The sequence below is a fragment of the Artibeus jamaicensis genome, unplaced genomic scaffold (assembly GCF_021234435.1).
Source record: "Artibeus jamaicensis isolate MK-2021 breed Jamaican fruit bat unplaced genomic scaffold, CSHL_Jam_final contig_475, whole genome shotgun sequence".
Taxonomy (NCBI): domain Eukaryota; kingdom Metazoa; phylum Chordata; class Mammalia; order Chiroptera; family Phyllostomidae; genus Artibeus; species Artibeus jamaicensis.
In genome coordinates, this window is record NW_026521852.1 from 5,467,742 (window position 1) to 5,601,680 (window position 133,939).

The 133,939-nt window shown below is 39.6% G+C and overlaps 2 protein-coding genes, 1 long non-coding RNA gene and 2 pseudogenes across 15 annotated transcripts; 3 read left to right on the forward strand and 2 right to left on the reverse strand.

The window, feature by feature from the left end:
- The first annotated feature begins 18,294 nt into the window (after positions 1-18,294).
- CD84 (CD84 molecule) lies at positions 18,295-60,698 on the forward strand. 13 transcript variants are annotated; one of them, XM_053668000.1, is made up of 9 exons: positions 18,295-18,416; positions 34,005-34,355; positions 46,572-46,823; positions 47,160-47,279; positions 47,905-47,937; positions 49,262-49,359; positions 50,292-50,354; positions 51,250-51,337; positions 52,213-54,802. In XM_053668000.1, exons 1-8 carry the CDS (start codon positions 18,356-18,358, stop codon positions 51,301-51,303), a joined length of 1,032 nt encoding a protein of 343 aa, XP_053523975.1. In that variant the 5' UTR covers positions 18,295-18,355; the 3' UTR covers positions 51,304-51,337; positions 52,213-54,802. The 13 variants fall into 13 exon arrangements, 11 of the variants coding, with proteins under 11 accessions (XP_053523975.1, XP_036990058.2, XP_036990067.2 ...); XR_008392150.1 differs by lacking the exons at positions 51,250-51,337; positions 52,213-54,802 and adding exons at positions 55,444-55,627; positions 60,008-60,071 and having other exon boundaries at positions 18,296-18,416; XR_008392151.1 differs by lacking the exon at positions 51,250-51,337 and adding an exon at positions 51,942-52,065 and having other exon boundaries at positions 18,298-18,416.
- Positions 27,816-70,096, reverse strand: LOC119041102 (uncharacterized). The gene is made up of 3 exons (XR_005080974.2): positions 69,975-70,096; positions 48,239-48,380; positions 27,816-28,013 (listed from the first exon to the last, which is right to left on the reverse strand). It is a non-coding gene; the product is annotated as an uncharacterized LOC119041102 (long non-coding RNA).
- LOC119041092 (selenide, water dikinase 1-like) lies at positions 60,768-62,585 on the reverse strand (annotated as a pseudogene).
- A 1,160-nt stretch (positions 70,097-71,256) lies between the features above and the next one.
- Positions 71,257-72,103, forward strand: LOC119041080 (TIP41-like protein; annotated as a pseudogene).
- Positions 72,104-80,648: 8,545 nt separating this feature from the next.
- SLAMF6 (SLAM family member 6) lies at positions 80,649-108,945 on the forward strand. Its single transcript, XM_053668004.1, is given in 9 exon segments — positions 80,649-80,727; positions 83,208-83,218; positions 91,024-91,034; positions 100,874-101,196; positions 105,431-105,694; positions 106,307-106,441; positions 106,783-106,821; positions 107,855-107,934; positions 108,466-108,945. Coding segments are annotated over 9 exon segments (1,050 nt in total). The 3' UTR covers positions 108,574-108,945.
- Positions 108,946-133,939: the final 24,994 nt, after the last annotated feature.

Genomic DNA, 133,939 nt, shown 5'->3' on the forward strand with positions numbered 1-133,939 from the left:
AAAAAAAAGAAAAAGAGTGAGAGAGGGAGAGAGGGAGAGAGGAACACAGGTATGAAGAAAGTAAAATGGCAATGACTACAAACCTATCAATAATTATCTTAAACATGGCTGGATCAAATGCTCCAATCAAAAGACATAGAATAGATTAATGTATAAGAAGCCATAACCCACACATATGCTGACCACAAGAGACCCACCTCAGAACAAAAGACCTACGCAGACTGAAAGTGAAGGGCTGGAAACAAATATTCCAAGCAAATGGACAGAAAAAAAAAAGTCAGGGTAGCAAGTCATATCAGACAAAATAAACTTCAAACAAGGGTCATTAAAAGACACCCAGAAGGTCACTTCATAATACTCAAGGGAAGAATCCATTAAGAAGACATAAACATAAATATATATATACACCCATTATGGGAGCACCCAAAATATAAGGAAAATCTTGGAGAACTTCAAGAAAGATATTGACAGCAACACAATTATAGTAGGAGATGTTAACACCCCAATATCAAAAATGGGATATTAAGATCTTCCAAAATAAAGTATCTACAAATCTTCCAAATAAAATATCAACAAAGATACTGCTGCACTGAACAATGTCCTAGACATATGAACTTCACTGATATATACAGAACATTTCATCCCAAAGAAGCAAAATACACATTCTTTTCAAATGCACATGGAACATTTTAAAAAATAGACCACATGACAGGACACAAAACAAGCCTCAACAAATCCAAGAAAATTGAAATCACATCAAGCATTTTCTCTAACCAAAAGGGACTCAAATTCATGGAAATTGAATAGCATGCTATTAAACAATGAATGGGTTAAAAATGAGATCAAGGAAAAATCAAAAGATTCCTGGAAACAAATGAAAATAAACTCACAACAGTCCAAAACTTATGGGACACAGAAAAAGCAGTCCTGAAAGGGAAGTCTATAGCAATAAAAAGCCTACCTAAAAAAATAGAAATATTTCAAATAAACAACCTAAACCTACACTTATAAGAACAGCAACACAGTCCAGAGCAAGTAGAAGGAGAGAAATAACCAAGTTCAGAGCAGAATTAAATGAAATACAGACTAAAGGACAATTCTAAAGATTAATAAATCCAGGAGCTGGTTCTTTAAAAACTTAAACAAAATTGACAAGCTTTTAAGCAGACTCATCAGGAAAAAGGAAGAGGACCAAAACAAACACAATCAGAAATGAAAGAGGAGAGATTACAATTGATACCACAGAAATACAAAGGATTATAAGAAATGACTACAAAGCTCTAGATGACAAGAAATTTGAAAATCTAAGTGAAATACACAAATTTTTAGAAAAATGTAACCTTCCAAAACCAAATGAAGAAGAAGCAGAAAGTCTGAACAGACCAATAACAGCTGACAAAATTGAAGCAGTAATCAAAAAACTGCTGGCACACAAAAGCCTTGGACTGGACATTTTCACAGGGGAATTTTACAAAGTGCTTAAGGAAGTGTTAACTCCTATCCTTCACAGACTATTCCAAAAAATCCAAGAAGGGAGAAGACTCCCAAACTCTTTTTATGAAGCAAGCATCATCCTAATCCCCAAACCAGATAAAGACAAAACAAAGAAAGAAAACTAGAGGCCAATATCACTGATGAACATAGATGCTTAAATCCGCAACAGAATATTGGCAAATCACATTCAGCAATTCATTAAAAAGATCATGCACCATGATCAAGTGGGATTCATGCCAGTCATGCAAGGGTGATACAATATTCACAAATCAATAAAGGTAATACATCACATAAACAAAAGGAAAGATAAAAATCACACGATCATATCAATAGATGTGGAAAAAGCATTTGATTAAGGTATAGCACCCCCTTATGGTAAAAACACTCAGCAAAGTGAGAATAGAGGGAGCACTTCTCAATGTAATATAGGCCATATATGAGAGACCTACAGCCAACATCATAATTAATGAGTATAAATTAAATCTTTCCCACTAAGATCAGGAACAAGACAGGATGTCTGTTTTCACCACTCTCATTCAACATAGTATTGCAAGTCCTAGCCACAGTAGTCAGACAACAAAAAGAACAAAAAGGCATCCAAATTGGAAAGGAGGAAATGAAACTGTCATTGTTTGCAGATGACATGGTAGTGTACATAGAAAATCCTATAGACTCCACCAAAAAACTGCTTGACCTAATAAGTAAATTTGGCAAAACAGTGGAATACAAAGTCAGTATTCAGAAATCAAAGGCATCTTTGTACACCAACAATGAAATATCAGAAACAGAAATTAGGAAAAAAATCCCATTTGCTATAGCAATAAGAAAAATAAAGTATCTAGAATAAACCTAATCAAGGAGGTAAAAGATCTGTACTCAGAAGATTATACATGGAAGAAAGTAATTAAGGAATACACACACAAATGAAAGCATGTACCATGTTTATGGATTGGAAGAATTAATATCAAAATGTCCATACTACTCAAAGCAATTTATAGATTCAACATGTCCCTATTATGGTACCAATGACATATTTCAGAGGTATAGAACAAACATCTCAAATATTTATATGGAACCATAAATGACCCCACATACCTCAGCAATTTTGAGAAAGAAGTATAAAGTACAAGGGATCATAATAACTGATATCAAACTATAATACAAGTCCACTGCAATGAAAATAGCCTGCTACTGGCATACGAAGAGACACAGACCAATGGAACAGAAAAGGGAGCCCAGAAATAAACCCAAGTCTCTATGGTCAATTAATATTTGACAAAGGAGACAGAAGCATAAAAATGGAGTAAAAATAGCCTCTTCAACAAATGGTATTGGGAGATCTGGATGGCTACAGGCAAAGAAAAAAAATGAAACTCACTTCCGCCAAGATGGAGGCATAGGTGGAAACACTCTGCCTTCTCTCACAACCAAGTTTAAAAACAACAAAGTTTTAGCAACAAAAACACAGCCAAATGACAGAAAATTGAACTATACAGAAGTCTGACAACAACCAACCCTTCAGCCAAACTGCTAAGAGGGGCAGAGCCAGCATCAGAGCGGGGTCGAGCAGGAAAGATCCACCAGACGAACCGGGAGCAAGGCCCAGGCACGCAGGCAGTGGGCTGATCCCAGGTGTGGAGTAGCAGTGGACAGACCCACTGAGGGCGCAAGGCAGCAGGCTGATTTCAGTCACACATTTGCGTGCAGATAAACCAGCGAAGCAGCGACGGTGAGATGGACAGAGCAGGCCCCAGTGGCGCAAAGAAGCAGAGGGGACCGCTATTGCCCCTCTCTGACCCCGCCCCCACATACAGCATCACAAACCAGCCACCTGGGTGGCCCTGACCTGGTGAACATCTAAGGCTCCACTCCTCATAGCTAACAGGTCCGAACAGAACAAAACATTATGGCTCAAGAAGAACAGCTCAAAGCCCCAAAGCCAATAACTCTAAGCGACCAAGGAATAGCCAACCTATCAGATGCACAGTTCAAAACACTGGTGATCAGGATGCTCACAGAACTGGTTGATTTTAGTCACAAATTAGAGGAACATATGAAGGCTAAATTAATTGAAATGAAGAGAAACGCACAGGAAACCAATAGTAATGGAAAAGAAACTGGGACTCAAATCAAGGGAGTGGACCAGAAGGGAAAAAAAATGACCAAACAGAAAAATATGAAGAAACAAGAATTCAGAAAAATGAGGAGAGGCTTAGGAACCTCCAGGACATCTTTAAACATTCCAACATTCAAATTATAGGGGTACCAGAAGGGGAAGAGGAATAGCCACGAGTGGAAAACTTATTTGAACAAATAATAAAGGAGAAATTCCCCAATCTGGCAAAGGAAATAGACTTCCAGGAAATCCAGGAAGCTCAGAGAGTCCCAAAGAAGTTGGACCCAAGAAGGAACACACCAAGGCACATAATCATTACATTAGCCAAGATTAAAATGAAGGACAGAATCCTAGAAGCAGCAAGAGCTAAGGGGACAGTCACCTACAAAGGAGTTCCCATCAGACTTTCAGCAGATTTCTCAAAAGAGACCTTACGGGCAAGAAGGGGCTGGAAAGAAGTATTCCAAGTCATGAAATCCGAAGACCTACATCCAAGATTACTCTATCCAGCAAAGTTTTCATTCAGAATGGAAGGACAGATAAAGTGCTTCTCAGATAAGATCAAATTCCAGGAGTTCACCATCACCCACACCTTATTATATGAAATGTTAAAGGGACTTATCTAAGAAAAGAAGATAAAAAAGATGAACAGTGAAAGGACAGCAAACTCACAGTTATTAAGAACCACACCTAAAACAAAAGCAAACAACTAGAACAGGAACAGAAGCACAGAAATGGAGATCACAAGGAGGGTTATCAACAGGGGAATGGGAGGGGGAGAGATGGGGAAAGGTACAGAAAATAAGTAGCATAGATGTTAGGTAGAAAATAGACAGGCAGAGGGTAAGAATAGTATTGAAAATGTAGAAGCTAAGGAACTTATGAGTATGACACATGGACATGAACTAAAGGTGGGGAATGTGGGAGGGAGGGGGTGCGCAGGGTGAAGGAGAGTGAAGGGGTGAAAATGGGACAACTGTAATAGTATAATCAACAAAACAAAATTTAAGAAGGAACATAGTAGAAGGAATCAAAAGCAGGCTTGATGAATCAGAAGATCAAATCGGTGAGCTAGAGGACAAAAGTAGAAAAACCTTCCAAAAAGAACAAGACATAGGGTAACTGAAGAAATAAGAAAACATGACCCATACATATGCTGCCTACAAGAGACCAACCTTAGAACAAAAGACCTACACAGACTGAAAGTGAAGGGCTGGAAACAAATATTTTGTACAAATGCACAGGAAAAAAAAAGCTAGGGTAGCAATACTTATATCTGACAGAATAGACTTCAAAAGAGAGCCCATAAAAAGAGACCCAGAAGGTCACTTCACAATACTCAAGGGAACAATTCATTGCCAAAACAAAAACATTATAAACATATATGCACTGAACATAGGAGCACTCAAATACATAAAGAAAATCATGGAGGACTTCATGAAAGCCATAGATAGCAATATAAGTAATTTTAACACACCACTGTCAAAAATGGATAGATCTTCCAAACAAAATATCAACAAGGATATTGTGACATTCAACAATGCCCTAGATCAAATCAACTTAACTGATATATATATATATATATATATATATATATATATATATATATGGCCTTTGATCCCAAAGAAGCATAATAAACATTCTTTCCAAATACACATGTAACATTTTCAAAGGTGGGCCATATGATTGGACACAAAACAAGCCTCAACAAATTCAGAAAAATCGAAATCATATCAAGCATTTTCTCTGACCACAAGGGACTGAAACCAACCTCAAAGAAAAAGCTCAAAAACACTCAAACTCATGGAGATTGAATAGCATGCTATTAAACAATAAATGGGTCAAGAAGGTAATCAAGGAGGAAATCAAATAGCCCCTGGAAACAAATGAAAATGAACTCACAACAACCCAAAACTTATGGGACACAGCAAAGGCAGTACTGAGAGGGAAGTTCATAGCTATACAAACCTATCAAAAAATGTTTTAATAAACAACCTAACCCTACACCTACAAGAACTCAAAGACCAACAACAAAGACAGCCCAGAGGTAGTAGAAGGAGAGAAATAACTGAGATCAGAGCAGAATTAAATAACATAGAGACTAAAAGCACAATCCTAAGGATTAATGAATCTAGGAGCTGGTTCTTTGAAAAGACAAATAAAACGAACAAGTTTTTAAGCAGGCTCATCAAGAAAAAAAGAGAGAGGACCCAAATAAACACAATTGGAAATGAAAGAGGAGAGATTACAACTGATACACAGAAATACAAAGGATTTTAATTACTATGAAGAACTATATGTAAAGAAATTCGAAAATGTAGGTGAAATGGACAAACTTCTAGAAAAATATAATCTTCCAAAACAGAATGAAGAAGAAGCAGAAAGTCTGAACAGACCAATAACAGCTGATGAAATTAAAGCAGTAATAAAAAGTCACCTAGCACACAAAAACCCTGAACCAGATGGTTTCACAGGAGAATTCTACAAATCATTTAAAGAACAGCTAACCCCTATTCTTCACAGACTCTTCCAAGAAATCCAAGAAGAGAAAAGACTCACAATTTTTTTTATGAAGCCAACATCATCCTAATCTCAAAACCAGATAGAGACAAACAAAAAAGAAAATTTCAAGCCAATATTATTGGTAAATATAGACATTAAAATTCTCAACAAAATATTGGCAAATGACATCCAACAATACATTAAAAAGATCATACACTATAACCAGGTAGGATTCATCCCAGGAATGCAAGGATGGTACAATATTTGCAAATCAGTAAATGTAACACATCACATAAACAGAAGCAAAGACAAAAATCACATGATCATAACAATGGATGCATAAAAAGCATTTGATAAGGCACACCACCCATTTATGATGGACTTAGCAAAGTAGGAATAGAGGAAGTATTCTTTAACATAATAAAGGCCATGTATGAGTTACCTACAGCTAACATCATACTCAATGGACAAAAACTAAAAACTTCCCCACTAAGATCAGGAGCAAGACAAAGTTGTCCACTTTCACCCCTCCTATTCAAAATAGTATTGGAAGTCCTAGCCACAGCAATCAGACAAGAAGAAAAAATAAAAGACATACAAGTTGGAAAAGAGGAAACAAAACCGTCATTGTTTGCAGATGACATGATAGTGTACATAGAAAACCCTATAGAATCCACCAAAAAACTACTCAACCAAATAAATGCATTTGGCACAACAGCAGGATACAACAAAGTCAACATCTGGAAATCAAAGGCATTTTTGTACACCAACAATGAAATATCAGAAACAGAAATCAGGAAAAACTTTCCATTTGATATAGCAAAAAGAAAAATAAAATACCTAGGGATAAAACTAACAAAGGAGGTAAAAGACCTATACTCAGAAAACTGCACAACACTGAAGAAAGAAACTGGGAAAGACACAAACAAATGAAACATATATTGTGTTAATGGATTGGAAGAATTAACATCATCAAAATGTCTATACTACCCAAAGCAATTTATAGATTCAGTGCAATCCTTATTAAAGTACCAATGGCATACTTCACAGATATAGGGCAAACACTTCAAAAATTTATATGAAACCATAAAAAACCACAAATAGCTGCAGCAATCTTGAGGAAAAAAAGAGCAAAGTAGGAGGGATCACAGTACCTGATATCAAAATGTATTACAAGGCCACTATAATCAAAACATCCTGATACTGGCATAAGAACAGATACATGGACCAATGGAACAGAACTGAGAGCCCAGAAATAAACTCAAGTCTCTATGATCAATTAATATTTGACAAAGGGGGCAGCAGTATAACATGGAAAAAAGATAGCCTCTTCATAAATGGTATTGGAAGAGCTGGACAGCTACATGCAAAAAAAAGAAACTTGAGCACCAACTTATACCATAGACAAAAATAAATTCAAGGTGGATAAAAGATTTAAATATAAGTCATGATACCATTAAAATCCTAGAGAACATTGGCAAGAAAATCTCAGATATTTCATGCAGCGTTTTTACTGATATGTCCCCTAGAGCAAGGTACATAAATGAAAGAATAAAAAATGGGATCTTGTCAAAATTAAAAGCTTCTCCTGGCTGGCATAGCTCAGTGCATTGAGCGCAGGCCTGGGAACCAAGCAACCACGGTTTGATTTCCAGTCAGGGCACATGCCTGGGTTGCAAGATAGTTCCCACCAGGGGACACACGAGATGTTTCTCTCCCTCTCTCCTTCCCTTCCCCTCTACAGATAAATAAAATATTTTTAAAAAATTAAAAGCTTCTGCGTGGCTAAAGAAAACAGTATTAAAATAAAAAGAGAACCAAGTGTATGGGAAAACATATTTGCTAATGATACCTCAGACAGGGGTTTAATCTCCAACATATACAAAGAACTTACACAACTGAACTCTAAAAAGACAAGCAACCCAATTAAAAAATGGGCAAAGGAGTTGAACAGACACTTCTCCAAGGAGGACATACAGAGCATCCAGAGATACATGAAAAAACACTCAGTATCGCTAGCTATCAGAGAGATGCAAATTAAAATCACAATGAGATACCACTTTACACTGGTCAGAATGGCCATCATAAACAAAGCAACAAACAACAAGTGTTAGAGAGGTTGTGGAGAAAAGGGGACCCTAGTGGAGAAAAGGTGCCCGCACTGTTGGCGGAATTGTTGACTGGTACAACCACTAGGGAAAACAGTATGGAATTGTCTCAGAAAACTAAAAATGGAGCTGCCTTTTGATCCAGCAATTCCACTGCTAAAGTTATATCCTAAGAACCCTGAAACACCAATCCAAAAGAACCTATGTACTCCAATGTTCATAGCAGCACAATTTACAATAGCCAAGTGTTGGAAGCAACCTAGGTGCCCATCAGTAAATGAATGGATCCAAAAATTATGATACATTTACACAATGAAATTCTATGCAGCAGAAAGAAAGAAGGAGCTACTACCCTTTGCAATAGCATGGATGGATCTGGAAAGCATTATGCTGAGTGAAATAAGCCAGGTGATGAAAGACATACCATATGATCTCACCTTTAATAGGAAGCTAAACAACAAAACAAACAAGCAAGCAAAATATAACCAAAGACACTGAAATAGAGAACAGGCTGACAACAACCAGAGGGGAGAGAGACGGAATTTCGGGAAAAGGGGAAGGGTTTCCAAGAACAAGTATAAAGGACATATGGACAGAACTAGGAGGGGTGAAAACGGGAGGGAGGTGGGGAGGGCTGGGGGGTGGGCTGGAATGAGGGTAAAAGAAAACTGTACTTGAACAACAATTAAAATTAAAAATCAATCAATCAATCAATCAACAAGGATATTCTGGCACTGAATGACACTCTAGACCAAATGGACTTAATAAATATGGAGCATTTCACAACAAAGGAGCAAAATATACATTCTTTTCAAATTCTATGGATCATTTTCAAAGGTAAATGACATGGTAGGACACAAAGCAAGACACAACAAAGTTAAGAAAATTGGAATCATGTAAGGCATCTTCTCAGATCACATTAGTTTGAAGCTAGGAAAAAACTAAAAAAAATCAAAAACATGGAGACTTAAAAACATGTTATTAAATAATGAATGAGTTTAATGAGATCAAGAAAGAAATACAAGAGCATATGGAAACAAATGAAAATGAACACACAACAACCCCAACCTATAGGATACAGTGAAGGCCTTCCTGAGAGGGAAGTTCATAGCAATACATGCTTACCTAAAGAAGAAATTAAAATGTCAAATAAATGACCTAACCCTACAAGTAAAAGAACTAGAGGAATCAAAACAAACAAAGCTCAGAAGAAGTAGAAGGAAGTAATCAAGATCAGAGCAGAATTAAATGACACAGAGGCTAAAAAAGCAATTAAAAGGATCAATGAATCCAGGAGCTGGTTCTTTGAAAAGACAGAAAATTGACATACCTTTAACCAGACTCATCAAGAAAAAAAAAAATGACAGTACCCAAATAAATAAAATCAGAAATAAAAGAGGAGAAGTTAAAACCAATACCACAGAAATAAAAATATTTTTATTTCTTGTTTTTAAAATTTTTATTTCTTTATTCTTTTATTTATTTGTTTGTTTGTTCATAGTAAAAAGTTACTATGAACAACTATATGCCAAGGAAATGGACAACCTGGGTGAAATGGATAAATTTCTAGAAACATAAACTTCCAAAACTGAACAAAGAAGCAGAGAGTCTGAATAGACTGATAACAACTAGTGAAATTAAAGCAGTAATCAGAAAAACTCTCAGCACACAAATGCCCTGGACTGGGTAGCTTCACAGGTGGATTTTACCAAACATTCAAAGAAGAGCCAACTCCTATCATTCTCAAACTATTCCAAAAATTCAAGAAGGAAGACTCCCAAACTCTTTTTATTATCTTAATTATCCTTTTTATTTGGCCATTATTATCCTAATTCCAAAATCAGGTAAAGACACAACAAAGAAAAAAATTATACTTCAATATCTCTGAACACAGATGATAAAATCTTCAGCAAATTATTGGCAATATGGATCCAGCAATATATTTAAAAGATCGTATAACACGGTCAAGTGGAAAATACCCCAAGGATGCAAGGGCGGTACCAAATTCACGAATCAATAAACACAATACACCACATAAACAAAATGAAAGAAAAAAGTCACATGATCATATCAATAGATGCAGAGAAAGCATTCAATAAAATCAAGCACCCATTTATGATAAAAACACTCAGTAAGGTGGGAATACAGGAAGCATACCCTTACTTAATAAAGACCATATATGAGAAACCTACTGCCAACATCATTATCAGTGAGCAAAAACTAAAAGCTTTTCCCATAAGATTGGGAACAAAACAAGTGTCTTCTTTCATCACTCTTATTCAACATGCTATTGGAAGTTTCAGCAACAACAATCAGTCAGGAAAAAGAAATGAAAGGCATCCAAATTTTTAAAAAAGAAGTAAAACTATCATTATTTGCAGATGGCATGATAATGTACATAGAAAACCCTATAGTCTCCACCAAAAAACTATTTGACCTAATAAGTAAATTTGGCAAAATAGCATGATACAAAGTCAATATCCAGAAATCAGTGGCAAAAAGGGGACTAAATGGTAACAAAAAGAAAAACTATAAAGATTAAAAATTATGGCATTTTTGTACACCAACGAGTTGTCAAAAAGAGAAACTAAGAAAAAACTCCTGTTTATTATAGCAACAAAAATAAATAAATAAAGCATCCAGGGATAAATTTAACCAAGAAGATAAAAGACCTATACTCAGAAAACTATAGAACACAGTGGGGTGAGAAAGAGAGAGTGGAGTGAAAATGGAGACAACTGTACTTGAACAATATTTTTTTAAAAAGAAAGAAAACTATAGAATACTGAAGAAAGAAATTGAAGAAGATACAAATAAATGGAAGCATACACTGTGTTCATGGACTGGATGAATTAACATCATTAAAATGTTCATACTACCCAAAACAATCTATAGTCAATGCAATTCCTATTAAAATACCTATGGTGTATTTCACAGATCTAGAAAATATATTTCAAAAATTTATGTGGAATCAAAGAATGTGTGGGCAACTTTCCTTGCAAGTCCCCCCATGTGCCATGGATGAAAGTAAACAAGACAGAGACATGATGTGACCTGCTTGGGGAGGAGAGGTGGCCATTTTCCCAGAGGAAAAAGGCCTTGAGCAGTGGCCAGTTTCTCAGGGGAAAAAGGCGTTGAGCCTCTTCCTCCAAGGGCTTTAATTGGGTTGTAATACACAGGAATACAAGACAGCAAAGATCAAACAGTAGTTAACATTTCAAAGAAATCTGAGGGCTTAGTCTGAGTCAGAGTCTGTCAGGAAGAGAGTTTTTAGGGTTTCCTGCTTTAACCCTTAACATATGAATGAAAGCACTCTTAGTAGAGCAGATTTCACAGGTTTATCAGGAAGTCTTTGTGATGCCAGATTTTTCCCTGGGTCACACTAGTAAGGCAAGGAGCTGCACTCCTCCCCATTAGGTATTCAGGCTTAAGGAGATTAGAGCTAGGAAGCACATCTCCCAGAGGACATGGGGACTTGGGCTTTGTCAAAGCTGGGGGGTGTGGGGGCGAAAATCCACCACTTCCTCTTTATTACAGCCCCCCAAGTCTTTCCATGATAGCCTCACAAGTGATCATGTCTGGCCTAGGTTGCCCCTCTTATGAGGGGCAGGGAGTGCAGTCAAAAGTCAAAACTTTTGACAGTTTTGTGTCAAAAACTTCCGACCATGCCTTGAGGGCAGGGAGGAAACTGAGGCAGCATTTGCTACCAGAGATAAGCCTTGTCTCCTGCAGCTCACATTCCAGAGGTCACTCATCCTTAGCCACAGGGAGTAGAGTTACAATTCCAGATACCAGGCAGAGTGATCCACAACAAAAGAAGACCCTGAATAGCCTCAGCAATCTTGAGAAAAAAAGAGCAAAGTTGGAGGGATCACAATACCTGAACTCTATTACAAGGCCATTATAATCAAAAGAGTCTGGTACTGGCATAAGAAGAGAAATAGATCAATGGAATAGAATAAAGATCCCAGAAATAAACCCATGCCTCTACAGTCAATTAATGTTTGACAAAAGGTGCATGAGCATACCATGGAATAAAGATCGTCTCTTCAATAAATGGTATTGGGAGAACTGGACTAGTATATGTATAAAGAAAAATAAAACTAGATCACCAACATACACTATACATCAGAATAAACTCAAAGTGGATAAAAGAATTAAATAGAGTCATGATACCATAAGAGTCCTAGTAGAAAACATAGGGTATAAAATTTCAGATTTTTGCTGATAAATCTCCTATGGCAAGGAAAATAAAGGAAAAACATAAACAAATGGTACTTCCTCAAATTAAAAAGGTCCTGTACAGCTAAAGAAAACATCAGCAAAATGAAAAGGAAACCAGCCACATGGGAAAATATATTTGCCAATGATACCTCAGACAAGGGTTTGATCTCCAAAATACATAAAGAACTCACAAGACTCCACACAAGGAAGACAAACAATCCAATTATAAAACAGGCAAATGACCTGAATAGACACTTCTCTAAGGAAGACATACATATGGCCCATAGACATAAGAAAAAATGCCCAACATCACTAGCCATCAGAGAGATGTAAAGTAAAACCACAGTGAGATATCACCACACCTGTGAGAATGGCTATTATGAATAAATCAACTGACAACAAGTGATTACCATCACTTGTGGAGGTGGGGAAAAGGGATGTGGAGAAAAGGGAACTCTAGAGCAATGTTGGTGGGAATGCAAACTGGTGCAGCCACAGAATTTCCTCAAAAAATTAAAAATAGACCTGCCTTTTGACCCAGCAACTCCACTGCTGGTAGTATACCATAAGAATCCTGAAACACAAATTCAAATTCAAAAGAATTTATGCACCCCTATGTTCATAGCAGCTATATTTACAATAGCTCAGTGCTAAAAACAGCCTAAGTGCCCATCAGGAGATGAGTGGATTAAAAATCCATGGTACATTTACACAGTGGAATACTACTGAACAGAAATAGAGAAGGAATTCCTACCTTTTGCTACAGCATGCTTGCAACTAGAGACAAATACCATATGATCTCACCTATAAGAGGAATCTAATGAACAAAATAAACTAATGAGGAAAATAGAACCAGAGACATGGGAGCATGAAACAGACTGACAGCTACCAGAGCTAAGGGGGGAGAGGGGGAGTGGTGGAAAGAAGGGGGAAGGATTAGAGAAAGAGCATGCATGAATAGCCCATGGCATGAACAACAGTGCAGTGATCAACTGTGGAAGCAGGGGTTTGGGCTGGGCAGACAAGGGCAAAGGGGAGAACAATAAGGGACATCTTTAATTATGTCAACAATAGAAAATGTTGCTTGGCTTTTGGACTCAAATATTTATACTTATTACCACCTCTGACACTCTACATACATACAAAGCCTCTGTTATCTTCTATCAGGCAAGTAGAGGGCCTCTACTAAAGAACAGTCCTGTGTTTCACTGATCTCAATCATAATATAATTATATTAATTATATTATCTACATAATTTATATAACATAATTATGTATACATGATTTTATATAATTTACATATAATTTTATATAACATAAAAGGATATTATTATATAAAATAATTCTATGATATAATTTATTGATTTTATTTGATTTATTATATAACTATTGTTGAAGGGTGAGAAAGTGAAGAAGAGTGCATAATAAAAGCTTGCTTTAGACTTAGGCGGGAAACCCCACCCAGCTAGGCAGCAGAAGATTTGAAAATTTTACCCCAGGGCATGACTTGACCATGAGCCCCAGAACCAATCACCAACCAGAGCACGAGCTGATCACGAGCTCTGCGGGCCAATCCTTAGTAAGACCTCGGGCCCTGGTATAGCCCTGAGCCAATCGCTAACACCGCCACCTCTCGCTTCTGCAAAACTGCTTGCTTGCTCCGCTCCTATAAAAACCCTAGTCTGTAAGCTTTAGGCGAGACTCTCATCTGCAGCCATGTTGGCACCCGTGTTTCCGGAGACACGCGGAGAGTTCGCCCCTGCGCAGGTAAAACTTTGAAACTTTGGCCAATAAACCATCTTTGACTACCCGACAGTCTCCGACCCTTCTTGCTCGCAAGGACTGGATGTAACATTTTGGAGGCCCCAGCGAGATATCTTTGGGCCCAGCACTGGACGGGCTGCTGGAGGACACGTAAGTAAGGAGGATCCTCTTTTGGTTTTGTAAGTCTAGACTATTTGACTCTTAGGTGGTAGGTGAGACGTTGCCGGCAGTCCACCCAGGGGCTCCCAGAAGAGGGGACACCCTCGGGAGTTGTGACTAGGTCGCTTTGTGTTTAGTTTCGTTTCGCGCTGCGCCGCGCTGCGAGAAAGCGTATGCCTGAGAACCGCGGTTCGCCTGTGTGTGAGAGGAGAGTGTGTGATAGGAAATTGTGGTGTTTGGGTACGTGTTTTGTGTTAGCTCTGGTTATTTCTTTTCTTGTTTCTGAAATTCCTAAGGTTGTCCAGCACTTCAGGATGGGCCAGAACGGATCAGTGCCTAGATCGCCCCTCGATTGTCTATTGAACAACTTTTCTGATTTTCAGAAGCGGGCTAGTGGTACCCACAGTACCTGTGGGCCTCCGCCCAACCCGGAGTTCCTGTGGACCCTCAGCCAGATTGAGTGGCCGACCTTTGACGTGGGATGGCCCACCGAGGGGACTTTCGATCTTCCCCTCTTGTTCGCTGTCCGAGCCACGGTGTATCAGGTGCCTCATCCTGATCAGTTTGTCTATATTGACGTTTGGGTAGATATAGCTACTGAACGTCCCGGGTACATTCGGAAATGCATGCAAGCCAATAAGAGGGGGAAGAGGGCAATTTGTATAACTGCGGGGCAGAGAGAGTAAAGGGGCGAGAGAGAAATCTGATGGGGGAAGGTCACGTGCTGCTGCCCCCGCCAGACCCAGGTTATACCCCGTACTGCCCGGTCAGCCTGGGGATCCCTTGGACCCAGCCCTCACACCGCCCCCATATCCAACCCAGCCACTGCCAGACTCTTCCGAGGAGGGTAAAAGGATTCAGAGTCCGCCCCATACTCGAGGCGGCACTCAGTACAGTAGAGGGACGGGCCTTCCGGGCAGGGCGGATGCCGCGGCCGCCATTTTACCTCCTCAGACAGGCGCGGCCATCTTACCATGGCGACAGGCCCCCCCACCGCACCGGATGCGCCGCGGGCTTCCCCGCACTTGAGTTATGTACCCTTCTCCACTAGTGATTTATACAATTGGAAACACCAGAACCCCCCCTTCTCGGAAAAGCCTCAGGGGTTGATTTCCCTTTTGGAGACTATTTTTAGGACACACCAGCCCACTTGGGATGACTGCCAGCAAGTTCTGCAAACCCTATTTACCTCAGAGGAGAGAGAGGATCATGAGGGAAGCAGCAAAAGCTATCATGGGGGAAGAGGGGGTAACTACGGGAGGAAGAGGAGAGCTGGAGGATATCCTGCCCTCCCAACCCCCTAATTGGGACCCAAATTCGAGTGGGGGAAGGGAAGCGCTTCTCCAATATCGCCAGGCTCTGTTGTGGGGTCTCAAGGCAGCAGCTAGGAAGCCCACTAATTTTAGTAAGGTCAGCGAAGTTGTGCAAGTACGAGATGAGTCGCCCGGGGCTTTCTTAGAGCGCTTGATGGAGGCATATAGGGTGTATACCCCACTAGATCCAGAGGCACTAGAAAATAGGAGATTAGTCAATATAGCCTTTGTGACTCAGGCGGCTCAAGCACCGGAAGAGGGATCTCAAAGATGGCGAGTTCGACAACATCCAAAAGATCCCCTGAGACTATCCTTCTCTCGCTCCTAGGGATGTGTTTCGTCCTCTGGGTTAGGCTTGTAGATGGAAGCGCTCACCAACGGGTAATAGTGAGAGACTCAGATGGAGAGGTTTTTGCCCAAAAGAATGAAGGGAAAGACGGCCGTATAACATTGCAAGCTGATCTCTCACAATGGTTTGGACCCAGGCTGTGCGATGGGGTTGGTATGACTTCCAGCAACCCCGATAAGGCACAAACCTTAAAAGGGGAAAAGAATAAGACACCAAATTGTAATGACAATGAGAGGCCCCACCATCAGGTGACCGACGCTCTAAACTTGCTGGACAAAATCTTCCCTTTTTTCAATGATACCCAGCCGGGCCTCACTGAATCATGTTGGCTATGCTTGAGCCCCAGGCCTCCATTTTATATAGGGATTGGGGCTAACACCACTACAGGCAGCACAAATGCTCCCAAAGACCTAGCAAATCACTAAGAGATAGGAGACTGTCTGACCGACAGTGCCCTAACCTTTGCAGAGTTCCATGGGAACGGGACTTGTTACCTCCTCAGCAATTTTAATTTATCCTCTTCTGATTATAGTGATTATTGTCTAAATCAAGAGGAGATCCCTGGGAACACCTCCGCACTATGAGCAACCCGGGCTGCTGAGGGATTATGGTTTATTTGCACCCAAGGAGTATTTAAGTGTCTCGTACCCACTGGTCGCCCAGAGCTGTGTATAAGTGCATATATCATCCCTCAGGTCTACTTATATGGGGGCAGTTCCACCTCCCTCTTGCAGCCCCCAAAGTGGGTCCCGAGAGCTCCCTTATTGATTCCCATACCAGCAACAGTCGGAGTGCTCGGCTCCACCGCCATTGGGGCTGGGGCTATGATTCATGGAGAACAAAGCCTGAAACAACTATCTCTGTCCTTCTCCAAGGACGGAGCCCTGCTACAGGACCAGGTAATTTACCTTGAACGGCAGGTAGACTCCCTAGCTGAGGTAGCCCTCCAGAATAGAAGAGGACTAGATCTCCTCCTCCTGCAACAAGGTGGTCTGTGTGCTGCACTAGGGGAGGAGTGTTGCTTTTATGCCAATCACTCTGGAGTTATACGGGAGAATATTAAGATTCTCACTAAGAGATTAAAGGATAGGGAACAAGAAAAGGACCCTACCTGGTATGCATCCCTGTTCAAGGCTTCACCATGGCTAACCACATTAATATCTGCCATAGCGGGTCCTGCGTTAATTCTTGTATTAGCACTAACTATAGGACCTATAATACTGAACAAATTACTAGCCTTCATCAGAGAAAGAGTAGAAGTAGTAAATTAATGGTGCTCTCTCAGCCCTATACCATACTCCCGTCTGACGAAGGTGAGTCCAGGGTTTGACTCTCTGCCTAAGTGGATGGGGGAATGTTGAAGGGTGAGAAAGTGAAGAAGAGTGCATAATAAAAGCTTGCTTTAGACTCAGGTGGGAAACCCCACCCAGCTGGGCAGCAGAAGATTTGAAAATTTTACCCCAGGGCATGACTTGACCACGAGCCCCAGAACCAATCACCAACCAGAGCATGAGCTGATCACGAGCTCTGCGGGCCAATCCTTAGTAAGACCACGAGCAATTCTGGGCCCCAAACAAAGGGTTCTTGGGGTATATAGTCTACGGGTCTTCCTGTCTACGTGGCAAAGTGGGATACAGAGGCAGAATGCGGAAGTTAGTTCAGGCTACTGGGCTCCCTATGCCTACGTGGCAGAAGCAGAGCACAAAGGCCAAATGCGGAAGTTAGTTCTGATTGTGGGGGGGGCGTGGTTGCCAATCTTAGTCCTTGAGAGCATCCTGTTTGCTTTCCCAAATGGCCTTATCGCTCTTCCCAGGTTGCTTGGGGTTTGGGTGAACAAAAGGTTTCTCCCGCATCAGTGCTAACTTACTCTTCATATCTCTCTCAGCTTGGTTGTCAGTTCCTTCAGAAAGCCTTCCCCACACTCTCCTAGCCCGGTTTAGATACCCTCCCCATTCTCCGTATTTTCTCTATTGAAACATTTATCACACTATATTGGAATTGCCTGTTTAATTGTTGTTCTTTCCAAAAAGGGGAGAGATCATTTGTTTTGTTGCCCTTTATATTGCCAGTGACCAGAATAGTCCCTGGCAATATTGTATGACACATAGTAGGCATACAATAAATATTAATTAATTAACTAATTAATGGTAAGCATTTTACATTCCATAATAAGGAAAAACAGCATCATAATACCTAGACTACGTATACCATTGTTTTCTAAATCAGTTATCTCACACTTCCTTTTTTAAATGCAGCTATAAAAGGCAAGAATTTTCAAGTGCAACTGACTATCTGCTAGGAGAGTGCCATTCTTGGCACAGTCTTTTATGCCCTGGAAGAAGATGGCTCAGCACTACTTATGGATCTTTCTCCTTTGCCTGCAAACCTGTGAGTTTTGACCTTTGTTAATCCCATCCCAGTTTTCTATCAACTTTTTGAAGTTGCCCTTAAGGAAGACATTGAAATACCCTTTTGATCTCTTAACACAAACACCCTGGGCTCAAAAGGAATCCAATTGGTTGAGGAGAGACTTAAGATCCCAACCTAAATGTTTTTCAGCTTTAGAAATTGGATTTCTAACTTTTGTCTGTGTCCAGTCTCCAAAGAGCTGAGAAAAACCCTTCTGCTTAGGAGAGTCAGTAATTGGTAGAACTGCCCAGAAAAAGAATAAATAATCCAAAATTTTGAATAACTTTAAAGCAATTTTTTTGAAATTATAATGTGTTATATAGTTTTTGACCGAAATACGCCTTTTGCAATTTTATTTAATTATTCTATCAAATTTGGGTGGTGCATAATTATAATTATCATTATAAAAACTTTATCTCTAGGCACTACCTTTGTTTTCAAAGAACATTCAGAGCTATTATTCTGCTTCTATTTTCCAAAAACTCTCTAAATTAAATGGTAAGAGGTTATTTCTATTTTATAAATATGTTTAATTAAAAAATGAAGAACTTGAAGTAAAAACTCTGTTCTTACTTATGCTTAAAGTAAACTATAAAGCACAGATGAATATTGCTTTCGCACCCCAAATAAAACGATGTAACATTAACATAACTCTAGGTGGGTTTGGGTATTGCATATATTATTTAATTAAATCCAAACAATTGCCTTGTTTCTATCAAAACTGACTCTTTTTATCATTTTAAGTCTACTTATATTTCCTTTTAGCAGCTCTAAAACTGCACTATCAAATTCCTGACATGAGTTAGACTATAGAGAATTTAGTGGCCTAAGATTTCCTTAGAAAGGTAGAATAAATGCACTATGGTCTCTTTAGTGTCTTCGGCCACTTAAAATTGCGGCTTTTTCAATTTGAACTTCATAGAGATTGCAACCACTAGGCAAGTCAAGTATTTGGCTAGTCACCCTTGCATGGCAGGTGTAAAATGCAAGTAGATGCAGGAAAGAGTTGGAGAGAAACTAAGCAGAAATCTAGCTATGTCCCTAATATCATAGAGGAAGGTGGCATTTGGTATACCACCTAATTTGCAAAGCGTTCTACAATTCTCATGCAATTCTACTAAAGCCATTGAAATAAGATACTATTATGCAAAAAAGTATAAATTAAGATTCAGCTTAAACAATTCACCTGGAGTTTCACAACCTAGAACTGGTAGTGGTGAAAAAAACTTTGTTTCTGCTAATCCCAAGGCTATTTGAGAAAGAATGCTCCACATTTTTTCTGATCTCCTCACTCATTAAGTTTTTAAATCCTTGATACTCTTCAAAGAGTTAACACATGGTAAGATAAGAGGCAGTTGTATGGTACACTTGCCTCATTTCATGAACCTGAGATCAAATTGTCAAATCAGCTAGTAATTCATCCATTAGTTTTGTGACTTTGGGAAAGTTGTATAAGCTCAACCTCTTATTTTGACTTCAAAATAGTGAAATGTTTTTATTACAGCACTTGATACTTAGTTGAAGAGAATCTTTTTGAGAATCAAAATGGTAATTTGTGTATAACATTTGCCACAGGACCTGAATATAGTAAGAGCTTAATAAATATTAGCTAATGCTGTTTTTTTTTCACACTTGCTTTCACACAGTATTAGGAAGAGCCAGGGATTTATTGTACAGGGATCCTTGACAAAACTTCTCTGTTTGAGATGATCCAAGCATAAACAGAAGAAAAGGTGGTGGGAGTTGTGAGCTCAGGTGTAGTATTTGGGGTTCTGGAGTAAATAAGGGTGAGATATTTATTTTGTCAAGAACCCATGATATCAAGGGTTGGGGCTTGTTTTTGCAGAAGTAGAACCAGAATCACTTTCACATACCATTAACCTTTGCTAAATGGATCTTTTTGCTGTTTAAAAGTTACAAAATGATTATTGAATGATTGATTGAATTAGTAAAGAAGGACACATCCAAAAAAGTACTCTTGGTTACTTATAACAGGTAATATCTGACTATGTGCAAAGACTGTTATTAAGTAAATGCTATAGAAATAAATATTGGCTGGCTTAATTTGGCAAATAACTAGAACTCAGAGTCCACACAATGATTTGGTTTTTTTAATTTAATATAAAAATACATTAAAATAAAAAATAAAAATAAATTATTGTAAAAACTTTTTAAAAAGTTATTTCCCAAACATTTTCTGAGTACAAAATTATACCTGAATCCCTCCTGCTGCTGTTTCTGGCAAATGTTTAGCATTGGGCTATGAATCAACTGATTTCATGCACTTTCCTGGAACTCAGGGCAGTTGAAGCAGCTGAGAAGCAATGGAAAAGGAAGTTAAAAGTTTCCATTTTATCTCGAAATTACTGAAATAAGAGAAGTCTAAGTTTGTAAACTCATGACTCTTCCACATTGGAATTTTTTTCTCTAAGACCCAAGACTCACAGGCTTATGTTCTAATCTCAACTCACTAAACATGACTTGTGAACCCTGTGACTCTGACTGTCTCTTCCAGTATCCTACTAGCCACCCACCCTCTAAGGGAGAAGACAGGCAAGTCCACCACTTTTGCTCTATGTCCATTTTCTCTATGTGTTTTCTTTCATGAAATTTTAATTCTTCTTTTTCTCTATACCTCTTTTGTTTAAGTTTTTTAAACCCCTCCCTCATCAGCAATACTACATGTTTGGCATTACTCTAAGTAGTCTATATTTATTATTTTATTTAAATCTCACAATACCCTATTAGATGAGTACTTTTAATACCAAAGTTTATAGGTGAAAACTTTGAGACAGAGTTCTGGCAGTCATTAAGCCAAAAAGTGGAGGAAGTAGGATTTGACCTCCAATGTCTTCAGCCTTAACCACTGAGCAATACTGACTTCATCCATTTTGAGGCTGAAGTGGAATAAAATATCGTCCCTACTATTGATTGTTTTCATATTTTGGGATCTGTCAATAAAGAGTGGTGATTTATTCCCAGCAATACAGGATTATTCAATGAGACACTGAGCCTGTTTCTACACCAATCTATAGAGAGGATGGGGGTTATAAGACAGGCCTTCGCAAATAACAAAAGTTTAAGCAGGCCAACAAGGCAGAATATCCAAGGAAAAAACCATATCTAGATATGGTTCATGTACCATTCACATCAGTATGATTTGGGTTGGCTTGACTTTGCTTCTTAACAACAAACAAAGGGTCAATATCAACAAAGTCTTGATGTCCTGTTAAATGGAAAGCACAGTTATGGAACATTCCTGCAGAGGTGAGTGGGCCCATCTGGATAACTTGGCACCAATCATCATCCAAGGAGGTTAAAGATAGTTTTTTGTTATAGGCCATGACACTATTAAAGTTCTAGAGGGAAACATCAGCAAGAAAATCTCAGATATTTCACAGAGCAACATTTTTACTGATATGTCCCCTAGAGCAAGGAATATACAGGGAAGAATAAACAAATGGGATCTTATGAAAATAAAAAGCTTCTGCATGGCTAAGGAAAACAGTATTAAATTAGCAAGACAACCAACTGTATGGGAAAATATATTTGCCAATGACACCTCAGACAAAGGTTTAATCTCCAAAATACACAAAGAACTTACACGACTCCATTCTAGGAAGACATCTAACCCAATTAAAAAAATGGGAAAAGGACTTGAACAGACACTTCTCCAAGGAGGACATACAGAATGTTCAGAGACACATGAAGAAATCCTCAATATGGTTAGCTATCAGAGAGATGCAAATTAAAACCACAATGAGATACCACTTTACACCAGTCAGGATGGCTATCATAAATAAAGCAACAAACAACAAATGTTGGAGAGGGTGTGGAGAAAAGGGGTACTTAGTTCACTGTTGGTGGGATTGTAGACTGGTACAACCATTATGGAAAACAGTATGGAATTTTCTCAGAAAAATAAAAATCCACCTGCCTCTTGACCCAGCAATTCCACTGCTAGGATTATATCCCAAGAATCCTAAAACATCAATTTCAAAGAACCTATGCACCACAATGTTCATAGCAGCACAATTTACAATAGCCAAGAGTTGGAAACAACCTAGGTGCCCAACAGTAAATGAATGGATCAAAAGATTGTGGTACATATACACAATGAAATTCTATGCTTCAGAGAGGAAGAAGGAGCTACTACCCTTGGCAACAACATGGATGGAACTGGAAAGCATTATGCTGAGTGAAATAGGCCAGGTTTTGAAAGACAAATACCGTATGATCTCACCTTTAACAGGAAGCTAAACAACAAAATAAACAAGCAAGCAGAATAAAAATAAAGACACTGAAATAGAGAACAAGGGGACAGTGACCAGAGGGGAGAGGGAAGGAAATTTAAGGGGGAAGGGGGGAGGGATTTGGGGGAACAAATGTGAGGGACGCAGGGATGAGGGCTGGGGGGGAGGTGGGGAGCATGGTACGGGGTGGGGGCTCGGATGGGAGAAATACACAAAAAACTGTACTTAAAAAATAACTAAGAAAAAATTTCAATTAAAAAGTAGTCAGAGAAAAGTTGAAAAAAGTTAAGAGTAATAAAAGATCCTCAACCACACACACACAAAAAAAAGATAGTTTTTTGTCCCTGGTGAAGAGTCCTGGTAAGAGCCATTTGCCACTGGTCTGAAGTCCTTCAAGATGATAATAAAGACTCTGTTTTAGAAAGAAATTTGAGCAGACTGCTACATGAACATTCAAGAAAGGCTCAGAGGCAGGGCCCAGTTACAGAAATAGAAAAATATTCCGCATGGGGAAAACTAAATATCAGCTAAATATCAAAAATCCTGTTTCCAATTGGAGACTCGAAAGCTGCATCCTTGTGATAACATAGGACTCCAGTAGGAGTGGGTAGAGACCCACTGCATCAGCCTAATGGGCTGAAATAGCCCTGGAGATCAATATGGTAACCGACAAAGCAGGTGGAGTGAGTTCACAATAGAAGCACAAAAGTCATCCCTGGACACTTGAGCTACTCAAGTATTTCCTGGGTCAAACCTTTCTTGTCCTGAACCTCAGAGAAGTGTGAATCTGCAAGTTTGAGGGTAACTACATTCATCTATGTGGAATCTGGAAAAGAAAGAGGTATAAGCAATCAGTTGGGTGACTGATGTTGGTAGAGCTTATATCCATATTTTCTTTGCTATACTCAATTTTTTATTATACAGTAAGAGGGGAATGTATAAAACAGTGGTTGGCCAGGAACTTATCTTTGTTTTGAGAAGTTGTGTGTTTGTATGTTTGTTTTGAAGAAGTGGATTTAAGTCAACCTAAATCTCAACTGAAATGATATAAAATTTAAAATACAGAACACATTATTTTATGGGAGTGGCAGTTTAATTTTTTTAAAACCTCATAACCAAGGACTTTCCAGCCTCATGGAGAATGACACAAAACTAGCTGCTCAACCCTTTGCTTCCTCCTTCCTCTACTTCCTTTTACTCAGTATGGCCAGTTATAACCAACTCTCTTTTGAGTGCCACAGGGTACAACTATCTCTAAATTGCCCTTCCAGGCCTGCAATGTTTATGGTGGTTCCATCATCATTCATTAATCTAGGAGGTAGTAGATGAGAGAAGAGGAAGGGAAGGTTAGCTACTGCCAAAAAAAAGAAAGAGAGAAAACAAGAAATGCTTACTTGAAGGATCCTTTTTTAAAAAAGGAAGGGGAGTTAAGTAACTATTAAGCAACATTATGCTCTTCCTCATTTCTACTCTCATTAACAGCTACATGTTTACCTTCTCTAACATCTTCCCAACATAACTCTTCTTTGTACCTTAAGGGTTGTCTGGGAGTATTATTTTAATCTCTGTAACAATGTGCTTTTTATTTCCTATAACAAATATATAAAGTGCCTAGCATATGCCAGGCACTTTTCTAACAGGTTTACAAATATTAACTCATTTAACTTTCACAACATTTCTATGAGGTAAGTGCTTCTATTAGCTTCATATTAAAACTGATAAAACAGAGAAGTGGCTAACTTTCACAAGGTCTTATTGCTAGTACCTGACAGAACCAAGATTCTAGGCAGCCTGGCTCTTTCTTACTAAGTCATAGTGCTTCACATGGGAGTAGATGGAGGGTGCTTCTCATGGCAAGACCATTTTGGGCATCTCTACATTTTTCTACCTTGGTATACACATTTGAGAGCATGTTCATTTCATTTAATCCTAACTCTTCAATGTTAGAGCATATATTTTTATTTCATTTACCAACTAGAATTTTGAAACTTAGTATGTAAGTGACTTATTTGTGTCATTTAGCTAGTCAGCAACAGAGCCTTAACTAGAACATTATTTTGTTGCCTCATTCAGGACACTTTTATTAACCACTCTGTGAAGCCACATCCTGTGGATCTATGCAAAAAAATTTTTTTTGCAAATAGCATGACAGTGTTGTGGTGGAAAGAACTTACAGTTAACCAAATGCTCCTTCTTATTTATCAGTTTATACCTTAAACCTTTCACAGCAAAACACAGGGACCAGTCAAGAGTTGTCTTGCCCTCACTCCTTCTCTTGTTCTGAGTCTTTCTACCTTGCTTTTTTTTTTTTTTTTTTTTTTTTGCTGCAAAAGGGGGAATTGGATCAGTAGCTAAAAATTATTCATTCTCTTAACAAACATTTAATAATCACCCACTAAGTGCTAGGGAAATAATAGTGACCAAAACAGATAAAGACTCTGCATTCATGGTAATTACATTTTAGTGGAGGTGGGGCCTAGGGAAGACAATAGACATGCACATACAATACTTTTGTAATGATAACTGCTATGAAGAAAAATGAAGTAGTAGAGAGTGATTGGAGGGAATTTTTGCTTAAATACGGTGATTGGGAAAGCTCTCTCATGACATGACATTGGAGCAGTTTCACAGTAATGGAGTGCTACAAAGAGTGTTGTTGTACAAATGAGGTCAGTAAATACAAAATTTTTCAGGCAACAGCAAGTGTGCCTGGCCTTTTTGAAGAAAAAGGAAGCCAGCATGGTTGGAGTGAGGGTAGGAAAGAAAAGTAGGAGCTGAGGTGGAAGAAGGAGTGGTGAGAACAAATAGGACTTAGGAGATAATGGCAGAGTATGATGTACTGGGGAGTCCTCTATACCCACAAGTGTACATCATCTTTGTTTTTAATATAATCTAAGGTGAACTATGAAGTTTTAGGTTTAAATGCCCTCCTCATTGTCATAAATATTTTGTTTCAAAATCTCAGATTCCATCCCACACTTCTTTAGTAAGTTTCTCTTGATCAACTCTAAAGAATTTTCCTCTAGCCAGTTAAAGTCCCTTTACCCCATCAATATTTCTAACACAGAATAAGTTTCTGATTATTTTCAAATACTTTTTTTTCCCTCATAATCTCTGTGGTCTTCTGCCAGCCAGTGGTTTTTGACGGTTACTTTATCATGAGCTGGATATTTGTAAAATCTACTGAAACACATGGGTTCATCCAGGGAAACAGGACTTATCACTATAAACACAAAAGGGTTTATGGGGGTGGTAAAGGTACCCAGATTTCTTTCCATGAAAAAAAGACCACCTTTAATAAATAATTTGTTTATAGTGTTCTCTGTCCAAGCTGGTGTCATTCTCTCTTCCAGTTACCTCTCACAATAACTACCTAAGGGGCAAAATAAACATATTTTTCCATTTAAGCCCATGCTCCAGGGTTCCAGCCTTTTCTTGTCTTTGCTTCTCCTTCAGATGTACTGCTTACCTCCTACACTTCCCTTCTGTGGTCTGGCATATGATAGTCAGAAAGCCACACTCACTGGGAGATGTTATAAATGTGGGTGACCTCTTCACTGGATTCCCAAGGCTTCTCAGCAATCTTTTCATTCCCTTAATAAATTTTGGATAGACTCCCCAGGATATTCCTTATGGTAGCATTTTTAAAAAAATTTTACATCCATCAAAATAATAATAGCAACTAACATTTATATGTGACAAGTATCATGCTAAATGCCTTATCTTCATAATTACATTTGATAATTATCCAAATTTTAGAGGTAAGAAGCCTGAGGATCAGATAATTTCAATATTTTTCTCAGGATACACAGCTCAAATATACCAAGATTCAAAGTGTGTACCCCTAATATTTTAACTTCCTAGCTAGTCCTATCCTTTCCTCTTCACTCTTACCCAATAGTCTCACCTCCTACATTACTGAAGAGATGGTCATGAAACATGACTCTTCTATTTTACCCGCTCTACTCCAAAATGTTTGCTACATAATTAAGTGCCTTCTATATGCACTCACAGCAATCCATGCATGAGACAGGCATAATTACATCCTATCTTGTAGTAAAGTAAGATTCGAGACTCACTAAATGTCAGAGACTGAACCTGGCTCAAAATTGTGTTCCCTTCTAAGGGAACCCTACTAAGAGACAGTTTTTTCATCTCCACCCCCAATAACACCTCAAAATACCCCTATTCTTTCATTTTTCATTTCCACTTCAGGTGAAGGCATGACCATCCTTTGATTGAAAACCACATCCCTTCCATCTTTAGGTCCACAACAAGCATTAGTGGCCTTTGTATCATGCACTGTGCCATGACTAGGGATTTGAAGACAAAGTCTCTGCACTTGAGTCACTCTGTGAGTCACAGTGCCAATAAACAGACACATAGATTTATGACTACCACACAATTTGGCAAGTACTATGAGAGAGAAACATAGAGCTTTAGAAAGCCCATAAGTCAGAGCAACTTACCTAGAACAAGTCTCTCCTTCCAGGAAAATCTCCATCTGCTCTCCCTTCCTACCAACACTTACCCACCAATCTCTTCTATTTTAAAACAAAATCGCATTAAATTCATTTTACTTTACTTTCTCACTACTGTTCTATTTTATAACGTTTCTTCATTGTCAAGCTTCTTCACTACTTCACCACCTACCTATTGTTTCTTCATTCCTTTATATGCTGGCCTTCATTTGAATTGTTTTACTTACACTTTATCCTCAAAGCCCATCAATTATCTCCTAAGGAACAAATCTAGAGGCAATTTTTAGTCTTCATTTCAATTGCACACTCTGAATCTTTAGAAATCAGTAACAACCCCATTTTGAGACTCTTTCTGCTCTTGGATTCCATGCTACAGCTACTCTCTACTATTAGTGCCTCTCTTGCCACTTGGACTCTCTGTGTGTGTGTATGTGTGTGTGTATTATATAGTTTATTTTACGTGTGTGTGTATATATATATGTGTGTGTGTGTATATACACATACACACACTGTTCATGAGGCTTAGCCTAGAACTTTAGCCATACTCTTCCTAAATGACCCACCTCTCCTTCAATCACCTCCTCACTGTGGAAGATTCTTAAACCACTTGGATTTTAGTTTGATAGCAAGTGACAGAGACTCAAAAATAAGAATAGCACAATGATGAAAGAAGTTTACTTCATGTTTTTAAAAAATCCAGATTTGGCAGTTCCATTGGTAGAAGAATACACAAATTCATGAGGAATCCATACTTTTTTCATCTTCCTGCTCCACCATTCCCTGTACTTGCCTTCCTCTTCTTGATCCAAAATGTCTAAGAACCACTTGCCCTGGCATTCAGCCTGTAGGAAGCAATAGAGAGATAAAGAAAGCAAAGTTCTCTGTCTTCAGGACGTATAAGTCATGCACAACACCACCACTTTCATTGTATTGATCTGAACTTACTCATATGACCAAACATAGCTAGCAGAAAGCTGAGAAATACAGTCATTGAGTGACTCTATGTTCTGCTACAAATTAGGGATTCTGTTACTACAAAAGAAGTTCTGAGAGAAAAAATATTGGAAAACAACTAGGAGAGGCTACCACAGCCACCTCCCAAACAATACTTTAAGACAATTCTCTCTCCTCATTTTTCATTCTTCCAACTTCTTACTTAGATGGTCCACCTAAAATTCAATATTTCTTTTTTTCAATATATTTTATTAATCATGCCATTATAGTTGTTTTATTTCCCCCCTTCATTCCCCTCCACCCTGCATACCCTCTCCCCCACCATCCCCCCTTTAGTTTATGACCATGTGTCTCAAGTTCTTTAGATTCTCTATTTCCCATACTATTCTTGCCCTCCCCCCACCTATCTTCTACCTACCATCTATGCTACTTATTTTCTGTACCTTCTCCCCCCTTCTCCTCCTTCCACTCCCCTGTTCCTAACCCTCCATTTGATCTTCATTTCTATGGTTCTGCTCCTAATCTAGCTGTCCTCTTAATTTGCTTTTGTTTTAGGTGTGGTTGTTAATAACTGAGTTTGCTGTCCTTTCACTGTCCATCTTTTTTATCTTCTTTTTCTTAGATAAGTCCCTTTAACATTTCATATAATAAGGGCTTGGTGATGATGAACTCCTTGAATTTGACCTTATCTGAGAAGCACTTTATCTGTCCTTCCTTCTAAAGGAAAGTTTTGCTGGATAGAGCAATCTTGGTTGTAGGTCTTTGGATTTCATGACTTGGAATACCTCTTTCCAGCCCCTTCTTGCCTGTAGGGTCTCTTTTAAGAAATCAGCTGAAAGTCTGATGGAAACTCCTTTGTAGGTGACTATCCCCTTAGCTCTTGCTGCTTCTAGGATTCTCTCTTTCATTTTAATCTTGGCTAATGTAATGATGATGTGCCTTGGTGTGTTCCTTCTTGGGTCTAACTTCTTTGGGACTCTCTGAGCTTCCTGGATTTCCTGGAAGTCTATTTCCTTTGCCAGATTGGGGAAGTTCTCCTTTATTATTTGTTCAAATAAGGTTTCCACTCATGGCTGTTTCTATTCCCCTCCTGGTACCCCTATAATTCAGATGTTGGAGCATTTAAAGATGTCCTGGAGGTTCCTAAATCTCTTCTCATTTTTTTGAATTCTTGTTTCTTCATATTTCCCTGTTTGGCCATTATTTTCTTCCTTCTGGTTCACTCCTTTGTTTTGAGTCCCAGTTTCCTCTTCATCACTATTGGTTTCCTGTGCAATTCCCTTCATTTCAATTAGTTTATTCTTCATATGTTCCTCTAATTTGTGACTAAAATCAACCAGTTCTGTGAGTATCCTGATCACCAGTGTTTTGAACTGTGCATATGAAAGTTTTGCTATTTCTTCGTCACTTACATTTATGGGCTCTGGGGCTTTGAGATCTTCTTGAGCCATTTTTGGTCTGGCCATGCCCATTAATTATGAGGAGCAGAGCCCTAGGTATTCCCCAGGTCAGGGCAACTCAGTTGCTGGGTTGTGATGCTGTATGTGGGGGTGGGGTCAGAACGGGGAAATGGCGGCCCCCTCTGATGCCTCTCGCCACTGGGGCCTGCTCGATCCTGTCTCTCACTACCCACTCCCTCACTGGTCTATCTGCACATGAATGCGGGACCACAGTCAACCCGCCACCCTGCACCCTCGCTGGGTATGCCAGTCACTCACTGGGTCGCTCACTGAGTCCGCCCGTTACAACCCCACACCTGGGATCCACACACCTGAGTCCATCTGACCGAGTTTTTCTGTGCAACCCTGCTCTGCCAGCTGCTGGCTTTGCCCCTCTTACAGGTAAGGCCAAAGAATTGGTTGTTATCAGACATCCAAAAAGTTCAATTTTCTGTGTTCTGGCTGTGTTTTCTGTTGCTAATATTTTGTTGTCTCTCAACTTGGTTGTGGGAGAAAGCACGGTATCTCCACCTATGCCTCCATCTTGGTGGAAGTCCTCAATATTTCTAACAATAAACTTGTCTTCTACTTTTGACTTCCTTCCAAAATAAACTGAATTGGTTTTCTTCTGACATAAAGTAGCAAAGTTCAAAATATATTGTTGAACAATTAAATGCTATTAGATATCATTACTCCTTGCCTTTCTTTGTGTTATCTTACAAATGTAGCCCTTCCTTTCCATTTTAATTATCATCCCTTGGTTAATGCTCAAATGGTTACAATAGTCTCTGAAATGGTCACTCAAGCTCACTTGCTTTTTTCTATACAGCATTACTATATTACTATGATCCTAAAACATCATTTTTATCTTTATCCTCAAAAACTTTAATAACTGTCCTATGTTTGTGGTGTAGACATCAAACTCAAAGCTCTCCCAAATCTAAACCATATCTCTTTATATCTACAGTCTTATTTCTCTCTACTGTTATTCCAATCTATATTCATTCAAACTACATTACACATTCTCCTGCTTCTAAACTTTTATTCAGAACCCAGGGACATGAAACACCCAGTTTTCCCCCTTTCTATACAGTAAAATTATACTTGCTCTTCAAGGTCCTCCTCAAATTCTTATTGAAGAAAACTTCAATAAGTTTTCTCTAACTTCTATAGTTCAAAGTTATCTTTTCCTCCTTTGAGTTCCTACTGAAATTACCATCTCAAAAATAACTAACTTGTATCTTGCCTTGATGGTTAATGAAGCATTTCCACTCATATTATATGATTTGCTGACCACTAATTAGGCAGGGAAATTTTATAGCTACTATTTTCATTCTATAAATGAAATAATTGAGACTCAGAAAGGTTTTGTGATTTTATTAAGGTTGCCCAGCACATATGTAAAAGTACCAGCACCCACATTTTTAGCCTCCCTATCTTTCCACTACATGCTATATATAGTATTGCAGCTGCCTCTCTCACACCACAGGTGGAGTATCTGAAGGTGGCAAAATCTTTATCTTATGTCTGCACAAACCCTGTATCATTTCTCAGCCAGCCCAGAATTCCCAACAACACCAGAAGCACAAATAGCATCAGGCTTCCCCCAACTTCTTCTGCTTGCCACCTACTCTACCTCATTATTCTTTGACACCCAGCATCACTTCCTGAATGACTTGCTATGGAAGATAAAACATAATTTTAAAAACAACACCACATATCTTCAGCTATTTTGTGGCTGCACAACTGCACCAGTGGTAAGAAGGTTTCCATCTTAGCAAACTGCCTACACACTTCCTGGGGTTTGACGAGACAACCCACTAAAATTATGAGTATGGCACGCATTGCATCCATATTCTCACACCTGACATTAATACAAAGAGCAGTGTGGCAATCAGGTACTAGGGGACTGAATTTCAAAAAAGGCCTTAAACATACATGGAAGATCTGGAGTATCTGGCACCAGGACCAGCTGTATAATTTGCAGAACCCAGTACCACATGAAAATGTGGGACTTCTTATTCAAATATAATAAAAAATTTCAAGGTGGCACAGCATCATCAAGTTCAGGGTCTTCCAAAGCTCAAGGCTCTGTACAACTATACAAATCACATACCAATATCTGGGACATTCAGGGATTCAGGCTAGGACACTTCACATGCCCCTCAACCAGACCTCATCAGCCCAATGCAACAATGTACATGGAGAGAATTAATGTTCAAAAGAACAGATTTTGGTAAATTACGACTTCTGCCACTGAAGACAACCTTAGTTTCTCCTCTGTCCCCCAATGGTGGGTTCCATGTGCTCTTACCACATAGCACATTGCATTATTTTTCACTTTTGCACATGTCTGTCTCCCCCAGGACTGCAGTCATGTCCTATTCAACCTTGAATTCCTAATACAGCATCTGGCACATAGTTAGCACTTAATAAATGTTTGTAGATGAGGGTCCTTAGTCTCTTCCTCCCCCCAGGGCCTTGTTACACATCTGACCCCAACTAAGTCATCAGGCCTTACCTGGAATACTCCTCCTCAGGGAAAATCATGGTTAATTTGAAAAGAAAGAGGTTTATATTTACAGTTCCTGGGCTCATTCAAGAACTAATGGGCGGGAGACCAAAAGTAGCCTTAGTTAGCATCATCAGGTTGAAAATATCCCTTTGCTTTTCTGACACTTCAAATTGATGTGTATTTTCAATGACTGACTCTATACTTGTTCTCTTTATGCCAAGCCCTGGATAAATGTTAGGGTCAGCCTGAACCCTCTTACATGAAAAACTTATGTCCTGCTCTTTAGGGCTTACATGCAGCCAGTACTAATCAGAATAACCCTGTTATTGTTTATGTACAATACACTTACTGATGGGCCAGTACCTGTGTCTGTTGGTTATTAAATATTTTTAATATTGTCTGGTGGCCCAAAACACTATTTCTCACTAAATAGGGCTCAAGGAGAATAACAGTAATGAAAGAAGATTAGAAGATAACATCTTATATTGCCTTTCATTTTACAGATTTTGTATTATATTGATTTATCTTCATTAGATGATGAAAGGAAAGAAAATAAAACTTTAATTTCTTTTTTTCACTTTAGATTTTTAAATAAATTCTTCTTCCAGCTTTTAGTATAAAGTGTTCCTGTATTGCCAGAATACATCAAGTCCCCCTCACTATTCTCTCTCAATCATAATAATACTAACATTTTGTATCTAATCATTTGTGGTACCTGATCCACATTGGTCTCTTTCTTTAACTATTATGTTCTGTAGAGCAGAAACTATTTATTTACCATTGTATCCCCAATCTCTTCCATAATGCTTAAAAGATTACATTAGCTATATATTCTTCCATTAGCAGTGTGTTTCTTGGCCTTGTTTTTCCTTTCTAATGCTTAAAAGGATAGTCTGCTCAACAAACATTTGTATTATAGATTATGTTAATTAATACCTGTCATGATATCTGGAACAAATCTGACCTTGAATAAATATATGCCTTTATTCATAAATGTATGAATGAATAAAAGAACTTTACTTCAGAAATTGTTCCAAGAAATTCTAGGTAAAACATAAGTAAAATCTTATTAATTTACCCAAGAAATATTTACTAACCACCCATTATGTGTCAAGTACTCTTCCAGAGACTGAAGATATAATAGTGAATAAAAAAGTGTATGTGTGTGTGTGTGTGTGTGTGCGCGCGCACGCGTGCCCTGGCTGGTGTGGCTCAGTGGTTGAGTGCCAGACTGCAAATCAAAGGGTCACTGGTTTGATTCCAACTCAGAGCACATACCTAGGTTGTGGGCCAGGTAACCCCAGTAAGGGGCATGTAAGAGGCAACCACACATTAATATTGCTCTCCCTCTCTTTCTCCCTCCCTCCCCCTCTCTAAAAACTAAATAAATAAAATCTTTTAACAAAAAGAACCCCCAAAATCATCAACTCGGGAGTATTACTCCAGAGTTTCTAAAGCACTGTATCTTCCCAGAAATAGAAGTATAAATGTTACTTACTGTGTGCAAAGACCATAGTAGCCATCCCAGTCTCTTGCCCTAGCTGTTCCACCACTTGGCAATATGATTTTGGAAAAGAAAGACATTTAATATCTGAGAATTCGTGGAGCCTTATGGTCCTCATCTCTCAGATCCCTACTAGATCTCAGCGTTTGTAAGTCTAGATTAGACATGTTTTAAATGAAATGGGTCCAGGGAAATTCACTAGAAAATTGAGTTCTGAATGAGAATCCTTTAGAAAATTTAGCCATCATAACATATTAAATATATCTAGAGTAGAATGCCAAAAAAAAGACATCTTCAAGAAACTGAATGATCTGCATTCATGAGAGCTCCTAAAGGAGACTCAAGCTTAGGGAGACAAGGAACTCTAAAAGGTACAACAGCTAAATGGCTACATTTTTAAAAATTTTATTTATGTCCTCAGGTCTGGAAGCAGTTGAAAGCAACACAGACATCATCACAGTGAATGGGACTCTGGGGGAACCAGTTATTTTCCCTTTATGTATCCAAGAATTACAGCAAGTTACTAGCATTGCTTGGATGAACTCCAAAACTTCTGTTGCTCTGGTAGTAGTACCAGACTCAGGAGCAGCACCCCAAGTTACTGTGACCCATGAAAATTATTATGAACGAATAAATGTTTCACATACGAACTACAACCTGGAGATCAGCAATCTGAGGATGGAAGATGCAGGGATCTACAAGGCTGACATAAATGTAAAGACCTCTAAAATTAAGAGCACCATCACCAGGAGCTATAGCCTTCAAGTCTATCGTAAGTTGTGGGAAGATAGAGGGCTTGCTTTTTATTTTTACTTTGCAAACTTGCCATTAAAGAACAGCTGTATTTCTGACTATTAGGTTAACTAAATTACTTGTATTTATAGATACTTGTATTACTATATTTATATTTTCAGGAGGGTGTGGCTTTGCTTGCTTTTAGCTACATAATTTTCCATTAGCAGTTTGTCCCATGGCCTTATTTTTTTCTATAAAATGTCAATTATCATACCACTCACTTCCTGTAGTTATTGTAAGGATCAAATGAGATAGAATATGCAAGGTATTTTTTAAAAACTTTTTATTTTGAAATTATTACATGTGCATAAAAAGGTATAAAGACACATACATGGAGTTTCTATGCCCACTGCTCTCAGTCTCTCCCAACAATAACATCTTACACAACTATAGTACAATTTCAAAACCAGGGAATTGACATCAATAAAACAAGTAGAGCTTACTTATATTTCACCAGTTTTACAGGCACTCATTTATGTGTGAGCATATGTTTCTGTCACTCTGTGCAATTTATTCATATATATTGCTTCATTTAACTACTACCACAATCAAGATACTTAAGTGTACCATGTCTAGGAGTTCCTCATCCCTTTATAGTCCTCTATTACTGCCCCCTTTCCCTTCCTAAACTCCTTAATCCATTGTGCACATCTATAATTATGTTATTTTGCAAGTGTTTACATAAATGGAATCACACAGTTTGCATGCTTTTGACAATAGCTTTTCTCATTCAGTGAAATTTCTGTGAGGATCCTAATTATTTCAAGTATCAATAGTTTATATCTTTTTTTGCAGGATAGCATTTCATAGTATAGACATACTAGTTTCTTTAACCATTCACCTATTGAGAAATATTTCAATTGTTTCCGGTTTGGGGCTATTGCAAATAAGCTGCCCTAAATATTTGGGGGTTTTATTGTTGTTCAAGTACAATTGTCTCCATTTTCTCCCCAGCACTTCCTCCCTTCCCACCCTTCATCTTACCCCTACTTTGGCTTTGTCCTTGTGTTCTTTATACATGCACCTTGACAACACTTCCATTTTTCCCTCCCCTATTATTGTTTCCCTACCCCCCCTGGTTAATGTCAGTTTATTCTTTATTTAAATGTCTCTGGTTGTATTTTGCTCACTTGTTTCTTTTGTTGATTAGATTCCACCTATAGGTGAGATCGTATGGTATTTGTCTTTTACCACCTGGCTTATTTCACTTAGCATAATGCTCTCCAGATCCACCCATGCTGTTGGGAAGGGTAGAAGCTCCTTCTTTCTTTCTGCTGTGTAGTATTCCATTGTGTAAATGTAGCACAGTTTTTTGATCCACTCATTTGTTGATGGGCACTTAGGTTGCTGCCAGCACTTGGCTATTGTTAATTGTGCAGTTCTGAACATTAGGGTGCATAGGTTCTTTTAAATTGATGTTTCAGGATTCTTAGGGTATAATCCCAGCAGTGGAATAGCTGGGTCAAAAGCTGCCATGAATATTTTTATATACAAGTTTCTGCCTGAAATAAATTTTTGTTTCTCTAAGATAAATGTCCAAGAATAAAATCATATGGTAAAACCATTTTTCTTTTTTCTTTTAAACATTTATGATGATAAAATATACATGGTATAACATTTAATATTTTAACCATTTTGAAGTGTACAGTTTAATGGTATTAAGTACATTCACTTTGTTTCATAATGATCACTGCTATTCATCTTAGAACTTCCCCCTCCCCTTTTAAGTAGATTCTATCTTATAGAGAAGTTTAAGGTTCTTAGAAAAATTGAGAGTAGAAAATACAAGAAGTTCCCATATGTACTCTGTCTCCATTCACTCACAGCCTCCTTCACTGTCAACATCCCCACCAGAATCATACATATGTTACAATAGATAATGTATATTAATGCATCATTATCATCCAAAGTCCATAATTTACACTAGGACTCTTAATTTACATCACTCTTGATGTTGTATATTCTATCAATTTTGGCAAATACATAATGACATGTATTCAGCATTATAGTATCATACAGTAGAGTTTCACTCCCTTGAAAATCCTCTGTGCTCTGATTATGTATCCCTCCTGCCCCCTAGCCCCTGGCAACCACTGATCTTTCAATGTCTCCACTGCTTTTTTCTTTTCTAGAATGTCATATAGTTGGAATCATACAGAGTATAGCCCTTTCAACTTGGCTTCTTCCACTTAGTAATATGTATTTAAGTGACCTCCATGTCTTTTCATGGCTTTATAGTTCTCTCCAGATCTCAGAACTTACAAGAATCTTTTTGTTTTGTTTTTAAAGAAATGCCAAACTACTTTACATTCCCACCAGCAATATATGAGTAATCCAGTTTCTTCACATCCTCAGCATCATTCAATGTTATCACTATTTTTCATTTTGGTTACTCTGATGGGAGTATGACAATATCTCATATTGGTTTTAATTTGAATTTCACTAACGGCTATGACAAAGTGCTTTTAAAAGGTAAAATATTAAAGCCATCTTCCTCATTAAAATTTCTACACTTCCCTGGGAGATGTGCATGGTGTATTATGCAATGCTATTCAAAGTATGGTCTGTGCACTGGCGGCATCATCACCACCTGGGAGCTTGTTGGAAATGCAAATTCTTGAGCACCACCACTTACCTTTGATGGCGAAGCCAGAAATCTGTGTATTAACACTTTCTGAACTATTCCTATGTGTGCTAAAGTTTGAGAAGCAGTAATCTATAAGACTTCATAGTCTAATATGGTAGGCACTAGCCACATATGGGTCTTGAGTATTTGAAATGTGGTATGTTTAAATTGAGATGTACTTTAAGTGTAAAATACACACCAGATTTTAAAGCCTTAGCACCAAACAATTCCATAAAATACCTCATTAATAATTTTATATTGGCTACAGGTTAAAGTAATAACATTTTGGATACATTCAACTAAATAAAATATATTATTAAAATTAATATCACCTCTACCTTTCCTATTTTAATGTGGCTATAAGAAAAAATTTAAATGATAAAAAGAGAAAAAAATTTAAATTATATAAGTGACTCACATTTTATTTCTATTGGGCAGCACCGATTTTTAGTATAGAGATATATTTGAGCCATGTCTCAAGAATTTTACCATTCATCTGCCTCAGCAGGAGAACTTCAGAAAACTATATGGCAATAGATACAATTCAGGTACATAGTTAATCCATTAAAATTCAAGTTCCATAAAGGCAGGGCCCATTATATGAAGTTGATCACTTTATCCCCAACACAATCACTGTCAAGCTCATAGTAGGTATTCCAGGAGTATTTGTTGAATGAAAAAATGAATGAATCATAATAGTCCCAAGTCCTAAACAGTACCTGACAATTGTTTAAGTGCTTTATTAATATAGCAGGTTGTACCTGAATGAAAGGTCTATAGTAGAAAGAACATTAATGTTGAAATTAGACCTGTTGCCAGCTGTGTGACTTTGAGTAATTTGTTTACCCTCTGTTGGCCTAAATTTCTGCATCTATTTAATGTAGATTATAATAGGTAGGGTTAGTTAAGCTTCCAGTACAGTGCATGCTCTTAAAGTAGATGCTCAATAACTAGTAGTCACTATTAATTTTTTAATTCTTAGCTCCCTCTTAAATTGTATTTATAAAGAACTTCCTAGATGAAGAAGGCTCTGAACTGGGCATGAGTGACATACTCAAAGAACCATACCCAAATGTGTACACCTTAGAAAATAGACTCATTCAAGAACATTTGTGGAGAAAATAAAGAGGACATTCAGTTTTAAGATGTTTGTTTTCATAACTTTATACATTTAGTTTTACCCACTAAATCTTTAGGAGGTGTTGTAATGATCTGTAATTAGGGAAGACCACTATAAAGTTAGAGAAAGCTGTATTGCCCATACAACAAATGTGCACCTTGCGGATAGTTAGCTGACAAGATAAAGAGAAGAAAACTGATATTTATTGAACACTATGTGTCTGGCATTCTACCACCTAACTTTTTAAAATACATAAATATTATACATATTTAGGCAACATATGCACAAACAGAGCAAAAGATATTACAGTGAAATGCAACTCTCCCTTCTCAGAGGTAGTCACTTTTGCCAGTTGATTTTCTTCCATAGACAATATATGATAGATGATTAGATGATAGATAGATAGATAGATGATAAATAGATAGATATTAGAGTGGTTTTTATATATAATAGCTCATTTAATCTTCACAAGCCTAGCAGGAGAACTTTGTTATCCTCATGTTAAAATTGAGGAAACTAAGTTTCAGTGAAACTGCATACCTTCTCTGCCATTCTATAATTAGAGTGCAGTGGAGCCTGGATTCTGAATCAGGTCTCCATTGACTTTGATACTCTGGCTTCAGAGAATAAAGTCCTGCCTGCCACAAGTCTGATCTTTTCTGCCAAATACCTCTGTGCATGTAAGATCTCTATTGCTGCTAAGGAAAAAATGAGGTGGGATCCCATTCTTTACTTCTATTTCTCACTTCGACACCCACAAAAAAAGTCTTTGTAAAAATAACCAGAGACATTAAAATTAAGAACAAACTGACAATAACCAAATGGGAGGTGGGAGGAGATAATGGTGGGAAAAGGGGAAAGGATTTTCAGGAACATCTATAAGGGACACATGAACAAAACCAAGGTTGGTGGGTAGGATCAGGGGTGGGAGGTGGGGATGGCTAGGGTGGAGGGAAGTGGTGGGGAGAAAATAGAGACAACTGTACTTGAACAGCAATAAAAAATAAAAATAAAATACACAAGCAAATACCAAGCAGAGACTTAAACATTTTTGTAAATCAAGTTTCTAAAGAAACACATACACACACACACACACACACACACACACACACACAATTCGGTTTATTTTGAACTATACATATCTGTATCTATAGCTGTTATAGCTAATCAACATCTTTACTCTAAATTGATTAGAATTTTTTCTTGCCAAGTCACCACTAATTCTAATTTGGAATAGATACCTCTAAGAAACTCTTAGGACCAGAAATTTTGGTTTGGATGAAAAAAAAGATTTATGGACTCTTATTTCTCATGTTCTTCTTCTTCACAAGTACAGATAAATGGTTCTTACCCATATTTACCCTGTTCAAAGTATTGCTCTTATAAACTTCACGTTAATTAGAAAGTTACATGCTGGTTCCTTCTGACTTTTCTATTTCCTTTCTCAAACAGCTATAATGGAAGGAAAAAAAATCCCAACAAAGGAGCTTTGACAAGAATGAACTAAACTTATTAACTCTGAATGAGGTCATATTTTTAAAACTTATTTAATTGTTATTTGAGTACAGTTTTCTGTCTTTTACTCCCATCCCAGTCCACCCCCTCAGTGCTCCCCACCTCCCTCCCATTTCCACCCCCCTTAGTTGTTGTCCATGTGTCCTTTATACTAGTTCCTATAAATCCTTCCCCTTTTCCCCTGAAATTCCCTCCCCTCTCCCCTCTGGTCACTGTCAGCCTGTTCTCTATTTCAGTGTCTTTGGTTATATTTTGCTTGCTTGTTTGTTTTGTTGTTTAGCTTCCTCTTAAAGGTGAGATTGTATGGTATTTGTCTTTCACCACATGGCTTATTTCACTCAGCATAATGCTTTCCAGTTTCATCCATGCTGTTGCAAATGGTAGGAACTCCTTCTTTCTTTCTGCTGCATAGAATTCCATTGTGTAAATGTACCAGAGTTCTTTGATCCATTCATTTACTGATGGGCACCTAGGTTGCTTCCAGCACTTAGCTATTGTAAACTGTGCTGCTATGAACATTTGGGGTGCATAGGTTCTTTTGAATTGGTGTTTCAGGGTTATTAAGATATAATCCTGGCAGTGGAATTGCTGGGTCAAAAGGCAGATCCATTTTTAGTTTTCTGACAAAATTCCATACTGTTTTTTTATAGCAGTTGTACCAGATTTTTTAATCTCTTCCCTTTCTTCTGCCAGCTTCATATCTAGCTACTACCTCAATCTAAATATCATTGTTCTTTGGGAACCCTTTACTAGTTTACAACTTTTACAATTTACCTTTTGGTTACTTTAGTAAAAACATTCTTGTAAATAAACTTTTAAACAGGTTTTTACCTTTCACCCTAAGCACTTTAAAACACAGCAAAAGAACAAACTTAAAGAAAACACACTACACAAGAAAACAAAGCCAAAAACATTTTCAAGATTGTTTCACACAGTGATATACTGAAAATGTTCAACTGGTTCTCTTTTCTTAATGCATTTTATTGATTATGCTAACAGTTGTCCCAATTTTCCTCCTTTAGCCTCTCTTCCCTGCACACCCTCTCCAACCTTTCTTTGCTCCCCCTTACTTCATGTTCATGGATAATACATATAAGTTCTTTGGCTTCTACATTTCCTATAGTATTCTTAACCTACCCCTGTCTATGTTTTGGCTACCATTTATGCTATTTATTCCCTATACCCTTACCCCCAACCCCAACCATCACCCTCCATGTGATCTCCATTTCTGTGATTCTGTCCCTTTTCTACTTGTTTGCTTAGTTTGTTTTTGTTTTTAGATTCACTTGTTGATGGTTGTGAGTTTGTTGTCATTTTACTGTTCATATTATTGATATTCTTTTTCTTTATTTAAGAAAAAAGATCATGGGTTATCCATATAAATTCTTTAAGTCCTCTGTTTGCTATACCATTTTTTATCTCTCTGTGTCAATTTTATACTGCTAATTATGCTTCTTCTCTGTACCATTTCTCCCCTTTTCCTCCCTTTCCCCTCCCCACTGAACCCCCTCTGTCTGATGTCCATTTCTCTACTTCTGTTTCTGTTCTGCTTGTTCACTTAGTTTTTGTTTTTGTTGTTTTTCTTTTAGGTTCATTTGTTAATAGCTGTGAGTTTGTTTATTTATTTTTTTTTTGGAAAATTTTAAAAAATTTTTAAAAATTTTTTTTATTGATTATGCTGTTACAGTTGTTCTATTCCCCCCTTCATCTTCATTCCCCTCCACCCTACCCCCCCATCCCCACCATTACCCCCCTTTAGTTTATGACCATGTGTCTCAAGTCCTTTAGATTCTATATTTCCCATGCTATTCTTGCCCCCCCATCTATTTTCTATCTACTGTCTATGCTACTTATTTTCTGTACCTTCTCCCCCCCATCTCCTCCTCCCACTCCCCTGTTGCTAACCCTCCTTGAGATCTTCATTTCTATGTTTCCACTCCTGATCTAGCTGTCCTTTTAGTTTGCTTTCATTTTAGGTGTGGTTGTTAATAACTGTGAGTTTGTTGTCCTTTCACTGTTCGTGTTTCTTTAACTTCTTTTTCTTAGATAAGTCCCTTTAACATTTCATATAATAAGGGCTTGGTGATGATGAACTCCTTGAATTTGATCTTATCTGAGAAGCACCTTATCTGTCCTTCCATTCTAAATGAAAGTTTTGCTGGATAGAGCAATCTTGGTTGTAGGTCTTTGGATTTCATGATTTGGAATACCTCTTTCCAGCCCCTTCTTGCCTGTAAGGTCTCTTTTGAGAAATCCGCTGACAGTCTGATGGGGACTCCTTTGTAGGTGACTGTCCCCTTAGCTCTTGCTGCTTCTAGGATTCTCTCCTTCATTTTAATCTTGGCTAATGTAATGATGATGTGCCTTGGTGTGTTCCTTCTTGGGTCCAACTTCTTTGGGACTCTCTGAGCTTCCTGGATTTCCTGGAAGTCTATTTCCTTTGCCAGATTGGGGAAATTCTCCTTTATTATTTGTTCAAATAAGGTTTCCACTGGTGGCTGTGCCTTTCCCCCTTCTGGTACCCCTATAATTCGGATGTTGGAGCGTTTAAAGATGTCCTGGAGGTTCCAAGACTCTCCTCATTTCTTTGAATTCTTGCTTCTTGACTCTTTTCTGTTTGGCCATTATTTGCTTTCTTCTGGTCCACTCCATTGATTTGAGTCCCAGTTTCCTTTTCATTGCTATTGGTTTCCTGTGCAATTCCATTCATTTCAATTAGTTTTGCCTTCATATATTTGTCTAATTTGTCGGTATAATCAACCAGTTCTGTGAGGATCCCGATGACCAGTGTTTTAAACTGTGCGTCTGAGAGTTTTGCTATTTCTTCATCGCTTAGATCTATGGGCTCTGAGGCTTTGAGATATTCTTGCGACATTTTTGGTCTGTTCTGGCCCTTTAAGTGTGAGAAGCGGTGCCTTGGACTCCCAGGTCACTGGGTTGTGACACTGTATGTGGGGGCATGGTCAGAGCGGGGAAATGGCGGCGCCCTCTACTGCCGCTTGCCATGGGGACCACCGGGGCCCCAGTCCAACTGCCCACTCCCTCGCCTGTCTGCTCGCGCACAAATGGGCAACCACAGTCAACAGGAAGCACCGCTTCCCCGCTGTCTCTTACATGGTCGCTCGCCTGGTTGCTCGCTCGGTCGCTCACTAGATCCAACCCTGCGCCTGGATTCTGCGCATCTAGATTCCGCGCCTGAGTCCCTCTGACCAGTCCTCCTGTGCAACCCCTCACCAGCCACTGGTTTCGCCCTTACCGGTCAGGCTGAAGAATTTGTTGTTAACGGACTTCCGAAAAGTTCAATTTTTCGTGTTCTGGCTGTGTTTTCTATTGCTAATATTTAGTTGTCTCTGAACTTGGTTGTGTGAGACGGCACGGCACATCCACCTATGCCTCCATCTTGGCGGAAGTTTGTTTATATTTTTATCTTCTTTTTCTTACATAAGTCCCTTTAATGTTTTATATAATAAGGGCTTAGTGATGAACTCCTTTAATTTGATCTTATCTGGGGAGCACTTTATCTGCCCTTCCATTCTAAATGATAGCTTTGCTGGATAGACTAATCTTGGATGTAGGTCCTTGCCTTTCACGACTTGGGATACTTCTTTCCAGCCCCTTCTTTTCTGTAAGGTTTCTTTTGAGAAATCAGCTGATACCCTTATGGGAACTCCTTTGTAGGTATGTCTCCTTTTCTCTTGCTGATTTTAGGATTCTCTCTTTGTCTTCAATCTTGGGTAACTTAAAGATGATGTGCCTTGGTGTGTTCCTCTTTGGGTCCAACTTCTTTGGGACTCTCTGGGCTCCCTGGACTTATTGGAAGTCAATTTCCTTTGCCAGATTGGGGAAGTTTTTCTTCATTATTGTTCAAATAAGTTTTCAATTTCTTGCTATTGTTCTTCTACTTCTGGAACCTTTATAATTTGGATATTGGAATGTTTCATGTTGTCCCAGAGAACCCTCAGCCTCTGTTTATTTTTCTGGATTCTTGTTTCTTTGTTCTGATCCAGTTGGATGTTTATTTCTTCCTTTTGTTCCAAATCAATGCTTTGAATCATGGTTTCCTTCTTGTCACTGTTGGTTCCCTGAATATTTTGCTTTATTTCACTTTGGGTATCTTTCATTTGTTTTTTTCACTCTCAACCAAGCTCAATCAGATCTGTGAGCATTTTGATTACCAGGGCTTTAAATTCTCCATCACATAGGTTGGTGATCTCCTTCTCACTTAGTTCTCTTTCTGAGGTTTTGCTCTGTTCTTTTATTTGGGGCATATTTCTTTTTCTTGTCACACCTGATCTGAATACTTCTTTCCAGCACCTTCTTGCCTGCAAGGTTTCTTTTGAGAAATCAGCTGATAGTCTTGTGGAAACTCCTTTGTAGGTAATTGTTTCCTTTTCTCTTGCTGTTTTTAAGATTCTCTCCTTACCTTTAATCTTGGGTAATATAATTATGATGTGCCTTGGTGTGTGCATCCTTGGGTCCAATGTCTTTGGGACTCTCTGAGCTTTCTGGACTTCCTGGAAGTCTATTTCTTTTGCCAAATTGGGGAAATTCTCCATTATTTTTTTCAAATAAGTTTTCAATGTCTTGCTCTTCCTTTTCTCCTTCTGGCACCCTTATAATTCAGATGTTAGAATATTTAATGTTGTCCCATAGGTTCCTAGCCTCTCCTTGTTGTTTTTAAATTCTTGTGTCTTCATTCTGATTGACTATATATTTCTTCCTTCTGCTCCAAACCATTGATTTGAGTGCCAGTTTCCTTCTCATCACTGTTGGTTCCCTGTACATTTTTCTTTATTTCACTTTTCATAGCCTTCACTTTTTCCTCTGTTTTGCAACCATACTCAACCATTTCTATGAGTACCCTGACAACTAGTGCTTTGAACTGTACATCTGATAGGTTGGCTATCTCTTTGTCACTTTGTGGTATTTTTTCTGGTGCTTTGATCTGTTCTTTCACTTGGGTCATTTGGTCCATTTTTTTTTTTTTTTTTTGTCTCAGCACACCTGTTCCATAGTAAGGGGTGGAGCCTTAGGTATTTGCCAGGGCGAGACAATCCATGTTTCTGCCTCATGGCACCATATGTGGAGGAGGGGGTCTAGAAGAGAACAATGGTGCTTGCTTAGCTGTCTGCCAGCTTTCAGTCACCTCCTCCACTATCCATAAAATTGGGCCCCTCTAGTGTTGATTCCTCGGGTGTGCATTGTGTATGTTCTGTGACCCTGTGGATCTCTCCAACAAACTCCCCTGGGAGACTTGGAGTCTCTCCTGCCACTGCAACCCCACCATATTTTTCAATCAGAGGTTGAGGCTTTGTTTCCCCACACGGTCTGTCTCACCCCCAGTTGTTCCTCCCAGTTTATCCACACACAAATGTGGGACCACTTGCTCCACCAGCCACCCCCTCACTTGGTCTGTCAACTGCCACCTTGCCTGTCTCGGTCCTCCAGCTATTGCCTCTCTGTGAATTATCTCCGCCCCAGCTACCCGTCTGTGCCCCTCCTACTAGTTGCGACAATTTTTTTTTAAACACCTTAGTTGATAGATTTCCATACAGTTCAATTTTCTAGCAGTTCTGGTTGTTTTTTATTTTTAAATTTGTTGTTATTCTACTTTTGGTTGAGGAAGGAGGCACAGTGTATCTACCTACACCTCCATCTTGGCCAGAAGTCTCAACTAGTTCTCAGTGGTATGTGTATATTTGTATACATAATATATATAATAAATTTGATTCACATAAGGAATATGTGGCACACAATTTTATAAATGATAATAGAATATACAGTAGTCTTTATTGTAAATTCCATGTAGCCATTTGTTCTCACAGAATGCTTTCACTGATTTTTGCTAAACATTTATTTATATTCCTATTTAACCTATGGTTGCAGTCAATGAATGAGCCAATGTAAATATTGGTTGATATTTTTATTTAAGTTAACTAATAAAAAATAGTGGTTCAATAAAGACATATATATTGGAACTTTGCTTGTTTGTCAATGACATAGCAACTTCTTTGCTGAATTGAATAGTGGCTTTCAAATACTGAAAGATTATTTTTTAGTCTGTTTTTACTTATTTATTTTTGTTTTGTTTTATTGTCATTCACAGTGTGATGTCTACAGACAGTACACAATTTTAAGTTTAATCTGCTTTGATAACCTCTCTTCCATTGCTTTCTTAAATCTAGAGCAACAATCAGCAAGGCAGTATATCAAGCCCCAGCTTATAGCATTTACAAATTCCTACAGTATAAATACTCCTACCATTGCTGGTTTTTCAAATTAAATTTATTGAGGTGATATTGGTTAACATTATATAAATTCCAGATGTACATCTTTACAATACAACATCTGTATACAGTATTGTGTGCTCACAATATATCTATAATATATTTGACCCTTCTTTACTTTCCCATACTGCCCTTCCCCTTTGGTAACCTCCATTCAGATTCTTGTTTCTTGAATATATTTTTGTTTTGTTTTGATACCTTGTTTCTTACTTTTCATTTTGTATTCCACATATGAGTAAAGTCATATGGTTTTTGTCCTTTCCCATCTCACTTATTAGCATTGTACTTTTTATTTGACTTATTAGCATTATACCATCAAGATACATCCATAGATGATTTTAAGACATGCAGAGTTGGAAAGACTTTGTACATCATTACAAAAGACACATACATTGATATAAATAACTTCTAGAGTGTAGATAATGGTAAATTGTCAAAAAATAGAAAACGATGGGTTCTGAGTATTTATTAGGCTTGTTTTAAATATAATTTAGTTTATTATAAAAGTGTTTATGTATTGTTCTTTCCTTTGGCAGTGTGTTTAATAAAGCTTCAAGATTTTTTAAAAAGTATATCAGTTGGCTCTTATAAACTGGTATAACCCAGCTCCAGTTTACCACTGGCTAATGTGTTTTCTCCACATAGGTAGGCTTGGGAAGCCAAAAATTACTCAGAGTTTAATGACATCTATAAACAGTACCTGTAATGTCACACTGACATGCTCTGTGGAGAAGGAAGAAAAAAATGTGATATACAGTTGGGGTCCCCTGGGAGAAGAGGGCAGTGTCCTTCAAATCTTCCAGACTCCTAACAACCAAGAGCTGATTTACACATGTACAGCATGGAACCCTGTCAGCAACAATTCTGACTCTATCTCTGCCCAGCAGCTCTGTGCAGGTAACCAACTTTGTTCATCTCTCTTGGGGGTCTCAGAAATCACTCTGAAGATGGGCCTCATTCTCTGGAGTAATATGCCTTCCTTATGCTGGGCCTGGTCTCCAGGGGCATATCCCCCCAGAAAGCCTTAGAAAGAAGCCAAGCCTTCTGAAAGATGTTCCCTGATTCAGGCTCCAACCCCAATTTAGCAGAAGGCACAGTTTCCCTCAAAGGTTTGCTACTCCCATGGTGGGCACTCAATTTTGATAGTACCCTTTGAATGTGGACAAGCCTGCTTAATAAGCATCTTCAGCCTATTTCCTTACTGAGTTGTCTTACTGCATCTTCCATTTCCAGATATCACAGTGGGCCTCCATACTCATCATGCTGGGTTGCTGAGTGGGTTGGCTGTCCTTTCTCTGTTTATACTCATTCTACCTTCAGTGCTTTTGTTCCTTTTGTGCAAGAGGAGACAAGGTAAGATTTCCCCAATGTGGAAATGCACCTTTGTTCTTATCCAAGGTGGTGTGGAGAGGTCCTTTGCTCCATCCAATTAACATTTCTACAATCCCTACCTTACCCCCCCACCTCACTATCTCCCAAACTGATAGCCCTGACTATATGATATCACTCTGAGTGATCTTTAGAATTTGCTCACAGAAACACCAGAACTTGGGTTCAAATTTAGCATTGCCATTAGCAACCTGTGCTTAATTAAACATGGGTCTTTACCTCTCTGGCTCAGTGTTCTCACTGTGAAACCTTAGTGAAATAAGGCTTGGATTAGAGGATCTCCAGGGTCACTTTCTATTCCATAATATTTTGATTATTACCTTAATGGACATTAAGGGACATATACTAATTTTCTAATGGTTGTCATTAGATTTTTCTAGATCCCTTGGGTCCTTCTGTATTTGTGCCATTCTCAATTCAGAATAACTGATCTTAGCATCCTAAGAAATCATTACAACACTCCTATTCCTTCTAACCCCATGTCTACCCAAAATACTCCCTTTCCACAAATTATAATAACAAGTCTGGATGTAAAGAGGCTCTCCCTCTGCTTCCATGTTCTTGATTCTCCTTTGTTCTAACTCCTCAGGTCCCTACTTGAAGATCTTCAATAAGAAAGCTGGTAAGTTCTCAGTCACAAGTTTCCTTGGATAACTATTGGGAAAGATGAATTCACAGCAGAGGGGTTAAGACTGAGTTAATGCTTTGCAGACAGTCTGAGGTAAAGGTCTCAGCTTGACCACTTGCCAGTTATCAGTTATTTTATCATTGTAACACTTAGTTTTCTCAATTATAAAATATGCATAATAAAGAGTTGCTGTGTATATTAATTAAATTGGTTAAATGGAATTACACATACAAAATACTTGTCCTGGTGCCTGGTACATAGTAAATACTCAGTAAATATAAGTTACCATACTTACAATTGATAGCCCCAGGGTTGACCTCATGATGATAAGTCACATAGCCTGCTCAGGTCACAGGTGACCTTTAGGTTTCCTCAAAGAGACATCTGTCTTCAATTCCTTATGACCTCTTGGGAGGAAGAAGGGCTAATTTTTCCATCTATAAGTGATACAAGAGAGAGCACTCGATCTAGCTCACTCACCAAGTCTGAGGAAGGGGCTGGACAGGACTAAGCTCTGAAATGTTGGATCCATCTGATATTTTTCAGCTTAAACCTATTGTGAGTGGACATGTAGTGCCTTGGAACATGAAGACTCTAAATTCTAACTGTGCCTTTTCAACTTGAGCCTAAAATATTCCATGTTAGGAGCAAAGAAACGCAGTACACTGTGAGGAATGCCTCTACCAGTCCATAAATTATGAAAAGTAGGAACATATTTCTCTTGTCTCTACTTCTCTGTAGACTTACACAAAACCTGGCACATAAAGGGAGCTTAATAAATGTTTGACTGTGTGAGTCAACCAAACAAGCCACAAATATTCACAGAGCACCTGCTATATGCTTAACATTGAGGTGGTAAGAGTAATGTATGCACCAGAAGAATTCAACACAGTGTATAACTAGAGATATTTAATCCAGTTGAAAAAACAAGACCCTCTCATTAAAAAACAACTAGCCATGCAAGGCAGTCAATGCCCAGTGCCAGAAACACTAAGAAGACCCTGGATAGAAGAGCTACTTTGATTGCCCACACAGATAATGACAAGAATATCTTAAGCCTAATGTGAACCCCAGAATATGAAAGAATTCCTGCTGAGCTTTGGGTGAGGTTTCAGCTGGGTGCCTCCCATACCACATGCAATCCCTAGAAGAGGGAGATACAGTCCAAACAGCCAAATATTCATCTCAAGGGGATGGGAGCTATTTAACCTCTTAGTGTTTCATTTCTCCATCTTAAAAAGAAAACATTAGAATAGACCATCTCTAAGAAGTCATCCACTTTTTGCATACTTTGTTTCTATCTTTATTTGTGGTACAGATCCTGTCTCAAAGAACACAATATACACATATGTCATGGTTTCAAGAGATACCCAGTCAGCAGAATCCAGAATATATGATGAAATCCCCCCATTCAAGGTGAGCTGACACAACTCAGGGATCCTCACCAGTACCCCCAGGACAGGGAATCATAGGCAGCAGGCCTCTGCTGACTTCTGCCCAGACAGAAGCCATAACCAAGAATCTGGAAGTCCAACCAGTAATTACCATATTAGGGAAATGATGCCATAATTCTCTCTATGTTGACAGGAATGTGGTCAGTTGTCACCCCATGGCACCCTCCAGGGTTAAAGCCCTAAGTTCCCATAAAAAAGTATGGTGCAAGGTTAGATGAGAGTCATGATTAGGAATGGTGTCCTCGAAAGGAGACAAACCACAAGAGAGCCTCTGGTGTGAAGTGAGGGCTGTTATGTAGCCAATGACATGTGAGCAGATTGGTAATGGAGCTCCAAGGGCATAGAATTGAGAGAGGTGACCTTGAACTAGACTACCTGGTATGGCTGTGGCATAAGCTTACTTTCCTCAGGCTCAGAGTCACCCTGCCCCACACTCCCTCCCACCTGCTTTTTACCTGCCTGCCCCTTCCTTACCTCCACTCTGAATCAGGATTCTACATGGTATCACCTTCTTCTGTGCCTCCACCACCCTGCTCCTTTGAAGTCTACAAAGAGTCAGTGTGGAAACTGAGGTCTGTCTGGTGAATCTAGCACTGCTCTTGAACTGATAGGGCAGCTGGATCCATAAAGCTAAAACCCTGACTGAGTAAAACTCATTCTCAATCACGCAAACCCCTCCTCTTGAGGTTTTTTCCAAATTCTACCCTCCTGCTGCACGTCTACCTGACCATGATCCTCTCCAAAGCTGGATGGAAGCAGAGCTGAGAACTTGAAAGAAAGCAACCTAGTGAAAATGTGACCAGAGAAGGCTGATGGGCAGGATAGAAGTAGGAAGGGGCACTCATAACATTGTGCTTGGGTTTTCTTACTAAGGGGATGGTGGGTGTTTTACAGGTGCTCCCCATGAAGGAGATGCCAGTAAACACAATCTATTCCATAGTGCAGTACTCTGATAAGGTAAATAATTTCTGACTTTTTATCACTGTTGTCCTGTCTATTCCAACCAACCTGCTATACACTATTCATCCAACTAGGGGCCAGCTGGTTTCCTTAGAACTTGTCTCTAGACTTCTCAGGACTAATGGCTGAGAGCTTTCATCTAAGGTACTCCCACACATGCACAGAGCACTAATCCCAAAGTCAATGGCTATCCACAGGCTGGCCTGCTTGGCATGCTGATCACACACTTTAAGTGCAGAATCCCTGAAGCCCCTGAACATAGTGTAGAAACTCCAGCTTCTACAATACCCAGGGTCACTGTTAGCTTACAGTGTGAAAATAAGAAAAAAGGTGCCTCTCTATTGGACCACACAGGTACACAGAATGATAAGTAGAACACAAGCTAAATTTCAGTTCCCATCTGTTCCCTCAGCTGACCTTCACAGGATGCAACCTGCACAATCATTTGTCGTGGTCTACTACTAGAATCCCTGAGGAACAGTAAACCTTGCCTTTTAACAGGACTTTCATTTTGGGGGATCTATTGAGGAGTTGTCACTGCCTGAAGGTCCTCATTTTCATTACAATCAGAAAGAAAGTTTTTGGGTCTTTTGGTATATGAAGTGTTTTGTAAATATTCCTGTTTAATAGCTGAGCTAATATGCAGGAAGCTAATCACAAAAGATAAATCCAAACTTAGGAGTCTAGAGAAATTGGAAAATAATGACACTAAATGAATAGTGGAAGAATATATTGGGAACTTGGAATATAAATAAATCCATAAATAAGAATTAAGAGCTGATTCCATAAGGCATCATGAGCTAGACGAGTAGGAAGGTTGTAAAGGAACTTAATGCATAGGATAAGCCAAGTGTCCTTGAGAAAGAGACAGAAGGAACTTTTTTCCCCTCAGCAATCACAAAAGAGAAAGAGGGAAAATGAAAAGAAGGGGAAGATAGAGGAATGAAGAGGAAGGAAGGTGGAGAGTAAAGAATTGAAGGGTAAGGTGCTCAAATGTTTAAGCCAGATCTGAAAGAGAGTGGGAGGAAACAGAGAAAGAGTCCTGAATTGAGACATCTCAAGTAAATCCTCTAGAAAATTTGAATGACAATTATTCATTGGTCAGTATGCAATTTAAAACCAAAGACTTCTCAAGCCAGTGGGAAAGTTGTCCACAGTGTTCTAAACTAGAGCATATGAGATACTAGGAGAGGTAACTTGCCACAGTATATAAAGGTACATTTATTGGGGCACAGAAGGAACTAAGGTTCAACTAAGAACGAGGAAGGTATGCGGCTTGAACCTGGATGTTACCTCAAGCCAATAACTGAAATCAATGCAGTACCCCCATTTCCTCCTGCTTTTTTCTGGGAGAAGAAGTTGATGGCTCAAGGGCTTCCCAATGGGACAACTGAAGCAGAGGTGAAAGACAGGAAAGGACAAGGACCTACTATCCCAGATTTCCCCAGCACTGGAAACCTGGAAATCCCCAGCGGCAGCTTTCAGTTAACATGTCCTCCAGCTCCCTTTCGAGCACAGATGGGAAAAACCAGCACTCAGGACAGCAAACCTCCTAGGACTTCAAGCTATGAATTTGTGTTCTAGGTCACTAGATAACATTATCTCCGTGGAAACTAAACTACAACCATAGATAATGACAGACGTGCTGGATTCAGACTTTCTCTACCCAGATTTTACATGACGATTGCAAGTCACCACATCCCAACATGTAAGCAAATCAGAAAACCTGCTGCTGGGAATAGCTTGTGCCTAGATAGACAGATGGACATGTGCCCTTTCTAAAATGGCTGCCTTCTGAATAAATGATAAGACAAGTATCCTGGTATAGTGATTCCCAATCTTCTTTCTATCACAGCAAATATAGAAAATATTTTTATGGCATAATGGAGTAAACAATCAAGAATGTTCATGTCCAGAGGCTGCCTATGACTACAGGCTTATGGTAACTATAGTTGATAAACTTTTCCAGCAACTCCATACATAGAGTATTTTGCATACTTGCAACGTGCCATGGCACACCACGAAGAATGCCCTGCTTACACTCTACTCTGGAACATGGCTTCTACCAGTTCAGACAGCACCTTGGGCAAATTAGAAAAAGGCCTCCTTCCCTGAGGCAGACACAGCCCCTCAACCAAGTGCATGGCTTGGTGAATAGAATGTTGGCTGTGATTCAGCCTCCACTAGACCCTTTGCCCAGGAATCTTTGTTCATCATACAACTGGCTGGACCAGTGCAATCATGTGTGACATATTGCATGGGAAGCCATCAGAGTTGTGACTCTCAGCAATTCAGACATACTCCCCAAAATGGTGTGTTGGAAAATGCTCTTTTTCTAGGGACTAGACTGCTAGAGAATTTTCCTTCAGGCTCTACTTCAGAAGCCTCATAAGATTTTCTTTCTGGCTAAACTTTCCTTTATGACTCTGTGATGGTTAATTTTATGTGTCAATTTGATGGCATCATGGAGTGCACAGATATTTGGTTAAACATTATTAAAGTGTGTCTGTAAGGGTGTTTCTGGATGAGGTTAACATTTGAATTTGTAAATAGATTAAATAGATTAAACCTCTTCCTCCTGAGTGGGCATCACTGAAAAAACCACCAAAAGCTTGAACAGAACAAAAAGATGAAGTAAGGGAGAATTCATCTTCTCTCTATCTATCTATCGCTCATCTCTATCTCTATCTCTCTCTCCCTCCCTTCCTCTGAGGGACTGTCTTTGAGCCAGGACATCAGTCTTCTCCTGCCTTCAGACTTAGACTGGAACTTACACCATCAACTCCCTTGGTTCTCAAGCCATTGGACGCTGACTGGAACTGCATACCATCACCTCTCCAGCTTGCTGACTACAGATCTTGGGACTTTTCAATCTCCATAACTACATGAGGCAATTCCCTACTATATCTATTTCCCATTAGTTCTGTTTCTCTGCAGAACCAACCTAATACACAATCCAAGCAGCCACAGCAACAAAAAGAAGCCATACTCAATATTTCATTCCTTGAAAAGAATTGACAAACTATATTTCTGGCACTTTATGGGAACTAAATGTAACTCACCCATCAAGAGAGCTTGAAAGAAGCAAAGTCATTCTCCAGAGGGAACTTGAGAGATAATGTTGCAGATTACAAAACTGGGTTCACCCCAGTTACTGAGGCTCTGCCCAGAGAGTCATGGAGTTCAAGATGAGGTGAAGTGTTCCTCCCCCTTCCCTGCCATGACTGAGGGGAACATTCAAGAGAGCAGTTAAAAATTTTCTTCCTTTATGTGTTAACAGACATAACCAACTAAATCGTAAATGCCTACAAACAATCCCAAGCTAGGCAGCAGAAATAAACTACAGTTAGGCAGAATGAAGGTTTTAGCTCTTGTGAATGGGCCAGTAAAATCATCTAGCCCTGACTACTTTTAGCACTGTTTTGGAGTCTGCAAGGCCCCCAAAGTATGAGATGTGCATAATGTCTGCCCTGGGCTTGCTGAGAAACCAATCCAGCACAGACACTGAAGTTAAATCCTGAACCACATACCACTAAGGGTGGAACAAGCTAGGACAGACAGAAAAGACCATATGGTGCAGGTGGGCTGAAACTGATCTTTGCAGGATGGATGGAACTCAGCAGAGGATGAAGAAGACAGGCCATCCACATGAAGAAAGCATAAACAACTAAAAAGAAAAATGGAGCCCTGGATCTGCATGGTGAATTTTTGGGCACCTCCCCAGATACACCATGCATGTTCACATTCCCTATATGTGGCATAGCCTTGGCCAGAGGGTGTGCCCCACTTGTTATCTATGTACACATCTTTTAATACCCAGCTCCAATGCTACCTCTTCTATAAAGTTTTTCCTGGTTTCATTAGTCAAATTAACTATGGCTCTTTTTGCACTCCTTCACTTTTCCTTTGGTCCTTCAGTCACTATATCTCATTCCATTTTGCTCTACAGTATATATGATTACTTGTTTCCCTCTACAATTTGCATTACTTAAGGACAAGATTCATGACTTCATGATCATCAAGAGGTGAAAAATAAAATGTGATAATTTTATTTACCTCTACATTCACTGCCAAGCAACATAGTGCTTTCTATGCTGCTTGTGAGCAATAAATACTGTTGAAGAGAAGGTACATATTAGAAGTATTGATAGAGAAAAGCCAATAAGTACAGTAGAATCAAATTATGGAAAACATTAAATTTCAGGATGCAGATGGCAAAGACTATTGCCAATGTAAGGGCATTTTGGAGGGAGAAGAATTCCTGAGTTAGCCAAAAAAAAAAAGGTCAACTGAAGCAATGAACCAGGTGTGATGAGGTGAAAGGTAGTCACACTAGGTAGTGACATGGATGAAATCAAGAGATTTGGTGATGACTAGGGAAAAGTCCTCTTTGAACTGAACAGGCTGTGTCTCCCAAAATAAAAGAACTTCTCATCTTTATAGAATTGAGATTTTCTCTTGAATTTCTTCATTCTCTAAACTGCCCCTGGCTCTCCTTGGTGTGCTCACTCATTCAAATTCCTACTGTCCTCATGTCTCAGTGAAAAGTGGTGGGGGAGAGAAAGAGAGGGAGAGAGGAAGGAAGGAAGGAAAGAAATGAGAGAGGGAGGGAGGGAGGAAAAGTGATGGAAGGAGGGAGGGAGGGAGAAAGAAAAAGAGGGAGGGAGGGAGGAAGGGAGGAAGGGGAAAGAATCAAAGGCAAGACTTTTGTAGTTCTTCCAGGAAAACAACCTGAGGTAGAATCAGTGCAAACCCATTCTGAAAATGGCTTTGGGGACTCAGGATTGCCATGATCTTCTCTCTTACTCTTCTTTCCTATGCATCTTCTGATTTATGGAGACATAAGCTACTCACCCCATTCCCCAGGGCTCAGTTCTTAGATTCTCCCTCTGTAAAATGAGTGTGTAGATATGTGGTGACAGAGACTTGACCTTGGGTGGTAAACACACAATACAATAGATGATATATTATAGAGTTATAAACTTGAAACCCATGTAATTTTATTAACCAATGTCACAACAGTGAGTTTAATAAAAATTAAAATAAATTAAGTAAAATGAGTTTGATCTTATTTCTCCCTTTACAGCTTTCCAGACAAACTAGATTCTGACCAACAGGTCTATAAAACCAAACTATTCTTTCAATGGGACAAGATCTTGTATCAGAACAAAGATGTGCCAGTTTTGAAAAATGTACTTGAAATGTTAGAGGCAGTCTTCTAGTGGAAAGCATTTGTAAGCCAGGAGAGTAAAAACATGGACTTCACCAAGGTACTTAGAAAATAAGAAACATTGCAGTTCATACTTCTCAGAAAAAGAAAGTGAAGATGATTCAAAATGTGATTTTTTTCTGAAACCTTCTGCCAATTTATTTTTAATATATTTTACTGATTATGCTATTACAGTTATCCCATTTCCCCCCTTCAGTCCCCTCTACCTTGCACACCCCCTCCCATGCACATCATCCTCCTTTAGTTCATGTCCATGTGTCATAAGTTCTTTATTTTTTAATATATTTTATTGATTATGCCATTACAGTTCTATTTCCCCCTTCATTCCCCTCCACCCTGCACACCCCCTACCCCACCATTCCCCCCTTTAGTTTATGTCCAAGTGTCTCAAGTTCTTTAGATTCTATATTTCCCCTACTGTTCTTGTCCTCCCCCCTATCTATTTTCTACCTACCATCTATGCTATTTATTTTCTGTACCTTCTCCCCCCCCTCCTCCCACTCCCCTGTTGCTAACCCTCCATGTGATCTTCATTTCTATGGTTCTGCTCCTGATCTAGCTGTCCTCTTAGTTTGCTTTTGTTTTAGGTGTGGTTGTTAATAACTGTGAGTTTGCTGTCCTTTCACTGTTCATCTTTTTTTTATCTTCTTTTTCTTAGATAAGTCCCTTTAACATTTCATATAATAAGGGCTTGGTGATGATGAACTCCTTGAATTTGATCTTATCTGAGAAGCACTTTATCTGTCCTTCCATTCTAAAGGAAAGTTTTACTGGATAGAGCAATCTTGTATGTAGGTCTTTGGCTTTCTTTCCAGCCCCTTCTTGCCTGTAAGGTCTCTTGAGAAATCTGCTGACAGTGTGATGGGAAGTCCTTTGTAGATGACTGTCCCCTTATCTCTTGCTGCTTGTAGGATTCTCTCCTTCATTTTAATCTTGACTAATGTAATGATGATGTGCCTTGGTGTGTTCCTTCTTGGGTCTAACTTCTTTGGGACTCTCTGAGCTTCCTGGATTTCCTGGAAGTCTATTTCCTTTGCCAGATTGGGGAATTTCTCCTTTATTATTTGTTCAAATAAGGTTTCTGCTGGTGGCTGTTCCTCTTCCCCTTCTGGTACCCCTATAATTCGGATGTTGGAGCGTTTAAAGATGTCCTGGAGGTTCCTAAGCCTCTCCTCATTTTTCTGAATTCTTGTTTCTTCATATTTTTCTGTTTGGTCATTTTTTTCTTCCTTCTGGTCCACTCCCTTGATTTGAGTTCCAGTTCCCTTTCCATCATTATTGGTTTCCTGTGCATTTCCCTTCATTTCAGTTAGTTTAGCCTTCACTTGTTCCTCTGATTTGTGACTAAAATCAACCAGTTCTGTGAGCATCCTGATCACCAGTGTTTTGAACTATGCATCTGATAGGTTGGCTATTTCTTGGTCATTTAGAGTTATCAGCTCTGAGGCTTTGAATTCTTCTTGAGCCATGTTTTGATCTGTCCACGCCTGTTATGTATGAGGAACAGAGCCCTAGGTATTCCCCAGGTCAGGGCAACTCAGTTGCTGGGTTGTGATGCTGTATGTGGGGGTGGGGTCAGAGAGGGGTAATAGTGGTCTCCTCTGCTGCTTCCCACCGCTGAGGCCTGCGGGGTCTATCTCACTGCTCGCTCCTTCACTGGTTTATTTGCTTGTGAATGTGTGACCGTGTTCAGTCTGCCTCCTTGCGCCCTCACTGGGTCCACCAGTTGCCACCCCACACCTGGGATCCACCAAAGGCTGCCTGCACTCCTGGGTCAGTCCAGGGGATCTTTCCTGCCTGACTCTGCTCCAATGCTTGCTCCGCCCCTCTTACTGGTCTGGTTGAAGGGTTAGTTGTTGTCGGACTTCCTTGTAGGTCAATTTTCTGTGTTTTGGCTGTGTTTTTGTTACTAAAACTTTGTCGTCTCTAAACTTGGTCATTTGAGGAGGTACAGTGTTTCCACCTATGCCTCCATCTTGGCTGGAGGTCCCATGTGTCATAAGTTCTTCAGCTTCTACATTACCCATACTATTCTTGCCCTCTCTCTGTCTATTTTCTACCTACTGTCTATGCTATTTCTTCTCTGGACCTTTTTCCCCTCTCTCCTTCTCCCACTCCTCTGTTGCTAACCCTCCATGTGGTTCTATTCCTGTTCTAGTTGTTTGCTTAGTTTTCTTTTGTTTTAGGTGCAGTTGTTAATAACTGAGTTTGCTATCTTTTTACTGTTCATGTTTTTTATTTTCTCTTTCTTAGATAAGTCCCTTTAACATTTCATAAGGGCTTTGTGATGATGAACTCCTTGAACTTGAACTTATCTGAGAAGCACGTTATCTACCCTTCCATTATAAATGATAGCTTTATTGGATAGAGCAATCTTGGATGTAGGTTTTTGCCTTTCATGACTTGGAATACTTTTTTCTAGTTTCTTCCTGCCTGTAAGTTCTCTTTTGAGAAAACAGCTGACAGTCTGATGGAAACTCCTTTGTAGGTGACTGTCCCCTTATCTCTTGCTGATTCTAGGATTCTCTCCTTCATTTGAATCTTGGCTAATGTAATTTGTGATGTACCTTGGTGTGTTCCTCCTCAGGTCCAACTTCTTTGGGACTCTCTGAGCTTCCTGCATTTCCTGAAAGTCTATTTCCTTTGCCAGATTGGGAAAGTTCTCCTTTATTATTTGTTCAAATATTGGGGAAGTTGTCCTTTATTATTTGTTCAAATAACTTCTACTTGTTGCTCTTCCTCTTCTCCTTCTGGTACCCCTATAATTCAGATGTTGTAATGTTTAAAGATGTCCTGGAGGTTCCTAAGCCTCTCCTCATTTTTTTGAATTCTTATTTCTTCATTCTTTTCTGTTTGGTTGTTTCTTTCTTCCTTCTGGTCCACTCCATTGATTTTAGTCCCAGTTTCCTTTCCATCACTATTGGTTCCCTGTGTATTTTTCTTCATTTCACTTAGTGTAGATTTCAGTTTTTTCATCTAATTTGTGACCCAAATCAACCAATGCTGTGAGCATCCTGATCACCAGTGCTTTGAACTGTGCATCTGATAGGTTGGCTATCTCTTGGTCACTTAGAAGTATTGTCTGTGGGGCTTTGAGATTTTTCTTCTGTTTGAGCCATTTTATTTATTTATTTATTTATTTATTTATTTATTTATTTAGTCTGGTTGGGCCTATTACGTAGTGAGGGGCAGAGCCTTTAGGTGTTCATCAGAGTGGGGCAACTCAGGTGCTGGATTGTGATGCTGTATGTGGGGGTGAAATCAGAGAGGGGACAGTGGCACTTGCTCCACTGTCTGCTGGATTTCAGTCCCTTATGCCACTTCCCACAAGCAAATTGGGCCCTTCTGGTGCTGCTTTCTGGGTGGGTGGGCTTGTGTACATTCCAGGACCCTGTGGGTCTTTCCAATGAGCTCTCCTGTGAGGCTGGGAGTCTCTCTCTCAGCACCTCAACCCCCACAAGTGTTTTCAATCAATGCTTTTAGGCTCTATTTCCTGGTGCTGGGGCCCTGGGTTGTGCCATGTGTCTCATTCCTCGATTTCATTTGGTTTATCTGCACACGAATGTGTGACTGCGGTCAGCCAGCCACCTTGCACACCTCACTGGGTCTGCTTGTTTCCAACCCGTGCCCGGGGTGTGCCAGCCACCACTTTTTCCTGCCAAAACCCCTCTCTGCTAGCCAACCACTCCACTCCTTTTTCTGGTCTGGACGAATGGTTGTCACACTTCTGTACAGTTCAGTTTTCTGTCAGTTGTGGTTGTCTTTTTGTTTCTAATTTTTTGTTTTCCTTAATTTTGGTTGTGTGAGGAGGCACAGTGTGTCTACCTATGTCTCCATCTTGGCTGGAAGTCCACAATGCAGATTCTTAACACATCACAAAAAGTATGCACAAGAAAGTGCTGGTGCAAAGGACAAAATAGTGTTTGAATTTAGGCTAAATAGCTGCTGATTTTAAGAAAACAAATGGCTTGAAATCACCATACAAAATACAATATGTATTAAGCACTACCATCTACCATAATTTTACTTAAAAATTATTTGTGTAATTTTATATTAAATTATAAATAAATATTATACATGAAACCCCTTTTAGAAGGCAATTCCATGTTGTACTATAGAATGCCTAACTATATTGAAAAAATATTCTTTTTTTGCTATCAATAAATAATTGATGATATTACCACAAATATTAGAAAGGCTACAATTTTATTTATTTATTTATTTTTTGTCTCCCAAGTGCTTTCCATGCAGATTTATGCACTTGCCTTGTTTAAATGAATGCACTATTGGGAAACATCCTGGGTCAAAGAGATGCTCTTGAAGTAGAACACTGGGTTTTACAAATTGAATACTCTAAGAAATCATGTTACCCTTTCCTTATTGGGATACCTTGAGTCATTTACCAATTCTCTCTTTCCAGAATACCATCCAAGACACTTTAAAAAATCAGGCTGATGATAAATATACAAGGTCTGTATATTTATCAGGAAAAGTCAAGCCATTGTTTCTATAATGAGAACAGTTTGTGCGACATCGATTTAACCTGGCAGCCAAGGAGAATGGACTGGGATGTACATGCATGAACAATGATAACTTCACTGGACTAGTCAGTGGGGGTTGTATACACCGTTGAGTGAGCATGTGTACTGTGTGGTCATCACATTCAAGATGACTGAGTGAGTAGAGCAATGAATATGCATCAAATTTTGCATTAAGCTTGGCATTCCTCTGCAGAAACTATTCTAATGATTCAGAAGCCTGCAGCTATAGAAACCGGTGATTGGCAGCTTCACTGTGACAAAGCACCCATTTATGTGTCATATCTTGTGCAGAGTTTTTTTGTGAAACATCAAATCACCTAGGTGATTCCTCCCCCTACAGCCCAGATTTGGCATCCTGGCTTTCCCCTAAACTAAAATCACTTTTGAAAGGGAAGAGATTTCAGACTGTCAATGAAATTCAGGAAAATATGATGGGGAAGTTGATGGCCATTGGGAGAATCATGTTAGGTTCCAAGATGCCTACTTTGAAGGAGACTGAGATGTCATTATCCTATGTACAATGTTTCTTGTATCTGGCATCTTCTTCAATAAATGTCTCTATTCACATTACATGGCTGGGTACCTTCTGTACAGACCTCTTACATGAGATAAAAACTCAAGCTCTGATTTGACAGTTACATGAAAGCACCTTTGAAAAGAGTGTACACAGCAAGAGATTGTGTCTACAGATTCCAAATGTACCAACAATATTAAATAATGTAATTCTCAATCTGGAAGCTGATTCAAGATTAGGTGCATCTTCAGTTGATGTAACAGGAAAAAAAGGCAACTGATTTTATTTTATCAATTACATCCATTCACAAATTGACCTCAGGTCACCAGATATGTAGACACAATGAAATTTTGTTGTTTGTAGTCTTTAACTTGAATGATGATAGAGGAAGAGCTATCTGAAAGCAAAACCAAATTGCTATTTCTGTCTAGATTAAAGGGTGGCACAAGGTGTGGGATTCATTTGGTGATTTTAAGTGGCTACCTATAGTGTGACAACCATGATTCGGTGTTTGTCTATGAATCTGGCTATATGGTTGCCCTTCTTCTATGATCCCAGTAATCCATGCTTGGTGAACTTCACCACATTTGGGGGACTTCATCTGTGTACAGAACTAAACCATTTGCTCAGTAAAAAGATTACAAGGCTTCCTAATGTCTCAGGGCTGGTCCCAAACATGAGTCTTAACATGTTTCCAAAGGTGTTGCTCATACAAGCCATTTTGGCCAAGATGAAGGTGCTATGAATCAGAAAGGTAATTTTGTTCTTCTTTTTCTTGGCCAGATTCTGTTCATGACCTAGAATTCCAAAGTCCATCATGCCCATCGCACTGTGGGCCTTAAAAATGTGCATGAGTCCTGCAGCTCTTCTGTTGAGCCTTGCCATATTTATCATCACCTCCTGGTATGCCACTACACATTATTTTCATGGACTACTAATTTAACTTTATTCAATTTTTCCAGAATATCCAGCCACAGCTACTTGCATCCTCAGGGGCTTGCTTAGCACAAGCACGTCCAGAGGCACTGCCTTGACTGGCATGATGAATTCAGTGGGCTGGCAGACAGTTGTATCCACTCCTCCCAAAACAATCCAGGGGGTTTACACTGTTTAGCAGACATTCCTGCCAAATATCTGATTATAGTCACTCCTGTCTCCTCTGCTGCTTCTTTAAAATCCTATATTATTAAGGACATCACAATTACTTTCTCTGTTGGTCATTTTACTACTAATTCCAAGGAGTATCAGTATATTGTCACATTCTGTGACTCTGCCCCTGCCCCCCACCATTGCTTAGAGGGAACTGAAAATATTGGCACATGCTATTCTGCTCATCACATAAGGGTCATCAATGATAGGATAAATGTAATCCATGGTTTGCACCAAGCAACGACCATCATGTCTAAAATCAGTGACATCAGTATCCATCCCAATGCCAAGGCTTGGCATAACTGCCCCCAGAAACTGCTTACCTTCTTGGAAGTGGTTCTCTTTTAAGGATACCAACAATTTCTGCAGGTATCTGGGGGCACTTTGTAGCCAGTGCCGTTCATTTCAGTGAAATGAATCTGCTTACCCAAAAGTTCTTGTCCAATTCATAACTTTCCAGGTTAAAGGACTCCCACCTAGACATGGTTCTTGGGGCCAAACACTTCACTGCTGAGCTCCTCTCCTCCCTCTCCTAGATGGCTGGTTTCTTTAGAGATCCACCTGCTTTGTGCCCTGCACTGCCTCTCAAGAACAAGTGCCACCACCACTCCCACAATGCACCAGGCTAGCCAGGTTCCTCTAAGCATCTCCTGAATAAGAAATGCTGCTTGGCAGCAGCAGACACCAAGGGGGAAGCATCTGGCCTCAGTAGTCTTCTGCAGAAGCCAAGTTACCTCCCTCTGCCATGTGCAGTGCTTAGGGTCAACAGACATTCATGAGGTCTTATTGTAGTGAAATAATTACATAATAATTACATACATTATCTGTCAGATCATTTTTAAATGCACATAATAAAACATTTTATTTATTACCTATATTTTTGTGTTTTTGGGTTTTTTTGTTTTTTTAATAAATTTTATTTAGTTACTTTTCAAGTACATTTTTTTAATCTATTTCTCCCATCCCACCCCCCCTGCCTCGTCTCCCCCCTCCCTCCCATCCCCCCCCCATTCCTCATCCCTGTGTTTTTCATACTTGTTCTTCAAAATCTCTCCCCCTTTTTCCCCTTAAATTCCCTTCCCTCTCCCCTCTGGTCGCTGCCCACTTGTTCTCTATTTCAGTGTCATTGTTTTTATTCTGTTTGCTTGTTTGTTTTATTCTTTAGCTTCCTGTCAAAGGTGAGATCATATGGTATTTGTCCTTCAATGCCTGGCCTATTTCACTCAGCATAATGCTTTCCAGTTCCATCCATATTGTTGCAAAGGGTAGTAGCTCCTTCTTTCTCTCTGCTCTATAGAATTCCATTGTGTATATGTGCCACAATTTTTGGATCCATTCGTTTACTGATGGGCACCTAGGTTGCTTCCAACTCTTGGCTATTGTAAATTGTGCTGCTATGAACATTGTGGTGCATAGCTTCTTTGAAATTGATGTTTTGGATTCTTGGGGTATTTATTACCTATATTTTCAAATGATTATGGGTCATTTCTGCATGAATGTCAGAAGTCACCTTAAATTTAAGGTGCCCAAAATTTAACTCAGATCTTTTCTTGACTCCCCAAATTGTTTCCACCTGCTTCCCCTGCATTAGTTAATGACCATAGTAATCATAATAGCTAACATTTATTGGGTGTTCCTTCTATACCATTACCAGTACGTGTTTTACATGTACTAACTCACTTAAAGCTCATGAAAATATTAAAACTCATCTACCCCATAAAGTAAATGCAATCATCCTTCACTTTACAAGTTAAGACACTGAGTCACAAGAAAGCTAAGTAACTCATTTGAGTACATAGTAAGCCAAATTCAACTGCTGGCCTTCCAGCTCTAGGAGCTCTATGCTAAACTGCTCTTTCTCACTGCTTCACCAACCAGCAGCTACCCAATACAGAAAACTCTTTCTCTTGACTCCTTCTTTTTTCATGTTGCCCTAGCTCCCCATTATATCTAAGCAGTTATTAGGTACTGTCAATTCCAATTCCTCTATATGGTACCTTTTAACTATGTCTCTTCAGTTGTCTAATTCTCAATGCCCACTCTCTCAGGTCATTCATTTATTATATGTTACTTGGACTACTTTCACATAAAGAGCAAACCTTTTAAAACACATATTTTATCACTTCATTTTCCTACTGATTTTTTTTTCCTGTGGAACCAGACAACTTAGCTATCTGATCTGTCACATCTTCAAGGCTCCTGTGTTGCCTGCTTCCTAGGCTCCAGCCACATGAAAATACCATGGGCCTATGAACACACCAAATCTGATGCGGACACTGGCCCACAGTGTCCATGTCATTATGGATGAAATGAGACATTCACATGGACTACTGAGTCTGGGGGAGGAAAAGGACAGCATGGCTTTTCTCTCAAGGGGAGCAAAAGCCTTGGCCCTTGCTCTGACTGGCCTTTTTGGTGGGGGGAGGGGGGTTCTCACCATTACATGATGGTCCTCGTTTACTATGCACAGGTTGCTTTAGGTGATTACCTTTTACAGAAAACAGAGGAGAGGATGCTGGTAATCACATCACAGAAGAGGGATATTTGCAAATGAAAAGGCAAAAGTGGTTGAACCAGTTATACTGTTCCTTGGAAAGTTTAGCATGGTTTTTAGGAAGTTACGGTAAATGTAACTTTGCAGTAAATGTTTGCTGCTGGAGGCTGGGCCCACGCCACACAGAATGGTCTCCTACACAAATCCTTTCCCATTCCCTTGCCTTTGAATATGCCATGTCTTTTGCCTGGAATGCCTTTCTCTCTCTTCCATTTCTGGCTTTCATACATCAAGGATCAGACCAAGTAACTCTTCTTTGTGTAGCCTTCTAAAACTTCCCACACAAAGGTCAATATGTTGGGAGAAATTGATAGGTATTTTAAAATACAGCACAGTGCATAGGGAGTGACTCGCTATTTTAGAATACATCACAGCAATTAGGGGGTTGTTTTTACAACCCAGTGATTCACCTTGTTTCTTCTAGCTTATCATCTACATACCAGAGATAATGAAACACTCTGCTCTCTGCTTCTGTAAACTGCATCCTGCTTTCAGTCTGAAGGATGGGCCTTCCCTTGCTCAATAAAAATAACTGTTTTCCCAATGCTCAGTGCCCAGAATTTGGAGATTGCCTCCTCTGGGTCCTCACGCATAAATAAAATTCCACTCCATACACCTGAAAGCAGCTAAGTTGTTTTCTGTAACAAATATATGGTTCTCTATTTCCACTCCTGCAGCATTTAGTACAAATGTTACAGAAGACAACTCAGCTGCTTTTGGGTGTACGGAGTGGAAATTTATTTATGCAAGTGGACCCAGAGGAGGCAGTCTCCAAATTCTGGGCCCCAATCAGTGGGGAACAATTGCTTATATAGGGTGAGGGGGCAGTCTATCACTCTGACCGTTACTTCTGGTGCCAAAGCAGGAAGCAGCATACAGAAGCAAGAAAGCGGAACTGCTGACAGGAGTTAATACAAAATTCTTTGTTCTTACTTCCCAGTTATTCAGTTACTTGCTCTCCCTGATCTTGTTGACTCAGTTGCGAGCCCCCTCCTGGGCAGGCTACTAGCCATTACATTCATCCTATTGATTCAGCAGCTAGCCCCCCTCCTGGGTAGGCCACTACACATAAGTACATAATAGTAGCATTTATCATAGCCTATGGCAATGATTTTCAACCTTCTTCATCTCATGGCACATGTAAAATAATTGCTAAAATTCCGTGGCACACCCAAAAATATTTTTTTGCTGATCTGACCAAAAAATAGGTATGATTTTGATTCATTCAGATGGAATGGCTATTGTTGTACTGTTGGTTGTTGTCATTTTTTAATTTTACAGTCTAACGGAAAAGAGATCAGTGTCCTTCACTAAATAGTATCACATGTTTTAAAAATTCTTGTGGCACCAGAATGCCATAGCACAACCATTGAAAATTGCTAGTCTATTAATTATACAGCTGTGGTATTTTCTTAACTGTCTCCCCAACTGGCCAATCAATTGTTTGGGGTCAGAAAACTTTCTTCCTCTTCTTTGTGTCCACAGTGTCTAAATGAACTTGAGATCCTCAAAAAAGTGTATTGGATTAGTTAATTATTATTAACATGAAGATTATGCTCACTAGTAGGAAATACCACTAAATCAATCTCAGAATTTAGATGCCATGTTTATAATAGGTATCTTATCTTCCCTAGATGTCATCATTTATTTCATGCATCTATACATTTCCATTAACAAAGTGTTGTCTATAAATTTTATCTTGTGAGTGATTGAGACTACAGGCTCCATTTCAGCAAGTAAACAAAAAATTTTTTGATAATATAATATTCTTTTCATGTCTTTTAAAAAATATAGATAAAGTAAGTAGCTAAAACATCAAAGGTTCTATTAACAATGTGATAAGGGCTCTGTGCAGTTTGAAAACTTGAGCCCTGAGTAGACACCAAGAGACCAAGGGATTGATGGTAAGAAGGCAGAGAGTGAGGAAAAGAAAGTCTGACATGGGAGAGATTACTAGAACACTGAGAAAAAATGAAAAAGCTGAAAACAGAGGGACCAACCAGAAACAATAAGAAACCAGAGACAGCACAAGAATATGACAAAAAGTAGGGCAGGGAGTTCTGCCTTGATCACCTTAGAGACAGGAAAATTGAGTCTTTTAAATCACGTGCTTTGGGGTCCATCTCTCTCCAGACCAAAGCTTGTCCTATTCATCTTTTCACTCTCAGCACCACATCACACAAGCCAATGCCTGGGGAACTCAATAAATATTTGTTGAACTAAACTTGGATTGGCACTTAGACATAGGGAAAAGAAAAAGAGTCTTGGAAATCACTTTCAAGAGACCAGGTCTAGGGAACTAGAGCATCTGGGTCATCCACAGGGCCACCTGGATGAATTGGATAAAATAACTTGGCTCTTTGAAGAGAATGAGACTGTGGTTCACTCATATCTGAGGGTGCAGGGTCTCAGGGTGTTTTGTGAAACCCTGAGGGAGAAGTGACTTGCCAAGAGATGGTACATAAGATAACAAATGAAAGCATCTAGATCTGAAACCATTTCCTTTACTTGTTGCCTATCAAAGAAGCTCCAGATCTACTCTGAGCAACTCTTTGCAGATGTGCTTGGGCTCTCAGCTCCCCAGCTACATCTCTTCAACATTTTCTTATTGAACTGAAGTTGAATCACTACCCTGAAGAATTTCAGAGCCCCTCTGCAAGGAAATACAGGAACTACTTGAGAAAATAAAAACAATTTGTGGTTGTGTTTTACGAGTGTCCTCCAAGGTTCCCTCTGCCTGAAATGCTTTACTTCCTTCTCCTTTCTCTCACTATCTCCAATACACAACTTCATCCATTAATGCCCATTCATACCTCAGGGTGAAGCTCCAATGTCCTTTCTATATTTTGTTCTTATTGTACTACCTCTTTCTCTCATAGCAGTTTTCAAATTTTGTCTTTAAATATTTTTTCTGTGATTATATGAGTAGTGCCTTTACCCTCTAGAAATGAGCTCCATCAAGACACAGATCATGTCTGGTTTGACTCACTTTTTATATCCAGAGTGCCTTATCCTGTGCAAGTTACAAAGGAAGTTCTCACTGTTTAGTATTTTGATTACTTAATGAAGACGCAGTAGTTTGTGAAGACTTTAACTGGCTTACCTGAAATGTAAAAATCTGTGGCACGTCTCAATGACAAGCTATTTACTCCTAAGTATATTAACTTAATAAGTTTTCAAATGGATAAAAATGCAGAAGAAAAATAATAACTTCAATTTCTGGCCAAGAGGGAGGCATAGGTAGATACACTTTGCTTCCTCAAAAAAAAATAAAATAAAGACAACAACCAATTTAAACAAAAAAAACAAAAAAATAACCAGAACTCTTAGAAAATAGAACTGTATAGAAGTCCAACAACCAAGAAATTAAAGAAGAAACATTCATGTAGACTGGTAGGAGGGGTGGAGACAGGCAGCGGGGGCAGAGAGGATGTGCAGCAAGGCAGCAGCTAAAAACTGGGTGGGCAAGGTGGCAACTGGCAATCCCACATTCACATGCAGATAAACTGGGAGGAACAACTGGGGCTGAGACAGACCATGCACCCCAGAGTTCCAGTGCATGAAAACTAAAGCCTCAAAACCTCTGGTGGTAAAACCTATGGGGGAAGAAACTCCAAGCCTCACAGGAGAGTTTATGGGAGACCCACAGGGTCTTAGAACATATACAACACCACCCTCCAGGGAATCAGCACCAGAAGGATCGAATTTGTTTGTGTGTAGCAGAGGAAGTGACTGAAAGTGGTGTGAGAACTGAGCAAGCAGCATTATTCCCTCTTTGACCCCTCCCTCACAGTGCCACAACCGCCCAATATCTAATGGCCCAGTAACAATACAGTGCTGGTGGATACCCAAGGCTCTGCCCCTTACAACATAACAGGTGAGCCAAGACAAAGAAATATGACCCAAATGAAAGAACAGATTAAAACTCCAGGAAAACAACGAAGTGACAAAGAGATAGCCAACTATCAGATGCAGAGTTCAAAACACTGGTAATCTGGTTGGTGCTCATAGAAATGGCTGAGTATGGTTGCAAAATAGAGGGAAGAGTGAAGGCTATGAAAAGTGAAATAAAAGTAAATATACAAGGGAACCAACAGTGATGGGAAAAAAACTGGGAATGAAATCAAACATTTGGAACAAAAGGAAGAAATAAACATTCAATCAGAACAGAATGAATAAACAAGAATTCAAAAAGATGAGGAGAGGTTTAGGATCTTCCAGGATGATTTTAAACATTCCAGCATCCAAATCATAGGGGTGCCAGAAGGAGAAGGGGAGAGCTCTGGCCAAGATGGAGGCATAGGCAGAAACCCTTAACTTCCTCGCACAACCAAAAGGAAGATGACAACCAATCTAAAATCAATAAACAACCAGAAGTGTCAGAAAATCAAACTGCATGGAACTCCAACAACCACAGAATTAAAGAAACAGTTAAATGGAACAACCACACTGGTAAGACAGTGGATGGAGAGAAACCACGGTGAGGAGACAGACCGTGGGGGTGAGGCTGGATGCACTAAGCAGCAGACTGCAGTGGAAGGGCTGACGTAAGGGAATACTGAGACTCAGAGGTGGCTGTGGACTACGGTGCTTGCCCTGGTGGGAAAAACTCCCAGTGTCACTCAAGAGTTCACTGAAAAGGGTGCTAGAGATGAGCAGGTGAGCTTCATTTTTCCCTCTCTGCTGCCTGTGGAAACTTTCCTGTGGAGTATTCCCCCAGGCAGAACCACAGCACAACAAGGAGGGTTTCCCTGCCCCAGAGAATACCTAAGCCCCCCCCTTACTATTTAAGAGGAGCCCTGAACAAAGATAGGGCCAAAATTAAACAACTGAGCAAAGTCTCAGAGAGCTAAGCAATGGGGATATAGCCAACCTATTTGATGGATAATTTAAAGCCCTGGTAATCAAAATGTTCACAGAACTGATTGAGCTTGATCAAAAAATTAAAGAACAAATGAAAGATACCCAAAATGAAATAAAGCAAAATATTCAAGGAACCAACAATGACAGGAAAGAAACCAGGACTCAAATCAATGATTTGGAACAAAAGGAAGAAATAAACATCCAATTAGAACAGAATAAAGAAACAAAAATTCAAAAAAGTAGAGTCTTATGAACCTCTGGGACAACCTAAAATGTTCCAATATCCGAATTATAGGGGTTCCAGAAGAAGAACAGCAGCAAGAAATTGAAAACTTATTAGAATAATGAAGGAAAACTGCCCCTATCTGGTGATGAAACTAGACTTTCAGGAAATCCAGGAAGCTCAGAGAGTCCCAAAGAGGTTGGATGCAAGGAGGCACACACCAAGGCAGAGCATAATTCCATTACCCAAGATTAAAGATAAGGAGAGAATCTTAAAAGCAGCAAGAGAAAAGGAGAAAGTTATCTACAAAGGAGTGCCCAGAAGGCTATCAGCTAATTTCTCAAAAGAAACCTTGCAGGCAAGAAGGGGCTGGAAAGAAGTATTAAAAGTCATAAAAGACAAGGATCAACATCCAAGATTACTCCACCCAGCAAAGCTATTATTTATAATGTAAGGACAGATAAAGTGTTTCCCAGATAAGGTCAAGTTAAAGGAGTTCATCATCACCAAGCCATCATTATAGGAAATGTTAAAGGAACTTACCTAAGAAAAAGAAGATCAAAACTATGCACAGTAAAATGACAGGAAACTCACAACTACCAACAACTGAACCTAAAACCAAAACAACCTAAGCAAACAACTAGAACAGGAACAGAATCACAGAAATGAAGATCACCTGAAGGGTTACCAGTGGGGAGGGGCAGGGTGGAGGAGGGGTAGTTACAAAATAGACAGGGAGAGTTAAGAATAGTATAGGAAATGGAGAAGCCAAAGAATTTATATGTATAACCCAGGGTCATCAACTAAGTGGGAATGCTGGTGGGAGGGGGGATGCAGGATAGAGGTGAATAAAGGGGAGAAAATAATGGGACAACTGTAATCCACAATCAATAAAATACAGTTTAAAAAGGAAAAGAAAAAAATAACTTCCTGTGAGAAAACATAACTAAGAGTTAGGAAACAGAGAAGAGAGTTAACACTGTATAGATCTAAGACTGCTATCCTTTGAAAGGTATGCTTACAAGGTTGGCCTTGGTTGGTGTCTGGAAATCTGGATTTTGGGAGAGTTATATCATTCCTTGGTGAGAGTAGTTTACTGAACTTAAAATGTTTACAAACAATTTGTATATACTGAACACTTGCTTTCCTTCTTGGATTCTGAAATTTTGGTACATGAGAGAGAGAAAGTACCTAAATTATTGACTATTAATAAAAAACCCTGGAGTCCTAGGGTTAAGCAAGCTTACCAGTAGACAACATTTCACTTATTTTGTCATGACGTGTTGCTAAAGGAATTAAGCACATCTTGTGTGATTCTGCTACGAGAAGATTCTGGGAAGCTTATATCTAATTTCTTCTGGACACCATTCCATATACCAGTCCCTTTTGCTGAATTTACTTTGGGTCTATTCACTGTAACAAATCACAGTCATGAGTATGATTATATGCTGAATCCTTTAAGTCCTCCCAGGTAATCACTGAACCTTAAAATGATCTTGAAAACCCCTAACACACCTTCTGAATGGTTTTATAATCTATCCAGCTTTTCTTCTTTCACCTGCCAGTAGCTACAGTAATCCAAGCCATCATCTCTTACCTAGACTATAGCACTGTACCTCTTTCAGGCACACTACCCCAGTCCAGTTCATTCTTTACAAACCCTCCACCCCCCACCACCCATCCACCTGTCCTTGGCCTATTAAGAATCCTGCGCAGCAGGAAGTGAGTGGATTAAAATTGAGGGGATGGGGGCTGGGCTGCACTGAGGTGGGGAAACCAGTGTCCACTATTGCTGCAGCTCCAGCCCATGCAAGTCTGCCTGGCAATGATGATCCATGGCTTCCAGATCAGCCACTGGGACTCTTTCTTTTGGGCCCTGGAAGCTGACAGCTACCAAGACCCATATCATGAAGTCAGCAGTTGTGGAGAAATTAGCTGATGAAGAGCATATGCCACAGGTGGCAAACACAAGGCCCTCGGGCCAAATCCGGCCCTCCACCTTGTTTTATTGACCCAGCACCTTGTTTCTATCTGGTGGCAGCACTGAGCTCCTTGACCCTAGTTAAGGAGTAGTACATTTATACAGTCCTAAAATTACATCTGGCCCTTTGAAGACAACTGCAAGGCTGATGTGGACCCCATTAAAAATGAGCATGACACCCCTGGCATATACCATACTTCCTGAAATGGTGTTTGGAGATATCATTTCAGAAATGTTGTTTTAAGAATCTAGCACTGTTCTGCCTTTAGGATCAAGTTCAATGCTATAGATGTTTTAAGATGTACAAACAACTACCAAGGAAAGCTCAAAGTAGCCTATGCAGAAGAGTAGCGGGAAAGCAGAATGTGGGGTAAAGGTTATTAAACCATATGATTGGACCTATACAACAGATTATAAGGGAACATTATTTGGAGAATCACTCAAGTTAAAGGTTGTACCCACAGCAGATCATATACATACACAGAGAATTTGAAAGCCAGAGAACAGATTAAGTGTTTTAAAAAAGTTCTCCTGTTTGAGGATGAACTTCATGATTGTGGAGTTTCAAGTCTAAGTGTGAAAATTACAGTAATGCCTTCCAGGTTTTTCCTACTGTTAAAGTTTGTTTTGTTGGGGTTTGTTTTTTGTTTTTTTTTTGGTTTTTTTGAGAATTGATGAATTGCTTATCAGAATAAGTGACAAAAGACTTTACCGTGAGGCTGACAAGATCTGTATGTTATGAGAATTCATATCACAAGAGAGCAAAATGGCTAATTTAACACATGTTCTGCTTTCCTTCTTCACCGGAGCACAGTGAAGAAGCACAGTATTTACCAATCAAGGGGGCAGTTTGTGAGAAGCTGATATTTCCAGAAAGAATCGATCAAAACCTCAGACTCATAAGAAAATGTACCTATGCAATAGAATGTGACATACCACATGCTCACCATGGAATTTGATGGAGACAATGGCTATGTGGACAGGGGGATTTTTATTATGAGAATTAGTTTCCTTGTCTATATGCAGATTTTCAGAAGCCTTAAGGGGAAAAATGAAGTAAAAACATTCTTGCAGGCAAAATATAAAATAAAAAATAAAGTCCATGTGGATATCCTGAGATTGCCACAAAAACACTGAAAATTCAGCCTGCTTCCATTTCCAATATGCTATCTTTGTGAAGCAGGGTTTTCTGCAGTGACAGCAACCAAAACAAGATTATGGTGTAGACCAGACATAAGCAACATACTTTCGGTGTCACTGACTCCAATCACCTCCAGATGGGACCGTCTAGTTGTGGGAAAACAAGCTCAAGGCTCCCACTGATTCTGCATTATGGTGAATTGAATAATTATTTCATCATATATTACAAAGTAATAATAATAGAAATAAAATGCACAGGAAATGTAATGTGCTTAAATCATCCTGCAACCAACCCCCACCCTCTGAAAAAAATTTTTTTCTATTTTTTGTGAAAAAAATTTTACAAAACCAGTTTTTGGTACCAAAAATGTTGGGGACCAATGCTCCACACCACAGCCAGAGTGATCTTTCCAAAAGACAAATATGATAATGCTATCTGGTGGCAGGAAGAACCAATGGGTTGCTCTGATGTGTATCTTTATATCTATAATAGTTCATAAATTTAAAGTGTGTAACTAAAAACACTTCTTTAATCTGAGAAAAAATGAAAAAGATATTCAGTGATCTAATCTCCAAAAACATACCAAAAACATACCATACTCACTGATATTATGAAGTAGTTCTACCACATTTAGTGAAAGAATAATTCCTCTGTAATTTTAAATTTTCAAAAGCATAGAAAACAGTGGGAAACTTTAAAATTCATTGAGAACTATTAACATAGCACTGATTCCACACTAGATAAGACTAATTCTCCTAAAGTAAAAATAACGATCAAGGATTATCAGGCTACAGCTTGTGAACAAAAATCCTGCCTGCCAACTGTTTCTATATGTCCCATGGGCTAACAATAGTTATTGCAATTTTAAATGATTAGAAAACACTCAAAAGAAGAATAATATTTGGTGACATGTGAAAATTATATGAAATTCAAATTTCAATGTTCATAAATAAAATTTAATTGAAACACACCCAACACGCATTCATTTATGTATTGACTATGGTTGTCTTCACACAGCAAGCAGAAAAGTTGAGTGCTTATATTGGATACTGTATAGCCCCAAATTCTAAAATATTCACTATCTTGAACTTTTCAGAAAAAAAAACATGTCAACTCCTGATAGACCAATCTCACTTGTAGATAGAAATGTTGAGAAATTTTTAGTTTGAGTTTTAGCAAATTGAACCAAGCAATACATTAAAACAAACAAAAAAATTCAATCAAGTATAGTATATCCCCAGAATATAAGAATTATTTACCTTTAAGAAATCTTCTATTGCAATTTATTGTTTAAGCATATTAAAGGGAAGAAAAAAATTATCTTGACAGATTCAAAAAATATTTTTATCAAATTCAACACCCATGACTAATCAGAAAAAAAATTAGCAAGACAAAAAAGGTCTGTCAGTGTTTCAGTGAATGTCTGATCAGAAAAACTGAAATCACCGTAACCAGTGTGGCTCAGTTGGTTGAGAATCACGCCACAAAGCAAAAGACCACTGGTTTTATTCTCAATAAGGGCACATGCCTGGGTTGTGGGTCTGGTCTCCAGATGGGGCACGTACAAGAGGCAGCGAATTTATGTTTCTCTCTCACATCTATGTTTCTCTCCCTTCTTCCCTTCCCCTCTCTCTAAAAATAAATAAATAATTTTTTTAAAAAAAAGAAAAGTGAAATTGTGTTAAATATTTCAAATTCAGCAAATTGAATATGAGAACTTAAATACAAAAGTGATGGAAGGATACGAAGAATAAACAGAGAAGATACAGTTATTCAGCAACTACTAATTTCAGGAAGTTGTTAACACTCCTAGGGGAATTTGCCTTTGGAACTAATGCTGCCACATTGTAGTATGCCAAGAATCCATATTACTACCAAAATCATAAGAATCTGGTAGCCTAAGGTCACCCACCACTGCAGATGTCATCATTAAAGTCACACTGACAAAACTTCTGCAATGACTGCTGGAACTGCATTGCTAGACCAGGAAGCCTGGAGCTGCACTCATATTCCACTATTGCTGCCACTACTGGACATACTATCAAAAACTAAGAGGGAAAAAATGTCATTTTCCCCTTCCTCCACCTTCCAGTCTTTCACTAAGTCTACCACTAATTTATAAAACTATAAAGCTATCTCCTATGAATAATGATGCAAAATCCTTCAAAAACATACTGCACTGGCAAACCAAATTTAGCAGTATATTAAAATGATTATACAACATGACCAATTGCAAACTTTTTCTGAAATACAAGGATGGTTCAATATGTAAAAATTAATCAGCCCTGGCTGGTGTAGCTCAGTGGATTGAGCGCAGGCCTGCAAACCAGACGATCCAAGTTCGATTCCCAATCAGGGCACATGCCTGGGTTGCAGGCCAGTTCCCAGCAGGGGACCCATGAGAGGCAACCATACATTGATATTCTCTCCCTCTCTCCTTCCCTTCCCTTATAAAGATAAATTTAAAAAAGACTAATCAGTGTAATAGAATACATTAACAGAATTAAGGGGGACAAACCACACAATCATTTCAATTAATGCATAAACCACTTGACAAAATTTAGCACTTTTTTTCATTAAAAACAGCTAAAAATTAAAAATACAAGGACATTACCTCAACATAATAAAAACCATGTATTTATTTGCTAAGGCTGTCATAACAAAGTACCAGAGACTGGATGGCTTACACAAAGAGAAATTTATCTTCTCACAATTCTAGAATCTAGAAGCCTAGGATCAAGATGTCAACAAGGTTGCTTTCATTCAGAGGACTTTCTCTTTGATTTGTAGATGGCCATCTTCTCCCTGTGTCTTCACATGTTTTTTTCTGTGTGTGTGTCTGTGTTCTAATCCCCCTTTTTTTTTTGAATTTTTAAAATTTTATTGATTACGCCATTACAGTTATTCTATATCCCCCTTTTCATTCCCCTCCACCCTGTACCCCTCCACCCCCACAATTCCCCCCTTTAGTTCATGACCATGTGTCTTAAGTTCTTTAGATTCTATATTTCCCATACTATTCTTGCCCTCTCCCTATCTATTCTCTACCTACCGTCTATGCTACTTATTTTCTGTACCTTCTCCCCCCTTCTCTTCCTTCCACTCCCCTATTGCTAAACCTCCATGAGATCTTTATTTCTATGATTCTGCTCCTAATCTAGCTGTCCTTTTAGTTTGCTTTTGTTTTAGGTGTGGTTGTTAATAACTGTGAGTTTGCTGTCCTTTCACTGTTCATCTTTTTTAATCTTCTTTTTCTTAGGTAAGTCCCTTTAACATTTCATATAATAAGGGCTTGATGATGATGAACTCCTTGAATTTGATCTTATCTGAGAAGCTCTTTTTCTGTCCTTCCATTCTAAATGAAAGTTTTCCTGGATAGAGTAATCTTGGCTGTAGGTCTTTGGATTTCATGACTTGGAATACCTCTCTCCAGCCCCTTCTTGCCTGTAGGGTCTCTTTTAAGAAATCCGCTGAAAGTCTGATGGAAACTCCTTTGTAGGTGACTGTCCCCTTAGCTCTTGCTGCTTCTAGGATTCTCTTCTTCATTTTAATCTTGGCTAATGTAATGATGATGTGCCTTGGTGTGTTCCTTCTTGGGTCTAACTTCTTTGGGACTCTCTGAGCTTCCTGGATTTCCTGGAAGTCTATTTCCTTTGCCAGATTGGGGAAATTCTCCTTTATTATTTGTTCAAATAAGGTTTCCACTCATGGCTGTTTCTATTCCCCTTCTGGTACCCCTATAATTCAGATATTGGAGCATTTAAAGATGTCCTGGAGGTTCCTAAATCTCTTCTCATTTTTTTGAATTCTTGTTTCTTCATATTTCCCTGTTTGGCCATTATTTTCTTCCTTCTGGTCCCCTCCCTTGATTTGAGTCCCAGTTTCCTCTTCATCACTATTGGTTTTCCGTGCAATTCCCTTCATTTCAATTAGTTTCGCCTTCATATGTTCATCTAATTTGTGACTAAAATCAACCAGTTCTGTGAGGATCCTGATCACCAGTGTTTTGAACTGTGCATCTGAAAGTTTTGCTATTTCTTCGTTGCTTAGATTTATGGGCTCTGGGGCTTTGAGATCTTCTTGAGCCATTTTTGGTCTGGCCATGCCCATTAATTATGAGGAGCAGAGCCTTAGGTGTTTACCAGGGCGGGACCACCAGGTGGTTGGGTTGTGATGCTGTATGTGGGGGTGGGGTCAGAGCGGGGAATGGCAGCTCCCTCTGATGACTCTGGCCACTGGGGCGTGCTCCGTCCCTTTGTCTCACCACCCACTCCCTCAGTGGTCTATCTGCGCACGAATGCGGGACCACAGTCAACTCGCCACCCTGCACCCTCGCTCACTGGGTTGCTCACAGGGTCCGCCTGTTGCAACCCCACACCTGGGATCTGTGCGCCTGAGTCCATCTGACTGAGTTTTCCTGTGCAACCCTGCTCCGCCACTTCTTACCGGTCAGGCTGAAGAATTTGTTGTTATCGGACTTCCGAAAAGTTCAATTTTCTGTGTTCTGGCTGTGTTTTCTGTTGCTAATATTTTGTTGTCTAAACTTGGTTGTGGGAGAAAGCATGGTATCTCCACCTATGCCTCCATCTTGGCAGAAGTGTCTAATCCCTTCTTATAAGGATACCAGTCATATTGGATTAGCTGCACTCCTACCCTGGCCACATATGACCTCATTTTAACTTATTTAGCTTTTTAAAGACCTTATCTTTAAACATAGTCACATTCTTAGGTATTGAGGGTCAGGACTTCAGTATGTGAATTGGGGGACACATTTCAGCCTATAATTCTGCACACCCAAATTTATATTCTTCTCACAACAAAGTACATTCATCCCCCATTCCAACAGACCCCCCAAATTTTAACCCATTTCAACATCTCATCTAAATATCATCTAAAAAATGTATGTGAGAAACTCAAAGTATAGCTATCCTGAGGGGGGATTTTTTTCTAGCTGTGAACCTGTGAAACCAGAAAAGTTATATGCTTCCAAATGCTAAATGAAATAAGCCAGGTGGTGAAAGACAGATACCATATGATCTCACCTTTAAGTGGAAAGTGGAACCTAATCAACAAAACAAGCAAGCAAAATATAACCAAAAACATTGAAATTAAGAACAAAGTGACAGTACAGCGGGGATGTGGGAGGGAATAATGGGGGGAAAAGGGGAAGGGTTTTCAGGAACAACTATAAAGGACACATGAACAAAACCAAGGTGGGGTGGGATGGAGGAAGGAGGTGGGGATGGCTGGGGTTGGGGGGAGTGGTGGGGGAAAATACAGACAACTGTGCTTGAACAATAATTTTTAAAAATGTAATTACATTAAAAAATACAATGGTGGACTAAGGATAGAAATTTCTATTCCAAAAGGAAGGCTTAGAAAAGAAAAAAGATCACAGGTCCCAAGCAAGTCAGAAACCCAGAATGGCAGTTTCTATTAGATTTTAAGACTTGAGAACAACCATCTTTGGTTCAGTGCTCTATCATCTGGGTCTGCCTGGGTGGCCCTGACTTATGGGCCCATCAATTTTATCCTCTCCATCCTAGGCAATGGTCCCACCCCTCTGGAGCTGGAGAGAAAACATTCCCAACCCTTGAGCCTGTGCCTTAGGACTCATAGTAACAATATCAGCCTTGCCAACTTCTGGACAATTGGAGGGGGGCATTTTCCCCTTTTCTTGAAGGATAATGCATGTTTGCAACCAGATATTTCTATTGGCCTATCTTATAGAATTTTAGATGTCCGATGGCCTTCCTATTTTCCCTGGGGTTGTCACTTGCAAAACCTAACCAGAAGGTGTCTTGGATTTTCAAAACTAGAACAGATTCCCAAACCAGACCTTTTTCAAAATTCCTTGTTTTTTATGCTGCAAAAAAAGTTCTGTGCATCGATCAGGGCTGCCAGTTGTGGACAACTGTCCAGGTTCCACCTTCAAGACAACTGGTCTGGGCAGCTGCTGGTTGTGAGCTTGGTGGCAAGCCCCAGGCCATGGGTCACTGAATCCACCAGCAAACAGGCCCCATGTTAGCCACCAAAACTGCTACCAAACTACAGGGGTTTGTTTGCCTGCACATATCAAAGCCCAAACAATCCAAACAGGAGTATGCAACAAAGAAAGAAAAGTTTTATTTAAGGAAATGACACCAAACCCAGAGACATATGTGAGATAATGCTCTAAGACCTTGCTCCCAATGGCTTTTAGGGGTTGTGTTATATGGGGAGGAAGGAGATCATTAATCATGGTGACTAAGGGATTTTGGGTCATTGGATCTACTGACTGGTCAGAGCTAAGAAAGAGGGTAGTTGATCATTGCATCTGGTCCTGATATCAGCCATGGTGTCATTCTGTCTGGCTTTGCAAGGATGTGGTTGGTGAGGATATTCTGTTTTTTCCTGTCTAGAGCTGAAACACAACTGAGGCCTACATGTTATCTTTAGTTTAATGGAACATCTGTTTCTATTCCAACACACTTGAGGCTTTATTCTTAATACTGTTCAATGCTAACCAGAATTTGATATCCTAAAAACTTAATAATTCAGGGAGTAAATGTGGGTGGAAAGAGGGAGACAGATGAGTCAAGCCATGGTGCTATCAGACTGGACAAGGACAATTTAAATCAAAAGCAAGGGAAGAAGAAAGGGTCACATTTAAGAAATGAAGTTTCTGCATGGTTACACTGAGGTCAAGAGACCAAAGAGTAAAACAAAAGATGCTCTCATTGCTCTAACAGCTTAGAAAATTCCAAGGGTTTTGAGAGCTGTGAGCCAGGAATCATTAGACAAAGACCAAATACATTTGAGAAATATATTTTTGTCATCTGAATGACCAAATATGTTTACTATAAGTTATAATATCACACATAATGAAAACACCTTGGAAATTGATAATGTTGGTGGTTGCACAACAATGTGAATAAAGCTAATGCCACTGAATTCTCTATGTAAAACACTAAAATTTAGGTTATTTGATCACAATATGTAATTTAGGTTATTTTACCACAATAAAAAATTCAAAAATATGAAAATAAAAGAATGTAAATGGAAAGTGAAAATTCCAATTCATGTTGCACACTTAAGATTTTTGTACTTTGCTCAAAAAATAAATACAAATCAAATAATAATAAAATTAAGACTGCTTGTTTATTAAAGGACACCTTACTGAAACAGAAATCCCCTGTAGGTCTTTCGTTCTATGGTTCTTTTGACTCACTGCCAATTAGAACTGTGGCTCTCAGTATCAGAACTTGGTAAAAAGGAAAGGAACTAATTCAAAAGTTATATAGGTTTAGAATAATGGCAGAATTCTGCCATTAAATCTCATTTGAAACAAAGAAACATGCACAAACACACAGTCCTGCCCTCCCCCTTTGCCTGTCAGGCCAGTCTCAGAGCATGCCAGTCAGAAGCACCACCTTACAGAAGGAAAAAAATCAGAAGTCCACAGCTCACTTCTCCCAGTTTCTCCCAGTAACCAGTGCTCGTCTGGGCAGACCTCCTGTGGTTCCCAGCATCAACAGTAGTGTCACCAAGATCTCCAGTTCTTAATCCAAAAACCTCATGGTACCTCCTTATGGCTGGCCAGCAAGAGTCCTTTCACCCCATTTTGACTTGTATGGTCCCACAAGGCCCCGCACTGTCCCAACACGGCCATTTGTTTAAATCTTGGCCTGGGTCCTCCTCTGTAACCCCATTTCTGACTCCTCGCACAAATGGCTACATCTGCTAGCACTTCCATATTTTTCACCTTTCTTGGCTGCCATAGTTAGTCCAGGCAGGCGTGGGTCTGTGGCATGGAGTAAACCATCACTGTAACTGAGGAGGTGCTTCTCAGCAGCATCACAGATCAAAGTCATGCCCCTCTCCCAGGCTCATACAAACTATTCAGTATTCCCAAGAAGCTAGCCCAGTATTATCAATATGCAAAGTAACTCTAAATTGCTGTACTGCTGCTTTTCCCAGCCCCACCCCAGCTAGGCTTGTTGGGGATTTGGGGGCTTCTTACTCAGCTCTGAACCTCGTTCCACATTTGTTACATTACCACACTTCTAAGAGGAAGGGGAAGTTTCAGTAAGAAGCACTTTCAGATTACTACAGAATGAACTTGGCTGCCACGAAGTTTCCAGCAGCAGTCTCCTGTGCTAAGAGTATGATCTGGCTGTTCCAGTCTCTCACTTGTCTCCTGCCTTGGCCCAGGTAAATGCCTGAAATGGACTCCTGTAGTTACTGAGTGACTCCCTGGTTTTGTGCAGCTTGCTCACTTTAAATCACCTATATATATGTGTCTGAATGTCCCTCTGCCAAGGGTCTGGGTTGGGCTCACAGTGGTGCATGATAACTTGTTATCTCCTCTCAATTTAGAATGTTGAATGGTTCAGTTACCAAATTAGTTGTGTCTGCAGTTAAGGGAATTGTCTCCTGGGTCATGGGAAATGAGTTTTTCTAAGACAAGACTCTTCCTGGTTTATCACCAGCATGTTGTAGAATAAGCACTAAGATTGGGAAAATAAATCATTTTGCCCAATTAGCTACTGTCTTGCTGTGCAATATCAGTTACATTATTTATTCCTCCTGGGCCTCACTATTCTCATCTAAAATACTGAAAATCCATGAGTCAATTTAGCCAAAATTTCTAGGCCTAACCAAAAACACTAGAAATAATCTTGTTAGTTTCTGTTTACTATTTTTTAAAAAAGATTTCTCTATCTCTCTTTCTTTGATACAAATCAGGAGTTAGGTGGTAGTCCAGCAGTACTTTATATGGCAGAGAAAAAGGAATGATCTAACCCTGCCTGCTTCCTGTTCCCTGCTGTTCATTATGTAAAACATGAAGGTGTATGTCATGTTTGGGTAACAAGTGATCCACTTGGGCCAAAGCATAGGATTCAGGAACATATGGGGCAGGAGACAAGACAGAAAAGCTAGGTCAGAACAAGCCCCAGGGTAGGAGATACAAATAACTAATATTTGCTGAGTGTCTATTCTGTTTTCTAGTTATTTGACCAAGTGCTATACATGCATTATGTACATAAGACTCATGACAGTCTGTACTATTATTATCTCCATTTTTACATGAAGAACTACAATAATATAAATAACTTACCAAATTTCATTAGCCTGCAGGTGGCAAGCCCTTGTGATAGTTCTGAGAAACAATGACATGTTGAACAAACATGGCAGGAACACAAGAGAAAAAAAGAACAGAAATAAGAGTGACCATAAATGTAGAATTACTGGCAGTGGGAATGAGGGGAAAGGTGAATTCATTAACTCATCCAGTAAATATTCATTGAACACTTACTGGATGCCTGGTGTTAGGCTGGAGTTTTTCAAGAAACCCCTGCAAGCTAAAGAGCAGGGTTTATTAGCGGGGAGTAAGAGGGAAAGTGGGGCCAACCAGAGCAGGTTAAGACTTGCTCAGTTGTTCTTAGGTCAGGGTTTTAAAGCACAAAATTCTGCTTAAGGGTAACTGGTTGTGGTGTCAGAGTCTGATTGGCTAGAGCTGGTTGCTAGGTGCCATTTCTGCTGACCATTGTTCTTGATACATCTTGTCAAGCCCAAGTTAAAGCTGCATCCTGTTATGCCAGATAGGCCAACCTCAGACCCCTAATCTTAGCTGGGCATCTGTTTTTCCTGGGTAGGGTCTGCAGACAGCTTCCCACTGTACAGTTTCCTATGGTGCCATTTTTTTGCCTGGTGATTTTCCATTCCTCCTAGGCCTGCCTAGGTCTGTCATTCCTGCTTTTTCTTTTATATAAAGAGGTGGAAGAGATCATATAGGGATGGGGGGGTTATGTCATCTTAAGGCTACTTCCTGCTGAGTAGGACATATTGGGTTTATGGAGCAGTTGGAAGGTCTTCTCCCAGTATTGGCTGATACCTAGGGGTACTTAACAGAAGAATGTTATTGACCGTGGAGGTAGTTGCAGCTTGAACCATTTTGTGGATAAAGGAGATGAGAAGTCTGATGAGTCAAGGACCAATTAGCAGAAGGAGGAGAATAGCTAGGTGTGAGATAAGTGGCAGCAGAATGGCTTTTAAGGGGTGAGGAAAATTGGGAGAGCAGCCAAGCAAACCAGGAGTTGTCATAGGCAGCTTTAGCATTTTTCCTGCTCAGGCAATAATGTCAACGTGCTCTTTGAGGATCTGTAGGTTTTCTTCTACTATACCTGATGTATTGATGTAAAAGCAGCAGGTCTTGTTAAGAAAAGAACAGGTGCCACCCACTTCTGCTGTAAGAAGGTCCAGCACTCTCCTGTTTTGGAAGACAACATCTGCTAGGCTGTTAAGGGATTGTTGTTATTTTTGTAGTATACTGAGAGTGACATTCCAGGTTTCTTGGAGAAAGAAGGAGATGTTAAGGATGGCCCTTTCTAGCTTAGGGATTCCTACAAACCAAAAGAAGCCATGATAGAGGGAATGTCCTTTGTTGGGACGTTCAAGGATGGGGTTGTTGTGATAGTAGCCATCCCAGTCAGACAAATCCCTGGGTATTTGGGGGCCAAGGCCAGTAGCTAAGAAGGATCCTAGATTGGGGAAGGCCCCCGAAGTCACCAGGTTAGAGGATGTGTGGATGGTGGCCTGAGGAATTAGGTATACTATGGTGCAACAGCCTGCCAAGAAGGTGGGAATCCACTGATATACCCAGGCTCCACAGGAATATCCTGTGTGTGCTAGGGATATTCCCTGTGACTGAATCATGTTGTTATGCCTCCCTGCTATCCAGCATTAAGGTTGATAAATACTAGACATTTAAGAGTAGTGTTGGTTGGCAAGAGTGGCATATTAAAGCAGGGGGTCCAGAAGGACAAGGTGTTTTTGAGGGAGGTGAGTTTATCGTGAGAAGAGATATTGACTCCCTGGATATTGCCCCCACCCCCGGCTTGTAAAGACTAACATAGTATGATTGCAGAGGGAGGTGTTAAGTTCTCTGATTCCCTGATGAGGCTGAAGGGACAGGTTGGAGGAGTTTGTCTGAAAGCAGGCAGCTGGGTTGTCAGTCAGGATAGTGGCAAGAGCCAAAGGGACTGTGGGTCGGGTAGGTGGGCTAATATACCCAGAGATACCTCCATCCATTTCATCATATCTAGAAAGTGTCCTTTGAGTTGGGGATGTCTGGGGGAAGACTGCCCAGGTGGTATTGTGAGGTGATAAAGGAATAGGTGATGACTTAAGGGACAGAAAGGTGGAAACATTAACTAATATAGAGAGGACTTGGAGTGTCTTGGCACAAGGTGTGTATGCAGGACAAATCCAGCAGTCAGATTTGTTGGTAAGGGTTACTACTTGTTGTATGATAGAGGCTAAGGGATATTTAAAGCAGAGAGTGGGAAGGGGTAGAAGGAGGGGAACAAAGTGCCACATGGCTAAAGAATACTAGGTTAGGAGGTCAGCTATGAGTAGCATTAGAAAGAGGGCAAAGAAGGAGATTTGGTCAGGGGTAAAGTCCTGCAGGTCACTTTGGAACCAGAGGTCCAAGATGAATTGAATAAGGTCTTCAAATGCATTGATGGGGTGCAGGTGGACACTTACAGTTTGTAGAAAGGAAAGGGCCTGGTAGGGCTCTAGCTCTATTCAAGGGGACAGGACTTAGGTGGTTCTCAATATTTTCAAGGTGAGGTCTCTGGTGGGAGTGCATTGGTATTGCAGTGGCTGACTTTCCTTGGGAACTGGAGATAGCATAGAGATATTGTCTTGAAAGTCAGCCAGCTAATAGGTAGGTTTTAGTCTGGATAAGTGAATCCAGGGGGTCACACCTAGGAGTTTGGCAGCCGTGGGTGTGGTAAGGAGGACAAGTTATGGTCCTGTCCAGACAGGGGTGAGAGATCTGGACTGTAGGGATTTCAGGTAGACATAGTGCCCCGGTGTGACGGTGATGATGGGTGCTTTTTGGGTGGCTACTGGAAGGGCAATATTAGCAAAGTCCCTAAGGAGAGCTCAAGTCTGGGTTAAAATAGGCAGATAATCTCCGTATTGAGAGGCAGGGAGTGGAAGATTTCCTCATTATGGGTGGCCTGCCTTACATAAGTTCAAAAGGACTAAGCATGTGGGGTTTTCTGGGTGCTGTTCAAATCTTAAGGAGGGCCAAAGGAAGGAGTTTTAGCCATGGCAGTTGGTTTTGTGTGCTAAGTTTGATGAGGTATGATTTTGAAATGCTGTTCATGTGCTAAACTTTTCCTAATGATTGGGGATGGTAAGGAATATGTAGCCTCCATTTTATTCCTAAGGCCTTGGAAACCTGCTGAGCAACCTATGAAATGAAGACAGATCTATTGTCTGATTGTATGGAGGCAGGGAGACTGAACCTTGGGATGATGCTTTCCAGTAGGGCCTCAGTGACCTGGGTGGCTCCCTCAGAGACAGTTGGGGACATTTCTACCCAGCCAGTGGAGGTGTCAATGAACACAAGGAGATATTTGAATGTCTTGATGGGGGCAGGTATGTAAAATGGATCTGCCAGTCCTGTCCTGGGATTTGGCCCCTTGCCTAGTATAATGGGTATGGGGAGGGTCTTACCACTCCCTGGGGGGAGGTACATTGACATGTGGGCAAAGCTTAGTGATGTTAGAGAGAACAATATAAAGGGCTGGGTGATGGATGGTCTGTGACAGAAGTGCTGTGAGGGGTTTGGCACCTAGGTGAAATTGATTGTGGAGGTCTTTGAGGATTTGGTGAGCATGTTGTTGGGGCAAAATTACCTTATTGTGTAGGTAATACCACTCTTCATTGTATGTGGCCCCTAGCTGGGCTAGTTCTGTGTATTCTTGTGGGGTGTATTTTGGGGCCTGGGAGGGCATGAGCAAGAATTGGGAATGCGGCTTGGTGGTGTGGGCCTGTTTTTTGGCTTCCAAGTCCACCCTATTGTTGTCTTTGGAAATGGGATCCTTATTGCTCTGGTGTCCTTTGCAATGTATAACGGCCACTTGTTTTAGCAACTATGCCACTTTGAACAGGTGTAAGATGAGAGTCTAACTTATGATTGGGGAGTTCTTTGAAGTGAGAACCCCTTTCTATGTAGAAATGTGTGAATGAATGATATGGAAGGCGAACTTGGAGTCAGTATGTATGTTGATGGGTTGGTCCTGGACTAAGATAAGGGCTCCAGTTAGAGCTATTAGCTTAGCCTGTTGGGAGGTGGTGCCAGGTGGTAGGGGTCTAGATTCAGTTATCCTTTGGGAGGTTACTATGGCATATCCTGCCTTTTTAAGAGGGTCTTTGAAGGTGCTGCCATCTATGAACCACCTGGCAGCAGGAGGAAGTAAAGGGGAATCCTTGATATTGGAGAAAGGATGTAGAACTGATCTGTGAAGTCAAGGCAGTTGTGAGGTGAGGGGTGATTGATAGGGATAGCAAGGAAAGTAGCAAGATTAGCAGTGTTTGGGGTATGTTGAATTTGGACCTGTGGGTTTGTCACAGGTGGGCATAGGTAACCAGGTTCTTGGTGATCGGGACAAAGATTTGAACTGAACACCCAGTTTATAGCAGAGAACATGGGAGCAGGCCAACTCCAAGCAGAGATTGACCTCATTGGCTGGAGGGACTCTATTCATACAGGGCAGATCCTTCCTGGCTAGTTTTGGCAAGCTTTACTGTGACAAGTAGTTGTAAAGCTACTGCACATGTGGTCTCCCATGGTTTTCTCTGATTGGCCTCCAGGGAAGGGGGTCCCATAATGTTACCTAATTGATCCCCCCTTCTCTTGGGATCTGTCCCCCTGGGAAAGGTGATTGGTCACCTTTCCCTTCACCAAAGAATTATAGCTCTCCATGTTAGAGATTGGTGAAAAGGAAAGGAATCATTTATTCAAGTTATACAGACTTAAGAGTAATGACTTAATGTCTTCGTCAAATTCCCAAAGTCCCTTAAAACACCCACAAACATACACAGTCCTTCTTTCCCCCTTTGCCCAGTCCAAGGTACCGTATCTCAGGAAAAGAAATAGAAAGCCGTGTGGTAGTTCTCTGCAAAAGCTGCATGATGATTCTTCTCATGGCTGTGGGGGGCAGGCAGGGAATCCCCCCACTCTGGCCAAAGCCACATGGTTCTCTCTGCTAAAGCTACATGGTGATTCTCTCTCACATGGCTGAGAGAATCCCCATTCTTGCCAAAAGAGCGTGGTTCTCTCCTCAATGGCTTCCACATCTGTGTTTAAATCCCAGCACCAATCTTCCTCTGCAGTCCCATTTCTGACTCTTCCCACAATCGGCTACACCTGCCAGGACTCGCATATCCTCCCAGGTTTACTGGGCTGCCATAGTGAGTCTGGGCAGGTGTGGCCCCATGCATGGAGCCAATTGTCTCCAAGCTCTCATGCAGGCACTGTAACCAGGGGGAGTTGCCATCCAATTACATCTTGAATAGAAGTCACTCTCTTCTCCCTGGCTCAAAGCATGGTCACAGCTATTTAACATATCTATGAAACCAGTTAAAGGTTAAATGACCATTCTAGGGGTTATCTTCAAAACTGTTGCTGTGCAAAACAACTGAATGGCCCTGCTCCATGTATCCCATTCCCCAGCTCAGACTTGTGGGGCTGAGGACATCCCATATTTTTAAATATTTCCTGGACACCCTGAGTTCTGGACCCCATTGAAAATTCTTCTTTTGGGGACCTCTGGCTACACCCTCCTACAGAAGCACCCAAGAGAACAGTGACCGGTGTTGACTGGAAAGATCTGGTGCCATGGCAAGGGTACTTAAAGGGAGGGTCCTCCAGAATGAAGAGCAAAATAGGATGGACGAGCCAGAGGGGAAACTTGAGCTGCTGTACCCTAAGGTTTCTGAATGACTCCATAGTCTGGGAATCAGGGCAACTGGAGATCAATCCTAGTAACGAGGGCATGGGCCTCCAGCCAGGTGCCAGATGCAGGTGCTGGATCCCACATTCTAGCACCAATTAGGCCGGAGTCACTCAAGAAACCAGACAGATGCAGCGAGCTAAGGAGCCGGGTTTATTAGCAGGGAATAAGAGGGAAAGTGGAGCCAACCGAAACAGGTTAAGACTAGCTCGGTTATTCAGGGTTTTTAAGCGCAAAGCCCAGCAAAGGCTAACTGGTTGTGGTGTCAGAGTTTGATTGGCTAGAGCTGGATGCTGGGTGCCATTTCTGCTGACCATTTTTCTTGATACATCTTGTCAGGCCCAAGTTAAAGCTGCATCCTGTTATGCCAGATAGTCCAACCCCAGATCTTAATCTTAGCTGGGCATCCGTTTTTCCTGGGTAGGGTCTGCAGGCAGCTTCCCACAGTAGTTTCCCACGGTGCCATTTTTTCGCTTGGTGATTTTTCATTCCTCCTAGGCCTACCTATGTCTGTCACCTCACACTGTTCCAGTTGCCAGAGGCACATCAAGAACAAATCAGGCAAAAATTTCTGCCCTTAAAACAGGGTGCAGACAGAGGTCACCCAAATAGGCATTTGTAATGGGGTCCAGAACTCAGAATGTCCAGGAAATATTAAAAAGTATACAATGTCCTCATCCCCACAAGACTGAACTGAGGAATGGGACACAAGACTGAACTGAGAGATGGGACACGTGGAGAAGGGCCATTGAGAGCTGTTTTGCATATCAACAGTTTTGTAACTAAACTCAGGCATGCTCATTTAACATATCTATAACTTTTGACCTATTTCATGGATATGTTAAATAGCAGTGGCTGTGCTTTCAGCCAGGGAGTGAGAGTGACTTCCACACTTAATGTATCTGGGAGGCAGCTCCCTCCCCCTGGTTACAGTGCCCAGGAAACTTTGGAGTAAGAGGGGATCCAAGCAGCTTTGGCAAGAAAGGGAGGACTACACGGCATTGGGGTTCCCTTTGCCATGCAGCTTAGGAAGCTGGAAAGCAAGATGTAGCAGCAATGCAGAGTTCTTAGTAGTTTGGAATAATGCAGGAGAGATGCTGCGGGAAGGAAAGGGGTAAAAGGACTCTTGCTGGTGGGCCATGAGAAGATGCCACACAGGTTTGGATTAACTGGAGATCACTGTGGTGACATAGCTGATGGTGCTGGGAACCTCTGGAGGCCTGCCAGCTGAGCATGGATTAATGGGAAGAACCAGGGGCTACCAGAGCCATAGACTTCTGTTTCTTTTCCTGAAATACTGTATCCCTGACTGGGCAAAGGGGGAAGGAAAGACTGTGTGTGTGTTTGTGGGTGTCTTAATGAAGACATTGTCATTACTCTAAGTCTGTATAACCTTTGAATAAATAATTCCTTTTCTTTTCACCAATCTCTGGCATTGAGAGTCATAATTCCCTGGCAGTGGGCAAGGTGAACCTAGCGAGGTGGGCCCCAGGAAGAGGTGGGGTCCATTCAGTAATGGTATATTGTTCATCCTCACCCTCATCCATTTTGTAACACCTTCATGGAGTTAACATTTTAACGGGGAGACAAATGCCCTGGCTGGTGTAGCTCAGTGGATTGAGCGCGGGCCTGCGAACCACACAATCAAGGTTCGATTCCCAGTCAGGGCACATGCGTGGGTTGCAGGCCAGTTCCCAGCAGGGGACTCATGAGAGGCAACCATACATTGATATTTCTCTCCTTCTCTCCTCCCCTTCCTCTCTAAAAATAAATAAATAAAATCTTAAAAAAAAACTGGGAGACAAACTATAAACAAGATAAATAAGTGAAATAATATATTGTATGGTGATAAATGTTGAGGTCCCCCTTTGAGGAGATGGTACAAGGTGGGGGCAATGAAATTTCAGCCAGGGTAGTCAAAGAAGGGGACAAAGTTGGGAAGAGAGGAAATAGACACAGAGAGGAAGGTGAATTTAATAAAATCAAATTAGAAAACAAGTATGAATGACAATGACTCATGCCAGCCCGCATTCCCTCAAGTGAGTTGAACACCGTAACTTGATCTTTTTAGAACATTTAGCTGGAAGAAAAACCATGTTGGACATAATCCTAATAGGTATAATTGGAATCAGGCATCATTGTGTCCTGGGGAAAGTGAGTCTCATTTGTCCCTTCATTATTCTTTCTAGATGGGAGCTTGTTGAATGTTAGTTAATATGCACATAAATTACTAAGGAATCTTATTATAATGTTGATTCTGAGATGGAGGTTAAGATTCTGCATTTATAATAACCTTCTGGGTAACCCCAAAGCTACTTCATGGATTACACTTTGAGTAGCAAAGTTCTAGATTTCATAGGACTTAAGTCATATTGGGGCTATATGAAGAAAAAAATGGAATTAATTCTCTGAATGCATTTGTAAGAAGCAAATACAGATATTTTACTCTTCAGGAGAGAACAGTGGTTGTAAATGAAGGCACGGCCAACACGTGGGTTAGCCAAATGATTCTGGGGATTTGAGTCAAAAACTTGCAGGTTCTTGTAATACAATTATTTTCTTTCCTCCACAGTGTTATTACTTCTTACCAATCATCCAGGCTGTCTAATGTTTATTCTTGTTCACCACAGGCAGAGGGTTGTTTTACATTTTGTCATTATTTTCCAGGACAGTTGTGTCTTTCTACCTTTCATAGTCTGCCACCAGTCCTCACTGTGACCTCCAGTCTTCCAACTCTTTTTCACACTGTAACTGTTACCAAACAGGTCTTGGGGGGGGGCAATATTTGGCTCACCAAGGGATGCCAAAAACTGCTACAGAACAACAGGGGCTCCTCCCAAGGACAGTATACTAATATTTACTGGGCTTATCTGTCTGCCGCCCAGTAGGTATTAGTATACCATCCTTGGGAGGAAGAAAGACATCTCTCAATGCCAGAGATTTGTGAAAAGGAAAGGAAAGGTTTATTTAAAGCTGTACAGACTGAAAGTAGTAACCCTATGTCCCCATAAAAATATCAAAGTACTTTAGGATAACCACAGATGCCCACAGCACTTCCTTCCCCCCTGCCCTAATTCGGGGTACTGTATCACCAGAAAAGAAGCACACATCTGTGTTTCAGGCTGCTAGCACCATCAGCTGTGTCACCGTCCAGGCAGAATCTCTGGTTAATCCAAAGTCATGTGGCACCTTCTCACGGTCCACTGGCAAGAGTTCTTTGTACCCATTTTTCCAGGCAAAGTCTCTTCTGCTTCCATGCCACGTGGCCCAAGGGAGCACCCCAAAGCCGTGTGGGCCTCTTCTACCAAACCTGCAGGGGTCTGCGCTCTTCCAAAACAGCATGGCTCTCCTTCATGACTGCAGGGATCCTCACTCTGCCCCAAACCACATGGCTCTCTCCTTTCACCTCGCCAAGAGGGGGTCCTCACTCTGCTGAAACCATGTGGCTCTCCCTCCTAATGGCTGCAGTGTCTGGGTTTAAATCCCCACGCTAATCCTCTTTTGCAGCCCCATTTCCGACTCTTCCCACAGTCAATTACACCTGCCAGTATTTCTGTATTATTACAAGTTTAGTGGGCTGCCATCATTAGTCTGGGCAGGTGTGGCCCCATGGTGTGGAGCCAATCAACTCCAAGCTCTCACTCAGGCACTGTAACTCAAGGACCCAGCCCCCAGTTACATCCTGGGTGGAAGTCACTTTTATCCCCCTGGCTGAGAACATGGCCACAGCTAGTTAACATATCTATGAAACCAGTTAAAGATTATAGATATGTTAAATGACCATTCCAGAGGTTAGCTGCGAAAGCGTTGCTATGCAAAACAGCTCTCAATGGCCCTGCTCCATTTGTCCCTTCCCAGGGAGGAGGGGGGCAGAGGTGAGGACATCTTAATATTTCCTGAACACCCTCAGCTCTAGACCCCATTCCAAATTCTTTTTTGGGACCCCCCTCCTGGCTGCGCCCTGTTACATAACCAGAAAAGATCCCAGCATTCAGGCTGCCTGTCACTACCAAATCCGATAAACAATGACAGTGATTGAATCTTTTATGGGCACTTTATTCAGATGGCCAGCAATCCAAGAAGATGGTGGGTTCATACCTTAACAAACCATTTTCCCTTCTCTATCCTGGCCAGATCTTTTATAAGGGGGTGGAGGAGGACAAGCAAGGTGCAGTGAGGGCTTTGAGTTTCAGAAGCTGCAACAATCTTATCCTCAGCAGTTAGCTATTCCCATGGGGGATGGTCATCTGCTACCCTGGAAGACAAAAGGCCAAGATGTCTCCAACTTGTCCCTAGGTGGTAATCTCTAGCCAGTGCCCCAGGAGGTCGGCTGTTTTTCTCCGGAGCCAGGATGGGCCTTATTTGTAGTTTCTGAAACAAAAGCTTTAACATACACATTACTTGCTAGACTTATAACATATCACTTTAAGCTTAAATTTTCCCCTTCCCCTCAAAAGATAAATAATTAAAATCTTAAAATATTTTTTTTCAAGTCTTGAGTCTCCTATTGTTACCGAACAAGAGGGAAGTCCGAGGGAGGGGCAATACAATACTTGGCCCACTTAGGGATGCCCAAAACTGCTATACAACAGGGGCCCCTCCCAAAAACAAAATACTAAAATCTACTGGGCCCTTCTGTCCGCCGCCAATTGGAAAGACATCTCTTAATGCCAGAGATTTGTGAAAAGGAAACAAAATGTTTATTTAATGCTATTCAGGCCTAATGCCACTACTAAAATATCAAAGTCCTTTATGTATACACCTACACCCACACAGCATTCCCTTCTCCCACTGTCCCAACTCCAGATACCGTAAATCAGGAAAAGAGCACGCGTCTGTATTGCAGGCTGCTGGCACCATCAGCTGTGTCACTATGCAGGATCTCGAGTTAATCCAAAGTACTGTGGTACCCTTTCATGGTCCACTGGCAAGAGTCCTTTGTACCCAGTTCCAGTCAAAGTCTCTGTTGCTTTTCAGGCCCCGCAGCCAAAGCGGGCACCCCAAAGCCGTGTGGGCCTCTTCTACCAAAGCTGCAGGAGTCTGCACTCCACCAAAAGCATGTGGCTGTCTTCTTCACCTGGCTGCAGGGATCTCCATTCTGGCAAAGCTGCGTGGTTCTTCCCTTTCACCTGGGAAAGAGGGGGTCCGCACCCTGCCAAAACCACGTGGCTCCCTCTTTCACCTCACCAAGAGGGGGTCCTCACTCTGCTGAAACCGCGTGGCTCCCCCCCCCCATCTGGCCAAGCGGGGACCCTTCATGTCTCGGAGCCAGTCTTTTCCAAGCTTCCACCCAGGCCATCTCACTCAGGCGCGCAGCCCCTCCTTACCATTTTGAGTCCAAACCCTTCTCACTCAGGAGTGCAGCTCCTAGTCTCATCTTGCGTCCCCTGCTACTCCCTTCTCACTCAGGAGTGCAGACCTTAGTTACATCCTGAGTCCAGGCCCTTCTCACTCAGGAGCGCAGCCCCTAGTTCCCATCTTGAGTCCCCGCTACTCCCTTCTCCCTGGCTCCAAACTTGGCTACTGCTATTTAACATATCTATGAAACCAGTTAAAGGTTATAGATATGTTAAATAATCATTCCAGAGGTTAGCTGCAAAACTGTTGCTATGCAAAACAGCTCTCAATGGCCTGGCTCCATACATCCCTTCCCCCTGTGGGGGGGGGGGGGTGGTGAGGACATCTTATATGTCTCTCCAATATTCCTATACACTTTGAATTCTGGACACCATTCCAAATTTTTTTTGGGGCCCCCCCTGGCTGCACCCTGTATCGCTATCAACACTTCAGTCCACATCTAGCCTCAGTTGTGTCTCCATCCACAAGCAGACATATTTCTTTTTTTGTTTTTCATTAAGGTAATATTCAAAAAATAAAATAATAACTTTATTATTGTATTAATAAAACAATAGATGTAGTAAATATACATCTAAATATATTCAATGTCAATAATTGCACTTAACTTTTTAAAAATTATTATATTGAACAAAATAATAATTTTAAAGTGTACAATTTAGCAAATTCACATTGTGCCATCACCACGTCTATCACTCCAAAACATTTCCATCACCCCCAAAGGAAATCTTGTACCCATTAAGCAATCACTCATTTCTCCCTCTCCCCAACCCCCCAAAAATAAATGTCTGCTTTCTGCTTCTATGGGTTTACCTATTGTGCATATTTTACATGATGAAATCATATACTATGTGACCTTTTGTATCTGACTTCTTTCACTTTGTACAATTTTGGAGGGTTCATGTAGTATCATCTATCAGTAATTGATTCTTTTTTATTTCTGAATAATATTCTATTGTATATATGTACTACATTCATTTATCCATTCATCTATTAATGGACATTTGTATTGTTTCCACCTTTTCCCTTTCGGGAATAGTGCTGCTATGAAGATTTGTGTATAAGTATGTGTTTGAGTACCTGTTTTCAATTCTCCTGGGTATATAACTAGGAATGAAATTACTAGATCATATGATAATTCTGTGTTTAATTTTTTTGAGAAAATACTATGTTGTAGGTCCTTGCTTTTTATCACTTTGAATACTTCTTGCCAGTCTCTTCTTGCCTGAAAAGTTTCTTTTGAGAAATTAGCTAGTACTTTTATCGGAATTTCTTTGTAGCTTACTCTCTTTTCTCTTGCTGCTCTTAAGATTCTCTCTTTATCTTTAACCTTTGGTGTTTTAATTATGATGTGTATTGGTATGTCCTCTCTGGGTCCAACTTGTTTGTGACTGTCTGTGCTTCCTAGGCTTATATGTCTATTTCCTTCATGAAATTAGGGAAGTTTACTTTCATTATTTTTTTCAAATTAGTTTTTAATTTTTTTCTGTTCCTCTTCTCCTTCTGGCACTGCTATGATTTGGATATTGGTATGTTTGGTGATGTCCCAGAGACATCTTATACTATCCTCATTTTTTAAATTCTTTTTTCTTCTTACTGTTCTGGTTGAATGCTTATTTCTTCCTTATGTTCCAAATTATAGATTTGAATCCCAGTTTCATCTCCTTCACTGTTGGTTCCCTGTAGATTTTTCTTTATTTCATTCAGTGTAACCTCCATTTCTTCCTGGGTCTTTTTTATTTTGTTGCCATACTCAATGAGTTCTTTGAGCATCCTTACCACTAGTGTTTTGAGCTCTGCATCTAATAGGTTTGTTATTTCCATTTCATTTAGTTCTTTTTTTCTGAGGTTTTGTTCTGTTCTTTCATTTGGACCATGTTTCTTTGTCTCCGCAATTTGGCAGCCTCCCTGTGTTTGTTTCTGTGTATTAGGTAGAGCCACTGTAATTCCCTATCTTACTAGCATGACCTATTACAGAAAAGGCACCTGTAAATTGTGTGAGGAGAAGCCATAGATAATCACCAGGGTGGGGCAACCTGCTTCACCACTTTGTGGCTCTCTGTGGGGGCAGATGGCTTTAAGAGGAAACGATGTCACTGTCTGGCTTCTGGACATTTGCCCAGTGCTCACCCTGCACAACTCACACCCTTCCAGTTTTTGCCCTGGTGATAAATCCAAGAGGGTCTTGTTTGTGTAGGTTTTAAGTCTCTATGGATCCTTTAAGCAGAGTCTCCTGGCATTCTGGCAATTTTTTCCACCACTGAGTGGAATGGCATGAAATTTTGTTAAATACTCTATCTGTGTCGATTGAGATTATTATTTTTTCTTTTATTCTCACATTCTCACATTGATTGATTTTGATACATTGAACCACTCTTGCATCCTGGGATAAATTTCATTTGGTCATGATGTATAATCCTTTTAAAATGCTCCTAGATAAAGTTTGTTAGTGTTTTGCTGAGGATTTTTACATCAATATTCATAAAAAATATTGGTTGGTAGTTTTCTTTTCTTTCTTGGAGAGCTGTCTTTGACTTTGATAAAGGTATTGGAGTAATGCTGACCTCACAGGATGAATTAGAAAGTATTTTATCTTCTATTTTATGGAAGCATTTGAGAAGGATTGGTGTTAATTATTCCCTAAATAAGTGGTAGAATTCACCAGTGAAGCCATCAGGTCCTGAGCTTTCATTTGCCAATGTATCTTTGATTACTGATTCAATCTCTTTACTTGTTATAGGTTCTCTCACATTTTATTTTCATTCTATATTTTTTTAGATTTTAAAATTTTTTAAGAGAGGGGAAAGGAGGGAGAAAGAGGAAAAGAAACATCAAGGTGTAGGTGCCTTTCACATACTCCCTACTGGGGACCTAGCCCATAACCCAGGCATGTGCCCTGACTGGGAATAGAACCAGCAACACTGGTTCACAGGTTGGCACTCAATTCACTGAGCCACACCAGCTAAGGCAAATTTTCTTTTTATTCTTAAGTCAGTCTTGATAATTTGTTCTAGGAATTTGTCTATTTTATAATATCATCTTGTAATCCTTTTTTATGCCTATAAACTCTGTAGAATGTCCACTCTTTCATTTCTAATTTTAGTAATTATATATATAATTGTGCATATAGATATAGATATAGATATAGATACACACACAATTTACAATAGCTAAGTGCTGGAAGCAACCTAGGTGCCCATCAGTAAATGAATGGATCAAAGAACTATGGTACATTTGCACAATGGAATTCTATGCAGCATAAAGAAAGAAGGAGCTCCTACCATTTGCAACAGCATGGGTGGAACTGGAAAGCATTATACTAAGCAAAATAAGCCATGTGGTGAAAGACAAATACTATACTATCTCACCTTTTTAAGTATATTTTATTGATTAGGCTATTACACTTATACCATTTTTTTTCTCTCCTTTATGCCCCTCTGCCCTGCACCAGCATTCCCCTCACTTAGTTCATGTACATAGGTCATATGTATAAGTTCTTTGGCTTCCCCATTTTCTATACTATTCTTTTTTAAAAGTATATTTTATTGACTATGTTATTACAGTTTTCTCAATTTTCCCCCTTTATCCCCACTCCACTCTGCAGCCCCCAACCTTCCAGTATCCCCCCCTTAGTTCATGTTCATGCATTATACATATAATTTATTTAACGTCTCTGTTTCCTATACCATTCTTAACCTCTCCCTGTCTATTTTATGCATACCAATTTTGCTTCTTATTTCCTGTACCATTTCCCCCATTCTTCCCCTCCCACTCCCCAGTGGTAACCCTTCATGTGATGTTCATTACTCTGATTCTGTTCCTGTTATGGTTATTTGGTTAGTTTTTGTTTTCATTGTTTTAGACACAGTTGTTGATAGTTGTGTTTGTTGTCATTTTACTGTTCATAGTTTTTGCCATTTCTTATACTATTCTTAACCTCCCCCTGTCTATTTAGTACCTATCAATTATGCTTCTTAGTCCCTGTGGCTTTTCCCCCATTCTCTCCCTTGCCAATCCTCAGTGGTAACCCTTCATGTGATATTCATTTCTGTGATTCTGTTCCTGTTCTACTTGTTTGCTTAGTTTGTTTTTGTTTTTAATTTTGTTTTTTTAGGTACAGTTGTTGATAGTTGTGAGTTTATTGTCATTTTATTGTTCATAGTTTTGATCTTCTCTTTTCTTAGATAAGTCCCTTTAACATTTCCTGTAATAAGGTCTTGGTGATGATGAATTTCTTTAACTTTACCATATCCAGGAAGCACTTCATCTACCCTTCCATTCCAAGTGAAAGCTTTGCTGGATAGAGTAATCTTGGATGTAGGTACTTGCCTTTCACAATTGAATACTTCTTTCCAGCTCCTACTTAACTGTAAGGTTTTTTTTTTGAGAAATCAGCTGATAGCCTTATGGACACTCCTTTGCAGGTAACTGTCTCCTTTTTTCTTGCTGCTTTTAAGATTCTCTCTTTGTCTTTAATTTTGGGCAACTTAATGATGATGTGCCTTGGTTTGTTCCTCTTTGGATCCAACTTCTTTGGGACTCTCTGAGCTTCATGGACTTGCATGTCTAGTTCCTTTGCCAGACTGGGGAAGTTTTTATTCATTAATTTTTTCAAATAAGTTTTTAATGTCTTGCTCTTCCTCTTCTCCTTCTGGCACCCCTATGATTCAGATGTTGGAATGTTTAAAGTTGTCCTGGAGTTTCCTAAGCCTCTCCTCGTTTGTTTGTTTTTGAATTTTTGTTTCTTCATTTGGCCCCAGTTGCATGTTTATTTCTTCCTTTTGTTCCAAATTATTGATCTGAATCCCAGTTTCCTTCCCTTCACTGTTGGCTCCCTGTATATTTTTCTTTATTTCACTTTGTAAAGCCTTCACTTCTTCCTTTATTTTGTATCCATCCTCAGTCATTTCTCTGAGCATCCTGATTACCAGTGTTTTAAACTCTGCATCTGATAGGTTGGCTATGTCCTTATTGCTTAGTTGGTTTTCTGGAGTTTTTATCTATTCTTTCATTTGGGCCATTTTTCTTTGTCTTTCTTAAGGATCAATAGGAGCTCACCTCTTAGAAAACGTGGAGAAGAGTATTTCAGGGAAAGAAAACAATAGAGCAAAGAAATAGCAGAACATTCTTGGAAGAATCACAAATAATCAAGCAGTGGAGAACCTCAGTTGTTATTCAAAACCCTGGTACAATTTTATCTCCTCTGTGAAGTGTTTCCTGACAACCCCCAACTCTTCTTGACCATCATTCTCACAATTTGTGCTCTCACAAAGCACATACCTCTATCAGTTCAACATTTATTGAGCTAGAAATTGTGCTAAGTACTAAGAATACAGAGATAATAAACATAATTCCTATCTTCAAGATTATGGAAAAGAGAGGAAAACAATCTCATTACAAAGAGAAAGAAGTTCTTGATATTGAGCACACAGGGTGCAATTAGTGATTTGAGGGCAATGTGAAAGCAAGCTCTATCTTACCTAGGTCAAAGGCTAACTCACCACATCATAGGTACTGTCTACCAGTCAGACTCCTTTACCACATGCCGAGCCCAGAGAACTGATATGTGTTATTCATATTTGTATTCCAAGTCTTCAGCCCAGAAACTGGTACAGATAAGGAACCTAATATATATGGTCTGAATTCCATGTTTCCTAAGGCTTTGCTCGCTAAATTGGCATAGAACTGAGAAAATACTAGAATGAATGGCTTGTTAAACAAACAAACATTTGCAATCTATAAAAACAAAGGAACCTTAAAGAAATGTGTTGGTGCCATATAAACAGTTCCTGGGTAGTCCTATAGCCACAAGGTATGTCCAGGCTCCTTACAAAAAGGTCCTTAATATCCTGTATAGAGAACATTCAAAAGAAAGGATGAAGATGTGCCCATTCACTCAACAAATACCCACTGAGTACCTACTGTGTGCCAAGCACTGTGTATAGATGTTCACTACAAAAACAAACAAAAGACAAAAAATCTTGCTTCAATGAAACTTACCCTCTAGTGGAAGGAAAAAAGAATTTTTAAAAATTAAATATGCAAATTATAAGGTATGCTAGAGAATAAGCATTATGGGGAAAAACAAATTCAAAGGCAATTGAGTGTATAGAAGTAAGGGTGGGTGATGAGGAAAGAGTGGCCACAGAAGCCCTCTCTGAGAGGGAATGTTTGTGTTAAAGACCTATGGAGACAAAAAAAATAAAACACATGGACACCCGGGAGAAGCACATTCCAGGTAGAGTAAATTGCAAGTGTACCATCACTGGCCATCTCAAAGAATAAACAACTCAGCATAGTTGGAGCAAAGTGAACAGAAAGAACACTTATAGGAAATTAAGAAGACAGAAAAATGACCAGAACATCTTAGTCCATAGATGTCATGGTCAATATTTTGTTTTGGTTTGGTTTTTGTTGTTGTTTTAACATCTTTCACTGAAATGTAATATACAGAAAGAAAATCCTAAGTGTCAGCTCAATGAATTACCATAAAATGAATAAATGTGTGTATACAGACACCAGTTAAGAAATATAACATTACCAGCACCCCAGAATTCCCCCTTTATGCTCCCTTCCTTAACTTGACATCCCTCCCTCCTCCTCAAAGGTAACCACTACCTTGACTTCTAACAACATAGATTTGTTTTTCCTATTTGTTAAGTAAATAAATGGAATCATACCATTATATTCTATTTGTATCTAGATTTCTTTTGCTCAAGATTTTGCCTGTGATGTTTACCCAAGTGGTTTCAAGATAAATAAGAGTGTGTTCAAGTGCTGATGGGAGAGACATAGTAGATAGGTGGGAATGATGATAGCCATGTTCATGTGCCTAGCATTCACATGACAATTTAGAAAAAAAGGAAGCATGAGCTCACCCAGGAGCTGAGTATCAGGATTCCAAGAATATTTCCTCCCCTACTCAGATCTTCTGAGAATTAGGAGGTTTCAAGAAGGCCAGGGTCACAGTTATAGTTATTTACTGATGAATAAGGAAGCATCCTCTTTAAGAATTATTGTGACTATTTTACCTTTATTGTTCAAATGTTATTTGGCTCTGAGATAGTCTCACGAGAATATGGCCATTATGTGTCCTTTTGATATATTTATTACTTTTATGTTTATCTCTTCTAGATTAAAATATTTTTTGGTTTTTTATTGTTGTTCAGTCACAGCTGTCCTGCCTTTTTCCCCATTGCTTTCCCCTACCCATCCCCCTGACTCTACAGTCAATCCCCCCACCATTGTCCATGCCCGTGAGTCCTCTATTCGTATTTCTTTGCTTTTCGATTCCCTGTCTTTCCCCCACCACACATCCCTGCTCTGATCACTGTCAGTTTGTTCCTTATTTCCAAGTCTCTGGTTCTATTTTGCTTCTCATTTGCTTGTTTTATTGATTAGGTTCCACTTATAGGTGAGATCATGTGGTATTTGTTTTTCATAGCCTGGCTTATTTCACTTAGCATAATGCTGCCAGTTTCATCCATGCTGTTGCAAAGGGTAGGAGTTCCTTCTTTCTTTCTGCTGTGTAGTATTACATTATGTAAATGTACCATAGTTTTTTAATCAACTCATTTACTGATGGGCACTTAGGCCACTTTTAGCACTGGGCTATTGTAATAACATCCATCCTTACCTGCCTCACCAAAATTGGTGTAAGCATTAAATGAAGTAAAGCATTAATGAAGTAAAAAAAGAACTGTAAACTCTGATTATTAATCCTCTAAATCTCACAACTCTACTATGTTGGACATATAGTATGTAATCAATAAATGTTGAGTTTTAATTATTATACATTATCAACAAACACCTGTGGACTTGGAGTCTGTGGCAGGAAGTTGATATAGTTACCAGTCCCCCTCCACTTCAGGCCCAGAGAAATAACTCAGGGGTTGGGGTCAGATTGTGTGTATGACCCAAGGTAACCAGTCAGTGTGGGAGGATGAACTGAGCCAGTATCATCTGGGCTAAGTGACCATTACCAAGACACTTTGTTGGGGTGGTGTCTTTCTGATAGTCCATTTCAACAGTTTTTCTAATGTTTTCCCTTTTCTACCTATCTATGGGCTTCAGTAGAGAGCTCTAATAGACCAGCAGAGTTATAGAGAAAGAGTGTAGGAGGATGGTGGGAAAGGGGAAGTTATAGCAGTTTCTCTTCTGTGTTTACAAGAAATGCAGTTACACAAACCACAGCAACTCCACTGCTGGTGGTAAATGGGGTGCTGGGAGAGTCAGTAACTCTCCCCCTGAAGTTTCCTGGAGGACAGGAGATCAATGTCATCTGGCTTCATGATAAAATAGCTATCATCTTCGTACAGCCAAAGGAAGCACAAATCCAGGTGATTGATCCAAAACAGAAAGATCGACTGCATGTTGCCCAGTTCTACTCCTTGCAGATCAACAACCTGACTATGGCAGACAGCGGATGCTATTACACCCAGATAAGCACAACAAACTCCATAGAGATTTCCAAATACAATCTGGGGATATTCAGTGAGTCAAACTTTGGGTTTAATTGTGTATAGACTAAAAAAAATACATATTTCAATTTTATGTGACTGCAAACATGCAATGTAGCCTACTGGTAAAGAATATGGCATTTTGAGCTAGACTAAGATCTGGTGGTAAAGCTACTCAATGGCATCCCACAACTAGTTAGTGATAGAGCTGAGAATAGAACCTAAGTCTTGTGACTTTCAGTCCAGAATTACCTCACTCCTCCTCATAAAATGGTCCCTTTCAACGGGAAATGTAGAGGAAGTAATGAAATATCTATAATCTTGTTATCATGTGTATTACATGTATCTGTCACATAATCCTCACAAAAGCTCCATGAGGTAAGTACTATCCTTACTCCTGAGACACAGCATCAATTACAGCAACCCCCTACAGTCACAGAACAGTAAGTGGGAGAGCTTCCCATGTAACTAGCTGGTGTGATGCCTCTCTTAACACAAAGGCTCTTCTGACCCAGTGGTCAATGTACAGAACAGTGGTCTACATAGAAAATGTTCCATAGGATGATCTGGAACAGAGAATGTGTTTTCTATCAAGGTTGTTTAATTAACAAAACAATATTTCCCCAGATAGCTTGTGTCCTCAATATAAAATTATGAAAACTGTAATGACACAATTTATGAGTCAAGGTCAGAAAAATCTTCTAGCAATGATGCCATGAATGACAGAAATGTTGTACAGGAGATTCAATAATCAGATTGGCAACTTTAAAGGCCACTGAGATTATGTAATTCTTATCTACTAGAAAACCCATTGTCTAAAATTCACTGGGTCCTTCAGGTTAAGACACGCTATCTGAAAAAATGCTGTTCAAGTAAAATGTAACATGTTAACCTTTATTACCATCTGAATATTTGGCAGGATAACAATGTTAGATTAGTCAGTCATGTTCCTGAAAGAATAGGACACATGACAAGTAAATGTCATGACAAAGAGAGGATGTCTGTGAAAGTTCAGAACAGGGATTCCAATTTAAAGGACAAAATTATCTTGGGGCAGTGTATTCATTTCCTGAGATTGCCAAAACAAAATACCACAAAGTTGGTAGCTTAAAACAACCAAAATTTTATTTTCTTACAGATCTGAAAGCCAAAAGTTCAAAATTGAGGTATGGAAATGGCTACAGTTCCTCTGGAGACCAGAGGGGACAGGAAATCTGTTCTTTGCCTCTTCCAGCTTCTGGTTGCTGATGGCATTTCTTGGTTTTCCTTGGCCCCTGGTTATATAACTCCAATCTCTGCCTCCAGGGTCACGTTACCTCTTCCTCTTTCCTGTATTTTCTCCTCTTCTGTCTATTGCATCTCTCTGCTTTTCTCTTATTAGGACATTTACTGGATTTAAGACCCACCCAGATGATCCAGAATCATCTTATCTAATTTAATTACATCTGCAAAGGCCTTTTTTCCAAACAAGATTCTGAGAAAAAATATCTTTGGGATGTCCTCATTCAACTCACTATAGGCAGAATCACTCTGGGTAATTAGTGATTATCAAGGCACTGTTAGGATCCTGGAGAGAAGGAACACATTTAGTGGAAAGTCTGAGAATGTACCCTGCATCAGGTTTCATTACAGTTGTTGAGACAGTGTTCTTCTGCTACCATTCAGAAGACTAGGCATCACTTCTGCAATAACCACGTTCTTAAGGTTCAATGTCCATCCCTCCTTAGAATCATTTAAAGTCCCTCTCCTTCAAAGGTACTTTAAATCAAGAGATGTGTAAGGCTACGCCAATATGTTTTACAATAGTGCAAAAAAATTCAACGTATAAACTATGTAGGTTTTTTAAAATATTGACCAGTTACTTCATGTGCCAATCTAGGAATGGCAAAGACTTTATCTTTATAGGCCAAGACCAATTAGTTGGGAGTAACTACCTACAGTTCATTGTTAAGGAAGGTTGAAGCCATGCTACATGTATTCATTTGTTGACCATAGCCAATGTATAAGTAAATGTTTTAGGCACCTGAAATACATCAGTGAGCAAAACAGGTAAAGATTACTGCCTTCATGGAGCTGACATTCCGGGTGGATAATAGGAGGTAGTAGTAAAAAAGCATATAGTAAGGGTGTCTTTTGGTGTCTCTGGGCCACACTGGAAGAAGAGTTGTCCTGGACCACACATTAAATACACAAACATAACCAAAACTGACGAGCAAAAAAAGGTTTTAAGTAAATTTACTATTTTGTGTTGGGCCACATTCACAGTTATCTAGGGCCATGTGCAGTCATCCCATGGGCTGTGGCTTGGACACCCTTAAATGACATAATATATAAGGAAGCCATGAGTGCTGTGGAGTAAAGAGATTAGCACAACATAAGAAGCAACCAGGTGTGCCAACAGGGAGCAGGGACCAATTTTAATTAGCATGGTCATAATAAGCCTCATTGGGAAGATGACATTTAAGCCAAGACCTGTTGGAGGTAAGTGGGTATGCCATAAAGATATATGGATGAAGAACATCAAGTACACACACTCTCCTGTGCTGGCATGCTCAAGAAACATTAAGGAGCAGAGTGGGGAGAGAGTAATAGGAAATGAGGATAAATAAATAAGGGGTCACATCATGTAAGGCTCTGAATCTCAGTGAGATTGAGAACCATAGGAGGGTTTTACAGAGAAGAGATATGGTTTGACTTGCTTGCTTAAAAGATCCCTTTCCTACTCCATTGTGAATAGTTTGTAAGGGACAAAGGTGGGAGCCACTGGACCAATCAGGAGGTTATTGCAAACAAGAGATGATGCTGGCTTGGACCAGGATGGGAGCAGGGGAGATGATGGGAAGTGGTTGGATTCTTGATATTCTTTCTTGCCTATTAGCCTGTGTGACCAGAAGGATGAACTTGTTATCGAATAAAGTGGGGAAGGCTGCAAATGGAGCAGGTTTTGGACAGAAAAACGAGAGGGAGTTTGTTTGAACATGTTGAGTTTGAAATACACATTGTATTCAAGTGGAAATGTCAAATAGGCAGTTACATATTTATCAAGCAGAAAAAAGTAATAAGATAGCTTTTTGAGGTCAGCCATGAACATAGGCTGAGGGAGATGCGACATTCACACCAAATATTTGCCATTTCTGTGCTAGGCACTGTCTCAGTCAAACCTAAGTAGTAGCTATTATTGCCAGTTTTACAGAGGCTTGAAACAATAGACAATGTATTCATGGTCATGTAGCCAATAAATAGCAAAGTAACAATTCTAACCTAGGTCATCCTAACTCCAAATTCAACACTCTTGCTGTTACATAAAAGCTCTATTCTGACAAAAATAGGTTACACTTGATCTACTCACTTAACTAAACTTAAAGCATTATTCTGTCTCTTCTAATCATACAGTTACAGTCATTCTATTCTTAACTGGGACACCTTTACTTCAAGCCTTAGGACAAGTCTAGGTTACTGACCTTTTCTATACTGTTCCCGTGTTCCCTTTGACCCATAGCTACTGACAGCTCACTAGCCAATATTTCCTGGTCTCTGTTATCAAAAATTTCTGCAGTAAATGTTTTATCAAATGTCTAAATATATTACACTTCCTTGTTGCCCAGAATACCTTGCTTGCTCTCTGTTTCTTCACTTCTTTCTTCCCCAGTTTTCTGGTTCTCAATGTGTCCCTTTCTTCTTGCTGACATTCTGCATCAGGGTCTCTTTGTCAACAGTGCAGCTGACATCAGATACAATGAGCACCAGGATTCCTGTAGACTTATGAAAAATATAATTTCCCAAGGAAGTTAAGCTTCCATCTTCCACCCCAGCTAGGGAATTCTGATTATGAAGGAAACATGGCTCTTGTGCCTGGTTCTGGTTTTTGATCTGGCTAAGGTAAGGCTGGCCCTTAGCTTAGTGTCCAAATTGTTTTTACAAAGGGATGGAAAATAAAGGCTAGAAAGGATCCCAGGAATAAACTGAAGTACAGAAAAGTAAGGTGACCAGCCCAAATGACCCGACTATTTAGCAGTAACCTCAGTCTTTTACTTCTCATTTCTCACACTGACTACTCTGTCTCATAATGATGCCCCTTATCATTTGCTCACCCCAAATGTTGATCACATAAATTAGGCAACATAAACAGAGTTATTTATAGAATATACAGATCACAACATACAGCAGATTGTCAGATGGAATACAGAAACATTGAGGAGAAAGATACTTTTCACAGAGGGATGAGCCAAGCAATTTGTCCTTAATCCAAGTCTTTTCTCTGCACACAGGATGACTGAGGAACTTACAAGTTACTAATCACACTGAACTCTCTGACAGTGGGACCTGTGAGATCCACCTAATCTGTTCTGTGGAGAGTCCAAACGACCATGTCTCATTCAGGTGGCAGATCACAGGAAACATACCCCTAGAGGAAGCAAACCTCACTATCTTTTGGAACCCCAAGAATTCCAGTGAACAAACCTATACTTGCACAGCTATGAATCCTGTTAGCAACTTATCCTTTTCTCTCTATGCCCAAAGTCTCTGCAAAGGTAACAGTCTGTCGCAGGTCTTTCTAAGAGCCTTGAGTTGCTGTGGAGTATGGCATGACTACATGACCTACATGATTCCCAAAACAGCAGCCCAGTAGGAAGCAGACAAAGATGCTGGGAGAAGACAGACACCCTCTGGTGCTCTGTGTTTCTCACTAACCCCAGAGGTCTTACCTTCCTCCCCCACCACGCTCCCAATCCTTCTCCAACATACTCAGAGCCCAAGAGCAAAGTCCTTGGGAAAGCAGAATTGTTTTTTTCTCTTGGCACTAACAGGCTCTACCCTGCCCTATCTACCACTTCCAGAAATTCTGCCCAGAACCCTAGAGCTTCTGGGTACAAATGAACCCACCCCTAAATGTGACCTAGCAGAGGTTAAGTGTAGGCTAGGAGAAGAACACTGGACCTCAATCTTTTTTTTTTTTTTTCAGAGAGAACGGAAGCAGGGGAGAAAAAGAGGGAGATAAACAGTGTGAAACATTGATCAGTTGCCTCTTGAACACTCCCAATCAGGGACTTGGTTCACAACCCAGTCATGTGCCCTGACCAGGAATCAAACAATCCACATTTTGCTTTTTGAGACAATGCCCAACCCCCTTAATGTGTCTTAAGTGTAACTTCCTTTTTTTTTCTTTTCGGGTGTTTTTCACAAGAAAAATCAACACCCAAATATATGGATTATAATAGTGCTTTCTTTTATCTGTATCACTGTGTGTCCAATGTTTGTTTGGAGGAAAAGAATAACAGGTTTTCTTTCTTCCTATTTGTTTCTTCTCCAAGGTTTCAGACAGTTAGAGTCCGGGGTTCCCTTTACCTGTCTCTTTTGTAAGACATGTAAAGAGAGGGAGGATGTAAATACTGGTTCAGCTAGTCCACTGGGACAACATCTGGAATATAACCACACACCTGCTAATTTCCTGACAAAGGTGTCTTATTGGGAAATGTAGGACCCGGTCTCAGGGCCTGTCTGCCCTTCCCTTTCTGGTCCTCTTCCATTATATCTTCTGGAGAGACACCTATAGGGGTGGAAGAATGGAAGATCTTTCTCACTAGTCACAAGTTTCAATTTACCTGATTTTATTTTCCAGGTTTCTTACAGTTTTCTACTCATCAAACCCAGAATCCTGGTGAGCTTCTGGATTCTTAAATCCCAATCATAAAACAGATGGGAAGAGCCAAATGAAAGAAGAAAGGGGCCGGTCAGAGGCCTGGATAATAGAGGATGGAGTCGGAATGTCATTACTCGCATGGACCAGATGGTGCCAGGGAAGAACATGTGACTGTGAGTTTGTCCCCTGTGGGACTTACAGGGTCCCTTGCACACATGTGAACCAGTCGCTGACACAATTTCATAGAGTCAGATTAGGGTCATTCCCTATCCTGCTGATGGAAAAACTAAGTGTCAAAGAAAGTGCTCATAGCCTGGCCATTATCACCCAAAAAATCCAGGGCAAGGATAGGATTGGAGTATCAAAACCCCATAGACAAACTGCCTGACCACATCACTTTATTCATCCAGGGTTTGGGTATTGAATAAAAAGAATCAAAAGAGAAAATGTAATAGACTGGGATGCAGACTCTGGACTCAGATTAGCACTGAGTCTCATTTCATGAATGAAGAGATATATGATGTTATGTGTAGAGAGAAGGGCATAAGGTTTGGAGTCAGAAGGCACACACTTAAGTTTCTTATTCCACCACTTCCTCTGTAATTTTGTACCAAGTTAGCTGACTTTTCTGAGTTTACAATTCCTCATCTCTAATGTAATCAAACCCACCTGAAGGACCTCTGAAAAGTTTAATAACATGCACATGAAGTAATCCAGCTTCACTATGCTGGCCAGTGAGGTTCTCTAAGTGTTATGTATGTGGTACCATTTGGTCCTAGGAACTTCCTTGCTTAAGTGTGAATACAGTGAGAGACTCTAAAACTTTAGGCTACCACCAGACAAGAGATGAGGTCAGAAATAGATAACATGACTAAGAAGTTCCTGGTTCCACCCAGAATTCCAAAGATTGTCAAAAATGAATGAACCATAAGGAAGGGCAATGCCTCAAACAACTGCATTGTTAGGGCCAGAAAGTCCCCTGGGGTAGGCAAGTTCCTGGGAGAACAGATCCATAGTGCACTTGCCACTGACACTGCATCTCTATTCATAGCAGAGATCCTAAGAAACTCAGAATATGACCCAATCTCTCCAGGAAACACTGTGTATGCTCAGGTCATTCATCCAAACATGGTGAGTCCTTTCAGCTTTATACTTCATCATTATCATTGTTTTTAGTCATTCACAAATTTGTCACCACGATTATCTGATTAATACAAATATGTACACCATTTAGGAAAGGAGAACTGCAGGCATTGCAAAGTTCTTTGAGGGACCTTTCCAGACTCCACTGCTCTGGCCCCAGTGGAATGTTCACTTATGTCCTTATTGACACTGTTCTCTAACTGTTTAATGTTTTAGTAAATGGTTCCTTCCGTTTAATTACAAGCTGCCCAAGAGTGAAAATTAGGTCTTCCTCTCTCTTCCCCTATGTCTTAGCATGATGCTCAATAAATACTTACTGAGTAGATCTGAACTTCAATCAAGTCTGAGAGTTTGCAAATGAGACAATTCTATAGTAAGGGCTTTTCATCTGGATGCGCAAAAAAGAGGGGTGCTCAGCAGCAGTCTCTTGAGAGGAGAACAGGAGCAAGAATTTGCAAGTCCTCCACAGTAGAGGACACTATAGGCATGACCAGCCCTCAATTCTCCCCACCTCTTTAGCAACATAGCCAGATGGCCTTGGTCAGGCATCAACAATTTCCTACCACCTGCAAGAGGCATATTTCTGAACACTATACATCTTGAGAGGCCAGTTTCCATGTCAACTGAAAAACAGCCCAAAGAACTCATCACTCTCCAACCGTTGGGAGCAATGGTCTATCTAGAAATCTTGGATCACCTCATACAGCCCCTCACAGGTATTTGCAAAGCAGGCTCTTTGAAGAAAGAAACACATAGGGATACTCTTACTTCTTCAGATATTTCTGTCTTTTCAATTTCTTCTTGGAGACAAGATGAATCACTCTCAACAAACCAAGAAACTAATCTGCAAATTTTACTTTTTTGTTAGTACAAAATTGTACTTTGGAGAGTTTCAGAGGTCTTGATAATACCCTAATATTCCTTAATTAATTTTAAATGCCAAAATCTCTGAGCATAGGAGACTTCTGCTGTTATTGCTATACTTTGTATTCCAAGCAGAGCCACTCTCAATATCACATGTTTCTACTACTCTACCAGTTCCTTCTGTTTGAGGAGAACCCAAAGACTTGATGACCAAGCAGTTAGAATCACAGGGACAAAATGGAGCAGGTAATACCTCCAGTTATAACCAGTAAAGATCTGAAGCAAAAGACAGTAGAGTTGGTTTCAAGATGAAAACGTTTTATTTTCTTTACAACATATGTCGAGAAGGTCATCACCCTTCTGCCTCTCTCATCGGTTCTTGAGCCCAGTGGTTTGCTGAGGTGTGCTTCTGTTTGGGGTTCAGAAAATACCACTACATTTTCACATGTTTCAGTGGTATTTGGTTTCCAGCTCCTCTTGCTAGACACTCCCTAGCATTCCTCTGGAAGAACTTTGTCATACTACCTTTCCCTGGGAATATATCTATGCATGAATATCTCTTTGTCTGTGTGAGCCATATCAGTATGATTATTTATTACAGAAAACAGAAATCCCAATATCTATGAAAACAATGTTTCCTCTACAATTTACTTTACAATTCTCAATCCAAATGGGTAAGCCCATGATTGTCATATGTTCTTACATTCTTACCTCTCTTATCAGACCTACAACTTTGTAAATGAAGTAAAAGTTAAGGAGCCATTTTACAGATGCACAAATGCCAGTAGCATACAGAAAGTCTCAGGACATCAGCAAAACACATGCAAAAAGTTACCTTGTTTTAGGATCACCACTTGTATCTGAGATTTCAGCCTATTTGTTTTTTAATGTAATTCTGCCTTATACTATCAATACCCCTACTGCCTTCTAGTCCTTGCCTTACCTTCTCTGTAGTCCTAGGGGGGTGGCCTAGAACTCTGGTCCATATTAAGCTACTTCACTTTCCTCTTTTTCCTACTAAAGTAAACCCATTTCTTCCAGGGCAACTGTCATCATCTAAGTTGCTGAAAGGTATCAAAGGATTTCAGGAGTGACACATCTTCTCCTGATCCCATGGGAGAGAAGAGTGCTTGGTTTCTGCCTGGAAACAGAGTTTGAATATCTAGGATTATCACTTCCAACCCTCCAGACTTAAACCTGCTTATCCCACCAAAAGTTTAAGGAATAACATCATTTTCAGCCTGTGACCCAAATAGCACTAGTCTGCTCCAGAACAAAACATGCTTTAGATAATATACCTGGAAACTAAGCAAATGGGATTATGGTTGACAAAAGACTATAATTCAGAAGATAACCATTTCTCTCCTTTTAGATAGCAGCAGAACTGTGACTGAGCAGCAGAGCTGTGGGAGAGAGTACAGCATGTTAGTTACATGTGTTGTCTCTAGAATTGGATGGGCCCATGCTCAAATCATTTACCCTAGACATATCTCCTGGTACATGCTACTAAAGATCTTGGACCTTTGGTCTCCCAGAGTGAAAAAGAAGGATGGTAGTACATCAGCTGTTACCCAAACCAGGAATTTGAATTATCTTTGACTTCAGCTTTTTCTTCACTAGGCCCTTTGGAGTATACCTCCAAATATATATCTTAAACCTATTCACTTCTTTGGAAATCTTCAGCCACCATTCTATATCTAACCATCATTGTCTCTACTCTGGAATGCTACAGTAAACTCTGAACAACTCTCCCCAAATTTGCTCTTATCTTCCTTTACACCATTCTCCACAAGACAGCAAGAATCATATTTTTAATATGAATTGGATTTTTTACTTGTCTGCTTAAAGCTCTGCAAGATTTCCCCATGCACTGGAATGAAACTGTACCTCCACGGCTCTGGCCGGTTTGGCCCATCTCCAGCCTCAGCTATCATCACTTTCCCACCTCTATCTCTATTTATCCTCCCTGATCTTCCTTCAGTTCCTCTATCAGAGGAAAGATTTATTTATGTTGAAGTTATTCATATCTGACTTAAGGCCCTTCCTCTGCTTGCCTGACTTCTTATTCTTTCAGGCTTAGTTTACATATGTCTTCTAAAAGAAACCTTCTCAGCCCTGGCCAGTGTGACTCAGTTAATTGAAGCATTGCCCCATAATTGAAGGATTGCAGGTTCTATTTCAGGCCAGGGCACATGCCTGGTTTTCAGGTTCATTCATTCCCCCATCAGGCAGATGTGTAGGGGAAGCAGCCATACATGCTTCTCTTTCATATTGATGTTTCTCTCCCTTTCTCTCTAAAAAGCAATGAAAAAATGTCCTCATGTGAGGATGAAATACAATAAATAAAAAATAAGACCTTCTAAAACACTCCATCTGAAGTGCCCTCCCCATTATACTGTCATACCTTCCATGTAATTTATCACATGTTAATAAATATTTATTTTTATTTGTTTAATGTATGTTCTTCCTCCTATACCATAAACCCTCCAGGAATGGGGATCATAATGATTTTATTTATCACTGTTCCTCTAGCATAGTATCTAGCAGATATCAAATGTTCAATAAATCTTTGTAATAAATAAATAAATATGTAATAAAGTTTTGTGAGAATTAAATAAGACAATGTACCTGAAGCCTTTAGCATGGTGCTTAGCCCATAAAAGAGCTCAATAAATGTCAGCTTTTGTTGTTTATTATTGTTATTACATTAATTTACATTCTTCTGAACTGATACAATTTTTTCACAAATTTTATAAAATAAAGGAGAAAAGATACATTGTCTGAGCCCTGCTTTTCTGTCATTTTCTACCTTTTCTCAAATTCCATTATTTTACCCCATATGAAAAATAACACTCCTCTTCTCCTGGGAAGAGTTCTCTGATTTTTTTGTGGGTTCAAGTATTTTTTAATGTTTAAGAAACACTTTATTGAGGCATGATTGACATACCAAAAACTATACATAGTTAATGCATACAACTTGATGAGTTTGTAAATAAGTATACATTTGTGAAACCATGATTATAATCAATACTGTAAATATATTCATCATCTCCAAAAGCTTCCTTTATCCTTTTTAATTTTATTAATTTGTAATTTTTTGTGTGTGATAAGAATACTTACCATAATATTTACCATCATAAATTTTTAAGTATACAATACAGTATTGTTGACTGTAGGCACCATGCTGTACAATAGATCTTGGAGACCTATTCCTCTTGCATAACTGCAATTTTATACCCTTTGACCAACATCTTTTTTATTCCCCCTCCACTTGTCATTTGGTGACTACCATTCACATTCTGCTTCTATAAGTTTAACTATTTTAAATTCCTTAAATAAGTAGGCTCTTATGGTGTGTGTGTCTGTCTGTCTGTCTGTCTGCCTTATCTCACTTAGCACAATGTCCTCAACATTCATCCATGAATTTTATTTCTTTTGGATATATATAGTCAGAAGTGGAATTGCTGGATCATATGGAAAAAATACCATATGATCTCACCTTTAACAGGAAACTAATCAACAAAAAAAAAGCAAGCAAAATATAACCAGAGACATTGAAAGTAAGAACAATCTGACAGTAACCAGAAGGGAGGGGGGAGGGGATAATAGGGGGAAGAGTTTTCAGGAACAACTATAAGAGACACATGGACAAAACCAAGAGTGGGTGGTGAGGGTGGGTAGAAGCAAGGCAGGGAAGTGGGTTCGGCTGGGGCAGGGAGTGGTGGTGGGGTAAATGCAGACAACTATAATTGAACAACAATAAAATACTTTTTTTAAATTCTGTTTTTAATTTTTTGAGGAAACTCTATATCATTTTCCACAGCAGCTGTATCAATTTACATTCCCACCAACAGTGTACAGGAATGTACAGGTTTCTCCAAATCCTCATCAACACTTGTTATTTTTTTTAAAGATTTTACTTATTTGTTTTTAGAGAGAGGGGAAAATAGGGAGAAAGAGAGAGAGAGAAACATCAGTGTGAGAGAGAAACATCAATCCATTGCTTCTCATATGTGCCCCAGTCAGGGACAAACCTGCAACTGAGGTCTGTGGCCTAAACAGGAATCAAACCAGCAACCTTTCATTTTGCAGGACAACACCCAACCAACTGAGCCATACCAGTCAGGGATTTAAAAAAATTTTAAATCTCATTCAAGCATATGTCTATTGATTTTAGAGAGAGGTAAGTGTCAGAGAGAGAAACATCAATGTGAAAGAGAAGCATCTATCAGTTGCCTCCCACACATGCCCCAACTGGGTATGGAACCTGAAACCTAGGGTTGTGCCCTGACTGGGGATCAAACTCGCACCTTTTTGGTGTACTGCATGATGCTTCAACCAGCAGGGAAATACTTGTTTTTTTATTTTATTGTTCATAATAACTATTCTAACAGATATAAGGTAATATCTCACTGTGGTTTTGATTTGCATTACCCTAATGATTAGTGATGTTGAGCACCTTTTCATATTCTTGTTGGCCATTTATATACTTTCTTTGAATAAATGTCTGTTCAGATTTACCCATATTGAAGTTAGGTTATTTGTTTTTTTTGCAATTGAGTTTTTTGAATTTCTTATATATTTTGGATATTAATCCTTTACCCAATATATGGTTTGCAAATGTTTTCTCCAATTCCATAGATTGATTTTTAATTTTATTGTTTCCTATGCTATGTAGAAGCTTTCTAGTTTGATGTAATCCCATTTGTCTCTTTTCTGCTTTTGTTGCCTTTCCTTTTAGTGTCAAATCCAATAAATTATGGTCAAAACCAATGTCAAGAAGCTTTTCTCCTATGTTTTCCTCTAGAAGTTTTACATTTTCAAGGGTTATGTTTGTCTTTAATCCATTTTGAGTTGATTTTTGTGTATAGCATCAAACAAAGGTCAAATTTCATTCTTCTCCACATAAATATACAGTTTTCTCAGTACCACATATTAAAGACCCTATCCTTTCCCCATCTTATATTCTTGGCACCATTGTCAAAGATCTTTTTACCATATAGTCAAAAGTTTATTTCTGAGCTCTCTAATACACTCCAGTTGGTCTCTATGTCTATTTTGTCAATACCATACCATTTAAATTACTGTAGCTTTGTATTAAGTTTTGAAATCAGGCATGTGATTCCTCCAACTTTGTTCTTTTTGAAGGTTGTTTTGACTATTAGGGTCCCTTGAGATTCTGCATAAATTTTAAAGTAAGTTTTATTTAAAAGAGTATTCTTAGTATTGCAGGTAAAATTTTCTTCTGCAGATAATTTTTCTTCTTTCTTTCTGCTTTTGTTTTGTTTTGTTTTGCTTTGCCTAATTACTCTGGCTAGGGCTTCCAGTCTTGTGTTAAACAGAAGTATCAAAAGCAGCCCTATCTGTCATTTTCCAGACTGTAGAATAAAAGCTTTCCGTTTTTCACCATTGAATATGACATTCGCTGTAAGTTTTTCATATGAGGCCTTTACTGTGTTGAGATAAGTTCCTCTGTGCTGAAATTGTTAAGGGCTTTTTTCATGAAAGGGTGTTAACTTTTGTCAAACGCTTTTTCTGCATTTATTAAGATGATCATGTAATTTTCATCCTTAATTTAGTTAATATGGTATATCACGTTGATTGATTTGTGTATGCTGAATCATCCTTGCATTCTAGGGATAAAATCCCTTAGTCATGGTGTATGAACCTTTTAATATGCTATTGAGTTTGGTTTGTTAATATTTTACTGAAGATTTTTGCATTATAGTTTTCTTACATCTTTGTCTGGTTTTGGTATCAGAGTGATGATGGCCTCATAAGATGAGTTCAGAAATGCTCCCTCCTCATATTTTTTGGAAGACTTTAAGAAAAATTTATATTAATTTTTCTTTAAATATTTGGTAGAATGCACCTGTGAAGCTATCTGGTCCTGGGTTTTCCTTTTATTACTAATTCAATATCTTTATTCGTTATTGATCTGTCAAACTTTCTCTTTCATCTTGATTTGTTCTTAATAGGTTGTATGTTTCCAGAAGCTTATCTAATTTTTCTAAATTGTCCAATTTGTTGGTATATAATTTTTCATAATAGTCCCTTATGACTGTTTTTTAATTCTGTGGCATCATTGTGATGTCTCCTCTTTAATATCTGAGCCTATTTACTTGAGTCCTCTTTTTTCTTTCTTAGTCTAGCTAAGGGTTCATTAATTTTGTTCATCTTTTCATAAAACTAACTTGTTTCTTCTATTTTCTATTTAATTTATTTCTGCTCTAATCTTTGTTATTTACTTTCTTCTACTTTTGGGGCTCAATTTGTTCTTCTTTTCCTAGTTCCTTCATATTTAAAGTTTGTTTTTTATTTATAAACTTTTCTAATTTACTTATTTTGTTGATTTCTGGTTTTATTCCACTGTGGTCAGAAAAGATAATTCTCAATTTTGTTACAAGTTGTTTTATGACTTAACATGTGATCTATTCTAGAGATTTATGTGCACTGAGAAGAATGTGCATTCTGCGGCCGTTGGGTGAAATGTTCTGAATATGTCTGTTAGGTCCATGTAGTTATAGCATTGTTCAAGTCTGCTCTTTCCTTATTGATTTTCAGTCTGGATGTTCAATCCATCACTTAACATGGAGTATTGAAGTCACCTTTGTTATGTATTGTTATTTATTTCTCCCATTAGATCTGTCAGTGTTTGCTTTATATACCTAGGTGCTCTAGTGTTGGGTGCAATATATTTTTAATTGTTACATTTTCCTGCTGATTTGACCCTTTCATCATTTATAAAACTTTATCTCCTATAACTATTTTTAACTTAAAGTCTATTTTTTTCTCATATAACTATAACAACTTCTGCTCTATTTTGGTTTCCATTTGCATGAAATATCTTTTTCACTCCTTCACATTCAGTCTATAAAAACTTAACTTCAACTATATACAAAAACTCTGCATTTTTACTTTGCCCCCCACACACACATACACTGTTATTGATGTCATAACTTACATTTTTTAAAATTGTGTAGCCATTCCAGAGTTTGTTTACACTTATTTTAATACTTTTATCTTTTAAATTTTATACCATAGTTAAAAGTGATTTGTATACTACCATTACAATATTACATTTTTCTGTATTTGTCTAATATCTACCTTTACTGATGAAATTTATATTATTATATGCTTTGGGTTGTTGTTTATTATCCGTTAAACATAAAAATTTCTTTTAGCACCTCTTGTTAGGCAGGTCAAGTAGGGATGAACTTCCTTCGTTTCTGTTTGTCTGGGAACGTCTTTATTGCTGCTTCATTTTTAAAGTACAGTTTGCCAGTTTGGGTCCTACAATTTTGTTCTTTTTGAAGGTTGTTTTGGCTGTCTCGGATCCATTGAGATTTTACACAAATTTTGTTGGCAGTTTTCTTCTTTCAGCTGTTTGATTGTATCATTTCACCCCTTCCCAGGCTGCAAGCTTTCTGCTTAAAACCTGCTAATAGTTTATAAAAATTCCCTTGTATGTGACAAGTTGCTTTTCTCTTGATGCTTTCAAAATTTCTCTTTGTATTTGACTTTTGACAATTTATTTACAATGTACCTTGGTGTAGACCATTTTAGAGTCAAACTATTTAGGATTTTTTAGGCTTTATGAATCTAGATATTTTTGTCCCCAATATGGGAAGTTTTAAGGTATTAATTCTTTAAATAAGCTTTCTTTCCACTTTCTCTTTCTCTGCTTCTTCTTGGACTCCTATAACATGTGTATTTGTTCTCTTAGTGATGTCTCATAAGTCTCATAGACTTTCTTCACTTCTTTTCATCCCTTTTTACTTGTGGTGTTCCAACTAAATAATTTCAAATGATCTGTCTTCAACTTTGCTGATTCTTTCTTCTGCTTTACTGATATCATACTGAAGCTCTGTATTGAATTTTTCAGTTCAGTTAGCTCCAGAATTTCTGTTTGGTTCTTTATTGTGGTTTCTTTCTTTCTGTTGAACTTCTCATTTTTTTCCATTTTATATTGTTTTCCTGATTATATTTAGTTGTCTGTATTCTCCTGTAGCTCACTGAGCTTCTTTAAGATGATTATTTTTTCATCCTTTTTTCAAGCAATTTGTAGACTTCCTTTTCCTTGAGGTTAGTTACTTTATTTTGTTCCTTTTGTGGTGTCATGTTTCCTTGCATCTTGACATCTTTATAGTTTTTGTAGCCTTGCTTTGGTGTCTGTGCATTTGGAAAAGCAGCCACTTTTTTCACTCTTTACGGACTGGTATCAGAAGGTTAAGAACTTCATAGTCAATAAGCTAGACATTCTACGGGGAGGGAATCTTGCAAATTTTTATGGGTATACCCACCCTACTCCTCACACACCCTGCTGGGACACGGTGGGTGAAGTCTTAGGTATTGTATGCCTTCTCTTAATTCTGCACATCTGTGCTGGGTGCTAAGCACCACCTACTCCTTTTCCCTAGGCAGTGCTCTGAAATGCCAGGTCATTGGGTGCAAGCTCCACTTTTATCTAGGATTGTGTGCCTTCTCCCAAACCTGCAGAGTCCAGCTGGTTGCTGAGATCCATGTGTTGTTTTCAGGGGCAGACATGAGATGCCATCTGAGGGGGCACATACAGGTATACAGACAGATCTGACTCCATCTGAAAAGCTGGCTTCATCTGAATCTAAGTAACCAGTTCTGAGTGAATGAGTCCAGGTTGTGGACCCCCTCCCCTCCCCCTGGGTGGACTCTGGAATAGGAACAGAGGTTTTTGAGTAGTCACAGAGTTTCCATTAGTCCTTCCTATGGGGCAAGGAGCCCTAAAAGTTATCTATCTCCTTGGTACCAGGCCCTGGTGGTATCTTGCCTCTTGGTCTCCCCAGTCACCCACAGACTCTTTTCCTAGCACATAAGTCCATCTCTAAGGAAAATAAAAGAGAATTGTCTAAGAGGCGAAAGATGGGAGATCTGACTGCCCTAACTGCCACCCAGGACAATTTGTGTACATAAGTTTCCTATTAAATTCTCTAAACTGACAAGTTGGACTGGTCTGCCTCATTCTTTGGCTTATCAGCTCTTTTTTTACGTGGAGGCCACTTTTCCCCCATGGCCTTTTCACAGAACAATGGGGCACTGTTGCAGGGTTATATTCAGGCTAGCTACTGGAGTCCACTGGGTAGCCAGCTGGCTGGCTAGGTTCTTGGACTTATTGCTGAGGTCCACACATTAGTTTCTGTGATTCCCTAACCCTTTTTTTCTTTGCTCTCAGATGTCACTTGATTAGCCAGATATGTGAATTCCCTCAGCATTCTGGGTGAGACAAGGCAGAGGAGATTTCTCGGGCAGCATTAAAAAGGCTAGGGAAGCAGGACACTCATTTCATTCTCTATTTCTCCCGTGGAAGAAATCAGAGACAAGGAATCTCTCTGAGCACTGAGCTGGCCCAGCTTTGGGACAAGGTAATATGAGTAAAGAAAAAAATGTCCTTTTTATATTTTTCAATGTGGCTATTCTCAGATCTTACATTCCACTGGAGTGCTGAACATCTCAGCTAGACTCTGGAGTTCTTAAAAATGTATTTTTGTGTATGAATGGTAGTAAAATGGTGTTTCTTTGGGAGAACCAGGGCTAAGACCTCTTATTCTACCATCTAGCTGATATCACTCTAATATATCTTTTTAGTTTCTTTATATTATCCCCCAAATAATAAATACATAATCATTATAAGTAATTCAAACATTCTGCAAACAAAAATTCACTACAATCTCTGAGATAACTACTGTTAATGGTTTTATATTAAAAAATAACTTTCCTACCAGAATAAAATATTTTTTAGAATATGCTTTTGTTTTTGCTTAAGAATATCTCTTAAACAACTTTCTAGTGTCAGAATATGTTGTTCTGCTACATTTTTTTTGCTTTTGATTTTTTGATTATGTGGTCCACACATTTTGATTATGATTACATTTCCCTTCTTGTATAGCTTTTAGCTTATCTTGGAGTTAATTGCCTCATTTTTTCCTTGCCTTGTTTTCATTAATAATTTGACTATGTTCCCATACCATCCATTAGCTCTGCAAAAGTGATTCTCAATATAATTTTCTATCCAGTAAATCTGTTACATAATGTGGAGCATCTGAGCTCATATTTCATAATGAACTGGTTATTTTCTATGCCTGATACACAGCAATTTAGATTTCATTTTACCATCACCTTAGACAACACTTTTACCTACCTCCTCTGTGAGATACCACAAATTTTATATTTCATGATTTCCCCCTCTATATATGTATATATAGATAGATATAGATAGATAAATATAGATATAGATGTAGATATATATAGAGAAATATATGTATATACACACACGTGAATTATTTAAATAGTTATAGTGATAATGTATTGTTTTGTGACTTTAAACCAAATTATTCTATAATTTTAAATCAATTTTTAAAGTTAAGTACAAAATTTTAAACAGTTCAGGACTACTGAAAGGAATTCACATGCTAGAAACTATGTAATGAAGACCAGTTCTCAAGACTTGAAGAAAAGATGAGGCAATTGGAGTATGAAAGAACTGAAATAATGGTGACAAACAATATAGCAAAACAAAATTCACCAAAGTTAAATCAATGTCAAATACTGGTTATTAACTACATTATCAGTCAGTGGAAGAGGAAGAAAGAATAAGGAAGAAGGAAGAAGGAAAGTCTTTCAGGGATACAGTCATGATGTCATCAAAGAAAAGAAAAGAGGGTTATTGCTATATCCATAAAAGATGGCCTAAAGCTCAGGGGAAATCTCTTTGGGTAGGTAAATAATGTCTTCCTTATCAAGGAAATCAAGAGAGGAGGAAAGTAAAATTTCCAAGGTTTTTCAGAAGGGAAAAGTAATAATCTGTGAAATTGGGGCAGGTAATGAAATGTTTCCTTTTTTTCACACCAGAATCAACTTTATTTATTTATTTATTTATTTACTTACTTACTTACTTACTTACTTACTTTTAGATGGGTTTTTTCTCATTTGTTTATTGTTGTTCAAGTACAAGAAATGTTTCAACATCTAAGATGCTCAGAACTTGCAGAAAAATTAGGAACCTTATCATAGAAGAGACTGCTAATCCTCCTAGAACAGGAAATCTACCATATTTTGCCCAGGTTCTAGACAGCACTGGAGAGAATCACTACTAAAACAAGAACTAGGAACATAGCCATTAATATCTAAGAGATGAATCAGAAAAGTGCTTACAAGAAAAACTAAACTTAGATTTCACTGTAGACCAGTTAATATAATATAGGCTTTTTGATTCTTACATTTCCTTGAACATTTTCAACATTCTCCTAGTTTTCCTCCTTCCTTACCTCATTCTGAGCCTCTTTCTCCTCTGCAGGACCAGAAAAGACTGGGTCTAAGGCTCAGACCTGGGCCCCTTTCACCTCTTTATGTACATATTCCTTTTATGCAATGTCAACCATTGCCATTGCCTCAATACCCTTTATATGCTAATAGTTCCAAAATTTTATCTTTGGCCCTGGCGTCCTGGCTCACATCACCAATTGCCTAGTTGGCATCTTCATTTACACATCTAATATACATATCAAATTTCAGATGTCAGAAAGAAAAGAAAAACTCCGAATTTCTTTTTCCAAGTCTTTCCTTCTGTTTCTCATATGAGTAAATGGCACCATTGTTATGGTAAACTATCAAAGCTCCTTTATATCCCAGAAATAGTGATTTAATTGGTCTAGCCGAGGACTCAGGCAGCACTACAGCACTACAGACATTAGTAATAAATAACAAATTATTTATTTTTTAAATAAATCATTTTATTAAACTTTGCTTTATTGTGTTTTACAGGTGTGGTATTTTTAATAAATTAAAGGCAAAACTTACCATGAGCACAAAGAGTATGACTAGCTTTATTGTGATACTTCCTTTATTATGGTTGTCTGGGACCAAATCTATAATATCTGCAGTATATGCCTATATTTTTTAACTATACAATCCATTTAATAGGAGAAACATGCATTTTTGCACATAGATTACATTGCATAGTCTTCAAGAGGAAATTAATTATCAGTGAGGTTATGTGTTGATCTTCAGGTACTTTAGGAGAAAACTGGTGACATCCTTATGGACTTGAGAAACTAAACTACAGTTGAAACGTCCCCAATCTGTCCCTCATTCCCACCTATAGTTCATTGCCCATTCTTCTTCCCTCAGAGCCAGCTGTTAAGGATGGTGGAGTAAATAGTGCAAGTCCAATTCATGTCTGAGGAAAGGAAATGAGGGACAATAAGACAAAAGTGTTGTGGGGTGGGTAGTGGCCAGTAATGACTTAAGGGCTAAGGAGAGTATTCCCTTGACATACTTCCCTAAATCTTAAACCTGAAATCACAAACTGGTGGCTGGAGACCTGGATCCTATCTACAGATATTTGGCCCCAACAGTGCTTTAAAAAAATGCAGTATAAAAAATTGAGACAATGCACCTGGAAATTCTTTTTTTTCTTTTTTTTTAAATTCATTTAGTTATTTTTCTTTTTTTTTTAAATTTTATTTAGTTACTTTGCAAGTACATTTTTTTTCCTCTTCCCCCCCCCGCCCCGTCTCCCTCCTCCCTCCCATCCCCCCCCCCCAGTCCTCATCTCTGTGTCCTTCATACTTGCTCCTCAAAATCCCTCCCCCTTTTTCCCCTTAAGTTCCCTTCCCTCTCCCCTCTGGTCGCTGCCCACTTGTTCTATATTTCACCGTCTTTGTTTTAATTCTGTTTGCTTGTTTGTTTTATTCTTTAGCTTCCTGTCAAAGGTGAGATCATATGGTATTTGTCCTTCAATGCCTGGCCTATTTCACTCAGCATAATGCTTTCCAGTTCCATCCCTGTTGTTGCAAAAGGTAGTAGCTCCTTCTTTCTCTCTGCTGCATAAAATTCCATGGTGTATATGTACCACAATTTTTGGATCCATTCATTTACTGATGGGCACCTAGGTTGCTTCCAACTCTTGGCTATTGTAAATTGTGCTGCTATGAACATTATGGTGCATAGGTTCTTTGAAATTGATGTTTTAGGATTCTTGGGGTATAATCCTAGCAGCGGAATTGCTGGGTCAAAAAGGCAGGTCGATTTTTATTTTTCTGAGAAAATTCCATACTGTTTTCCATAATGGTTGTACCAGTCTGCAATCCCACCAACAGTGAACTAAGGACCCCTTTTCCCCACAACCTCTCCAACATTTGTTGTTTGTTGCTTTGTTTATGATAGCCATCCTGACCCGTGTAAAGTGGTATCTCATTGTGGTTTTAATTTGCATCTCTCTGATAGCTAATGATATTGAGCATTTCTTCATGTGTCTCTGGATATTCTGTGTGTCCTCTTTAGAGAAGTGTCTGTTCAAGTCCTTTTCCCATTTTTTAATTGGGTTAAATGTCTTCCTAGAGTAGAGCCGTGTAAGTTCTTTGTATATTTTGGAGATTAAACCTTTGTCTGAGGTATCATTGGAAAATATGTTTTCCCATACAGTTGATTGTCTTGCTAATTTAATACTGTTTTCTTTGGCCATGCAGAAGCTTTTTATTTTGATGAGATCCCATTCGTTTATTCTTTCCTTTATATTGCTTGCTCTAGGGGACATATCAGTAAAAATGTTGCTGCTTGGAATATCTGAGATTTTTTTGCCAATGTTCTCCTCTAGGACTTTAATGGTGTCACAGCTTATATTTAAGTCTTTTATCCACCTTGAATTTATTTTGGTGTATGGTGTAAGTTGGTGCTCAAGCTACATTTTTTTGCACGTAGCTGTCCAGTTCTGCCAACACCATTTGTTGAAGAGGCTATCTTTACTCCATTTGAAGTTACTGCCCTCTTTGTCAAATATTAATTGACTGTAGAGAGTTGGGTTGATTTCTGGGCTCTTTGTTCTATTCCATTGGTCTATGTGCCTGTTTTTATGGCAGTACCAGGCTGTTTTGGTTACAGTGGCTTTGTAATACAGTTTGATATCAGGTATTGTGATCCCTCCTACTTTGTTCTTCTTTCTCAAAAGAGCAGTTGCTATTCGGGCTCGTTCATGATTCCATATAAATTTTTGAAGTGTTTGTTCTATGTCTGTGAAATATGCCATTGGTACTTTATTAGGTATTGCATTGAATCTGTATATTGCTTTGGGTAGTATGGACATTTTGATGATGTTAATTCTTCCAATCCATGAACAAGGTATATGTTTCCATTCGTTTGTGTCTTCCCTGATTTCTTTCTTCAGTGCTGTGTAGTTTGCTGCATACAGGTCTTTTACCTCCTTGGTTAGGTTTATTCCCAGATATTTTATTTTTCTTTTTGCTATATAGAATGGGATTTTTTCCTTGATTTCTGCTTCTGCTGATTCATTGTTCGTATACAAAAATGCCTTTGATTTCTGGATATTGACTTTGTATCCTGCTGTTTTGCCAAATTCATTAATTAGTTTGAGCAGTTTTTGGGTAGAGTCTATAGGATTTTCCATGTACACTATCATGTCATCTGCAAACAGAGAGAGTTTTGCTTCCTCCTTTCCTATTTGGATGCCTTTTATTTCCTTTTCCTGCCTGATCGCTGTGGCCAAAACTTCCAATACTATATTGAATAGAAGTGGTGAAAGTGGACATCCTTGTCTTGTTCCTGATCTTAGTAGAAAAGCTTTTAGTTTTTGCCCATTGAGTATGATATTGGCTGTAGGTCTCTCATAAATGTCCTTTATTAAATTGAGGAATGCTCCCTCTATTACCACTTTGCTGAGTGTTCTTATCATAAATGGGTGCTGTACCTTATCAAAAGCTTTTTCCGCATCTATTGATATGATCATGTGGTTTTTGTCTTTGCTTTTGTTTATGTGATGAATTACATTTATTGATTTGTGAATGTTGAACCATCCTTGCATCCCTGGGATGAATCCCACTTGGTCATGGTGTATAATCTTTTGGATATATTGTTGGATGCAATTTGCCAATATTTTGTTGAGGATTTTAGCATCTATGTTCATCAGCGATATTGGCCTGAAGTTTTCTTTCTTTGTTGTATCTCTATCTGGTTTTGGAATTAGGATGATGCTGGCTTCATAAAAGGAATTTGGGAGTTTTCCATCCTTTTGGATTTTTCGGAATAGTCTGTGAAGAATGGGGGTTAGCTCTTCCTTAAATGCTTTGTAGAATTCTCCTGTGAACCCATCTGGTCTGGGGCTTTTGTGTGATGGGAGGTTTTTTTATTACTGCTTCAATTTCTTTTGCTGTTATTGGTCTATTCAGGTTTTCTACTTCTTTTTCATTGAGTTTTGGGAGATTATATTTTTCTAGAAATGTGTCCATTTCCCCTAGGTCCTCAAATTTCTTGGCATACAGTTCTGGATAGTAATTGCTTACAATCCCTTCTATTTCTGTGGTATCAGTTGTAATCTCTCCTCTTTCATTTCTGATTGTGTTTATTTGTGTCCTCTCTCTTCTTTTCTTGATGAGCCTACTTAAAGGCTTGTCTATTTTGTTTATCTTCTCAAAGAACCAACTCCTGGATTCATCGATCCTTAGAATTGTGCTTTTAGTTTCTATGTCATTTAATTCTGCTCTGATCTTGGTTATTTCCTTCCTTCTGCTTGCTCTGGGCTGTCTTTGTTGTTGTTCCTCAAGTTCTTGCAGGCATAGGGTTAGGTTGTTTGTTTGAAATGTTTCTGTCCTCTTTAGGTAGGCCTGTATTGCTATAAACTTCCCTCTCAGGACTGCCTTGCTGTGTCCCATAAGTTTTGGGTTGTTGTGAGATCATTTTCATTTGTTTCCAGAAACTTTTTGATTTCTTCCCTAATTTCATTCTTGACCCATTCATTGTTTAGTAGCATTCCATTCAGTCTCCATGATTTTGGGTGCTTTGGGTTTTTTCCTTTGTGGTTGGTGTCCAATTTCAGTCCCTTGTGGTCAGAGAAAATGCTTGGTATGATTTCAATTTTCTTGACTTTGTTGAGGTTCGTTTTGTGACCTATCATGTGGTTGATTTTTGAAAATGTTCCATGTGCATTTGAAAAAAATGTGTATTTAGCTTCTTTGGGATGAAGGGCTCTGTATATATCAGTTAAGTCCATTTCATCTAGGGTGTTGTTTAATGACACAATATCTTTATTGATATTTTGTTTGGAAGATCTGTCCATTTTTGATAGTGGGGTGTTCAAATAACCTACTATAATTGTGTTGCTATCAATATCATTCTTGAAGTCCTCTAAGATTTTCTTGATATATTTTGGTGCTCCTATGTTGGGTGCATATATATTTACGATGTTAATGTCTTCTTGGTGGATTCTTCCCTTGAGTATTATGAAGTGACCTTCTGGGTCTCTCTTTATGGTCCTCTTTTTGAAGTCTATTTTGTCTGATATGAGAATTGCTACCCCAGCTTTTTTTTCTTGTCCATTTGCTTGGAAAATTTGTTTCCAGCCTTTCACTTTTAGTCTGTGATGGCCCTTTGTCCTGAGGTGGGTCTCTTATAGGCAACATATGTGAGGGTCATGCTTTCTTATCCATTCAGCTATTCTGTGTCTTTTGATTGGAGCATTTAATCCATTTACGTTTAAGGTTATTATTGATAGGTACTTATTCATTGCCATTTTTGTACCTGTGTTCTTCTCTGTCTCTCACTTTTCCTTCCTTTCCTTAAAGTAATCCTTTTAGTATTTCTTGTAGGACTGGTTTGGTGGAGACATATTCCTTTAGACTTCTTTTGTCTTGGAAGCTCTTTATTTGGCCTTCTATCTTGATTGATAGCCTTGCTGGGTAAAGTAGCCTTGGTTTTAGGCCTCTGGTTCTCATTACTTGGATTATTTCTTGCCATTCTCTTCTTGCTTGGAGTGTTTCCATTGAGAAGTCAGTAGCTACCTTATTGGGGCTCCCTTGTATGTTACTGCTTTTTTCTCCCTTGCTGCCTTTCAGATTCTCTGTTTGTCTTGGAATTTTGCCATTTTGATGATGATGTGTCTTGAAGTGGGCCTCCTTGGGTTCCTCTTGATTGGGACTCTCTGTGATTCCTGGATTTGTGTGACTTTTTCTTTTGTCAAATTAGGAAAATTTTCTCTCATTACTGTTTCAAATATGTTTTCTATTCCTTGTTCTTCTTCTTCTCCTTCTGGTATCCCTATTATTTGGATATTATTACGTTTCATATTGTCTTGTATTTCTCTTAATCCCTCTTCATTCTTTCTAAGTTTCTTTTCATTTTCCTGCTCTTTCTGTGAGATGCTTTCTACTTTGTCCTCCAGCTCGCTAATCCTATCCTCCGCCTATTCTATCCTACTTTTGAAACTATCTACTGTGTTCTTCAATTCAGAAATTGTATTCTTCGTTTCCTCTTGTCCCTTGCTGATAGTTTCTATTTCCTTTTTCATGTTGATATAGTTTGCGGTGGGATAATTGTAGCTCCCCTGTAGTTTTTGGTAGCTCATTGTGAGCTCTTTGAACTTCGTGACTACCAGTGCTTTGAATTCACTATCTGTTAGTTGATTAGCTTCTATTTCATCTAACATTCTTTCTGAAGCCTCTGCTTTTTCTTTTATTTGGGGATTGTTTCTTTGTCTTCCCATTGTTTGTGAGACTCTTCTTGTTGGCCTCAGCTTCTAAAATTGATCTGTTCTGACTCCCTGGGTTTATACTGTGAACTTCTGTGGTATACTGCCTGTGAATTTCAGTGGTGCAGGCTCCTTCAGGTATCTTGATGTTCTTCGTTTCCACCTACTCCTTTTATTGTGTATGTGTAATCAGTTGTAGGAGGAGGCAAAATGGTTTATGACAGCATAAGAGTTTTTTATGATATTTACAGTCACAGCTGGTAGAGAGGAGATAGGCGATCTTTAGACTGTATATTGTATTAACAGTATTCTTCAGCCCAACTTGACACTTTTACGAGAGGATGGACAAAAGATAAGCCTCTTGTTGGGGAGGGAAGTCTTGTTAGTTGTAACTAGAAAGCAGTGAGGTTTTAGATGGTCAGATTTTGAGGTAAGGTGAGTATAAGGAACAGTAAATAGGTGTGGTGTGTGAGCAAATAGAGGTAACCACTACAGTGGTAGAGTTCAGGGACCTGTACAATGGGCTAAGATCCGGGAGATGTGTTGTGAAGTATTTACTGTTGTATAGATCAGCTATTATTTACACTAATATTAGAGCAGCACTCGTATAACAATCTCTATGTGATCTGTCTGAGTAGGGGGTATAGTGCTTTAGGTAGTGTGCTAAAAGGAAAACAAGTGGCGTGTAGTTTAGAGGGTTAGCAAAGCACTGTGGAGGAAAGGACAGGGGGAGCCTGTCTAATAATACAATATACCTACTGGAGACTAAGAAGCCTCTACAGAAAAAGGAGGAATACAGAGATATTATTAAAATATAAAAGAGGTGAAAATAATGAAAAAAATATACATCTCCTCGTGGCTTCTCTGCTATAGGAAGGTGAAGTTTGTTTCTCTGTCTCTACTGTTGAGATGCCCCCTCTTCAGGTCCCATTCTGGTCCTTTCACAGTTCCTAGTTGTTTGTGTCTCTTGCGGGTAAAAGGAAACGAAGCAACATACAATCAAACAAAAAGGCAGGAGAGGGGAGGCGAAAGCAATGAGTTTAAGAGGAAAGGGAGGACTAAAACAGGGAAAAAGAAAGGAGAGGAACAAAGTATAGAAAGATAAAGCAGTGATAAAATTTAAAAAATATATAAGGTTACTAAACTAATGCACAAAAAAGTTACTAAAAAAGGAAAAAAAACATAAAAAATTTTAAAACCCCCAAAAAACAAACAAGTAAACAGCAAAAAACAACAAATAAACAATAACAACAACAACAGAGAAACCCTTCCCTTGTTGGTTTCAAACTGTCCAGACTGGTTTTTCTAGTTGTAGCAGGATCTCTCCGTGTGCTGGGATGTCCACGCAAGTGCGCGCACCAGCCAGGCTACCAGATTGGGGTGTGGGCGCCTGCACACTGGCCGGGCACAGTCCCGGGGCAGTCTGGGACTGCGCAACCTGCGCTTCCCGGTGGGCGCCAGCCCCAGTGCACTTCCCTATTCTAGTGGAGTCAGCCTAGAGTTCTCTACGCCCCCCGCTCGCGCTCACGCGAGAAACCGTCTGGCGCTTCTAGGTCCAGTAGCCCCAGCCCAAAGATCTCTGTGCCAGTGCGCGCAAGAATCCGGCAATGCGCTTCCCTGGACCTTAGGCGCCGGCCGGAAGTCTCCACGCCCTGCGTGTGCCTGCGAGCGAGAAACCGGCAGGAAGCTTCTTTGTCCAGCGGCGCCTCTCCGAACTCTCTGCACCCGCAAGCTCGTCCTTCTGGGACCAGCATAACCGGCAGTGGGCTTCCCAGTCCCCTGGTGGTGGCTCAGAGGCCTCCGCTTCCACCAGGCCTTCTGGGACCCGGAGTAACCGGCAGGGCGCTTCCCATTCGTGTGGCCAGTCCCCAAATGCTTCTGCTTTCCCTCTGGCTCGCTGCAAGGCCAGATAGGAAGCAAGCCAAGCTGCCCTGGCAGGAGAATACCTCAGTCCACTTTCAATAAAATAACAAAACAAAACAAAACTCTCCGTACAGCCTGTCTCTCGTTCCCGGTCAGTCCCCAACCAGACCTGTGAGGCTAATGCGTCTCTGGATTCTCCCAGGCTTGCAATCACAGAGTCTGCAGTTGAACCAGGCCCTGTGTCTTTGTACCCCTCCCCAAAAATGCAAGCCAGCAAGCAGACAGGTCTCTGCCCAGTGTTGTCCAGTTTTGCTTATACGGGAAGCGGGAGAGCTGCTGGCCCGCGCTGGTGGCCACTGTAGCCGCCGGGTGCCCAAGCTCCTGTGGTAGACCTCTCTGGTGTTGGTCTCAGACCGATGGTTCTGGACCCCGGCCGTAGAGGCAGCACCGGGGCCACCTGGCCTGGGGCACCAGCCCCCGCCGCTGCTTTGTCTTTACTCTGATCCCCAAAACCCCACTGACCTACCGCTTTGTGGTGTTTCAGCGTCCAACAGAGTCTCCGTTCTTTTAATTTCACAAATGCTGGATAACTGATGGATTAGTGCGCTGCTTTTCTATAGATCTGCCAGGATTTTCACCCACGAGTGCGGGAGCTAGAATCTGCTCCCTCTTACTCCCACGCCATCTTAAACTCTCCCCCTGGAAATTCTGATTTTATACTTTTCTTTAAAAATGTTTTCCAGCTATCTGACCACATTGGAACTACATTCCTACAGGACAACAATTATCTGGTGCTAAGTAGCATTTGTTCTATTCTAAGTGGGGCTGGAACTCTACACTTCATTTCTGGCCTGCCCTACATACTTTACTCATTTATTATATCTGCCCGATACCTATAAACATTTAAGTTTCTAACCTCTAGCCTAAGCCATGATGTTTACTCCATCTCATGTTAGTAAAAGAACCAAATAAGCTAGTCCCAAAATAACAAAGCCTGATCTCCCTTGCCTGTTGGGAGCCACCCTGCCTGTTTTAGGAAGCTATAACCCCCATGACTAAGGCTGAATAAAGAGACCTTGGGACCATAAGCCACTAAGGAGACAAAGCTTATCTTCCTGGTTGGGGTGCTGCCTCTGCCCCCTTTTACTTTACCCTGCTTGGACCTAGGCAAATGACTGGTTACCCAATGGTGGGTAAGAGTCCTCAAGGGAGGGATGACCTAAGACAGGCATGGTCATGAAGGGGCCCTCAGGGAAGGACTTGGGGGACTATAGAAAAAGGGGGTGATGGACCTTCACCCTTCAGCTTTGACATAGCCTGAGTCCTCATTTTGTCAACAATAAGACTCCTAATCTCTTGGCTGCCTTACTCCCCCTGCCTAATTTAAGCCTGAAACAATGCTGGAGGGTGGTGTAGCCCTGTGCTAGAAAGGGAAGGTTCCCTGGGTGATCAAGCCTAAGAAAGAATGCATAAAACTCTGTGAAAACTGCTCTGGTAAGAATGTCCTCAATTTTCTGATAAAGGTCCAAGCATGAAATGAGTTTGTTTCCCAAAGTTTTATAGCCCTTTAGCTAACTGACCCAGACTCAGAATAAGCCCTCAGAGTTCTTCGAATGTTATCTGTTGTTTGATCATTACTGCCTGGCAATGATGAATGAAGACCTTCCTTGAGGTAATGCTCCCAGAAAAGCAATAAAAGCCTGTCCAGGCAACGGTTAGGGTGCTTTCTCACTCAGAGAGTGGCCATGATGTCCCTTTTTCTCCACAGGACTTCTGCAGTCCATGTGAATTTGTTCATCGCATCCACAACATATGGACCCTGCTGTGCAGAGTCCACATCACTTGCCCACTCCCTATTCCACCCCCAAACAACACTTGGACCATGTGTGACTTTAGGTCATTTACCTGAAGCTTTTAACCTCCCTTAGGGTCCAAGGTATACGTAGATATGAAGAAGATTGCTAAAGATGGGTGAAAAACAGAGAGAAGGTAACCCTGATCCAGAGTAACTAAACAGACATTTCATTCTATATTTCAAGGTGATGAAAATGGGTTGAGAAGTGCCTTCTCAACTAGAGAGATAGAAAGTCTGACTCCCTGAGTTTCCTCTTCCCAGTGGCTAGCTAAATATACTTCCTACGGGAAGAAAGGAAGGAGACTATTAGAACTCTAGAATGAATGGTTTATGTCCAAAACTTACTTCCTTATACCTAGCTCCATCACTTTTCTGAATTGCATTCTTAAAAAGGCACCAATGTCCAGATGCAGGAGTCTTTTCTCTCTATTCTTGTGCTTTCCCTCTTTTTAGCTTTCAGTAAGCCACACCATTGTAGTCTTTTCTGTCTTTCTGGCTCCTCCTTAACTGTCCTTGGCTTGACTTCTCCTAAGATTCCTTTCCTATAAATAGATTTGTTTCCATAGATTCTACTGACTGAACACCTCCTAGATGCCCGACAATCATCTTAAATTCTACTTTTCTCTCTCCCTTCATTCATTTCCATAGACTGAATGTGACCCAAGGAAAGAAGAATATCCCTATCAAAAGCCCTCTCAGGATCTGATAATAATCCAAGTTATAGGGTAAATTCATAGGGCAATTTAAGACAAAAGGAAAGTAACTTGAACATCTAATTTCTTAGAAAAGAAGAGGTGGAAAGGTACAGGAAAAGAGCCTGCTTATGAGAGACAAAAAAATATATAATTTAAAAAGACATTGTCAATATTATAATTTTATATTTAGAAAGCAGAGGGAGGAAGATGGTGGTGTGGTAGGTAGGAGCTGAACCCACTTGCTCATGCACCCAAATGGGACACCTAGCCAATCTTCCAAGAAACAAACTGAATAGCCTACCGAAGTACAGCTGATAGGAAATATGGAAGCCAAAGGTTGCAGAGGACATTTGTAAACGATGGTATGGAGATTTTGTAGGCCAACAGGAGGGTCCCTGGGCCCTGTCCCAGAGACCACAGCTTCCAAGGCAGCTTTGGAGGACAGCCAGGCCAATGATTGTGACTTTGCAGCTCCCTCCCCTCTCAAAACAGTGAGATTGCATACCCACTCCAGGAAAGATCTAAACACTTAAAGTGGCTGGGGATAAAGACGCACTAAGAGACAAAAAGCTGGCGGCATATCACACAGCTGGGATGGTAGTTGCCACCTGGGACAGTACCAGAGAAACTGGGGAGCCAGGTGACACCTGGAGCTGGGAGAAGAGATGAGACATTACTGGCCATGACCCACATAGTCTCTGGATTTATCAGAGAGTTGGTCTGTGTGGAAAGCCAGGCTCTTGTTAGGAACAGCCTGCAGCAAACAAAGGGGAATTACTCAAAAAAAAAAAATTCTCTCAGCTGCTGTGTAAGGACCTCTCACTCAAAGCTGCTGGGCCAGCAAAGGGGTGGGGGCATGATTTGCTCCCACACAGGGCACCTTACAGATCGATCAAAGGTGGGGATCAGGGGCTCAGAGAGGTAACAGCACCCAGAGAGACTTAAGTCAATAAGGGAACTTAACTGCCCCAAAGGGACTTTGCACAGGCACAGGCACAGGCCCAGACCAACAAAAATGGAGAAGGAGGTGTGTGGTTTGCTCCCAGTCAGTGTACCTCACAGACTAATCAAAGGGTTGGACAATGAAGTGGATTAGAGGCACCAGCCTGGCATAAATATGCAATGGACAGTGTGGGCTGCACAACGCTCTGAAGGCATGGTCCTGAAACTGGGCACCCGTGAATACTGAAACCCAGACCAAGGCCCCATCCTCGAGGAAACACAGGAAAGGGAAAAAAGAAAACAATGGAGCCCAGCACACCCACCTCCTGGCAGTATCCAGGAAGGATACAGCAAAACCTGCTTGGCAGGTTTAAAGTAAGCAGGAAGCACTTGCCCCTGCCCCAACACTCCCCAAGAGCAGACAAAAAGACCTGAAAGCTGTGAGAATACCAAAGACAGAGCCAGAAAGAAGTCAGAAGGTTAACACCAATAGCTTGAGATAAATCTCACTTTGCTATCCTTCAGAACTTGCATTTTATTATTCTTTAAATTTTATTTATTTATTTAGAGAAAGGGGGAGGGGAGGAGAAAGAGAGGGAGAGAAATATGAATGTGTGCTTGCCCTTCTTGCACCCCTTCTGGAGACCTGGCCCACAACCCAGGCATGTGCCCTGACTGGGAATCATACCAGCCACCCTTTGGTTCCCAGCCTGCACTCAATCCAATGAGCTACACCAGCCAGGGCTTTTTGAAAAAATTTCTCTTCTTTCTGTTTAGCTTTTCTGGGTTTTTCTTTTTTTGGTTGAATTCATTATTTGATTGGTGTTTACTCTCCCTTTCATAATTGAATTTTAATTTTTCTTCTTTCACTTCACTCATATTCCAATAACGCACTACTCTTTTTTTTTAATATTAAATTTTATTTAGTTACTTTTCAAGTACATTTTTTAAAATCTATTTCAATAACGCACTACTCTTGATCTTTTACTTTTTATTATTCTTATTCAGATTATATATTTCTAATCATATTATTGTTATTCCCACAGGGTATCCTACCCTGGTCTTAATCCATTTTGCTATCTTCCTGAGCTTTATTTCTATTGGTGTTAACATTATATTCTCACACACTATACCAAGTTTCTATCCCTTACTCTCACTGTATCTCACCATCTAACCTTGCATAAGTGCTCTGCTTTCTAAAGTCAGCTCATATTCTTTTTTCCTCCCAATAAGAGTCTTATTTCTTTTTCACCTTTTACAAAAAAAAAGTGGCTAAATGGATGAAATATCACAGTTATGGTATACTACTCCAAAGGACCTCCTATCTGTTCACTACATGTCCGTATTTTAAATCCCATAAAATACTTTCCTGCTGTCTTACTTTATTTCACTTCTACCCTGCCCCTGGTCAAGGGAGAGTTGTGAGTAAGACAAGGTGGGAATTGTGAGTATCAGTAAACCCACTGGAGGAAAGAACCCACCAACAAAGGAGTCACCAACAGGTAAAGCCCAAGTATAAGAGTGTCCATACAAATGGAAGAAAAGGCAACCCTAGAGCATCCAGACAAGGAGATCAAAGAGACCACACTACTGAGTCCCACAGAATTCCTATCATAGAATTTCACCCTACAAAGAAGGCTGGCAAAGCACAGCATCACAAATTGCAGGAAAAAAAGTCACCTAAAATGGGGAGACAAAGAAAAATCCCACAATCAAAAGAAATGAAAAACTCCTCAGTAAAGGAGCTAAAAGAAATGGAGGCAAGCAAACAATCAGATACAGAATTCAAAAGGATGGTGATAAAAATGCTCAAGAAACTCACAGAGACTTCTGACCAAGATGGAGGCGTAGGTGGAAATGTTGGGGGAAATTGATAGCTATTTTAAAATATAGCACAGCAATTAGGGGACTGTTTTTTACAGCCTGGGTGTTTAACAGCCCAGTGATTTGCCTTGTTTCTTCTAGCTTATCGCCTACATACCAGAGATAGTGAAACGCTCTGCTTTCTGCTTCTGTAAATTGTCTCCTGCTTTGGTCTGAAGGACAGGCCTCTCCCCCCTGCTCTATCCTGCCCCTGCTCTATAAAATAACTGCTTTCCCTTTGTTCAAGGCCCAGAATTTGGAAACTGACTCCTCTGGGCCCACACGTAAAATAAACTTCCACTCCGTACACCCGAAAGCGGCTGAGTTGTTTTCTGTAACATTTGGTTCCCTGACCGGGAATCCACACTCAGACAAGCAGGCCTTTTTGCCTCCGGTGTGTGG

What these genes read in the sequence shown, in the direction of transcription:
- CD84 (XM_037134163.2), top strand. Translation starts at nt 18,356, where the DNA reads ATGCCCTGGAAGAAGATGGCTCAGCACTACTTATGGATCTTTCTCCTT. An exon ending in TCTCCTTTGCCTGCAAACCT is followed by an intron (nt 18,417 to 34,004) that starts GTGAGTTTTGAC and finishes TTATGTCCTCAG; the next exon opens with GTCTGGAAGCAGTTGAAAGC. An exon ending in ATGAAATCCCCCCATTCAAG is followed by an intron (nt 49,360 to 50,291) that starts GTGAGCTGACAC and finishes GGTGTTTTACAG; the next exon opens with GTGCTCCCCATGAAGGAGAT.